The 144,179-nt window shown below is 46.2% G+C and overlaps 1 protein-coding gene across 2 annotated transcripts; it reads left to right on the top strand.

The window, feature by feature from the left end:
* The first annotated feature begins 56,499 nt into the window (after nt 1-56,499).
* Tgfbr2 (transforming growth factor beta receptor 2) lies at nt 56,500-143,950 on the top strand. Of its 2 annotated transcripts, XM_021172343.3 has the most exons (8): nt 56,500-56,995; nt 73,725-73,799; nt 100,530-100,698; nt 102,140-102,330; nt 122,076-122,875; nt 126,634-126,775; nt 138,524-138,651; nt 141,125-143,950. In XM_021172343.3, the coding sequence occupies exons 1-8, from the start codon at nt 56,902-56,904 to the stop codon at nt 141,302-141,304; spliced, it is 1,779 nt and encodes a 592-aa protein (XP_021028002.1). In that variant the 5' UTR covers nt 56,500-56,901; the 3' UTR covers nt 141,305-143,950. The 2 variants fall into 2 exon arrangements, with proteins under 2 accessions (XP_021028002.1, XP_021028004.1); XM_021172345.3 differs by lacking the exon at nt 73,725-73,799 and having other exon boundaries at nt 56,501-56,995.
* The last annotated feature ends 229 nt before the right edge of the window (nt 143,951-144,179 follow it).

The following is a 144,179-nucleotide window of genomic DNA, read 5'->3' as shown; positions in this document are numbered from 1 at the left end:
GGCTTATAGTCTTTATTCGCTACTCTGAGAAGGCACCTTGCCTATTGGACAATGATCAATGAGCTCTTCATCCCTTTGTGCAATAGTGTCAGCGCTGAAACTTACAATCGAACTGGAAAGTGTGATGGTGGCCAAGTGGGATGCCCGATTCTCTGTAATGCAACATACTTCAAATAGAATCTATGTGGTGGCCCTGATAGCCTAAATCAGAGAGTGGTTCAACCTTCCTAATGCTGCAACCCTTTAATACAGTCCCTCTGGTTGCGGTGACCCCCAACCATAAAATTATTTTTGTTGCTAACTCATAACTGTAATTTTGCCTCTGTTCTGAATGTATCTGTGTTTTCAGATGGTCGTAGGTGACCCTTCTAAAATGGTCATTCAACTCCTTAAAGGGGTTGTGACCCACAGGTTAAGAACCACTGGTCTGAAGGACACATTTTACCACCTGCGCATGCAGTAGAGACTGGAGCTTTGGATTCTCTGTGTTTCTTAGAAACCATACGTGATGGTTGGCTCGTCTTAATTGTCAACTTGGTAGGACCTGGAACCAATAGGAAGGTTAAGTCTCTAGACATGCCTGTGGAGCTTCAGCTTGATTATGCTAATTGGCACAGGACTATCCATCTTTATGGCAGGCAGGACCATTTTCTAGGGAAGGCGGTCCTAGACTGTATAAATGGACACAGTGAGCTGAGCAGTGGCCGCGCGCGCGTGTTCATTGTGCTCTGCTTCCTGAGTGTGGATACGATCTGATTGGCTATTTCCAGTCCCCGCCCCCTTCACTTTCCCACAGTGACAGACTCTCGCCCTGAACTAAAACCAACCCTTTTTCCCTTGAGCTGCTTTTCTCAGATTGCTTCGCCACAGCAAGTGGAAAAGAAACTACCAGTGTCTGTGAGTTCAAAGCCAAGACTCCTCCAAAGCCCAGGCACGTGGAGGGGCCGGTGGGATTAGCACTGCCTCGTGCTTACACTGTTATTGTTGTTGTTGTTTGGGTTTTTCTTTTTTCTTCATGCTAGATTCAGAAGACAATGTTTTCTTAAAGCTAGAGCGGAAAGATCCACCCAATCGCAGGCCGTTTGGTGCCTGGTCTCATCGCCATGGCCGTGATCCTGTTATCCACCAAGTAGATATTGAAATAATCCAAGTTATTCACTCCACAAAACCAACAGCCCTGGAAAGTTGGCAGGCATGCTTGTTTAAACAAGGCTCCCAAGCTTTCTACTGGCAGGTGTTTCCAGAGTTCTTGGAGCACAATTCTTTGGATAGGATATTTGCCAATATACATAGCAACGGGGGTGTGTGTGGGGGGGGGAGTATTTTCCTTTAACACAGTGCAGACACCAAAATGCCTTAAATGCAAAGCTGGATATTTGGTGTACTTATTTATTTTGGCTCTGGGTCACAAAATCAACAATTATAACAATAATAAAACCCTCTGAATCTTAGGACCCAGAGCCCCGATGTGAGACGGTGTGGGACAGATTTGCTTATCTATCTGCACCCCAACATGGCTTCCCCAGGCTTCTCCACAGGGTGACTCCTATTTGGTTCTGCCAGCTTTGACAATTCCACGGTCTCCTGAATGTCCCATTCTCTGACTAATTCTGCTTGAAATTGGGGCTGGAGTTGGTAGGGAAGTTCATAGGATGGACACAGAGCAGGTAAGGCTCCATTCTTCCCTCTTGAGCCTCAGACATTGATTTCAGTTATTCGTTATTCCTAAATCCTGCTTTCCGAAATTGAAACCTGGGATGGCTTTCGAAGCACATGGCCAGCTTTATAATCTGCTCCTTGGCAGCCAGACCAATTCATATTTTCTGCCATCAGATCCGTTCCCCCAGCCTTCAATTAAACTTGACATCAGTTCTGGAACCCCACAAAAGAGGAGTAATCCTGTGTCTCCTCCTGAACTAAATGAAAATAAATAGAAGCTTAAGACCGAGAAAGCAGGGGTGTGAGAAGGGGAAACACTAAGCCACTAAGCACTGGTAGGGAAAGGCTTCGACTCTACAAGGCAGTGAAAATATTTCTCGCTTAGGCAGGGCTTGTGGTCCTTAATGCTGCCCAGTGAAAAGAAGGGTTTTCAGTTCTGCCTACAAAATCTTAGAATGTTAGTCAGTACTGAACAGCATTTAAAATCATCTCTTCTGAAAGGTGTGAGCTATTTCTCTATGTGTGTGTCTTGGTGTTTGTATCTCTGTCTGTGTCTTTGTCTGTCTGACTCTCTCTCCCTTACCCGCCCCTGTCTCTCTGTCTGTTTGTCTGTCTCTGTCTCTCTTGTCTCTGTCTGTTTCTGTCCCGCCCCCACCCCCTCTTTGGGAGTCGGATTCCTCCTTTCACCTTCCTATGGCTTAGGATTGTACATCGAGTGTTTTGTCTTGTTTATCTGAAGCTTGGGGACAAGTTCATCAGAGTTTAAGATGGGAGGGGGTGGGAGAACTATGCAGGCAAGCTCTAAATATTGGCAGCTGCCTGGAGAAGAGAGAAAGCCACACTCCTTGCAACACAGGGTAACAAGCAGCCACAAGACAAAAGAAGAAAGGGGTCTTCAGAAAGAGTGAAAAGAGCCTCAAGTGCCAGGAAACCATCCTTAGCCTTTGCCCAGAACTGAGAAGAGGGATAAAAAAAATCATGTTTTTTTTTTTTTCTTTCGAAAGATACCATGATAGTCAAAGTAGGATTGGTTTTTAGACAAATAAAAGAGGGAGGAAATGTGGTTAAGGTAGAATTTGATTGGAGAAATCTAAGTTCAAATAGCAGTATTGCCACCTCCACAGAAGGTATCCGAAAGCAGAGCCTTTCGGTTCAATCGGGGTCGGATTGTGTCGCCTTTTCCTGTAGCCCTGAAACCAACTGGTTAGAATCTCTGGGTTTTGTTTCCTTGATGGTGAAGTGGAGACCCTGTGTCATGTGCATCTATAACCACAGCAGCCAGGAGGCTGAGGCAGGAGCATGAAGGGGAGTTCAAGGCCTGGGCCACATGAACTTCTGACTTAAAAAAAAAAAAACAAAACAAGGCAAATAAAATATTGTTGGACTACATAGTGATATTGCTTGAAAGCAGAATAGCCATGTATTGTGTGAAAGGGGGATTTGGCTAAAATATTGAAATCACTAAACTTTATTTTTAAAAAGTATGTGTGTGTATATGAGTGTGTGTGTGTGTGTATGTATGTATATATGTATGTATGTATGTATAAAAGCATGTTTGCCATGATGCACTCTGGGGGTCAGAGGACAACTGTGAAGTCAATTCTCCCTGCCACCTTATGAGATCTGAGGATGGAACTCAGGCCTCCGGGCTTGCACACAGCACCTCTACCTGCTGAGCCATCCCGCCTGCCCACAAAATTGGCTCGTATTTTTGCTCCTTTGTTTTAATTTCTATGTGCTTCACTTCATGAATATTAAATTCCTGTTATGGAAAAGTGGGAGAACAGAACTAGGTGAGGAGTAGAGAGATTGAATCGTGAGGGGGCTCATCTGCCTGAAGTCAGCACTGTGAGTTTAATTAAATCCTCCCAGGCTCGCACAGGAGGCAGGGTGCTCTGAGCGAGCTTTCCAAACTCCACCCTGCCTTGCTGAGCATCCCCTCTGCACTCATGAAATCGAGTGGGGAAGAGATGAGAAATTGATTTCTGTGAGATAAATCCAGAGAAAGGAGACAGAGAAGAGTGGGGGGCAGAAATGAATTTTTGTTTGTTTTCACAAACAGAGAGATGCTGTGAATTCCAGGCAGTATATTGCTTTCTGCCAGATCACCTTTGGAAGAAGCAATACCCCGAGCCAGCATTTCTCTCAGAAATATCATGGGTGGGAGAGGATTTCTTCTGGGTGGGCTTCAGCAAATATGATGAATCAATATTGTTTCTATTGTTAAGTCCCCAGTGACTGAATCAGAGAAGATGGATGAAGCAATAACTGCTTATGAGTCGTCTCCCCCCCACCCCCCCACCCCCGCTTCACCTTCCTCCGCAGACAGCCTGGTAAATTTTGCCTGTGTCTGAAGTTAACATTACCACCAAAAGATCAGAATAATGATAGTGGGAAAGATTTTCCTCGAGATCTGTTTGATAACAATGTTTTAATCCACCATTAACATTACTTTCATGGGATCTATGTATAATAAAAGCAATGACCAGCAGGACTTGGGGTTCTGCCTGTCTGTACTCTCGAACAGTGGAGTCACAGATGCAAACAGCACTGCCCAGCCTTCATATGGACGTGGAGACCGGAATTCAGGTTCCCAGGCTTGAGCAGCAGGTGTTTTGCCCACTGGGTCATCTCTCCAGCCCCTACAGCGTTTCTTAAGAGGAGGAAAATGTTTGAAACTGAAGCATCATTTGCGTTGTTGTCAAGTTCCAAGAAGGTACCATTTCAGAGCTGGCATCCCCCAGTCAAGGGCTGAGACATCTGAACTCAGTACACTTTTACTTTAAAAGGTTTCCTTACACAATTGTTGTGTAAGCATTTGGAGAAGGGAAGGAGAGAGAGGGGCAGGGAGAGATTTGTTTTTCTGGTTGGTGTAGGCACATGTGTTTCCTTATCGCTACTGTCCAAAGGGAGGCTTTGCCATAGACTCCTTTTACCGACTGTTTCCAATAGAGATTTCAACACCTCTCCAGCAAACAATGGCCACAGGAACCTGGGATGACTAGCCAGAGAGGATGTTTGCTCTCAGCACCTCCGTGGCAGAGGCACTTCCCGGAATAAACTAACAAATAAATCTTCGCGTGAAGACACAAGTCCTGTGAACGGATGGCATCTGGAACAGGGCGGTTCACACATGCGTACGGAGTAGGAGTTGGGAGGAGAGGAGCTCAGAGAGAGGAGGATTGGGAGAGCCAGTGCTGTAGACTGCAGAGTTAAATGTCAAGAAAAAGAAGAAGAAAGGAAAGGAAAAAAGAGAAAAGTTTCGTTTTATGGCAACCTCTGTGATGGAAGCACCCTCGAGATACCCAGCCATGAGCTCTGGTTGCTGCATTAGCTTCAGGAGGCAGCTGATTCTCACAGGCTAGTGAGAACCCTGGATAGAAACTTCCCATGGCTTCCTTAATGTTTGCTCTCTCTCTTCGTCTCTGTCTCTCTCTATCTGTCTCTGCCTGTCTCTGTCTGTCTCTGTCTCTCTCTGTCTGTCTCTGTCTGTCTCTGTCTCTCTGTCTCTGTCTCTGTCTCTCTCTCTGTCTCTGTCTCTCTCTCTCTCTCTCTCTCTCTCTCTCTCTCTCCCCCCTAACAGTGCTGTTTGAGATACCTAAAATGACGCCCATGCCATCGAAGCCTCTGCAAGCCCAGAGCCTGATGATTCCTTTATGACACTCAGGCGTGGCAGCCCTGGTGTTTATCTAGAGGCAAAAGATGATAAGGGTGCAGCAAATTATTAACTGTCATGATTTCCATCTATGATAAATGCACGTGCGCACACAGACACGCTCACACGCATATACAAGCTCATACATGCACATATCTGCTGTTTCCCTCAAGTCAAGTAGCAGACACTGACCCTTGACATTCTGTTCCAAAGCTCCAAGATATGCAGTCGAGTAAGGCTGGAGAAACGAAGCCAAACCAAGGACAGAGACTTTACCTTCCCCCTTTCCTAGCAAAGGACAGATTTTCCTACTAGCCTAAGAACACTGGAACAAAACATAGAAGGCTTTGAAGAACAGTGAACAGTGTAACCTACTGTACATCTTCTCAGACAATCACCAGAGTTAGAAAACTGTGTTTAACTGGTAGCTTGGCTTTTGTAAATGACACCAAATGATACACAAGACAGGCTCTCTCCTTGACCTGAAACACAACAAGTAGCCTGGCGAGATTAGCTGCCTAATGAGTCCCAGAGATTGTCTGCCTCTGCCTAACCAGCAGTGGCATTATAAATGTGGCCCTAAGTGTGACCTTTTGTATGTAGGTTTTGGGGATCAAACCAAAGCCCCCCATGCTTGTCCACAAGCACTCAGTCCACTGAGCTATATCCAAGCCTCTACCACAGGCTTTCCTCATTTGTAATAATGGATGGAAATTTCCCCTTACAAATTATAGTAGGCAGTAGACAAAAATCGATCATGCTCCTCATATCAGAAGAGAGAAGTGTGTACAGGATCTATGTGCACGGTGAACCCTGGCCATAGCCATTGCTACTTAATAATCCTTCTGCTCTAAACTAAAGTTGAAAGTCTTGAAGGTCATTAACACATCATCGAATGCAACTCAGCCCACTCCTTCATGTGCTTGCTTTCTCCTAGAGATGATGACACCTCTGCTGGTCCCACATCTCCCAGGATGCACTTCTCAAAATCCTTCATCGGCTCCCCCGTCTCCTGATATCTCCGAAATAGCTTTAACTTTTATTTCAAATTTGATTTCTCTCATTTTATTGATAGAAAGGCACTTTCAGGCAAGTATATATTAAATGTCGAATAGGTGGGGAATACCCTCACACCTGACAGATACCTTACTCTTCCTTCATCTTCCTGTCTCCCATCAGCCCCTTGGCTCCCCAGACAGCTTCGCTTCTACTTTCGCATCGTATTGACATCTAGGACTTTCTGTATCCATGTGAGATCCAGGAACCACATAGGAGAATAAACATGACTGCCTGGCCCAGCCTGGCTGAATTTGCTTCCTATGACAGTCTCTAGTTGCATCTGTTCTATTCCACAACGACATCACCTTGTTCTTCATGGTGGGAACAGTTCCATTGTGCACACACACCACCTCGGTGGACACCTGGGTTGGGTCTATGCTTGGATATTGAGAACTTACTTGTTTTCTTTCTCGAGCCCCCGAAATTTTATCCAATTCGTGTTTTGAGCCTAGCATGTGACTCTCAAAACAACATCACCGACCCTTGCCTTTCCTGTGCTCTCCATTTATCCGGGTAAACTTGGCGTCCTGTGGCATCTTATGCACAGCATGCCAAGGATAAAAGCTCGCTCCCTACTTGTTCCTCCCCCTTCACACAGCTCCATCTCAGCAAGAAGTTCACCTTTCTGCGATGGTTCAGCTCAAAACCCAAACCATCCTCCTGGACTCCTCTAATTCCCTAACCTTCCCCAGGCTAAGGCTGGGAATCTTCCTTAGTTAACTCCTCACCTTAGTCATAGAGGCAGAGACTCTCCCTTGAACCCAGAGGTCTCCTGTATGGCTAGTCTAGCTAGGTAGCTTGCTCTGAGGATGCTCTGACGCCATTTTCTTTACCTAGAATTATAGACAGGAGTCCACACCCACCTCACATGTCCTGGGGAGCCACGCCCTAGTCCCTCATGCTCTCACATATGCAGCATGTGCTTTAACTGCTGAGGTATCTCCTTACCCCATACCATCCTTCCTTATGAACAGCAAGTTTGTGGTGTATCTACATCCTGAACTTGACCCCATGGGAAAGCACATTTCTCCATACCCATAGAATAACCTTAACTGAGAAAGTTTACCATGACACTATCTTCTTGGGTCCACAGTGCTAACACTATCCAATACGAATCTATGTTGGAGCATGGCTGGGTTTGAAGAGAACATCCTAAAAGCTGCCGAGAACGTGGCTTGGGTCAGGAATTGTGGTTTGTAGATATCAGCTGCTATCTGGGAATACCGACTGTCCAGACACTAAGACCATGGGAACAAGGGGATACCACATGGTACCCAGGCAGAAGAGGCAGCCCCCGGGCCCACAACACCTTAACCAATTTTCTCTGTGAAGAAGAGGGTGGTTGAAAAGGCAGCCAAAGCAATGCATATTTTGTACATCTATTTATCACAATGGATATCGGGAAATATCAGTTTAGACTCTATCTGTATCTCTACCTCTAGCTAAATTCACCCCATCATAAGAATTGTTTCCTACTCAACTGGTCCTCATGTGCCTCATGTGCCTCAGGCAGTGTCACCAGAACAGAAGGCTCGAAGTAAGCACTTTGCTGTTCTGGCCTGAGAACCTGAGTTCCATCCCTAGCATCCATGTGAAAATCTGGGTGTGGCCACGCTGTGTGAACCTGGGACCAGCATTGTGGAAGGCAGAGGCCTGAGGATTCATGCTGGCCACCAGGCTGGCAGGGAGAACAAGCTTCACTGAGGCAGAGAATGATTGAGCAGGTCACCCAGTACACATGCACGTGCACACACACACATGTGTACACACAAACACTCATGCACGCACACACGCACACACTCACGAAGGGAGAAGAGCTTTATAATGTTTAATGCAGGAGTTCATAATACTTTAAGGCACTTGGAAAGCACGGAACTGCTTCAGTGTCACAGTTGCTGGTGCTGGGCAGGGTTGCGGCTGGGGCTGGGGATGGTAATGGCTCAGAGGCACAGGCATTTACTATTTCAGAGGACTGAGCTCAGTTCTTAGCACCTCTGTCAGGCAGCTCACTACAGCTTGTGACTTCTGCTCCAATGAATCCGACACCCTCCAAAGGCACGTGGTAGACCCTCACATGTGCGTATAAATAATTTTTCAGAATAGACCAGGTGTGGTGGCACTTACCTATATAGTCCTTCTGCATGTAAAGGTGCTGACTGCTTTGATAGTGTAATCTGGTTTTGGAAGACAATTCTCCAAGAATCTCATCCATAAATCACAAGGAGAGTATGCCAGGTAGCTGGATGAAGGCAATTCAGATCCTGAAGTGAGAGTCGGCAGACCATATTACACCATAAATGACTTTAGTTTCAGAAAAGCAGCCAGCATCCCAAAGAGGTTAGGCCAATAAGCCCTGTTCGTATCTCACACTTCTCAAGAGCTCTCTACGTCAGGACTCTGAGCGGTTTCCTCGTCCCCTCTGTTGCCCGACACAGCATCCATTTCTGCTAGATGGAGACTGGGCAGAACATAAGCCCTCCTTCAGACTGGGCTTCCTCTCACAGGCTCAGGGATTCTGCATTCACGTTACTCCAAAGGAAGCTGTCTCAGATCATCCAGTCTCAGAATAAAATGGCCATGCCTTGCCAATAGCCTCATGGTTTGTCACTTTATGGCAAATAAAGCTGTCACACTTCAGGGAAGGGGGTGACTACAGAAAAAAAAAGATATCTGTAAACCCCAAGTTCCAAGGAAACACTAGTGTGTCTCTTGCGTGCAGGGATGCCTGTGTGGAAAGGTGGAGAAGGGCAGTTACAAGCTCTACCTGCAGTCCTCAGGGGCGATGCTTGTAAAGTGCTTGCCATATAAGCATGGGGACCTTGAATTTGGTCCCTAAGTAGTAGTTTGTGCTTATAACCTCAGGGCTGGGGAAGTGGAGACAGGTGGATTCCTGAAAGGCCAGCCTGGCCAGGTGAGCAAGCAAGCCCCAGACCAGCAGAGAGACTTGGCCTCAGAAAGACAAGCTGAACGGTGCCTGAGAAGTACCATTTAAGGTTGCCCTCTGGCCTGTCTTCTCTGTCTCTGTCTCTGTCTCTGTCTCTGTCTCTGTCTCTGTCTCTGTCTCTGTCTCTCTCTCTCTCTCTCTCTCTCTCTCTCTCACACACACACACACACACACACACATGTACACCGCCAGCAGCTCCTTTTATGCCATTGTTTTTACCAAAATTGTACTTCAGCTGTGTGAATGCGTCTATCCACTTTGCCCCTGGGTTTTTTTGTTGTGAGATGTTTAAGACAACAGAGGGTGTCCTCTCTCTGAGGACTCAGAGAAAGTTTTGTCTCCTAGCCAGGTGGAACTGCTCCTCAGTTGAGTGATTATGCAGTTTTAGCATTGAAAGTGGTGTGAGTCACCTACTCACCTAACTCCTCCTCCTGCTGTGGGGAAACAGAGATCCTGTCCAGGCACACCTCTAACAAATATGGATGATGTCATTGCCGGGCTCCTGTGTTCTCTCCACCTCCGCTTCCCCTGAGCTTTCCTGACTCACCTCTCCTCATCAGCCACTTCACCCACCTCTTGCTAAGTTGCTTTAAGCGCTTTCTGGAATGAGACTGAGGAGAGGATGAAAGATTTCAGTTAACAAGTAGCAGGCAATTTGTTAAATCCAACTTACCAATGCCATACCTTAAGAGCAAAGACTATCTGGGGATGAAAAGATGGCTCAGTGGTTGAGAGCACTGACTGCTCTCTCAGAGGTCCTGAGTTCAATTCCCAGCAATCACATGGTGGCTCACAACCATCTGTAATGGGATCCGATGCCCTTATCTGAAGACAGCTACAATGTACTCATATACGTAAAATAAATAAATAAATCTTTAAAAAAAAATAATATCTGTTTTTAGGGTGCCCCGAGGGGATCAGACTCCATGTGTAATAAAGTTATAAACAATTAGTTGAATGATATGTCGATTCCTTTGGTTTGTTTTCAAGTTGGGTTTTTTTGGGGGGTGTGGCGTTTGTTTGTTTGTTTGTTTGTTTGTTTTGTTGTTGTTGTTGTTTTTAAGCCATGCCTCACTGTGTTCCCCAGACTGGTCTGGCCTTACACTCCAGATCTCCAGATCTCCATGCCTCAGCAAGCGTGCGTACCCCGGGCTAAGACTGTGTAGTCATGTGCCCCTACACCTGCCACCTAGAATCACAAGTTCTGAGAGCAAAGTTAATGCTTGACAGCCATCAGCTATAGACTGAGCCAATATCATTCTGTGACCTTGTATGTCAGAGGACGATGGAAAAATGAACGTCCAAAGGCTTGCATATGCCCAAAGAATCTTGGGGGTGGGGAGGGCGGTGGGTTCAGAAAATGCCCCACAGCAGTTACTCCCTTCTTTTTGTCCTTCATCTTGCTTACTTATGAATGCTCAGGCAAGAAATACACACACACACACACACATGTTGTATTTTATATATGGGCTTCAAATATATTATATATATATATGTATGGGCTTCAAAACTCCAGGGCTGGATGTCAGTCTGTCTGGTACTCTTAGGCATTGACACAGAACAAATTCTCCTTGCTCAGTTGGCATTCCTGTGACGCTATGAGGCAAGGGGATTCCTAACAAATGTGGTCATGGTTCCGTTCACCTGGGGAAGGTAACGGTCAAACCGAGACGCTTCAGAGGTTTGGAGTCACCGTGCTGTGCAGAGCTGGAGAAAGGAAGGGAATTGGTGTTGGCTACTTCCCCGCACTGTACACGGTCTCTGAGTCAGCTGTAATGAGCTCACACTTCTCATGACCTAGGAGGGAGGGAGCAAGTCTTAAAGCAGCCCCCACCCTATTCCTGAAACAGTCCTGGCAGCATGCGAACAACACTAGCCACTGCCTTTAATAACAGGAAAAATGGAGCCGCGAGGAACCTGTGGAGCTGTTAAAGACCCTGACTCAGAAGAACTAGCTGGGGGCTCAGTGGATAACAGCTTCCGTTGCTAAGAGGGATAATCTGACTTGGATACCCCAAACCCACAGGGTGGAAGGGGACAGCCAGCTCCTGAAAGTTGTCCTCTGACCTCTAGACATGTGCTGTGGCATATATACACCCCCCATACATACACACACTCACACACAAATAAAAAATGTGATAAAAACTATTTAAACCTAGGCAATTATTTCCACAGTGATGGGTAATATGGAGTGTGGCCATTGAGAACTATCTGACCTAATGTTGTGTTGGGTGAAACCCTGGCCCTAATGATTACTAAGAGGCAACAGGGGATCCTCTGCATAGTGTTTCTCTCCCTCAGTCTCTCTTTCTGTAGAGTTACTGTGCTAAAGAATTGCTTGAAGGGTTGAAGGAGTTACCTTTAGAAAATTCTTGGACCTATGTAGTTTTACTTTCCAGGTTGTGCCCTGACTCACAGACTTACCTACATTGCTAGTTACAGTACTTGACAAGAAGAATGGCCTGAGAGAAGTCATTATTAATATCCACCGTTGCCTTGGAGACTGCAGGATGCTATGATGTGGGGGAGATGAGGAAGAGCTGCCTTGCTCACACACGTGATTCCTTGTCCATTTAGGGTGGCAGTGAATGTTAATCCTCAGCAGGATCAATGCAGATCAAACTGGACCTGCTGGCCAAAGGGCCACATGCAGCCCTATGTCTGTCATGGAAGAACGGACTCCAGCATGTATTCAGCCTTGTGTTCAGTGGAACCCTGGGTGGCTTGTAAATCTAGGATACTCAGAATCTGCTCCCCGCCCCCCAAGAGAAACGATTTATCATCCCCTCGTTATGGTAATACTTAAAAAACATGACAGTATCTAGCAAATGGCTTTTGATCTTTGCCTTTACAGTCAGTCTTGGTCACCAATGTCTTTTTTCATGGCAATTTTCGTTTGGAGCCCTTTCGGGGGCAGTCTATCTGTGATGGGCAGCTTCTGCGTTCAACCTGATTGAATTAAGAGAGATGATGTGGCAGGTATTGCATGAAATATTAAAAAATCTGCCAAGTCCCCATGCTCTATCCAGCTACCCTTTGCCCTCCAATTCTGCTGCCTCCTCGGCTAGCCCCATACAGTGACCGATTGCAGTCTTCCCAGCTCTGGTTCACTGCCTCGGTGCTGCCTGTACCCTCTCATCCATAAACCCTGTGGTCAGCAGTCCCACATTCCAGTAACCCAGTAAAACAAAACTCTAGAAGCTTATAATTAACTAGTCAGATTTATATATCAATAAATTCTCAATTCACAAGATGCCCACACAATAATTTCAGGGCCAGTTGATAATGGTACAAGTTGCCCACCTAGATCAAACAAGTTATCCTGATTATTCTATCCCTATATGATATTCATAACTACCTAAAGCTATTTAAAACCACACAGGATCAAGATCTTCTTCCTGTCTGTCTGCCATTTTGCTCCTTCCCCTCTCTCCCGAGTTGAGCTCTCTATCTGCAACTCTTAGCTCCACCTCCCTTTTCCTTGTCCAATCACAGGCCTCCAGTTGCACTAATATTTTAATGTAATTGGAAAGGGGAAATTCTGTCACAGCAGGCATATTACTAGGTGTTTGTGAGGCCATACTCTTGCATGGACCTGCCTGCTGCCATGGCTTCCCCAGCCACAGTGGACCGCATTTTCTAAAGACTACACCAAAGTAAACCCCGCCTCCTTTAAATAGAGTCCTCCTGGGCTTTTGATAACAACTACACGCAAAGAACTAACACACAAAACCTGCTAATTTGCACGTGAGCCGTGCTGAAATCCCCCATTTCTCTCGTTACTTAAAAGTTTATGTGTGTGTGATTTCAGCCATATGGAGTTCTGTTGGGGGAGATCATGCCTAGTTTGAACATGTGGAAATTATTTTAACTTAAATGTATTAAAAACTAACAGATGATTTCATTTCTTCTACGTGCAAGATCCTGCCTTTGGGTGCCAGAGTACATGAATTAAACAGGTTTTAAAATCACTAATGTTGAGCACAGAAAGGGAAGCAGAAGTGAGATTTAATTAAATGCAGTATTAATGGTTGTCACATATGAAAATTAAGAATGTACCAGAATAGCAAAACTCAAGAAAGGCTCATGGATTCCGTGACCTGTTTTTCCATTCCCTTAAGTCACATGATTAAACTGTTGAAGTTTCAAAACCAAAGTCCTGTGGTATGTTAGAAGACAAGTATTAACCTAACTTGTGCTCAGAGTTTGGAGAAAAGAAAATCCTCCTGGTGCTTCAGTAATTTCATATACTTAATTAAATATTTGGGAACTTGATATGCAAATAAAGCAGACTGAGTTAACATGTCAAAAGATGAGGCTGCAGAAATGATTCATGGGGTAAAGAGCTTGCTGTGCAAGCTTAAGGACCTGAATCCAAATCCGCAGCACCTGCCTAAAGACCAGGAGCAACAGTGTCTGTCTGTGAGCCCAGTTCTGGGAACAGAAACAAATAGACCCTGGAGGAGGGTTAGCCAGCCGCTGTAGCTGAAGGCTCAGTGAAAGAACTGTCTGAAATATAAGAGAGAACAATTAAGGAAAGCACACACACACACACACACACACACACACACACACACAGAGCCATGCATACCCATATATACACACAAAATAGCAATACTAAAACATTGACCTGTAAGTAAAAGTGAGGCCATCCCAGCCCAGCCTTGTTAGCTCTGGCCGGGATGGGAAGGAAATGACCTCATCAGAGAACCTGAGCTGCATTGTGCTCCATCCTTGCCATTCTCTGGGGGACACAGATGTTCATGCCTCACCGAGTCTTGGGCGTTCTTACCCAGGGCAGATCTGAAGCAGTTCTGGATTGTTTTCAGTGCTTGGCCGGCTCCTGTCCCAGCCTGGTTACCTTCCCATCAAGTATTTCCCTTTGTGCCAGTGCCAGGTTTAAGATGATGCAGAGTTCCACACCTCTGCCATCCACCGTGACAGCCCCCAGCCACAGGCATCTGCAGAGCCTGTGGAATTTGGCTCATGCAGCCGAGGAAGTGAATTCTACATTTTGTTTGGTTTAGTTAGATTAAAATGAAACGCAAGTTGGGTGTGGTAGCTCAGCACTTTGTGAATCTGAGGCGGGGTGATCACCAGAAGTTGGAGGCAAGCCTGGGATACAGCGTGAGACTCTGACCCAGAAACAAACCAACAAAAAATTAAGTTGTCACAGGAGGCAAGGATTTATCATATAGGACATCATAGGCTCCAACTGAGCTGGTTTCAGACTCTCTGTACTATTTAATTATTCGGTTATCGTTCATTGTTTTGGTGAAACAGGATCCAGCTGTGTAGTCTAAGTTTATCTTCAACTCCCAAAGTAGCTGAAGCTGACTTCCAACTTGGGATGCTCCTGCCTCAGCTCCAAAGTGCTAAGCTAGGCTCACAGGGGAGCAATTACCATGATGTCCTTGAGATTACAGAGAGCAAAAGAAAATGTAGAGTTTGTTTCTACAAATGACACTGACTCCTTTTTATAAAATTATCTCTTGTGTGTATGTGTGTGTTTGTGTGTATGTGTACACATGTTCAGATATCCAGGGAGTAGAAGGGGGCCTCAGATTCCCTGGAGCTGGAGTTACAGGTGGTTGTGAGCTACCTATGTAAGTACTGAAAGGCAAGCACAGGTCCTCTGCGAAAGCAGTATATCCCTCACTGTGAAATTGACTCCTTCCTCTTTTTTAAAGTTTTAATGTTTATGTTGTATATGTATCTAGCGGTTTTACTTTCATGCATATCTGTGTAACACTGGTGTACGTGGTGCCCATGGATGTCAGAAGAGGGTGTTCAATCCCCAGGAAATGGACTTTAAGCCACCATTTTGCATGCTGGGAATTGAACCTGGGTCCTCTGAAAAAGTAGTCAATGCGCTTCACTCCTGAGCCATTTTTCTAGCTCTAGTAGTGACTTTCCCGTGAAGGGCTGACTGTATAAGTGTTAGATTTGACCCATGCCAATGTACCTTAGACTACACTCTCTTCATACTGCGTTTACCGACTGTGTCTGTGTCTTGTTTCTGAAGGCCTCTCCGTTCTCTCATGCTCCATTGATAACTCAGTGAAAGAGCCAGGGACACATTAAATGCAGAGACTCTACTTTGGCTTTTTTTGGTTACTGTCTTAGTTAGGGTTTTACTTCTATGAATAGATACCATGACCAAGGCAACTCTGATAAAGGACAACATTTAATTGGGGCTGGCTTACAGTTTCAGAGGTTGATTCCATTATCATCAAGGCATGGTGCAGGAGGAGCTGAGAGTTCTACATCTTCATCTGAAGGCTGCTAGCAGAATATTGACTTCCAGGAAGCTAGGATGAGGGTCTTAAAGCCCACTCCCTAGGCTGAGCATATACAAACCATCACAGTTACATTGAACCATTCCACATCTGAAGCATGGGGCAGTAGATTCGTGGACAGCCTCTGTACGTTCCTTCTACCATTACTTCAAACCTAGTTTTACCAGACAAAAGCTCATCGTCTAGTAAGAACGAACTAATACATCAGTCCGGTTAAAGCTGAGAAGCACGTTTAGGAACTGAGAAGTCCTCAGAATGCAGAAGTTTGTAAGGACACATCCGTGCTGCAAGGTTTAAATGGGGTGTGGGTTAATACAATGACTAGATTTATGTGCGTGTACAATGTTCAGAGGCCCACAATTTTTGAGATGCCCAACCTGTTTATAAAAGTAGATAAAACTGACTTTACAATAGAGAGAATTTCTAGAAAAAAATTATAAGATGGTGAGTAGATCTATAACCTTGATCCCTTCGTTGAGTGTTCATCTTGTCTATGTGGCGAGGCACTTGTTAAAGTCCTGTCAGTGCCACGCATGGCTGATGTAACCAGATTCCTCCAATCAGCTCCGTTATTGTCTTTTCACCAAGCTTGCTGACAATGAGGCCAGGAAGTTGTTTTCTTGCTCTGAGCTTCGGTTCCCCATTTCAAATAGCGAGACAGAACACCTGAGAGACCTATCAACCGTGACTTAGGCATGCTCCCCCTGCTGACCTTCACCCGGCCTTTGTAAGCAGGAAGGAAATGTGATTTTTAAGAGTTTTTTAAAGATTACAACGTGCTTCATATGATATTAATTCTTACTTAAAATGTAATTCTACATTTTAGAGAGATCACCCTAGGGAATGATGCCACCGGTTGCTGCCTGTAGCCCACCCTCTTCTGCACGCTTGTTAACCGTATCACTGTTTACTGCAGAATTGATCCTACATAAGGGTGTCTTGAGTCAGGATAGAGAGAGAGAGAAAACAGGAAGGAGACACAGGAAGGGAAAGGAACTTCTCACTCCAACACGCGGTTGGTTGAGGCCTCTCCCCAGCTGAAAATTAAGAATTCCATGGAGCCTGAGAGGTCGGTCCTGGGTTGAAAGCATTTGCTACTCTAACAAAGGATTCCAGGTTGGTTTTTCAGCATCCATATTGGGCAGCTCACAACTGCCTGTAATTCCACTTTTAGGGAACCTGAAAGTTTCTTTTGACCTCCAGGGAAACACACACACACACACACACACACACACACACACACACACACATACACACACGAAGCTAGATAGCCATAAAGTGTAAAGAGTGCATATGTGTGTGTGCTCAAGCGTACATGTCGGAGCCTGGGTGTCAGGGAAGAACTCTCAGAAGGTGGCTCTCTTCTTCCTCTGTGTAGGGCTGGGGAATTGAATTCAGGTTGTCAGGCTTGCTGTCAATTGTCCTTACCCCAGCCCCTCCCAAGGCATCTCAGTAGCCCCAATTTTTTTAAATGAAATTCATAGGAAAAATGAGAGCCTAAGGGAATATTCAAGTGGACACATGTGAAGGTCATTTCTAGTACTCCAGGGACAATGGTGGCAATTACGATGAAGTGGTTGAGGATATGGATTATTAATAACCTGCTTATTGAGAAAACTACAGGGCCCGAGTTCAAGCCCCAGCAGATGTATGAAATCCAGGTGTGGAGTCAAGCCTGTAATCACACGGCTGGCGGTGCAATCAGGCCAATCAAGGAAATGCCTCCTGAAACAGCAAGTCCCAGGCCCAGTGGGAGGCCCTGTTTCTAAAAGGTAGAGAGAGTGACTTAAGAAGACACCTGAGGGAGGTCACCTGCTTCTGGGCAGGTGAGAAAGTGAGAGGTGAAGGGAAGCTGTTTCAGTTCATTTTCTCTTCTTGAAGTTTCTTAAGAAAATGATTAACATAGACATAAGCCCAGCATTAGAAGAGAGACATGATAGACAGATGACTGATGAAAGATTAGATAGATACACAGATAGATAGATAGATAGATAGATAGATAGATAGATAGATAGATGATAAATAGAAAGATGGTAGATGATAGATAAATAGATAGATGATAAATAGATAGATGACAGATAGATAGATAGATAGATAGATAGATAGATAGATAGATAGATTGAAGAAAGGGTTAGTCCACACTCCCAAGGCATCAGTGTGGACTTCTCAACAGAGAAAGCTATGAAGGGAAGACCCAACACATTTGCTATAACAAAGAAATGTAATTCGGTAAAAGTTGATACTTTCACAGCGAATCACATGCTTACAAACTCTTTGAAGTGACCCAAGAAAAGAAAGAAGTGAGAAGACCTAATACACTGCATTTTAGAGCAGGCAATCATGTTAGGCCTGAGGCTACAATTCCCACAGGGACAGTCCAGGTTTCTCAGAAAAAAGCAAAGCAAAGCAAAACAAAACAAAACAAAACAAAACACCACACAGACAAAGGGCAGCCAATCAGCAACTGCTCCAACATCTGGCCAGGGCCTCACAATGGATACCAAAAAGTCCCTGTAAAGTAACCCTCTCTCCCTCGAGGTATGAACCAATCAGAAGTATACAATATCCTATACCATAAGCTCAACCAATACTGATGAAGGTGACCTAACCACAACTGGAGAACCCTAATTGGCCTTTAAAAAGGCCTGTGAGCTCCAAGGTCACCATTTCGTTTGGATGGTTGACTTCCCTCAAGCTAGCTGTTTCTGCAGAATAAAGTCTCTTTGTCTTTACATACTATTGAGTCTGAGATCTTCTTCCAGTGATTCTCAGAACCCTTACAGAAGCACAATTCTTTCCCAGGTAGCAACAGAAGACATGAAAGAGAGAGTTACCTAAGAAGGAGAAGAGACCAATGCTTCAAAGACCCAAAACACAGTAAGTCACACGGCAGCATCTCCAGCTGCCAGCAGGATGTATCCAGTCAGTGACACCCGAAGGAGACCCCTGCTCTGCTGTCCTATGTGTAAAAGTGTTTTTTTTCCCGTATACATGTCTGTATGCCACATATATGCGGCCAGAAGAGAGTGACAGATTCCCTGCAGTGGGAATTAGAGACAGTTGTGAGCTGCTGTTTGGGCTCTGGGAATATAACCCAGAACCTCTGCAAGAGCAGTCAGAGCTCTCTCCAGGCCTTTATCCTTTCTAAGGAAGCTGGAAAAAAGACCTTACAGAAGAGCAAGCTCCCGAGGAAAAGCCACTGGGCTTTCCACACAGACTGGGGGCCTGGGAGGGACGTTTCAAAACAGGGGCCAAGAGGAATGGAAGAGCTGGGGGGGGGGTGGGGAGGAGTGCTGGGCAATACTCACTTGTGGGGATGACCTGGCCATTGCACACTGGACCCTACAGAAGCCAAGGTTAAAGTGTTAAAATTTCCAGCGGGGAGTAAGGGTTCCTGAGGCCCCACTCCCTGCTGAGAAGCTGCTGGCTGGGGGTGAGGGCAGGGAGTCACTATGCTTTGAGGCGTGGCCACTGGTGGGTTGCTCATGTTCAAGTGGATGCCCCCCCATCCATTCACACATGGACGACACTAACTGGACTCAGTGGATTAATTAATTAATAATTGTAACTAGAGATCATAAAGTTGGGAGGCGTGGCAGAAGGGAATGCAGGGGAGACTTGGAGATAAGAGTATGGGGTTGAATATGATTCAGGTGACTTGTATGCATTTAGAAAATTTTCAAAGAATAAACAAAAAATGTAATTTTTTTTAAAAAAATGCTGAAGGGGTGATATCTAGTGAGCGGCAGGCACGAAATGAACCTAGAACTGTCTCCTCACGGCATGTTCTGGGCCCTTCTTCCCAGCTGCTGCCTGCCAGAAGAGCCACTCTGAGGAGAGCTCACGGAGGAAGGCTTTGGAATGTGCTCTCTGAAGCAGTTGCCAACACCTCCCTGCATTTGTGTCTTTGTCCAGGGACAGGAACAGCAGAATGGCCCCTAATGCAGCAGAACAATGACCCATTTATTCCGATATCCTGTCTCCTGCACAGGCTTTTGAGAAAGGGCTAAACACCACAAGAGCTCTCTATTGTGTGCCACATGCCGGACTCTAGAGTTGGGGGACCTTGGGGAGTGTGGGAAGGGTGGCTTTCTTCCTGAAACATATAGGATGTGTAAACAATAGCCAGGCACTTGTCCCCTCCATTTGGACTTTTGGAGAGATTTGTGAGCAGTGGAAAGTAGGCTAGTGGATAGAGACAGCACACAGGCACGAACACACACACACATACACACACTCCCATGCACATAGGCACTCAGGCATGCACACATGCACTAGCACCATTATCTTTTATTTTTTAACTTGTGTGCATGTGCGCATGCACGTGCACTCACATGTATATGTGACACATGTGTGGAGATGTGCCGATACCACAGCACATGTGTGGAGCTCAAAGAACAATTTCTGAAGCTACTCTTCTCCACCCATCTCTCAGAGCCAGGGTTTTTCTTCCTGGGGCCACTGTGCTGTGCACTCCTGGGGTAGACAGCCCAGGTGGCTCTCCTGCCCTGCCTCCTACCTACCACAGGATTAGAGAAGCTCACTGCTTCTCATCTCAGGCCTGCAGGAGAAGGGTTTGCTTCCACCTCATCTGAGCTTAATCATTCAACCCCAAGTAATTCTCACATACTCAGTCTCCACCCCTACATGGTGAGCTCAATGCACAAGGATAACACACAGGAACAATAGGCGCTGTCTAATTTTAGCTGAAGGATAAGGGCATTTTTTTTCCTGGTGACTTGATATCAATTTATCATCCATCTCTGGGGTGGGGGTGGGGGAGAGAAGATAAAAACAAACAAACAAGAAAACACTACAAAGCAAAGTACCCAGCAAATAGGGGGAGACTTACCTATCTATGTTCTTGAAGATTCAACAGGGCTGAGTGTGAAATTGGAGCATTGTGTTTATAGAGAGCAGGAACATTGCAAATGGAGAGCTAAAATTATTTTGGTCTATCTTAAGCCTTCCAATACTCATTCCTCGCCCACTTCTGTGTGTGATCTAACATCCTGTCAACTGTCAGTGTAACTGAGCAGACCGCTGCTTTCTAGTGGCCCTCGAGCTGCGAATGTCATCAGATAGCATGAGACCACAGCACAGGTTCTCTGTTTTAACCCTCCTACCTACATTACCGCTTCCCCACTGTCCTTCCAATCTGCTAAGTGCCTGGATTCATGACGTTCTTTCATTCTGTAGCCACAAAAAGTTCAAGTCCCGTTGAGGTGAGAGATATGGTTTCGTTTTTACATTTTTATGTATTTTGTGTACATTTGTGTGGGCAGGGAGGGCAGGGGTATGTATGCAGCATGTGTCAGGGCCAGAATGTGGAAGTCCAAGAACAATGTGTGGGACACAGGGTTATGCTTTGACCAGTAGGTCCTGGGGATTGAACTCAGGTCACCAGGCTTGACAGCAAGCACTTTTATCCACTGAACCATCCTGCTGACCCACAGTTATGTTTTGTGCTATCAGCAACTGACTAAAAAATTTCGAGTAGTGTTACTTGACAGTATCATCTGATAAATGTTGCAAGCTGCTCATGTAGCACAGAGTAGACAGAAAGAGAACATAGCCGTGAAATCTGTAGATTTTGTTTTGAGATATACAATAGAGGAGATGAAGAATTAAAATTTACACCTCAATTATTTACCTACATTATACTGACATTGAACAAATACTTCATGCCCCACAGGCTACACAGTCTATTATAGTCTCCCAACTCAGCCCCTGGAACACCAAAACAGCCAGAGACAATAGGAGGTGACTGTGTGCCTGTGTTCTAATAAAACTTTATTTAGAGGGGCTCAGATGTGGGAGACATGTAAAATGAATGTTAATGTTTTAGTGTCTGATAGTCACCCATTTGTTTACAGACTTAGATTTTATACTTATTGTTCTTCTCTTTTATTTGTATTTTACTTTTACATTAGCTCTTTACCATCTGCTACAACGTAGCTGCCATTCAAACACAGTATCAAGGGATTAGAATGACCAGGAGGGTGCCTGAGCAGCTGCAGGTCAGGTAAAGCCCCCTTTCTACTTGCATCTCTGTGCCTCACCTTTCCAGATGCATCCTTCCTTGCCCAGAAATGTCTCAGCCCCTTCACAGCACATGGGCGTCCTTCCCTTCTACCCTCGTTGGGTTTCTATTGCTGTGGTAAGACAGCATGAGCAATAGCAGCTTGGGGTAGGACAGCGTTTACTTCATGCTCTAACTCTAAGATCACACTTCGTCACTGAGGGAATGCAGAGGCCATGGAGGAGTGCTGCTTACTGTCTTGCTCCCCCTGGCTTGCTCAGCCTGTTTTTGTATAGCACCCAGGACCACCTTCCAGAGGCGGCACCACCCACAGTGGGCTGGGCCCTCCCACACCAATCCCTAATTAAGAAAATGCCACACAGACTTGCCCACAGGCACATCCTATGGAGGCATTTTGTTTTTCAACTGAGAACCTCTTCCCGGATGCTCTAGTCTGTGCCAAGCTGACATAAAGCAAGCCAGGAGCCTTCTTTACCTGCCCCTACACTTAAAGTTTCTTTTTGTTCCTCTTGAGCCTCTTTCCAGTTTCCTGGACCCTATACATAGGTACCCTCACCTCAAGACACACAACAAATAATGTAGGAAATACCAGTTAGACATATAGATGTCTAGAACTCTTCAAAGGCAGCTCCAGCAACGGGATCTTAAACACCACTTAATCTTCAGTAAGCCGAGCTTATCTGTTGAAACCCTCTACCTGCTCCGCTAATCTCCCCAACCTAATTTCTAGACTGCTTGTCCAAAATGTTATTCATTAAAAGATCTCTTGGGGAGGCCCGGAGACCAGAAAAACATCCAAGAGAAGGAGTGGTAGGGGCCTAAGGGGAGGGATGGTTTTTATTTGTTTGCAGCTCAGGCTGGCTTTGAACTCTCAACCCTCCTGCCTCAGCAGCCTGTGTGCTGGAATTACAGCTGTGCACCATGAGGTCTGGCCTAAAAAGCAAACTAAAAACTTGTTCCATGTATAAAGTGGTCTGCTCTTGTCTCATCCCCCTCCCTCAAGCAGGCAAGGATTTATCCCCTGAGGTTTCAGATTCTATACTAACAGGCTGCCTCAGGTGTAACTTACCATACATGAGTCTTCTTCCTTCTTGGAAAGCATGAGGGTGTCGGACCTGTTTTACTCAAACAATAAAGTAGATTGCATTCTTGATGGTCTTTAAACACACATTAAAATAAAATAAATTGATTTCTTTTGGGAACTGATTTTTTTTTTCATGGTTTTATGGGGTGCCACTTAAAAAAAAATTCACTCACACAACTACATGCCAAGAAAGCAGTGCCCTAAAGCCATGAGAGAGGCGTGTGTGGCAGACTCTTGGCTCAGGACCACGATCCTAGCCCACACTTTGTATTTTAACAAGCAGATATACCACCCACTGCTTAATAATTATACTCTAATTTTCTGATGCTATGCAACTCATAGCAAAAAACTCTGAGACTCCAAGCACCTTGTCCTTTATGAAAAAAAAAAAAAAGATTAATTGCAAACTATTTTTTTAAGTTATTTAAACAAATGCTATGCAGTGTGCATTTTTTTTCCTTCTGAGCCTGTGGGGGAGGGAAGAGAGAGCACAGGTGAAACTAGGCTGTCCGGGAACTTAGGACTAAAATCTTTCCGGAAAAATACCTAGTAACGTCATTTTGGACAAAAAGTATAACTGGCTTGAACTCGGCCTTTACTCTCAGTTAATGCATCTTATTTCCTGTAGAGGATGAAAATATATAAGGGAATAAAAACAGAAGATAGAAGATAGCTAAGACACAGATAGATAATACATGGCAGAGATGCTAAAGATATTAGATAGACAATTGATAAAAAGATAGATAGATGGATAGATAGATAGATAGATAGATGGATGGATGGATGGATGGATAGATAGATAGATAGATAGATAGATAGATAGATAGATAGGTAGGTAGGTAGGTAGGTAGATAGATAGATAGATAGATAGATAGATAGATAGATAGATAAATAGATAGATAGATAGATGCATAATTGAGATGCATGACAGACAAGTAGAGATGACAGATAGCTACTAACTACAGTTGGGACCCCAGGGTCTGGGCTCAGAGCCCTGATTTGTGTGTACTCTGCCGTGCCATACAAAAGAAAACCATTGGTAGAATGGAAGAATTGGTCAGGACAGACAGATTCAATTCCCTACACTCTTCTACCCATAATCCCCTCCTTGGGTGATGAGTTTTATCCTTCTGTCATTTCCTCCATGGACTTCTTCAAGGCCATAGGCAGTAGGTCTCACTCTGTGAGGTCAGTTGTGTCATAGTGACATTTCTAAACTCACTGACATTTAAAAACACAGGTCTAGTCCTTCCTCGTGTTATGTGGAAGCTTCACCACAGACAGGCTGGGGGTCCATTCCACATGGGGAAATGCTAATAAGAGAGGAACTGGAGTAAGTGTGCCATGCTCTGAGAAACTCACACTCCATTGGCCATAAGGTCAAGTTCAAAGTCAAGAGCAGCACCTGGGAAATGCTTGCCTTTCTCCTAGGAGGGACAGAAAGAGCTTAGGGATGTGTGGGTAAGCATTTTTCCATAGGAAGATGGGGTAAATGATTAACAACAACAACAGATAGAATGCCGGCTCCTTGCCAGCAGGTCCAGGTGAGAAGAGAGAGGTCTTGGTCCTGCCGGGGTCTCTCTGGGACTGAGCGGGATGGCGAGTGTGATGGCCCAAAAGAAACACACGCAGGTCGAGAGTCTGTCAAAGCAGGAACTCAACTTTACAACATCAGCCTCTCGCTTATATAAGTTTGGAACATAGGGAGGGGGATTTTTGGTGGGATAAGATGATGTAGGAGGCGTGGAAGGGTGACAGAGGGTATGGAGTGACTAACAGAACCAATGGCAAAGCTCTACATCAGCAACGGCAGGGCCGAGGCAGGGCCAAACAGGTCTTGCTGAGTCACCCCGATACGGAAATGACTGATAGAGATCTCAAAACTCAGGCACGGGTTTGTCCTCAAGGCCCAAACCAGGGCCAAAATGGGGCCCCACACTAGAGCATCGGCAACCAAGTTATGTCAGAACAAAGGCCGATTATCTAGAATTTCATGAACAGCAAACTACTTCTAAGCCTCATGGTAAGGCCTTAATCATGCAGAGGGATTGCCTTCCTCATGTGGCACAAAGGTGGCAGGTTGAGCTGGGACACTGTCATAAAAAACATAGCTTACCCTTAATTTTCTCCATCATCCACTCAGGCAACATCTACCACAGATGTGGGAGTTACAGGCTCCGTCTCAAACCCATGCATATTTGCTAGACAGAAATGAAGGTGAAGGACCAGAGAGGGAAGAAACACAGCAGCTGCCTCCTCCTTTCAGGGATGATAAAGGAGTTCCCCCTCCTCCTCCACCTCTGAGATACCACTCCCATCTCAGTGCTCAAGATGGGCTCACTGAGTCTGGACTGCAAAGAAACTAGGGTTAAGCTCTTTTTTTTATACTTGAATTATTGTTTGTTTGTTTGTTTTTATAATGAGCTAGAAAAAAGGTGCAAAGCTGTAAGATCATATCAAAAGTCCCACTTAGTATTTAGGTGATGTCCTTCAAGGCCAGCACCTTAGCTAACTGCTGGCATTAGTGAGAAGTTTTTCTCAATCGCAATTAGCTAGACTGAACCATTAGGATTTCACAAGTCCAAACATTTTTTTTTTAATGTGTGTGAGTGTTTCTCCTGAATGAATGTGTGTGCATCATGTGTGTGCTTAAGGCCTTCAGAGCCACAAGTAGATATCTGGTGCCTTGGAACTGGAGTGAATGACAGTTATGGGCCTTTAGGTAGGTGCAGGCAACCACAGTCAGGTCTTCCCCAAGGGCAGCAAGTTCTCTTCACCACTAACTCGACTCTGATTTCAGCAGGTCTCTCATAGATTTACTCCCAGATGTTTATATCTGCATGCCTAGAGCTTCTGCTATTTGATCCCACGGGGAGTCATAGAATTTGAGCTGAAATTGTTCCTCCACTACAGAAGAATTCCAGAATGTGTGTGTGTGTGTGTGTGTGTGTGTGTGTCCATATATGTGTGTTATATACACTGAAGCTCTGAACAAAATCAAGGATGCTGCTAGGAAGGAAGGAGGGGAAATGGATTTGGGGTAGGAAAAGAACAGTATCTGCCACAAAGAACTGTTGCTTTAATTTAGAGGGAATTTCCCATGATCCTTGAGGCAAGAGTTGATTCAAGCAACCCCCATCCTTTCTTCTACCACACATACTCCTCTCGTTCTTCAGAAATCTCTCAAATAAATACTATATGGCTATGGCGTGGTTTATCTCATGTTGCAAGGTTGTAATGGCCCCATTGAGATATGGGCTTTATGGTCTCAAGCAATAACAAATCTATGTGTGAGTTCAATGCCACTGAAAGCACCCAAGAGACCTATGAAAGAACAAAGAGGTTTTGTTGTTATTGTTCTAGTGAGAATAACTCCTTGCCACAGAACCAAAAGGCAGCAATGTATGGGAGAAATGGAAATCCCAGAGGGTCTCAAAGCATATGGTATTTGGACAAGGCAATGGGGATTAGAATAGCCTCTTAAGAGCAAGCCAGTTGCCATTTGCAGACCAGTTCCACAGTTCCCTGAACAAAATCCAGCAGTGTGCATAAGGTGGGACCCTGGAACATCCCATCTCATCCATCTCATTGATTAACATGAAATTCTCAGAACCTATAATGAGAAGGAGCAAATGAAGGGACATTTAGAGAGTATTAATAAAGCAACGTGTGTGTGTGTGTGTGTGTGTGTGTGTGTGTGTGTGTGTGTGTGTGTAGAAAGTACAAATGCATCTTAAGAATAGCATCACTTATCAAGTGCATTTGTTCTATCCAAACAAGGGCAAGCATGATAGGGTTGATTGATTGGCGAGTAATAAGGGCAATCTCATTATACTGTAATAAGTTATAGAAGATTGGTTCTCCCTACAATTATTAGCTAATGATGAGTCTAAGGCAAGCAGAGATATTATAATCAGCTGTTCAGACCCCGAGATAATGACACCAGCCTGAGCAGCAGCCGATAATATTACCTGCACACATTTGCTGAATATCGTTATCCTGCTGCATCGTGGAACTGCAGAAGGATCACTGTCTTCCCAGGGATGTAATGGCTGGGAGTCTTGGCTGAACTGGACTGAAAATGACAGTGAGCCCTTCATCCTCTTCCTATTGAGAGTGAGGTAGAGTCAAGTTCTCTTTGGCTTGAAACTATGCTGACCACAGTAGAGAAAAGTATGTTCTGGAACTCCCAAGGCCAGACCTTTGGATACTTTGCTGGTCCCACCCAGGTCTCTTAGGAAAACAGAGTTTCTGTGTGTGAAGCTTGAAGCATAGAGGCTGTGGGCTGGCTTGTTCAATAGTCAATAGATGCTTCACATTTTAGTTTAGTCTTTCCTGAGTCTAGATGCCCAGCCAGATACCAGACATGTGAATAACGCTATCTTGGTCCCATCAGCCCAGACCAGTCATTGGCTAATTACCACTGAAGGACCCTCTTCAGTGCTGTGTGGCAGAACTCATCCACATGCAGCCTGTCCTATTCTGACCCACACAGTTGTGCAGAGAAGAACTCACACTGCTCAAAGCCACTCAATCCAGTCCCATTCACAAATCAGTATTGAACCCTGAATGGCTTGGTCTTAGAGCAAACCCCAGGTAGACATGGCTCTATTCAGGGGAACAAACATGTTTGTAGCATTTTCTATGAGCTCCGCACCATCTGAACCAGTAGGTGTGCTTCTTAGAATACTCACCAAGCCAGCTCCTGTTGCAGTCATGTCTCTGAGGAGCACACAGCAGAACTGTGTGGCTTGATGTTCACCCAGGTAAGAGGCAACAGGGCTGGGCTCCAGAGCCAATCCTGACTCCACAGCCTGTGCTTCTAACATTCTCACCACAATCACAACAGCTGTTTATATCATCAAATTTCATAGTCTGGTGTGGTAGAACACGTCCATAACCCCAGCACTTGGGCGGTGGGTGCAGAAGGGTCAGAGTTCAAGGCTAGGCTTGGCTACATAGTGAGTCTGAAGTTAGCCTGAGTTAGATGAGATCCTGTCTCAAAAGTGGGTTCCGTAGTCAGATGACAGTTATGGCTGATATCTGCTCTGTCCCTTTCTTCATCAGGGACAAAGTTCATGAGGTTCTTGGGGAACCAGATGTCCTGCAGGTGACTGAGGAAGAGACTCAGATCCCACTATATAATAGTTTCTTTATAAAGATCCCTAGGAGCAGGGGGAAAGGCAAACTCTTTCCTGAGCTCCGGATCAGAATCGGCTACAGTAGCTCTGAACCGCAGCTTTGCTCTGCGTGTTAAGAGCCTCAGTCTGAGCACAAACACTCTACCATGCTCCTGGGCATCTCAGCTTGTGCTTTCTACTTTCCTTTACACAAACCCTTTCATGTTCCAAATTTTGCATTTTAGTTTGACTTTGTTCTAATTATTCCAGTACAATTTGTCTGTTACCTTGTGAAGTCCTGTAACTTTTTCTAAATACACATTAAAGGCAAGCAAGGTATATAATAATCTATTAATAAAATGGTGTTTGGGCTTGCTGCCAAGCCTGACGACCTTAGTCTGACCCTTAGAACCCACATGGTAGAAGGAGAGAATGACTTCCCTATGTGTGACTTCCATCCAACATGCATTGGTGTGCTTTTGCAAGTGTGTTCTGATGCATACAAACATACACACACACACACACACACACACACTAAATAAACAGACAGATAACAGATCTTTAAAAGTAAATGAAAATGAAACAATGCCTGGTCTTCGAACTTACTTCAGTGCTAGAACTCTTGCTAAAGATCCACAAAACAAAGCTCCGTATTCTGTGTGCAGCACTGAAATAAATAAAATAAAACACACCTACTGAGAAGAGTCTCAAAGGGTGGTGTGAGCCAGCAAATAATTCTAGCAGTCAGGAGGAAGAGACAGAGGAGTATAAGGCCAAAGCCACCTGAGTTATAGAAAGAGATCCAAAAATATAAAACATAAATAATAATATTAAGGGCCAAGAATGTGACTCAGTGGTTGAGCACCTCTAAATTATGTGTTCGGTTCTGGGTTTGATCCCATAGTACAGGAGATTAAAAGACAGTTTTGAGTATTTGCACAAGCTACATAGCTTATCTTTAGGTATTATTATGTTGAGTCTCTGAATGTGTATATAAATTGTGAATACATATGTATGTATTCAGATTGTGTGTATGTGTATGTATATTGTATCAAAATTATACCCACTTAGAAAACAAATCACATTTCAGAATTGTAGAGTACTTTAAAACATTCATAGCTGAGTGGTGGTGTACACACCCAAATCCCAGCACTGGGGACGTAGGGACAGTAGGGGACCAGAAGTCAAGTCATCCTAGGCTACTTAGTCCTATGCCAGCTGAGGCTACATATCACCCTGCCTCAAAAACTAAAAGAAGAATAGGAAAATATTCTATTAAGAAAAGGTGGCCACAAAACAGGTCTCAACAGGTCCAAGAAGATTGGAATAATCCCATGCATCCTATCAGATCACCACGGACTAAGATTGGCCTTCAATAGCAACAAAAACAACAGAAAACACACATGCACATGGAAGCTGAACAACCCCCTACTCAATGATAACTTGGTCAAGGAAGAAATAAAGAAACTAAAGACTTTTTAGAATTTAATGTAAATGAAGGCACAACATACCCAAACTTATTGAACACAATGAAAGCAGTGCTAAAAGGAAAACTCAACTCTGAATGCCTCCAAAAAGGAACTGGAAAGAGCATACACTAGCAGCTTAACAGCAAACCTGAAAGCTCTAGAACAAAAAGAAGCAAATACACCCAAGAGGAGTAGACGGCAGGAAATAATCAAACTCAGAGATGAAACCAACCAAGTAGAAACAAAAAAGAACTATACAAAGAATCAACAAAACAGGAGCTGATTCTTTGAGAAAATCAACAAAATAGATGGACCCTTAGCCAGACTAACAAGAGAATACAGAGACAGTATCCAAATTATTAAAATCAGAAGTGAAAAGGGAGATATAACAACAGAAACTGAAGAAGTTCAAAAAACATCAGATCCCACTACAAAAGCTTATATTCAACAAAACTGGAAAATCTGGATGAAATGGACAATTTTCTAGACAGATACCAAATACCTAAGTTAAATCAGGGTCAGATAAACCATCTAAACAGTCCCATAACCCCTAAAGAAATAGAAGCAGTCATTAAAAGTCTCCCAACCCATTCTAAGAAGAGATGAAGTATCCACATTTTGGTCTTCCTTCTTGAGTTTCATGTGTTTTGTAAATTGTATCTGGGGTAGTCTAAGTTTCTGGGCTAATATCTGCTTATCAGTGAGTACATACCATGTGTGCTCTTTTGTGATTGGGTTACCTCACCCAGGATGATGCCCTCCAGGTCCATCCATTTGCCTAAGAGTTTCATAAATTCATTGTTTTTAATTGCTGAATAGTACTCCATTGTGTAAATGTGCCACATTTTCTGTATCCATTCCTCTATTGAGGGACATCTGGTTTTTTTCCAGCTTCTGGCTATTATAAATAAGGCTGCTATGAACATAGTGGAGCATGTGTCCTTATTACCAGTTGGAACATCTATTGGGTATATGCCCAGGAGAGGACAAAAGCTCACTTCTGTCACAGAGGAAAACTCCTTCCCACACAGACTCCGGAGGGCTTCCTGCAGAGCATACCCCTGAGTGCTGCGCTCTATGGCTTGGCCAACATAACCCGTTCTGCCCTAAAAGTATATCAGGGTCAATAGCTAGGGATAAGAGCAAAGTGCAGGATAGGAGGACCAGGAGCCAGGAGATGTTCAGTGGTTACAGGAACATTACCTCATACCTGATGGCTAGAGTCTGAGTTTTGGTCTCCATGTGGTGGAAAATGGCTGTCAAGTTGTCCTCTTACCTCCACACACATGCACCAGGGTAGGTGGTTTCTTTGGTTTGTTTTGTTTTTTGTTTTTTTTTGTTGTTGTTGTTTGTTTGTTTGTTTTGGTTTGATTTTGGTTTTTCGAGACAGGGTTTCTCTGTGTAGCCCTGGCTGTCCTGGAACTCACTCTGTAGACCAGGCTGGCCTCGAACTCAGAAATCTGCCTGCCTCTGCCTCCCGAGTGCTGGGATTAAAGGCTTGCGCCACCACGCCCGGCTGCACCAGGGTAGATGTGCCGCCCGGTACTCACCATAAATAAAACTAATTCAATAAAAATTAAGTAATTTACTTTCATTATGTTAAATAATATATGTGCGCCTACACGTGGGTATGTGTATGTGAGTGCGGCACCTCCAGAGGAGGCCCTGGAAGCCCTGGAGTCATAGTTACAGGAAATCACGAGCTTCTATGTGGGGGCTGGGAACCGAACTCATCTCCTCTAGACGTTCCGTAAGTGCCCGCCACTGCTGAGCAATCTCTCCAGCCCCTAAAAAAAGCGACTATTTTTGAAGCTACAAGGATGAGTATTTCTTGGTTCTCCCAAGCTATGCTTTTCTCTGCCCCTTAAGCCCTAGTGCTTCACGGTCATGTCCGAAAGTTTCATTCCATCTCTGAAGCTGCATTCCGGTTTCTCTTGGCTGGTGTCCATGTGTGGAAGTAAAAGTCCAGATAGGCATTGAAAGTGTGATGTATAAATTACCTCATGGCCCCTGCCAGGAAGCTTTCCGTCTTTCCGTCAACGAGGAAATAGTTTGTAATTGTTCTGACTACCTGGTGCGGGCTCCCATCCAATGAGGAGTTAAATAAAAGCACGCACACAAAGAAGGAAGGCCAGGGCTTTGCAAACAGTTGGAATTCAGGTTTTCCTTGGCTAGCCTGTGACACTGTATGGCCAACTGTCTTCCCAGTCTGAGGACTTTCAGCAGGGTCCTGTGACTTCAGAGCATCTGGGGACATTGTTCTGTAGTAATAATCTCTCTCTCAGGTAATGAGATTGTTTCTAGAAATTAAACCAGGAAGTTCTTACAAAAATTATAGCTCCTTTTCATTTATCACAGTAATAAGAAAAAAAAAAAACCCTGCAGATTAATTAAACACGTGTGCATTTGTTTCTGGGCGGTATTGATTTCAGCTCAGAATTCAAACCTATCTTCTCCCAGGAAAAAGCCTGCTCCTGAGCTGGTTTGAAACCCTCTTCTGAAAGGGTTTAATTCATGATGTTATGTAGTCCCGCTCACCCCCAGTTTTAATTGTTCTTAACAAACAAAGCAAATGTGTCCTGTCACGCTTGGCAGACTAGAACTAGAGAACTCTCAGCCGTGGACTCCCAGCGTGTTTTTGTAATTTCTCCTGAGACTTCATTATTCGTGACAAAGTCCCCTCTCTGTTACAATGTGATCATGGACCCATAGCATAAGACCCTGGGTTTCCTTCATAGGGGGAATTCCCTAGTTCCTATCACGGTAATCAAAGGAATGTTGTATTAAAATTTTTATTACATGTATTTATGTGTATGAGCATACGTGTGCTCATGGCATGCATGAAGAAGTCAGAGAGCAGCTTGCTAGAGTTGTTCTCTTTCCACCCTGAGGGTCCAGCATACAAGTCAGGTGGCCGGGCTTGACAGCAGCAAGCTCCTTTACACTGGACCACCTCACCGGCCCAAGAGGAACAGTTTGAATGACCAAACAAAAATAAGACTTTCCTCTGGCTCTCAAGCTTCTCGATGTTACCTCTGGGTCCCCAATGTCTTCATCTTCTTAATGGAATTACTTTTCATTTCTTACTAATATTTAAAATCTTTTTGCAGAGCCCCCAGCAGATGTGATTTTGAGTGTCTCAGAAGAATACGAAGGCAATCAATAAAGGAAGAACTAGAGTGGGCTCAGAGGTAGTTGCCATCCAGGTCAAAACAAAATATTACCAACTAACCAAGCTAATTAAACTGGAAGTCTCAGCACCAAAAGTCGCCCCCCAAAATGCCAATGCCTGAGGTTCTCTATACCTTGATTCCTGCCAATGCCCGTGGCTCTCTGCGCCTTGATTCCTCTGTGAACATAAAAATGAATCTGCCTATTACCTTGCCCGTATTCTGCATTATTTTTTGTCACCCCACTTCTGTCCAGTTTGGGGATTTCCATTTGTTTCATTTCCACTTCTAATTCCTGTTTATGTCTTAACAGAAATATATATATATCAAGCTAATCCTAAGTGGGTCGCAAAGTCATGCCGGGGAGTGGAGACAGTTGATAAAGATAATCCCCTTTTCTCCCAGCCTGCTGCAGGAAAGCTGAGTGGATTAAGCAGATTTGAGCCAAACCAACAATGGTTATGGAAAGGCCAAGCCTGTCCTCAGGGAAAAAAACACTTCTGGATCCTCTGCCTGAGGCAGGGTGTCTGTCTGTCTGTCTGTCTGTCTGTCTCTCTCTCTCTCTCCCTCCCTCCCTCCCTCTCTTTCAGCAATGATCAAATCTCTTAGGACACCTTACAATGAGCCAGGCCTGATGCTCCACACCTGTAAACCCAGAACTCAGGGATGGAGGCCTAAGGATCAGGAGTCCACTGGCCTGGAACTCACTACGGTTACCAAGGGTTACTCTGGCTGGCTGGTGACCTGCACAGATTCTCCCTTCCCCTCAACAGTGGTGGCACAGCACAGGTGACATCATGTCCAGTTTTTAAGTTTAGGTTCTGAGGGCAGGACTGAGACCTACCAAGTGGTCTCCCCAGTCCTGAACTGTCTTAAATTTTTTTTCCAATGACCAGATCTGTAGTGGCGTTGATCTTCACACCATGTCAGCTCACCCGTGATTGCGTTCACACATATGTGTGCGGGAGCCGCCCACATTCAAACCACAGCAATAGATACATAGCTAATTAGAGTCATTTTCTACTTAAGTTTATTTTGTATTCTTCGAGAAAGTTCCCAGGCAGACCACCTGACCCAAAACATCTGAACTCAGATCCATAAAGTGGTTTTGAGAAGTCTGGGGCTCATGAGAATTCTGAAAATCCCTGTCTCCAAATCCTGCTGAACTGTGTTCTCCTAGGTTCAAAATAAACAATGTTGATAACACATGATTTTGAGGACAGAATGCAATACTCAAATGACTTCAGTCAGGAACCCCATAATTGTTTTGTTTTGTTTTATTTTATTTTATTTTATGTGTATGGGGGGTTTGCCTGCGTATGTATGTATCCGTATGTATGCAGGGCCTACAGAAGCCAGAGGGGGGCACTGGATCCCCTAGGACTGGAGTTACAGATGGTTGGGTTTTGAATCAATATATAGGTGCTGGGAACTGAACCCAGATCCTTTACAAGAGCAACCAGTGTTCTTAATTGTAGGCTCCCTCAGCCTGCCGAGACATCCCATAATGTTCTCATGTCTGTTTATATTTCTTTCCACATTCTCCCATTTGTAGAGCTGTGGGCTGAACTATGAACTTGTCATGTGTTAGGCCAGGGCTCTGTCATTGGGCTGTAGCCAGCCCAGGCATTAGTACGTTTTCAACAACCCTACATCTGACTAAGTGTTGCGCCCACTAAGTGTTTATAACAGAATTCCCTGCATTGTGACGTTTTCCTGGTGTCCCCCACTCCTGGACATCTAGAGTAGTTCCTACCTGGCCCCTTAGCACTTACACCTATGTCTTGATTGAGTGTTTAGATGACAGTCTTTCCTAGTGGACATAAGTTCCTGTAACACAGGGAATGTACCATAAGTGATTAATTTCTGCAATGTTTGGATACTCCATAAGTTTCATTCAATGAATGATTAGAAAGTTGAATATTAGGATGCTGTTCTCAGCAAACAACACTTCTTAAACACAAAAGGCATGCCATACTGTTACATTGAATAAACAATGCTTATACCATTGATAGCACTTTAGATCCAAATCTCACCTGTGTGACTATCAGGAAACAGGAACAAAGTCTTTGGAAATCGTAAAATAAGCAGCCAATGGCACAGAAGTGTCTCCTGTCACCGGCACCCTCACCACACTGCACACTTCTCTACCTCTCATCTACCTGTGTAATTGCTCTGGTGGTCTAGTTTCATTCTGTCACAGTTGTAAAGGTACCCTAGAAAAAAATCAGTGTGTGTGTGTGGGGGGGGAGGATTTAGCTAAGGATCTCAGGTGACAGTCCTTCATTGCAGAGAAGTCACAGTGGCAGGAGCTGGAAGCAGTACATTCATGTCATCTGCATAGTAAAGGTGAAAGAAATGCATGCACTTAGCAGCCTGCTGGATGGCTCTGCTCAGCTGGCCTTCCTTGCTCTCACACAGGGCAGTGTTCAACCCTGAAACGGTGCCACCTAGGTTCAGAGGGAGGCTTCCCATCTCCCTGAATTATCTAGACACTCCCAACAGACCTTCCCACCAGCCATCCCGATCCAGGCAACGCCTCCTTGAGACTGTTTTCCCAGGTGATACAAAGCTGCAGCAAGCTAACATCATGGCTGCCTTGTCACCAAGCTACATCCCCAGCCCTAATAACCTGTTGGCCACTCACACAACAAAATGACCCCATTTATCTCAAAGAAACATGTCACAACAACTGCATGCATGTAAATATAAATATGCAAAATACAGTGTGTGAGTGGGCGTCTCAAACCAAGGATCAGTTTCTTAACACTCAAGTAAGAGCTCTCTGGGCTCCCGGGTCTCTGCGTTTAGTGCAATTGAGGGGTAATTGCTTTTCATTCAAAGTGCTCATAGACTGAATGGCTCATTGCTTAAGCTAATACATCTTTGTTTTCTTTTTTCCTCTCCAGTTCTCTCTCTCTCTCCAATTCTCTCTCTCCAGTTCTCTCTCTCTCTCTCTCTCTCTCTCTCTCTCTCTCTCTGTGTGTGTGTGTGTGTGTGTGTGTGTGTGTAGGCTATAGAATAACCTTGACTTCTGTTCTCCAGCAACATTCATTACCTTTTTATTTTGAAACAGTCTCTCACTGGGACCAGGGGCCTTCTGGATAATCCAGGCTGGTCACCCAGCTAGCCTCAGGAATCCGGGCTCTGCCTCCCAGCACTTACATGACACACATGCACGTCCACGTCCAGCTGGTTAATTTTGTATTTTTGAGTAGGTTCTGAGGATCAAGCTTAACGCATTCAGTTTACAGCCTGAGCGATCTCTTAACCTGGTCTCTTTTAACTCTCAGAGTGAGAATGTGTAGAGCAAAGTTCACTGTGAAAATGGAAACACCTTTCCGTTGGGATTTCAAGAGAGGGTTTCCAAGTTCAAACAGGCTTTAGCTGAAGTCCTCTTAACCCTTGTATGGAATGGCTAACCCAGCTCCTTAAAAGGGTGTTCTGTTCCGGTCTCCTGTCCCCCAGGAGGCACCCACTTGGGTTGATGGTATTATTAGAGGCCTGTATGCTCAGAGAGAAAGGAGTTCAGCAGCAGGAGCAGACATCAATCTCTGGGATCTGAAAAGCCAACAAGAACTTTAGTAAACAATTATTTTTTCCAGAGAAAGAAATTAAGTACTTGGAGTTTGGATTGTGCGTGGAAGTCCCCAAAGCATTCAGTCACAATGTCAAAAGGGAACAATAGCTATGAGGGGTTCCTTGATGGCCACACAGCAGATACCCTTCAGAAACACACACAGGCAAGCACTGGCTTCTCCTGCCTCTTCAGCCTGTGCGCTCAGCCCACGGACCACACACTTCTGCCGGAGGTCAGCCACTGCCACGGGCAGAGGAAGGGAGACTCTGTCTTGGTAACTCTTACTTCTCATCCTGGCTCTGCTATCAGCAATGGTAACGCTGAAATTATTCAGGTTCTCTGACTCATCAACAAAAATTAAGATTATGTAACACTTCCTTGAGGCAGGCAGGGACCATGCTCTGCTTATTGATCATTATACAACAAACCATTCCAGAATTGGGCAGAGCCTGCCTGTGTTACAGTGTTTGTGTGTGTGTGTGTGTGTGTGTGTGTGTGTGTGTGTGTGTGTGTGTGTGTTTTGAGTTCAGGCAGCATACATAGCTGCTATAGCTTGCCTGAATTCTGCTGTGTCAGAAACTCAGCTGAGAACTCTCAAACCCTGAGTGGCAGAAAGCCAAAATCACCCAGACCCCTGTTCCTTTGTGTCTGGCACCTGAGCCTAAATGGCACTGCTGACTCCGTGTGACTTAACAGCTTCACCATGGGGTCTCATTCAGGTCTCATAAAAGTGGTGGCCTGCAGGTGAACGGACTTCTCCCATAGCAACAGGAATGCTCTGCCCTGCTCTGCCCTGCCCTGCCCTGCCCTCAGCACCCCTCCCACTGCTGGAGTATTATCTCAACACAGCCAACTGAGGAGAAGCCCAACCTTGCTCCAGCCCACCCAAAATGATGTATTCTACTGTGCCTAGGAAGCCCTGAAAATGTGTTTCTATCACAGAGTACACTAGACCATCTTCTTACCAGAGGACAAAACTGGTTTTGGGATGGTGAAGGCTACCCCACAGGATCGGGCAGAAGCTCATGGTAGCTGGCCCCATGTCTCTGGTAGCCTTCTCACTTTGCACATACTGTCCCCCTAAGTCCCTTTCCACTGGGAGTTCTTTCTCTATTAGTCATGTGGTCATACTCCTTGGTGACCCCACCTGGGAAAATCCCTGAAAGTGTCATGAGCCACAGGTGGTGCCTTCTTAGCTCTGCACTTTGAGCCATGAACTCTGGGACAATTCTGGGGGCTCACAAGAAGTCCAAGTGAAGTTGCATTGTTGTTTGTCATCTGAAGGCTCCTAAGAAATCCTACAGAAGTCACTGGGTGCTCCCTGGGAAAGGTGCGTGAGAAAAGCTCTAATAGGTGACCTACGTACAATGGCCTGGATTGCTAGCCTAAGACAGAGTAAAGGATAGTGAGGGACCAGGTGCACTTCTGATACAGACACTAATGAGAATCGGCTAAGTCTGTGATGACTCACTGGTTAGAGTGTTTACTGCTCTTGCAGAGGACCTGGATTCAGTTCCCAGCACCCCCATGGCCATGGCCATTTGAACTTCCATTCCCTGGGATCCAGTGCTTCTTCTGAGTTCTGCAGACTCCTGCACAAACATGGTGCACTGCATTCATACATACACAGAAAATAAATTTTTTTTAAAAAATTAAAAACACAAAACAAAACAAACCAAAAAATCGAAGACTTACTATAAAGAAAACATACTGAAGTGTTATTTGAATACTTTAAGTGAACTAGTACTATTTAAAAATCAGTCTTGTTTTAACACTTGTAACATGGCTATTAGAGATGGCAAATAAGACGCTGGTGACCTCTTGAGCTCACCCTTCCATAATACTTTGCTCACTTGTGACCAACTGCCTGATCATAAGCAATATAAGGAAGGAAGCGTGTGTTTGGACTCATAGTCTAAGATGATGCAGTCCATAACAGCCAGGAAGGATTGGCAGCTAGCTGCTGGAGGCAGCTGCCGAGATTACAGACATTGCACCTGCAGTCAGGAAACAGAGAAGACAGGAAATGGACGGGGCTGTAAGACCCTCAGGTCGGACCTTCTGCACACTTCCTACAGTAGGGCTCTAATTCTTAAAGAATCCATGGGCTGGAGAGGCGGTGCCATGCTGAGGAAAGTTGGCCACTCTTGCAGAGGATCTGAGTTTGATTCCAGCCTCCCACACTGGTAAGCTCACAGCCATCAGTGACCATAGCTCTCCGGGATCTGACCCATCTTCCACCCTGTCTCCATCAGCTTCTGCACGTGTATGACACGGATACGAACATACACATAAAACCACTCAAAAACTCACACACAGTCTTCCATAATAGATTCCTCATCTGGACATCCCGAATCTAGAGCACGGCACCTATAGAGGACACTTCCCATTCAATGACCTCTTTATTCTTCCTCTGTCCTAGGCCCAGGTATGATAGCTAGGACTCAGAATCACAGGAGCCCATGACATCAGAGAGCAGCCAGACTGACCCTGGCAGGTGACATTTGAAAGTTAGTTTCATGAGAGGAAATGTTTCAACCTTCAAATATCCTTAATAAAGGCAAACAACTCAAACCCTTGAAGATCCCAGATCTATGACAAGGGAAGCATCCCTTGTTTGGTGACAAGAGACAACAAAACAGGGAATGAGGTCAGAGGAGAGTGAGTGAGAAGTCAGGGAGGGGCCATTTCTTCAACACCTGTCCCAACCTCCACCAAGGAGCAAGCCAGTCTGACATCCATTGCTCTCTCTTGCTCAGCGGCCCTTTGGTGGTACTGTATTAATCAGGATTTTTTTTATCCCTATAACAAACAATAGCCATCACTATAAACAGAAATATGTTTATGCTTTTGGAAGTTCATGGTCAGAGAAGCTCCACAGCTAGCTTTTGGTCATGTGTTTGTCACAGCGATACATTAACCCTTTATACCACATGACCTTTGGATGACCTTCAAGATGTAAATGATAACTGACATCCTGAAGATTACGCAAGGAGACAAACGTCCTTCATGAGCAGACCTCTATACCAATCGGTCTTGTTTTCTCTCATTCTCCCTTCAACCTCTTGTTCTACCATTGTTCTTGAGTAGTGGTTTGTTTTTGGTTTTTGAGAAAGGCTCTCTCTGTCTCTGTCTCTGTCTCTGTCTCTGTCTCTCTCTCTCTCTCTCCCTCTTCTTTCTCTGTCTCTCCATCTCCATAGTCGTAGCTGCCCTGGAATTTGCTGTGTAGACCATTCTGGCCTTGAACTCATAGAGATCCTCCTGCTTCTGACTGTCCAATGCTGAGATTAAAAGGGTGTGTGCCACCACTCGCTGACAAACCTACCATTGTTTTTGAATATGCATGCAGACATCCACCTTTCTGGCCATGCCAAGGTAAAGTGGAGCAATCACAGATCAAAGCACGTTGGTTGCAATAAAGTCATTTACCTGCTGCATGAGCAAGCCCAAGCCCAAGCCTAGGGTAAAGCTTTGATTACAGAGGCTGCTTAGCTACAGGAAGAGTCCAGCCAAGGTTTTATGAGGGCTGGAGAGGCTGTGGGCATCACTTCATGGCGCAGAACCTCTAGACCAATCTCATGGGTGTTGACACACTTCCAACATCACAGGGTACAGGCTTTCACTGTTGTCGGTCAAGACGCTGACTTTGAACACCACATGCCTTGTGAATTCAAGTTTTTCGGTCAGAATATAGCAGTTACATCTCTACTTCTTCTTCAGAGCATACCTCACATTCTCCACACCAGCGCCCCATCTCTAGAATGAATGTCAGGTTTCCTTGATTCTTGAGATCTCTCCAGAAGTTTGCCAGACATCTTCCCTGGATTCAAGAGCTCACCCTTCCAGCCAGGTGTGGTGGCTTGTGCTTTTATTCTCAGCACATGAAAGGCAGAGGTACATTAGTGCTTATTCTAACTGAATCTCAAGAGTTGTATGGGTCAAGTTCCCAAGATAGATTGGAGGGTCAGGGAGCTAGAATCCCAGCCATCTCATATGTCTCAATCTGGGAGATTTATCTATGTCCCATAAGGCTCTGATTGATAGTTGAGAGAACACAACAGTGCTATATCTGTTTAGTGTAGGCTAGTGTTAAATTTGTGTAGAAGAGCAGTGTGTGCGTTCATGAGGAATGGACTTTAACGTGATGTTAGAGTAGACTAGCCACTCTATGTGATAGAAAACCCAGCCAGGTTAACATCATTAGAATGTGTTGATTCACACAGCCAGGATGATCATAAGCTGAGCAGTCTTTAGGTCTGATCCAAAAACCCCTGGCATCCTCAAGTCTCATTTTGCTATAGATTTCTGAGTTTCTCTCATTTGTGGTTTGTCCTCATCCCCAGGCTGGCTTCCCTCATGAAGCTAGGCAGGACCTCTGCGGGGGTGGGGGTGGGGAAGTCCATAACTCCTTCTGTACTTCAAGGTAGAAGAGATTACTTTTATACCAAATATCAATGAACACCCAAAGTTCCCCTGTGATTCTCAGTGTCTGTCAAGTCAGCACCTCTAAATCAGAAGAAAGGTGGGCTATCCTAACTAATGTGAGCCTCATAGCCCATATCCAGAGAGGGAAGGTTAAACAAATGCTTGAGGGCCACCAGAATGCCACTGCCAAGAAGAGCGAGCAGTCTGTTTGAGTTGTATTGCATACTCACCCTGGTTGTCATATGAAACCTTGGCAACAGTGTACACTGGAAGGGAGGAATTCACAGGTTGGGTTGAATGAATTTACCCACAAGATAATTATAGTCTGGGACTGGAACCCAGTAAGTGACCAATAAAAGTAATATTGTGTGATAAATCAGTATCGAGAAAAACAGAAATGTGGGGCTTGGAAGGACCTGGGCTTGCATCCAAGTTCTGCTACGCACCAGTTGTGGAGCCTTAGACACGATTCCTTGGCAGTGGATGCATATAAAAAGCACTTCATAATCATGGGCAATTCAGCTACACATAAAACAAAACCAGACTGGAAACAGTCCAAATATGAGATAGTCATTTACCTCATGTTAGAGAAATCAGAGCGGATACGTAAAGGTTCTTGACATTGTTGAGAACCAAGACGACTCTTCTGATGCTGGTGTCCTTTTCTACCATTTCATGTCCTAGCTCTTCATGTTTGCTTGCTGGTTAGAGCATCATTACCTCTACATGCAGACACGCTCAGAACCCTGAAGAGGAAGCCCTACTTGTGTTATGAAGAGCAGTGAGACTGTCATAAACTACTTTTGTCTTGTCTGCCTACCCACCCCACAGCCTCGGCAAATTTCCTGTTTGGCTAGAACAGTACCACATGCCCACGTCTTGAACTTTAGACGGCAAGCTAGTAAAATGGCAAGGCGGGCACAGAGGAATGAATGTTCCTTCTTTTGATTTTGCAGGAAGAACGCTTTCTTTCCTGAGGATTAATGTGCGATTGTACAAGGGAGGCCTGCAAACAGGATCCAAAAAGAGATCTGGGACAGATGGTTTATAAGGTGTGCATGGCCGTTTTGTGACATCATCCTGTAAAGACCCAGATACGAGAACCACCCACTTTATAGCACTTTACAGCAAGGTGAGATTATCTTCTTTCTGTGTGGCTTTTCCTGGTTGCTTTCCTGGTGTCGTTTTAGAACAAATGTCTCCTGTATCCTCTAAGATGATGTTTATATGACCACCAAAAGCAACCATGAATCCTTCTATCGGCAGCCACTCACCCATACAGCCACATCCAAATCCCAGATCTATCGTGCAAGCATCTGAAGAAGAGACAGGAGGTCCACACCATCACCCTGTACTAGCTGGTTTTGTGTGTCAACTTGACACAAGCTGGAGTTATCACAGAGAAAGGAGCCTTCCTTGAGGAAATGCCTCTATGAGATCCAGCTGTAAAGCACTTTCTCAATTAGTGATCAAGGGTGGGGTGGGGGGCCTGTTGTGGGTGGTGCCATCCCTGAGCTGGTAGTTCTGGGTTCCATAAGAAAGAAAGCTGAGCAAGTCAGTAAGTAACATCTCTCAATTGCTTCTGCATCACCTCCTGCTTCCGGACCTGAGTGAGTTCCAGTCCCGACCTCCTTTGGTGATGAACAGCAATGTGGGAGTGTAAGCTGAATAAATCCTTTCCTCCCCAATTTGCCTTTTGGTCATGATGTTTGTGCTGGAATAGAAACCCTGACTAAGACACACCCCCCGACACAGGCTTCCCAAAGGGAAACTCTTATAAAAAGATGCCGCCAACCGTGTGTGTGTGTGTGTGTGTGTGTGTGTGTGTGTGTGTGTGTGTGGTGTATGTAAGAGAGGTAAGGGGTATGGCTCATGAGCCCATTCATGTGCAGAGGCCATCGGGCATCCTAATCACTATTCTCCACATAGTTCCCTTCAGACGGGATCTCTAACTGGGTGTAGGCACTGACCTGTCTGAGAGTTCTAGAGATCTTCTTGCCTCCATGTCCCACCCATTCATTTGCTGGCATTTCAGGGACTCCTGCACCCACACCAATGCTCTTACACAGTGCTCAGGTCTAAGTGCAGGTGCTTATGCATGCCATGAGCATGTTCTTACCCACCAAGCCATATCCTTAGCATCAAGGGAAATACCTTAAAGGGCGTGGCAGTTACCATGAGAGAAGTGAATGCATTTCACTGGGGGCAGGCGGCAGAGATGAAGAAAGAGTGGCACAGTACAGGCATCCATGAAACAAGTCACATAGAACATTACCCAGTAAGTGCAAATAGCATAGTGTTGTAATGTCTCTCAGGACATTGTTTGATGTGTGGAGGCAGTGTGATAAGGAGAGATGTCAAAGGTGACTTTCCCAAGCAACTTCCTCTGGACTCTCAGAGGCTGGTAGGATCTGATAGCCCGTTAGGTACAGAACGATTAACTGGGAGAGGTTGGGTGGCTTTTATTAATAACGTGGAGATAAGTATTTACAGTAGCAATTCTAAGCACTAAGCAATGGGTTCATTGTCAACTTCAGAAAGAGGCAGCCTTTGAAATGCCCGAAGACCCAAGTGGCACATGCCTGTCACTGAGCCTGCAGGTTAATCATTGCTATCCCCTTGAGACTTGCACAAGTCCTTATGCAAGAACAGGAATCCCGCTGTGCATTCTTCACCCCTGACACACCAACGCCCAAGTGTTTCATTTCCAAATAGTCCTTGCAGTTGCTCTCAGCATATAGAGAACTATTTGGCACCAAGCAAAGCCAAGGCCAGCTTGCCATGAAGCGTATGATTGGGTATGGTGAGTGTGAGATGCTAAAAATGAAGGACTCGAGGTCTCCCTAAATTGTGCTGCCAGGCAACATGTACAGGGCAAAGTCTCAGATGGAATTTGGCCACATGTGTCAGTTTTTATTGATAATCCAGCACTGAAACAGCCTCTGTTATAAACAAAATTGAAGACCCACTCTTGCCCATTGCGCACGCCCTGACTCACTCTTACCCATTACGCATGCGCTGACCCACTCTTGCCCATCACACATGCACGGACCCACTCTTGCCATTGTACCTTATGACAGGAGCTATGCATAGCCTGACACTGTTTTAGCCTTTTGCTAAACAGTGCTCATTTCTTTTTTTTATTGATATGTCCCGATGTGTAGCACTGTTTATTTGAAGTACACATTAAATATGGTGCTTTAAATGGTTATTATCATCATTTATGTCAAGATACCATAGACAAGTCACCCCAGAGACAAATCTCTGGGTGTGTCTGTGAGGACTGTCTTGACTAGGTTTACAGAGATGTGGGTGGCACTATTCTCTGGTCGGAGGCCCTGGACTGTGTACAGATGTTGAACAGAGCACCGGCGTTCATCACTGTCTACCTCTGGAAGGTGGATGCCATGTGACCAGCCTCTTCAGGCTCCTGCTGCCATGCCTTTCCTGAGGTGATGAACCATCCTCAGATGGTTAGACAAAAAAAAAAAAAAAAAACACTTGCTTCCTTAAGTTCATCACCAGGTCATTTGTCATAGCAAATTAAACAGTAATTAATAAGTTACTACTCTTATTTACCTGATATCAACTGAAGTCATCTGTCTTGATAAAGACTTTTAAGTCCACACATTTGTATAATTGACTTTGTATTTTGCAAAATCAAAAGTTGCAATGGTTTGCTGTGATTCAATTGATAACTGATGACTGATTAAATATTTGACTTCTGAGGTTTGTAATGTAGTTCAGTTGATAAATGCTCCTAATGTTCAAAGGAGAATGAAATCCACTCTTCCTATGGGTTGGAAAAATAAAGCTTTTGCCTTGGAATTGTTTTTAGAGGTTAAGAATAAGAGATGGATGTTTTTACAGCATGAAACTTATCCTCTACAAACGGATGAAATCAGCTTGTACCGTCCTTACTCTGCATACACAGCTTCAGTTTCAGTATTTCAGTAACAAGTTCCTGGTGCTAGGTAAACTCCAGGCCAATATTACCACCATCATTTGATAGCCAGGTTAGGTGGCTTCATTCCCAAAATCCACCGCCTTTAGAGTTAAGAGTTTCCACTCTTACTGTTAAAATGTTTTACAGATCGAACCAACCTAGATGGGGACTTACTAAGTTCAGACACAAGAAGCTAAAGACCTAATAGATACAGTCCCTGCCACAGATGGGCTGAGATGGCTCAGTCAGTAAATGTGCCCTAAAAACACAGGGCCTGAGTTCAAGCCCCAGTTCATACCCAAAGCCAGATGTGGTGGTGCCTTTCTGTAGTCTCAGCACCGAGGAGACGAAGACAGACATATCCCTGGGGCTCTCTGAACAGACATCGTCATTCTACTTGATGAGTTCCAGACCAGTATGAGACTATAAAATAACCAGAGAACAAGCCAAAGTTAAAAGTAAGAAAGGAAGGAATAAGGGAAGGAGGGAAGGCAGGCAGGCAGGACAAAAGGCAAGAAGGAAGGAAGGAGAAAAGGAAGGAGAAAAGGAAGGAGGGAGGGAAGAAGGAAGAAGAAAGGATGGAAGGAAAGAAGGAGAAAAGAAAGGGAGAAAAAAAAGAAGAAAGGAAGGGCGATGTCTCCAGAGAAGCACTGAAGTTGTCCTCTGGCCTGGATACATACGTACACACATGTGCACATGTACTCCCACACTCACCTGCACACAGACAGACACATAAAGGCTGTCACAGATGAGTGAGGAAGACCACACTGTGGCTGGGGTGGTGTAGTAGATGGCAGAGTTATTTGGAGCCTGAGCCACAGTGCTGGCGCTGCCTTTATCCAGTTTCCTATGAGTCAGTTCCCTTGCTGATGCAGTGGCTTGTGTGTTTGAACATGTAGTTGCCAGATGATGGCACAATTTGGGGTTGGTGGGAGGATGTTGGGAAAGGTACCGCCTACTGAAGGCAATGTCACCAGGGTCACACGCTCCACTTCCAGGTGGCCGTAACTGCTTGGTGTTTGCAGTTAAGGACGTGATCACTTGGCTTCCCACCTGCTACCATGCCTCCTCCATCTTGATAGACTCTGCCTCCCAACCACCCAGGAACTAAAAGCCCCAACAAGCGCTTCCTCCATACTTGCATTGGCCATGTGCCATATCAGAAACAGAACAGTAACTATGACAGTATTTGGTCGTAGATCACTGGTAACAGTACTTATCATCGTCCGCAGGACCCTTTGGAGGCTGTCTTCTGCAATATGTCCCCTCTGTCACCCCACATCTCAGAGGCCAGATTCTCCCAGACTGAGTGTCTTACCTCCTGTCCACTTCAGTTGAGAAGTCTGTTGTCTTTCCTGGTTCATATAGTAGGACTTTGGCCTATACGTGGTCCTCACTTCTTTTCTTACTTTATTTTATTTTGTTTTGCTTTGAGTTTCTCTGTGTAGCCCTGGCTGTCCTGAAACTCATTTTGTAGACCATGCTGGCTCACAGAGATCTGTCTGTTTCTGTCTCCAGAGCGCTGGGGTTAAAGGTATATGCCACCACTTGTTTGTTTAACAGGATCTTATATCCTCAGATGCATATTTCAGACTTCCTCTTTGCTTGTTTAATTTTTATTTGTGTGTGTGTGTGTGTGTGTGTGTGTGTGTGTGTGTATGGTACCCAGAGAGGCCTGAAGAGGGTGTCAGACTTCTGAAGCTTGCGTTGAAGATGGCTGTGAGCGGAATGATATGGGTGCTGGAAACTGGTTTCTGATTCTCTGTAGGAGCAGCCCGTGCTCTTAAAGCTGCACCATCTCTCCAGCCTCCCACCTCTCAGACTTCCTGATGATGGGTCTGGTCATCTACCTGCTCATTTCCAATTGATCAAAATCCCTGTCAGGTACTTTTATTCATTAAAAATCCCCAGCAAAACAAACAAACAAACAAACAGAGAGACATTGAGACCATTCTTAGGTGTTAGGATTTTCATAGAAGGGCTGGAGAGATGGCTCAGCTGTTACCGGTGCCTCGTGCTCTTCTAGGGAACCCGACTTCAGTCCTCAGCACACTTATCACCTGTAAGTTGAGCCCCATGAGATCTGGTGCTTTCTTCTGACCTCCGTGGACACCTGCACTCACACAGAATAGCCGTCTACACACATCACACTTAAATAAAAATAAATCTTAAAAAAATGTTCCTTCTGGTAGGTCACAGCGCGTACATGTTTGTACATTTACACGGTAACAATGTAAGAATGAGCAGAGAGTGTTCTCTCAGTTTTATTTGGGTTTCTTTACTTCAGGTAGAACTAACGGCTCATATATTAGTCATGCCTCTCATAATCTGTGACCTGAACTGTGACTATCTTGCTGTTCCCCTTCCTTCTGGTAATTTCCAGGGCTACAAAGTTCAACGTGGCATCTTTCCTCATGCCCCACAAGTCTTAATTTGCTCTCTGTTGCTGACAAAACAACAAACAAAGTCAACTTGGGGATATAAGTTTCATTTGGCTTAATGTCCCAATTATAGTCCATCATTGGAGGAAGTCAGCGTAGGAACTGAAGTTAGGGTAGAGACAAGAGCCACGGAGAAACACTGCTTTGGCTTGCTCAGCTTACCTTCTTATGAAAGCTAGTACTACATGCCCAGGGCTGGCACTGCACATGGCAGCATACCAAACATTAGTCAAGAAAATTCCCGGCAGACATGGCCACATATCAATCAGATGGGAGCGATTCCTCAGACAGAGTTCCTTCTTCCAAAAGTGACTCTAGTTTGGGTCAAACTGACAAACACTAAGGGGAAGAGTGCAGGGGAAATGAGTTGGCTGCTCAGAGTGCTCGCCCAGTTCTCAGCTTGGACTGTGTCTGAATCAGGTGGTCTCAGGATATTTAGAATTCATACCTGGTGATTGGTTTCTGGTCAAGAAGATCTCTTACAGACAGGTGAAAAGCCAGCCCACCTAGAGTAATGGATGGTCAACATGACTGTATCAAGAAGCACTCAGCTATGAACGAAAAATAAATATATTCTCCTTTTAAATCATCTGTCCTTCAGGTAGTCTGTCACAGCAATGAGAATGCAGTCAACAAACCCAGAGTCAAGAAGAGAGAAAACAGAAAACTAGGCTTCCTCCCATCTCTCCTTGTGAGAGCCACTATCTCAGGAAATTAAGAAAGGGTGAGCTAATGTCCTTTTAAGAAGGAGTTGACAAACTCCTGTGATAGCCACAGTGAGATAAGTGTTAGCTTCCACACAGTGTTGTTAAATGTGACCTTTTGGGGTTTCATTGTTAAAGGGAGGATGGAATATCTCTAATTGTCCTACCCTCCTCTGAGTATGTTTCACGGTTAGTACAGAAGGGCTAGGAGCAAATGATACCTTTTGTTTTGTTTTGTTTTGTTTTGTTTTGTTTTGTTTTGTTTTGTTTTGTTTTGAGATGGTGTCATTGTGTATCATAGGCTAGCTTCAAACTCATATCCTTCTGCCACTGGGATTACAGGCTTAGGCCATGCCACCTGGCCAAACTGGAGGGAAGTCATGGCAGAGGTGAAGCCATTGGTCACTTGGCATCCACAGTCAGGAAGCAGAGAGAGATGAAGGCTGATGCTAGCTAGCCCAGCTTCTCCTTTTCTTCAGTCTAGGCCTCCAGCTCACTTACATTTAAGGCCCCTTCACTGAAATGCTCTGGCAACATCCTCCCAGATACACCCAGAGGCCATCCCAACTCCCACCGAGGTGATATTGAAGATTAGCCATCCAACAAGAGCAGCCACATTATCGGTCAAGGAGACAAGTTTGAAAGACAACTTCAAGCAACAGAGACACCATGGGAACCCACAGTGGAGGGTGATGCCATTGAATGATGGGTGGGGTCTTCCCTGTTGCTAAGATAAAATATCATGACCAAGGGCTGCAAAGGAATAAGAGTCTGCCATGGCGGGGAACCATGGCTGCAACCTGAGAGCATGGTTGCAGGAGCAGGAAGCTGAGAGCTTTCATCTTAACCCATGCACAGGAAGAATAGAGAGGAAGCTGGAAGTAGCTTGAGGCTTTTAGCCTCAAAACCTGTCCTCAGTGATGCGCTTCCTAAACGTCTTTAAACCGCCAACTGTGGACCTAGTGTTCAATTGCCAGAGACCGTGGAGGGCATTCTCAACCAAACCACCATAACCAGTGACACACAGGAAGTAGCAAGAGGAGAGGACAGCTTTGATCACTCTGGTGGTGTTTTAAAATCATATAGCTACTAGTCCTGGATCAACAAGGGAATCTGAGAATGCAATGACCACATCTACTGAGTAACACCCAAGTTATGGCAGGAAAGCTGTTTGAACTTCACCAGTGGCACCAGGGCAACAAAGGAAAGATGCCTGAGCACTTGAAACCCAGATGGCGTGTGACAGGAGCCTGGTATCCTCTGGAAGAGGAGGGTATGGCACCTGGAGTATCACCTGGAGGGGCATCCATGGTATTGAGAAAAGATGAATGAGGTCTTAGGACACACCTTAGTGTGCAGTGCGGGGTGCCATGGGGTGTCAAGCTCTAGTCTCTTTCCTTGAGATAGAGTTAATCTTTCTGGGTAGACGAGACTCTAGAGGGGGCTTCTTTCGCAAGGCTGTCTAAAGGCAGATAAGTGGAATCCAGGAAAGCCTTGCCTGCATTTGTGTTTTTGGGGATCTTCAACTCAGCAAGGGGTAAACCAAAGCCATGTACTTTGGGGTGCCCTTCCCTGAACTTTCTGAGTAGATTTTGAGAGCACAGAATCCAGAGCCAGGGAGGCTCGTTTTGGGCCTGAACTCTATCCCACTGGCTCTGCCAAGTGTTTAATCTCACTAATCCTCAAATTCTTCATCTGTAACAGGAAGATTAGTCTAGCACTTGCTTGCAAATGTTAGCCATGATTTTCTTTCAGGTTAGAGCTAGGTTCATCTTTAGTTTTTCTGTAAGGCTTATCTGCAGTTTCCATTTTCCTACAATTAACATACACTGTGTTTGTAGAGTGTTATGCTTTTCCAAAAAGAATATGCTAATACTTTATGTAAACATGCATAACTGTAGCCTATTAATAGCTGAGAAGAAGGGCAAACAAGACAATGGATTGGGACAATAGATACAGCCATTTTCCCCTCCAGTAAAAACAGAATGCATACACTGGGGGACACAAAGTAGAAATCTAAGGGGGACAAGAATGTTTTGTGATTTCTCAAAAGTAAATGAAGACCTTAAGGCACTCCTTGTTAGGATGGGGCAAAAATAGGAAATACATGAAATACAGGCAAGGTGGCTCAGTGGGGTTGGGGGAGCTTGCTGCCAAGGCTGGAGACCTGAGTTCAATCCCTTGGCAGAAAGGGTTGGAGAGAGACCTGACTCTACTAGGCTTTCTCTCTCACACACACATGGACACACATGCGCATGCTCACACAACACACATACACACTTGAGCACATGTACACACTGTCATACACACACACACACTAAATTAAATAATTAATTAAAATAAACATAAAGCCACAAACTACTTTAAAAAAAAAAAAAACCACCCAACCCTGATGTCCACTTTTATTCTTTCTCTCCTTTCTCCTTGGGGAGAGCATGCATGTCTCATGGTTCATGTTGTAGATGTCAAAGGACAACTTGCAGAGTCAGTTGTCTCCCACCACCATGGTGGGCACCAGGGATTGAACTCAGGTCTTCAGGCTTAGCTCCAGGCCCCTCTACTCTCTGAGCCATCTTGCCAGCCCCATAATTTACACATAATTTAGATTATTTATTATTTTGGGCACAAAAATTACAATAACCAAAATTTAAAATGGTATGAAACAGTGTCCCCTTTCTCCCTTTTTGGTATTTTGAGATAGAGTCTCATTCTGTAACCTAGGCTGGCCTGGATCAGGCTGGCCTCAAATGTGCTACCATCCTAGCATCTTAGTGTCTCCAGTTATGGGAGTACTGACAAGAGCCACCACACCCAGCTCACATAAAATCTGTTGAGGCCATCAGACTTGCCTTTTGTAAGCATCCCAGAGAAAGGGCAGACTCCTTGCAAGTCTTAAGTCTTTTCAATATTGAACGTTGTTTCAGAGAATCTGATTGCCATGCACATGGGGTTAAGATGCTGTGATCTCGCTGTGAATTTTAGATATTTTTTGCATTTCCCGATGCCGAGTACAGCCCCCTTCCTTTCCAGTGCTGACTGGGTTAGATCAGCAGTGTGAAAGGCCAACACAGATGCTGTCAGTTCAGCAGTGTGATATGAGACTCCAAGTACAAAGCATGTCTTTAGCATAGTTGTAGTCTTTGTGTGTGTGTGTGTGTGTGTGTGTGTGTGTGTGCCTGTGTGTAGGGCAGAGAAGAGCCTTTGCTGTTTGTCCTCAGGTGGCATCTGGAGTGTCATTTTGTTGCAGTTATTGTTTTATTTTGAAATTTGAGGAATGTTTTGTCATATTTTTGGATTTAAAGGTCTCAGAAAACATTCTCGGTCTGACTTTGCTTTGCTTTGCTTTGCTTTTTTTCTTCCTTCCTTCCTTCCTTCCTTCCTTCCTTCCTTCCTTCCTTCCTTCCTTCCTTCCTTCCTTCTCCTCTCTCTCTCTCTCTCTCCTCTCCCCCACCTCTTTCTTTCTTAACTACTACTACACAACTGCAAACAACCACTTGAATGAGCTTCCTCTCTTGATAATTTGCAGAAACCTGCCCGTTCCTGGATTCCTATCATGAAGAATCTTAACTAGGTTGGTATGACAGTCAGCAAAGAGGCTCTTCACCAACCTGACACATAGGCACGTCAAGACTATTCACAAGCACACAGAGATGGTTCACTGCTGGTCTAAGGCTTTGGAAGATTCCTGGGTTCCACTTGCTAGGCCACTGTGGGCAGGGGTGGCCCACTGTCCTCTTGGAAAGAAGTGTTAAATTCCCTTATGCCTCCAGCAGTGATGCTTTCCTTGGACATGGTAGAGGCTTACAAGTGGGGCCACATCTTCAAGGAGTGGGGATGTCAGCCTGCTATTGCTAGGAGAAGGGCTGGGTGGCTGGGGTTGTATATGATGGTCTCACTTGTTCTGCTGGTGTGTGTGTGTGTGTGTGTGTGTGTGTGTGTGTGTGTGTGTGTTAGACAAGTTCTCCAGTGGCTGGTCTGAGATATACCAAGTGGGCTAGCTTGGACAGTGAGCAAGCCACACGGTCTGTTTGCCTCCTTCTTCTCCTAGAGCTGGAATTCTGAGCTGGTGCCTCCAGGCCTGGCTTCATTCCTGTAGCTTCTGGGCTCAGATCAGGCTTGTTTCCCTGCTTGCAAGGCAAATACTTCATCCTAGATGGTCTTTGCTATTTTGTGGGTTCTTTTTTTTCTATCATTTATCCATGCCCCCAATTTTACCCGCTATCAGTAGGATAGAAGAGAGGGGAATTTATGAATCTAATTTCTTTCTTTCTTCTTTGCTTGTAACTGGTTTTTGCTACTTTGTGAATTATTTTTCCCACACTTCTCTTCCCCACTTCACCCCTGTAACTAGATAGGAGAGAAAGAAGGATAAAGGAGAGAGAGAGAGGGAGAGAGAAGGGAGGAGGGAGGGGAAGAGGGAGGGAGAGGGGAGAGAGAGAGAGAGAGAGAGAGAGAGAGAGAGAGAGAGAGAGAGAGAGAGAGAGAGAGAGATCTGAATCTAATTTCTTCCTTCTTGTTTCTTCTTTGAGCACAACTACTCACAGACCTCAACCAACCCTCCTGAATGACCACCAACCACACCTCTTTGGGCTCTAGCATTTATATATCCTATGAAAAGTTCCCAGAATTCCAAACATCATTCAATTGCAGAAACTATAGGCAGCTACCAAAACCACACGCCTCTGCTAGAGCACAAGACAAATCATAGTCTGCTGCTGTGGGCAATCCCAACTCCCCACACCTGGGATTAAAACAAAAAACATATTCTTATAATATTTCTGTGCTTATTTCAATAAACCAAATCTCCAGAATTCTCACTACACTTTATCAACTGTGCTGTCGCTCCAGGCTCCTTGGGATGGTTGGGACCTTTACTTGTTTTAGCACACACAGAGAAGACAGCACATCTGTCACAGATAGAGAACTTGGACAAGCTTAGGGGAAATTAAGAAGACAGAAGACAGCAGGTTCATTTCTCCTTTCTCAGGAAAGGGAAGCAGCATTGGCAGAAAGCTCATCTATTCATATCTCTGTCGGGTTACATAATGCTCTCCTCAGAATTATGAAATCACTAGGTCCCTGAGGTCACTCGTCCTCTGAGTCCTTGTTACCTCATGTGCTCACTTAGCCAACACATGCCCGACTGCAGACCTGAGACCTGTTTAGTACGTGGATTCGGTAATAAGGAAAGAGAGGTGTGTAGCGCCTGCCCTCAAGATCTTTGAAGTTGAAGGAGACATGAGATTGGGAGTCAGTGAGAAACATTATGGAACCCAGATATCATAAATGTCGTAAAAGGTCTCAGACATGGTAGATGAACACCTGTAACCTCAGCAGTTGGGAGACTTAGGCAGGAGCATCCAGAGTTCAAAGCCAGCCTCGGCTACCTGGCAAGTTTGAGATCAGCAATGTACATGAGACTCCATCTGAAACAAACAAACAGACAGAATGAAAAACAGGCATAACATGAAATAAGCACCTAGGAACAATCATATGGAGCCATGCTTACATGTGTGCATGCAGCACACACACACACACACACACACACACACACACACACACACACGCATGCACGCATGCACGCATGTACACACACAGCTGGTACAGATGTGTCTGAAACCCCAGAGCTGAGAAGGCAGAGACAGGAAGATCTTTGGGGTTTCCTGGTCACCCAGTCTAGGTAATCTTGCATCCCCAGGATCAGTGGGAGACTCAAAATCTACTCTACACAGATCTACTCAGACAGGTGAGTCAATCAGGACAGAGGAGGTCACAGGGGGAAGTCAGGGCTCTACAGGGGCGGGCCCTGGGAATGCAGAACAGGCTCTGAGCAGAGCAGGGCTGTGTGGGGATGGGGACTCTGGAGCAGGTGCAAGGGTTTGCTTTCACTTTGCCTAGCTCCTTGAGCTCTGTGATGCTATTCAATGATAGTGACAGAGCTCGCACTTTAAAAATGCCTTCAGCTCAGATCTCAGGCACTAAGTGGAAGCACCCAGAGTGACCCTGCCTGAGGATGAGTGACCTGCAAGACAAATGCTCAAGGGATGGCAGTAGCCTGAGAGAAGACCACCCCAGAAGGAAGGTAGGGAATCCGACTTTGAACTCAGCCTGTCTCCCTCACTAACATGGTATAACTGCACGACTGCATGTGTGCTGACCAGCACCCACCCTCCTACTGTCTATCCATGCATTCTCTCACCAGATGCGTGAGACAAGAACTCTTTGGATAAAAGATGACCTTTTCCTAGAAGGTGCATCCAGAAGCAGTGTTTGGTGCTGAATCAAAAACTCAGAAATCCAATTTTAACAAATTTACCCTTAGCCTGCCAAAGTCACCTGTCTTCTGCCTTTGCTCTGGGTGAACCTAGCAGATGGCCCTATCTTGGGCATAATTCAGTGTATGAACAGATAGTGTTGCTTAAATCTTCTGTCTTGGTTGTTTGTTATTGACACAGCTAGAATTATCTGAGAAGAGGCAACCACAATTAAGAAAACGCCTCCATCAGATTGGCCTGTAGGCCAGTTGGTGATTGTTGTGGGAGGGCCCAACTCATTGTGGGTGGTAGTACCTCTGGGCAGATGATCCTGGGTTATGTAAGAGAGCAGGTTGAGTAAGCCAGTGGGAGTAAGCCAGTAAGTAGCACCTTTCCATGGCCTCTGCTTCAGTTCCTACCTCCAGGTTCTTGCCCTGCTTGAGTTCATGCCTTGACTTCCCTAGAAGATAGAGCACACACTATAAAATGAAATAAACTCTTTCCTTACCAAGTGGCTTTTGGTTATGATTTTTCGCTCAACAACCCTAACCTGAACCATGAAATACTGAGAGTCTTTGAGGGCTGCTTGGTCACACACTTCATTATCCAATCAGATATCTGACAGAGAATGGAGATTATATTAATAAATTGCAAAACGGTCTGGGGAGATGGCTCAGTCCATAAAGTGATTGCCGCATGAGTTGAGAGCCACCTCCAGCCCCCACATAGAAACCTGGGTCCTGGGGCAGGAGAGAACTCAGTGTGTAAAGTGCTTGTTGCACAACCATCAGGACCTGAGTTCAGGTCCCACCACCCACATAAAAAGCCTGCCACTGCCTTGTGTGTGCCTAGAACCCCAGTGTTCTGTAGTGGAGACAGAAGGATCACTAGAGCTTGGTGACCATCAGCCTAATTTTAGGCTCAGCAAGAAGAGACCTCGTCTCAAATAAATAAGGCAGAGAGTGACAGAGAGGACTCTGGGTATCCTCTGGCTTCCATATACATGCATATGTGTATGAGGTCACACTCAGATGTGCACATACATATACACACACCCACACATACACATAGAGCTGGCACAGATGCCTCTGAACCCCCAGTACTGGTGAAGCAGAGACAGGAGGATGTCTGAGTTGGTTGACTAGCTGGTCTAGCTCATCTTCCATCTCCAGGATCAGTGGGAAGCTCATTTGAGGCAGGGAACTAGAGAGGCCACTCCGAGATGCAGAACAGAGACCCAGAGTCAGTTCCCAGCACTCACATTGTCACCTCCTGGATGCGTGGCTTGTGCCGCCTTGGGTGACCCTGGTTCCAGAAGGTTCTATGTCCTTTTATAGCTTCTGCAACAGGCATGCACATGATGCATATACAGACATGAAAGCAAGGTGCTCACACATACAGTAAAAGGAATCCTTAAAAACAAATCAGGCAGCCAGGCAGTGGTGGCGCAGGCCTTTAATCCCAGCACTTGGAAGGCAGAGGCAGGCAGGCAGATTTCTGAGTTCCAGGACAGCCAGGTCTATACAGAGAAACCCTGTCTCAAAAACCAAAAAAAAAAAAAAAAAAAAAAATCAGGCCCTGCTGCACACAGACAGGCGGGCACGTGCATACACACACACCCACACCCACACCCACCCACCCACACCAACACATACGCGCGGGCACACACACACACACACACACACACTGTAGAGATTATCTCTGGAAAACATGGTCACCCCAGAAAGAATGGAAATTTTGATGGGTCTTCCTACTGATAGCCTTTCTACCTTCAGCCAAGTATTTTCTCTCCTTACTCGAATTATCTTATCGAAGAGCAATCATTGAAAAGCAGACTCCACCACCAAAGACACTTTTTTTGTTGTTGTTTTTTTGTTTTTTGGGTTTTTTGGTTTGTTTGTTTTCCCAGACAGTATAGCTTTGGCTGCCCTGGAACTCACTCTGTATAACAGGCTGGCTCTGAACTCACAGAGGCCCGCCCACGTGTGCCATCACCGTCTGGCCCCAAACATACTTTTATTTCTTTAGTTTCTTAGAGGCAACACCCTGAAAATATCAGCTCTACCTTGATCACAGGGCTTCACCCAGCAAACCACGCCCAGGAAACGGTCCTTCCAATGGGAGGCTCTACCCAGGTGCTCATTAGACATGCAGACACTCTGGGTTCAGACCTACTGAACCAGAACCTGCAGGTTAGCTAAATTCACAACCCAATGTGATTAATACGCACATTAAACTCTGAGACAAACTCCTGGATTTTTGTTCTACAGTAAAAAAACAGTCCTTTACAACGTGATCACACATGCATGTACATAAAACTGAAACTAAGTTCTAGTGAAGAAGTGCTTACCGTTATTTTATTAGGGGAAGCAACGTGTTCGGGACTCTGAAGCTACATTTCAGAGCTCTCTCCTGGGTCTCAATGGAATTATGAAGCCCCTGGGAGCAATGCCTAGAAGGTGTGGGGGTGCCTGGAGGTGTATCAAGGAAAGTAGTTTACACCACTTTCGAGCTTGTTTTGCGAAAAGTGCGCTTAGTCACTTCTGAGTTTGAACTTGGAGCCCAGACTTGGCGGGGTGGGGGTTGCGTGGGAGCGCTGGGAGTGGGCAGCTCAAAGTTTGTAGAGTCCAGGCAAGGTCCAATCCAGCGGCCTTGATTGGCGGCCGGAGGAAGGCGAGGGCTGGAAGCTGGAGGAGAGGGCCGGAGCTGGAAGGCTCTCGGGCGGCGAGAGGTCCTGCCCAGCTGTTGGCGAGGAGTTTCCTGTTTCCCTCTCGGCGCCCGGGTAAAGTTGATGAGTGAGTCACTCGCGCGCACCGACCGACGACACCCCCCGCGCGCGCACACGCTCGCCTGGGGGACGGAGCCCCAGCCTCCTGCTCAGCTCTCCTCGGCCGCCGGGGGCCTCCTCCGGGCCTCCGAGCTCCCGGGATCGCCGGCCACATCTGGCCCGCATCCTGAGAGGGCGAGGAGTAAAGGCGCAGCCCGGGGTCCCCGAGGCTCGGTTCGCGGCGCACCAGGGGCCGGTCTATGACGAGCGACGGGGGCTGCCATGGGTCGGGGGCTGCTCCGGGGCCTGTGGCCGCTGCATATCGTCCTGTGGACGCGCATCGCCAGCACGATCCCGCCGCACGTTCCCAAGTCGGGTGAGTGAGTGTCCAGGGCGCGACCCTGGGGGTTCACTAGGGCTCCCCGCTCCTCCTCCAGCCCCCAGGGCAGCGATTGACAGTCGGCCGCGGACCCGGTGCGAGAGCGGAAACGGGAAGTTTGTAGCGGCCCGAGTCGGTTCAGGCCCGCGGGGATCCGGGCAAGATCTCTCGCAAAAGAGCAGGACAGTCCACTTGCGGGGGACTTGGGGACGCTCCTGACCCCCTTTGTGCGCGCACGAAAGGCCAGGTCGGCCGCGAGGGGCCTGGAGCTCCGGAAAGGGAAGTTTAAGAAGTTGGAACTTGGAGGAGCATCGGCAGGGGACTGGACGCCCAGCTGCTGCACACCTGGGCCGCTTACTGCCCTAGACACCGCGACTGAGCCAGACTCTCAGCCCTCAGCTTTGCCACCTCGGGAGGGATTCTGGGCCGTGACTCACTGGATACAAGTTAGAGAAGAGAACTGATCTCTATCCTCGCTGATTCCTGGCCTGCCGGGATGAGGACCCAGTGAGGGTGGTCAGGTTGATGGCTGAGAAAAATCTAGTGCATGCCTACTAAGTGATGGACTATAGGGATGCTGCCTGGAATTAAAGATCTCAGCAGCTACTATTCAATGGAAACACCTATCCCAGGTTGTCCTCCAGGTCCCATCGTAGGGGTTAGTTAAGGGAGAAAAGAAGGCTCTAGGGCTCCTTCCTAAGGGTTTGCTTGGAAAGTTTAAAATCTGTCATTTTAACTCTAAAGTTGGAGTTAGGGCCACGATCTGGGCAAATCACATGACTCTGGGCTTCAGTTTTCCCTACTGTACAACGCAGTGGTTCAGTTTGTGAAAGTTTACACTCTTTTCATCACTGGCTTTCCATGACCTTCCCTAGTAACTAAGAGGATGGCCAGGGTCGATTTGGGGTGAAATGCAGAGATTGCGGTGGCCCTGTGTGAGTGTGTGTGTGTGTGTGTGTGTGTGTTGGGGAGCGCGGAAGTAGGGTGCAAGAGAGCTCTTTGCAGACATCGGTAGTTGAGGTGATTTAAGAGTTTTGGATCACGTTGCAAGCAGCAGTGGACCATTTCCGAAGGGAAGAGCCACACAAAGGGAAACAGCAAAAATCCTAACAGGTTTTAGTCCTGTTGCTTCATAAAGTCCGAGTTCGAGTCGTTGGTTTCCATTGAAGGTCAACTGTCTCACATGTTAACCCAGCCCCTTAAAGCTGGCTTGGGAGATTTAGCTCAGTGGCTAAGAGTGTTTGCTGTGCAAGCTTGAGGACGTGAGTTCAAATCCCCAGGGCCCATATGCAAAGTTGGGTGTGGTTCTTTGCCAGCCCAGCACTAGTGAGAGAAGACTGGAGACCCTTTGGAAATTGCTCGATGCCAGGTTAGCTCTAGGTTCGGAGAGAGACTCAATGAGAGTGATAGAGACTCGTGGAGAGTGACAGAGAACCCCTGGTCTCCTCCTCTGCCCCTCCCTGTGCTCACAGACCCTACCCCAAGCACTATAGACACACACAAGAAAAAAAAAAAATTAAAAGAAAAAAAAACTGCTGGTTTTTTTTTTGTTTTGTTTTGTTTTTTTTGTTTTTGTTTTTGTTTTTTGAGACAGGGTTTTTCTGTATAGTCCTGGCTGTCCTGGAACTCACTTTGTAGACCAGGCTGGCCTCGAACTCAGAAATCCGCCTGCCTCTGCCTCCCGAGTGCTGGGATTAAAGGCGTGTGCCACCACGCCCGGCTAACTGCTGGGTTTTGCTGAAGACCATCAGAAAGAATCGTCTTCCTTTTGTGTACATAAAACGTTTGCTTTAGCTCGGGAAGAACCAAAGTCCAGAGGCCCCAGTTTGAGTTTTGTTTACAAGATTAAGATTTGTGATTTTCGAATTCCAGGCTTTGTAGCTTGTGAGTCATATTTATACACAGTTTTAAACAATTAGCTGACTGGCTTGGTGGATCTTTTTAATTTGGGCTTTAAATAGTTTTATAAGACGGAGAGGGCTTTTTTTTTTTTTTTTTTTTTAACATTTTATGGAATTGCCATTCCAGAATGTTTGGACAGTTCGTTTTGAGTTGTACCCATGTGGTCAAAGTTTTTAAAGATGGTTTTAAGTTGGAAGACAGCTCCTAGGGAAAGGACTCGTGGAAGGACACTTGGAATTCCACTGGCCTTCTCAGTTTCCACAGAAGGGAAAGGTGTCGAGATTTGTCCTGACATAGTGGTAAATTGTGAGACAGCTTCTCAAGATACCTTAATGCGATAGACAAAGGGAAGGAACAAGATTCTTTACAAAGTCCTTACCAGCCTGACAGATGAGCAAGCGATTTCAGCAGAAGAGAAATTTACACTAAAAAAAAAAAAATTATTTTAAACTTTTGTCCTCATGTTTCTCTGAGGGTTCTGTGCATGAGCCCCGAAATAGGGTGGGCGTACACTTGGGTGCTCATGAGCCCTGCAATACGGTGGGCGTACACTTGGGTGCTCACGAGTGTGGAGGTCAGAGATGACATCGGTTGCTCATGGGTGTGGAGGGAGAAGGTTGGCATCGGGTGTCTTCTTCAGTTGCCCCACTTCATTTACCAAGGCAGGCTTCTTAGATGGTGCCGGGATTCTAGCTGAACCCAGGGTGCACTGTGTGGGTTTGTCCTGCTAGCTAGCTTGCCGTGTAGATCCCTCAGTGTCTGCCTCTTGGGTGCTGGCACTAGAGGAGACCAATACATCCTCCTGGCTACTTATGTGGGTGCTGGGGATCTGATTCCAGGTCCCTACACTTGCATGGCAAGTGAGCTGAGCCATCTCCTCAGCTGACAAGAAATATATTTAGACAATTTCTAATTTAAAGATCGATTGATTGATTGTGCGCGTGTGTGTGTGTGTGTGTGTGTGTGTGTGTGTGTGTGTGTGTGTGTGTGCCGCATGATCCTGTATGGAAGAAATCAAGGGAAAACTATGGTACTATGGTAGTTGGTCCTCTTCCTCTGCTATTGGACACCCAAAGACTCGGCTCTTGGAGCTTACCTGCTGAGTCCTCCTGCAGGCCTCGCAAATTAAAACACTTGTTTTTGATGTAGCATGTTCATGCTTCTAAGTGCTCAAAGATAAGGAGTGAGTCCGAGGGGAAAATGTACTCTGGATGCATCAGACTTCAAAAAAATATGATTTTGACTTTTTAGATGCCTACGGAAGAGTCCTCACAGAGGACTAGACCTTGGCCCTAGTGTCACAGGGACCACGGAGCCCTATAGGTTCTTTAAGGATGTCCTTACACCTATCCAGGTCCTGGACCAAAAATCTTTAGTCCTTTAATCCTTTGGACCTACTCTCCCCTCCCCCCTATAAGGTGCATTTTCAGCCCCAGGACACTGCCTTTAATGACATCTTGTTTTTAACAAGTGGATTATGCAGAAAATGCTAATCAGGGCTACAATTTGTGGCCTCTGTTTTGATTTAGCACCCCACATTGAGGACTCCTTATTAAATGAACACCTTCCCCAGGTCCTCAGTGGCCTCCCAACCTCCTGTTTCATTCTATTTCTGCCCTAAACCGGACTTTACAGTTTTCCTTACATTGATGAATAAAATCTATTTAAAAATTTAGGTTTTATTTATTTCATTGTGTGGCAGCTGTGGATGTATGTAGGAGACTGTAGCGTGTGCAGGGACCTGAGGAGGCTGGAAAGCGTTGGATCCTCTGGAGCTGGGGTCACAGATGGTTGTAAGCAACCCAGTGTAGATGTTGGGAACTGAATTCAGGTCCTCTGCCCCTGGGAACAATTCTATTTTCCCAATCAATAACAGAAACTTCTGAATGCTATCTCCCAAACTGCCTTATTATTCTTCCTTCTCAAGGGTATTTACCGAATGGGGAATGTATAGACCGAGAGGACGCTACCCCAGATGAGTGCAACAGACTTGTTGTTACTCACTTTGTTTCTTTGAGCTCCCGAATCATGTCACAGACAAAGCACAGGACACACTGGGGATTCGAACACTGTTAGGTCCTGTTGGGTTGCTCTAGTCTCCCTACCCCCCATACCCTAACATCATGCTTTGCTGAGTGCACAAGAGGGGGTGCACATTAAATGTTTCCTTCTCAGTGCCTCTGCATGAGTTACTCCTTACTGAGTTCTTACGTTACCATCTCTGCCTGGTTGTAGACCAGCCCTAGACGATCCACAGTTCTCCTTCACTCTTCTTATGCAAACTGGACCAAAGCGTGTCCAGCCCATCTTTCTGTTGGATGGGCCGGGGTAGAGGGAGAGCCACACACTGAAGATCAGGGAGTCTTGGGTTACAGTCCCGCCTCTCCCTCACTGGCTGGGCAGCCTAGAATTCCTTGTCTCTCACTGGATAATGTGTGGGAAGACAGAATAAAGTAATGCTTTCAGGTGCTTAGCCCCAGGTTCACACCCCACAGGAGGCTCTGGATGTTTCTCTCAGTCACACCTGACAAAGCTCCTCACCTCCACCATTCTTTCTGACTTTGTGTCTTACCAAGGCTGAGAGCAGCAGTTCTCAAGCTGTGAGTGGAGAACCCGCCTGGCCAGAGACTCGGATCTCATATCCTGCATATCAGATATTTACTGATTCATATCAGTGGCAAATTTACAATTAAGAAGTAGCAATGGAATACTTTTATGGTGTGTATGTGTGTGTTGGGGGGGGGGGCTCACCATAGCAAGAGGAACTGTATTAAAGGGTCACAGCATTAGGATGTTGTCAACCACTAGGGTCTCCGGGGCCTCAGTTCAGGAAGCTGGTCCTCTCTAGAACCTCTCTCTGGAACACCTATCTGACTAATTTTTCTCATCTTTGAAGACCTTCCTTGGGCCTCATAAGGAAACCTGCTTTGACCATGCCAGGTGAGCCAAGTGCCCCCTCCTCTGTCCTCTCTTAGCTCCGAACACAGCAAGCAGTGATTTTTGTGTGATTCCCGAGCCCATTGAGCCTTGTTAGCTGCTCAAGGGCAAGCAGATCTGTCACTCAGAGGCTGGTCTCCAGGGCTGCCCCAAGACGACAGTTCATTCTCCTTCAGGAAGGACTGAGTTGTACCAGCTCCATTCATCCTGCTGGGGCTAGTGTGAGTGTGACTGCTGCACAGGCTTACATACCCAGGAGGTCCCCGCTATGTTGGGTATTTGGTCCTGAGTGGTCAGAGCATCTGAATTAATTTGGCTATCGGTTTGCTCTTGCAGCACCTGCCGTTGGACTCAGGCCTTGGTATATCTCCACCTCTCTCTTACTTTTGTAACAGGATCTCACTCAACTGCCCCATTGGCCTTAAGTCCCCTGGGGGCAAAGCTGCCCTCAGCCTGCACTGCTTTTGCCTCAGTCTTTAATAGCCAGGCCTCGGGGTCTGTACCCCAGGGTCCTGCTTTGGCTATTTCTATGCTATGACATTGATGCCTATATTCTAACCAAAGATAGAAAAAGATGTTTTGACTTTAGCGAGGTTTTCACCTACAAAATTACCCTGCAAATGCTAGCGCTCTCTCTCTCTCTCTCTCTCTCTCTCTCTCTCTCTCTCTCTCTCTCTCTCTCTCTCTCTCTCTCTCGTCTTCCTCCTTTCCCCCTCCCCTTCCTTCATTTTCTCAAACGTTGTAGAAAGGAGACAATAATCACAAAATACAATGCTGAATTTATACACAGGTTTTGTCATGTTTTGCTGTTTGTTTGTTTGTTTGTTTGTTTACTTTTGAACAACATAGAATCAACAAGGTTTTATTCTGTGACCTAGAATATAGATGAGGCTGGCCTCACACTTGTAGTAATCCTCCTGCCTTAGCCTCTCAAGTTCTGCTCCTCCGGCATGAGCCACCACACCCATCTTGAATCAAATGTTTATGGTTCCTACCCACCTAGGCTTTATGTTTTGGTTTCTGAGCAGTGCATCTAAGGGAAGTATGTGCATCCGAAGTTGGCTGTCTATCACAGAGCATCCTGGGGATTATTTAGGTCAGATGCAAACCACCAAGGCATTTCAAAATAGGCTATGCGAAACTGTACTTCCTGACCCTGGCTCGGCATATTCAGCCAAGTGCTATATAAAAGTTTAACCCTGACCCTCTGCAAGGTTTTGCATTCTGCTCCGGTGGCTCTTTGGATGGCTGAAGCTGTAGTTTTCAGAACCAGCCCAGAGATGAGCAGTAACAGCCTGGTGTTCACAGCTTATCCTTCCTCCCACAGCAGCCTGTCACCTCCGACAGGACAAGAGAGTGATTGATCACCATGTTTCTGGGTGGGGTTTGCTGAGGGGTTTAGGAAGCTGCAGGAGTGCCTGGGCTTATCTTGAGTGCAGTTAGGAAGAAGGGTGGCATTACTTATTTAATCATAGAAAGAGACCTAGAAGATAATTCTTACAATTCTCTATCTCATAAATAGGTGGAGGCTGTGTGAGTGTGTGTGAGTGTGTGTGTGTGTGAGTGTGTGAGTGAGTGTGTGTGAGTGTGTGAGTGTGTGTGTGTGAGTGTGTGTGAGTGTGTGAGTATGTGAGTGTGTGAGTGTGTGTGTGAGTGTGTGTGTGTAAGTGGGTCTTCATAGAGAAGCTGAAGGGTTAAAGAGATCACATATTTGAGAATGGAGGAAGCTTCACCCTTCAGATGTCCGCAGTGGGTCACCCCTGGTTGGTTCATGTGCTTTTTATGGTCTGCTATGGATTTATTGCATTTTGTATTTCTCCTTACGCATATTCATTGTACATATTACTCTCTGCTAGAAGGATGTTTTTCATGGAAATGTGCATTGTGACTCTTGATGGTCTTCGTGCCACAGAAAATCAAGACAGGAACAGGGAGTGTCTTGCCCATGGGTGATCTACAGTTCCCAGCCTGACAGTGATATCATGGTCATGAGAACCAGGGTAGCCTAGGCATTGGTATTGCTAGCAATTCAGCTGCATCACATTCAATACAATACAATAAATATGTGTTTATTGTAAAATTGCACAATGTATTGTACAGTGCAATGAAGTCTATTGTAAAATTCAAATTCCAAGCATACAGGACCATCACATAGGTCTGGGGCTCAGACAACTGCTGGTGGTTCAAAGCAGAATAGATTTGACCTGACTTTATGAAGATGAAAAATTTTACCTTTGAGGTCCAGTTAATTTGAAAGCCTGTACCTGGGGAGGACTCTGCTTTACATTGAAGCCTGGTGGATCAGGACTCATTCTGGACCAGGTCCTTCTCTTTCCCCTTTTCCTCCTGTGTCAGTAGCTCTTGAAGCCCAGGCTGTCCTCAAACTCACTATGTAGCTAAGGTTAACCTTGAACTCCTGATCCTCCTGCCTCTACCTCCCCAGCACTGAGATTGCAGTTATGTGACACTACACCTGGTTTATATGGTTTGGGGATAGAACCCAGGGCTCTGTGTACTCTGAACAAGCACTCTACCAACTGAGTGAGACTCTAGATGCCCACTGTAGAACAACTACCCCCTTGGCTGCAGTTGACCCAGTCTCTGGCTTCCTGCCTAAGTTTTGAAGGGGGACCTGGCATCTGAGGGCTGAGGCTGTAAACCGTCAAAAGGAATTAGCTGTAGGGCAAGAGCCTGTGATCCATGGTGAGATAGTATTCGGGGGAAAGTCAGGCATCTAGGCCCTCCCTCTCTTTATCTGATGAAATATTTTCTTCCAAATACTTTCAGCATTGCGACTAAAATATGAGCTTGGTATATGAGCATGTCCTGGGCTTTCAAGGGCATCCTACTCAGGCATGCCTGTGGGGTGGGGACACGCTTCAGATTTCTAATCCTTGTTCTGCTCCCTACATGACCATATTTTGGGTACCTGGATTGTCAAAACTTTCTGCCCTAAACCCACATCTTCTATCGGCAAGGATGCTTGGGCCATCTTGCAAAGGCCTTCCTAGCCTCTAGTTGGACACCTTATACTCTAGTGGTTCTCAAGCTGTTTGTTGTGACCCCTTCGGGATCGAGATTCAGATATCCTGCATATCCGATATTAAAGGGTTTTAGCATTAGGAAGGCTGAGGACCACTGCTTTAGAGGGTATACAGAATGAGAGAGGAGGAAGGGAGAGGAGGGGAGGGAAGAAGGAGGGGTGAAAAGAGGAAAGAGAACTCTTTAGAAGATGTAATTCTCCATTTCAGTGTCTTGCTTTTAAATTTTTATTTTTATTTATGTGTACATATATACATCTGCATCATAGTATTTCTATGTGGAATGCAGTTGCCTGTGGGAGCCAGGAGAGGGTGTCAGATGCCCTGAAGCTGGCTGTGGGTGCTGAGATCCATGGGCATAGCCTGTGCTCTAACTTCTGAACCCTGTCTTCATTTCCTCATGATGGAACAGGCCACAGAGAGGAAGACAAGGATGTCAACCAGGGCTCCCATTTCCCGGGGAAGTTTCTTGAGCATGGAAGGACTTCTGCAGTTCAACTAGGACTTCTGAATACTGAGGGTTTTGTATTTGTCAACCAAGGCACAAGGGTTCATTTAGCCCAGCATCGCATTGGTTTGGTTTGCAACTTGTACCTGTTTTGGCCCATGGCATTCTCTTCCTGGGCCTTCCAGTGTTTGGGTGGGCTAGGCATGAGCCACATTCCTCTGCAGAATTGGGCAAAGGTTGCATCTGCTGACTGCATCATGTTTTCCCTGGAACAGAGAGCATGCCCATTAATGAAAGCCAGGACCCTGGCCATCTTCTAGGGTGAGGAAAACCCCGGTTGGTACAGTGGCAGTTTTGTTGAGGGAACGAGAGCTCAGTCCGCTGGGCTTGCTCGGTGGCAGCAGCTTCCAGAGTTTCCAAAGCCTTGGTTTCATTTCCTCTGCATAGCGAGATGATTAGCACAGGGTGATGCATTTCTCTGGTGCCATGAATATTTCATTTGAGCAATCCATGGCTTCTCAAGTGTTCTTTTAAAATGGGAATTTTAGGACAATTTAGGGAAGTTAAACCCTTTCCTCAGCTCTAAGGCACAGGACTAGTAAAAGTATGCTTTTTGGAGAACTGCAGGTTTGGCTGAACACACAGTTGTTTGCCGGAAAATAAGGGCTGGGGCATCTTTCCAACCTATGCCACAGTGGTTCTTCATCTGGTAAAGCTCTACGCTGTTTGAAAAGATGGATTTACTTTGAGGTGGATCACTCACTGATGCCTGGGGATGACCACTTACATCCCCCAAGCTTTGTAAGCCTCTTCCACACAGAGAGATGCTGGCTGTTGTTTCTGGGCACCTGGTAGTAGAGGGATCTGGGATCTTTTTGGACACAGTTAACCATGGCAGGAGCTCTTGATGAGCGAGATCATCCCATGGCCTGGGCATGTTGAGCCCCCACTGTGTGTTAGGGAGTACTCAAGACACCTCTCTCAAAGTGGGTTTTCTCATCCCAGTGTCTTACTTAGGTCTCTGTGGCTGTGGTAAACACCGTGCCCATAGGAGCTGCTGAAGGAAAACATCTGTATGTCACAGCTCATGACTGAGGGAAGTCGGGGCAGGAACTCAAGGCTTTTAGGAGCCTGGAATCAGGAGCTGATGCAGAAGCCATGGAGCAGTGCTGCTTACTGGCTTGCTCCTCATGGCTTGCTAAGCCTCATTTCTGATAGCTCCCAGAATCACCAGCCCAGGGTTGACACTGCTTACAGTGAGCTGAACCCTGCCACATCAAGGAAGTGCACCATAGGCTTGCCACAGGGCACTCTGGTGAGGGCATTTTCTCAACCGAGGCCACTTTTTCCAAAGGACTCTAGTTTGTGTCCAGTTGACATAAGAACTAGGCAGCACATGTGTTAAGTCTTTTAAAGGATTTGGTTTGGGGATCTAAACCTACAGTTCTTAGGTGTGCTGAGTCTAGATTGTCTTAGTCAATATAAGGGGAGACTCTAGGAGTTAAGAGAAATAATGGTATATTCGATATGTTTCTGCTGCAACAGCATTTCAAGTATGTTTTCCTGTTTAATTTCCCTAGTGAACTAAAATCAGACCTGATCCATGTACGTTGTACATCATGCCTGATGAACAATGACCTCAAGGTGAAAATGTAGTGTCCTGCAAATCATGAATTCTCGGCTGAATGGTGGAGGAGTTACACCCAGGGACATTGGGTAGCTTTAGTGAGACAGGTGCCATATTGGGAAGACCTGGGGAGGTTCAAGTCTGTAGCCCGTAGTCGAGGATACATAAGGTGGATCGTGGTGTGGAAGATTTGCGATGAAGCATTTGGAAGTTAACTTCCAAGACCTCCCTAGTAGAAGCACAGCTCCTGGTCTTGCACTGTGGCTAATGAGTATCATCAATGCAAACAGTATTTAAGAAGCCCTGCAAGGCCCTTTGCTTTCCTGCTGAACGTTTTCCTAAGCCTGGGGGCAAACCAGAATGCTTATATGGCACCACCTAGAATGAATTATGAAGACAGTTTAAAAAATGGGGTTGAAGACATGGCTCCAAGATTGCTCTTCCAGAGCCCCCGCACTCAGTTCCCAGGACATATTTCCAAGAGCTGACAATCAACTGTAACTGCAGCTCTAGGGAAATCTCACACCCTTCCTTGGCTTCCACAGCTACTGCATCCCCAGGTACATCCCCAAGCAGACACACATACATACACATAAATAAAAGTGAAAATAAACTTGGAAAAAAATAAACGATAAGTTTTGATTTAGGTCTTAGAGGAAATATGGAAGAATCTTTTTTTCTTACAACAAAAGGTATTACAAGATCATTGGAAAGGATGATTTAAAAGCATGCAAAAAAAAAAAGAAAAATATTCAGAGAAGTTTGTCAAGCTACAAGTAGACACAACAGTTTGTTTTTCTATAAGGGTTTTTATTTGTGGCATTTATAATTTTTATAGTGCCGTGCTAATAATTCTAAGTAAGCATTTGCTCTCATAGCCAAGTTCTGTTCTTAATCATGCATTAGTTTCTCAACAGAGTGCCTCTAAAATGTCTAAACATCACCTTCCTCGAGACCTAAAGCTGTGCCTAATGGTAGGGTGCACGCTCTGGCTTAGGAGATATAGTTACGAATGCCTTCTCCTCCTCCCCCCTAGCTGTAAACAGAGACTGAAGTCTGCACTATGGCTTCACTAGAGTCACTCAGCAGAAACTTTCCCTCACTCCACCCTCAGGCTCAGCTAAAAACCATTCATCAGTTGCCTCCCTGTGCCAATGAGGAAGGACCTTGATCTTAAATGAAAGGTACCTCAGAACTGACCCTTATTTTAAGATCAGAGGCACAGACAGCAGTGGGGACTGAGGCACCAGGAACACACAGGAAGGCATTTGGGGACCAGCTTGAATGTTGGCTCAGTGGGGCTTGTTTTTATTTGTGATGAGACTTGGACTAGAAGAGATTTTTTTGCTTTGTTGCTCTCTCTCTCTCTCTCTCTCTCTCTCTCTCTCTCTCTCTCTCTCTCTCTCTGTGTGTGTGTGTGTGTGTGTGTGTGTGTGTGTGTGTGTGTGTGTGTGTGTATGCATGGATGCAGGTGCCCAGGGATCAGGTTCCTATGGAGCTGTGTTTACAGGCAATTGTGATCCACCCAACCATGGTGCTGGGGATCAAACTCAGGTCCTCTGCAAGAATGGTCCACGCTCTTAGTTACTAAGCCGTCTCTCTTTTCTATATGGTTTCTGGGAATACAAACTCAGGTTCTCTTGTTGTGTTCCTTCCCCACTGAGCTACCTCCCTGGCCCTCTGAAACATGTAATTCTTTATGCTAATAGAGAAAATTACCAAAGTTGACTCAGAAACCATTTATTAAATCTCAAACTAATCTGAATAGAAAACAACCCAAATCCTCATAGGTCGGACCACCGTTTCCCTGGAGTTTTTAACTCACTATTACTAAAGAAAAATTAAGAATGTATCACCATGGTCACTCTGAGAATTCCCTGCTGCAGGCGTGTGAGTGATAGACTGTGGTCATAGTAAGTTTGCCTCAGCCAGAAGTCATGCCTGGCTCAGGGCAGCCGCACTTGGTTTGGTGGTGAGGCCATTTTTCTTCGGTCACTGACAGTGTTTGGTTCTGATCCTCCCTTGAATGGGTGACATGTTCAGAAAGGGTTTTCCCAAGGTAGAGAAATCGAGAAGGACTTCAGTCTATCTCAAAGATGACTCGACGCAAGGACTGTCTGTGTGCCTCGGGGGAGGAAAGCAAGCCTGTGGGTATAATTAGTGTCCTGCTGCCTCCCAGAGATTGCACCACCACTTTCCTTAAAATACTCTTAGAGGGGACAGACATTGCCAGGGCCTGGCAGCTTCTAGACTTCTCTTAAGGCAGGGGAGGAGCTGCTGAGACCTGTAATTGTATTTTTGTTTAGTTTACAGACTCTTGTTAGACATAGGATAGAAATATTTTGGGGTGTGAATGTGTGTGTGTGTGTGTGTGTGTGTGTGTGTGTAAATCTGTATGTAGGTGCACATGTACTTGTGTGCAAAGGTAGGGACATCTTGGTTTCCATTCTGCAGACACCATTTACCTCGTGTGTTTGAGGCAGGGTCTCTCACTATCCTGGTTGGCCAGGTGCCCACCAGTCTCTACCATCTGTGCATCATGAATGAATACCACCTAATGGCTTCTGGGGGTAGAGAGGATCCATTTTCTTCAAGAGTGTGGCTCTTGGTAGTTCAACTACAGTCCAGTGGATGCCCTAAGTGATTTGGTAAAGGAAAGAAACAAAGAATGAACAACAAAAAAAAACCAAGAGAAGAATGCACCCACAATGCACCCCGCATGTTCAGCGTTTTACATGGTGCTGAGACACAATTCAGGTCCTCACGATTTCTAGACAAGCCCCTAGCCACACAGCCATCTCTCATCTTCAAGGGTAGGGATGGCTCTCAGTGTTTCTCTTGTGACACATATATCCTATTCACATTTACTCTCTGGAACCACTATGCTTGGAGGAAATGGTCATTTGATATCATCTGCTTCACAAAATATGTAAAAGGAAAAATCAAAGCACAGCATTTGACTGACAGTCTGGAACCTCTCAGGTTCTGTGGTTCTGAACTGAACGCAGCAACCCTCTCAACCCGTGCTGGGCACTCTTATTTTTATCATGACCGTTGTTAGGAAGACTTCTGTGGTCGTTGTCCACATGGCTGTTCTCAATACCATCTGCTTCCCTCTGGTGAGCAAGGGACCATGTAGACTTTAATCCACACTGGTCCCTTCGTACCTTGGCATCTCTTAAATCACCCTCCACACTCAGGGCCGAGTGTGTGCACACCTAACAAGTTCACAAATTAATTGTAGTTGTTTGGGGAGTTAGTTCTCAAATTTTCAATATTGCTGCCTTTTAAATGATTCATTTATTTACATAATTTACACAGTAAATATAATTTTTTTCTTCTTTAAACATCCATTTGTTTATTTTGCTTACATGTGGAAGAGGAGAACATAGGATGGAGAACGTGTGGAGGCAGGAGTGTAATTCATTCCAGAGAGTTCTCTGTTTCCATTGTGTGGGCCCCTGAGACCAAACTCAGGGCCTTATGCTTGGATGACAAGCACTTCAGCCACTGAGGCCCCTCCTTGGCCTATCCCCCATCTTTTCCCAATTTTCTTATTTTGTTTTGAGGAGCTTAATTTGCCAAAGCTCAGGAAGAACTTCCTAAATGTTGCCCAGCTCTCTGGACATTGACTTTAACCTTCCCCGAGTGGACCAGACCACTGCTCGCTGGCCTCTGTACTTTACCCAATCCTAAGGCAGCTTTAAACCCTGCCTATTTCCATGCTCCAGCATCCTCAGTTCCTGTCTGTGATAAACACGTTAAGTAATGTTGTCACCATAAATAGTTCTCAGGACTAAGTTTCTGACCTTTCCAATAATTTTTTTCTCATTTTTTAAAAAAAAAAACCTTTGTCATCAGAACTGTATATGACAAAAGAAAGAAGAATGAAAAAATGCCCACTGCTTGTTTCATGCTGCTTCCTGTTGTATCAAATCTCAACCGCTTCATCAGGCTGACCTGCAGTCCTTGGGGTATTTAGTGAGACACTATTTACAGCAGAGCCCTGTTGGGTGAACTGTAGAGCTGCTTGGTGTTGGCTTTACTCTCTAGTTAAGCAACCACAGCACCAACTTTCTCTCGAAGACTCTCCAGGCTTCTCCATGGTCACCCTTGACTTTAATCAGTCTCTACATATTTCTGTCGGTTGAATTTCCCTTGGCTCGGTCTTCTGTGGGTTTTCGCCCTGAGACCTTGAGGACCACATAGCTTTCCTTCCCCATTGAGGTCAGAGTCCTCTGTGTGCCTCATCCACACACTAGACAATGCCTCGCAGATCCATTTCATGAGAACATGCCTAGGTCAGACGGAGTCTCCTCTCTTTTTCTGCTATTGCATACTTCATGCCCTGACTCCTAATTAGTTAATCAATTAATTATTAATGATTTATTTTTGGTGTGTGTTTATGGTATCTGTGAGGATATACATTTGTGTGTATAATCATGGGATGTGCGGAAGTGGGGACTGGGTGTGTCTATGGTACACATAAGGGTTACCATAGACACACCCACCCACCCGCCATTGGTCACCTTTTAAAACTGCTGAAAACATTTCTCTCCCAAGATTTTAATGATGATGTTAGTGAGGGTGCTTGTGGTCATTACATAACCAGTTGCACCATTCAGGGTGTTGCTAGGCATTGTCACAAACTTAAGAGTATCGATCGCCTCTCACCCACTTATTAATGGAAGGACTAGGATGTCTCCAGGGCACAGAAGAACTCCCAGTTTCTTCCTAAGGAGGATTGATTTTGTTATTTGACAGTTCTGTGATGCACATCATGTATTCAGACTGCTTCCTCTTCACAGTCTCTCTTATCTCCCCACCAGAACCCCCATCCTTCCCCTACCCAGGCAGTACATGACTTTTAGGTTTGTGACCCATTTTGATAAGCAGGGCCACACATGTGACAGTTGAGTTGGCTGCATGCACTTCCAGCTTCTTAACAGTGCAATGGTATCTTCTTAAATCACAGCTACAACTTTAACTCCCGTCAACTAAGTCCACTGGTTTGGTCTCTGCTTATGTGCAATAACAACTTCCTACTTCCACCTCTTTTTTCCCTCTTGGCATACATATGCATGTATTGCATGTATGTGTATATAGTTATAGTTCCTCTGTGTGTGTGTGTGTAAGCATGTTGAGACCAGAAGTTAATGTTAAGTGTCTCTTTCTATTGTTCTGTATATTATTGTTGTTGTTGTTGACAGAACCTCTCTTTGAACCTGGAGCTCATCAACTCCATTAGACTTCCTGGTCAGCAAGTCCAGGATCCTCCTGTCTCTACCCACACAGCAATAGGACTGTATGTAAACACTGTTATGTCCAGCTTTTGTCTCTGGCTGTCGTGCATCCAAACTCATGTCCTCTTGGGTACATGGCAGACACTTTACAGAGCCATCTCTCATCCCCTGAGGCTCCTTGTATGTAAAGAGCAACTGCCTAGGTATCTGATGTCTATGTGAGTCATGTTTTGTCAATCAAAACAGCACAGGACTTCTCTACTTATTTAGATATTCATCGTTTACAAGTTCTGGGAAGGGAGATGAGAAATGATGTACAACCTCTGATACAAGGCTAGTGGTTCATCAGTGCTGTAGCAGGGTTTATCAGCAGGTGGGCCTGGGAAGCTTGGCCGAGTGTCATTGAGGGTGTCACTTCTAGTAAATCTTTCACTGTGGTTTCGCCAGGGTGTCCACTACTTGGCACTATGCTCGCTGAATGGTAGGGTCCTAAAGTTAGAAGCAAATGGACAGGTCAGAAGGCACAGTGCACTGGCCGCAAGCAGAGCTTGGACCACATTCCCTGAGGGCTGTGCGTACTCTGTTGGAATAGCCAGGGACGAGGCAGGGCCACGATGTTAGTGAGCTCCGCATCTCTGTTGATTACTCTTCTCACTTGTGAGATGAAATGCCCGAGGAAAGCAACTTAAGGAAGGCAGGCTTAGTTTGGCTCACAGTTTGGGCTCCTGTCAATGCTGGTGGTGAAGACATGGGCCCCGCCCCCTGCTCCCCCTACCTCCCAGTAGTCAGAAAGCAGAGAGAAATACAAGCTGATGTTTGCTTGACTTTGCCTTTTCCTTCAGTTTGAGGCCTCAGCTCATGAGATATCGCCTTTTACAGTCAAGATGGGTCTTCTCTCTCCAGTGACATCTCTCTGGGATGTCACAAACACACCCCGAGTTGCGTTTTCCTGACAATTCTAAATCCAACCCAGCTGACCGTCAAGTCGAATCACTTCAGTGCTGTGTCCTTCTCTGTTCCATATAATCTCGGAACACATTTAATGCCTTTCACTGTTAGAACAGATACGAAATGAATATTAAAACGAAATGAATATTTAAAATGAACATTAAAACGAAATGATGAATTTTAAAAACAAAAGTCATCGTGTGGACTGGGAATGGAGCTCAGTAGTGGAATGCCGGCCTAGCATCTGGGGGGCCTGGGCTTCAATTCCCAACACCACACGAAGTTCCAGATGATTATCCCACTTCTCCAGGCAGATGGGAAAGTAGTGCCAGGAAAATGGGGCAGAGAACCAACTTGAATTACTTTATTCTCAGTGAAATAGGCAAAGACCGGCAGCCAGACTTGGAGGCTATGGTCAGACAAGTTTGAAGACAACCTATTGATTATACCCATCTCTAGTAGTCTGTATCTTTTACAAGAATGCAAGACTTTGTTAATTGGAAAATGTGTTCACTTGCATGCTATTTTAAATCTTGAAACAGCCCTCTGAGAGGGTATAATTCTCCATCCCATTTTACAGATGTGGAAATGGAAGCCCAGAAAGATGCATCCATCCACCTAAGCTGTAATAGGACCATCCATCCACTGAAACATTGTAATGTATTCTCGATTTGTCTTTTCGTATTTCTTTTGTTTGTAGTTATGATGTTCTTTCACCGCATCCCAATTTATACGTAAGTCTAAGATAAAAATCTAAGGTCATAGGGCTGGAGAGATGGCTCGGTAGCTAAGAGTGCAGGCTGCTTTTACAGAGCATCTGAGTTCAGTTCCTCGCACACACATAGGGCAGATCGTAACCACCAGTAACTCCTGCTCCAGAGGACCCAACCCCCTCTTCTGGCCTCCGTGGGCACTGTACTGGTGTGTGCACAATCCCATTCTCAGACCCACACTTGTGCACATGTGTACCCAGGTCTATTGTATTTTCACACACTTGTAGCTAAATGGTGGATGTGGTGGGACTGTTTTGCTTTGAAAGTTAGAATGCCAGGGACTGTCTTCTTTCAGGTCACACTTTTCTCAGGGTTTTGCCCCTCCATTCTCATCTTAGTGGGGCTCAGACTGTGCAGAGTCATGCTCCTTTCTTTGGCTTGTGGGACAGCCTCTCTACCAGGCCTAGTGTGGTCTGCTCTGTGAGGTTGTACTGCGGTTGGCGGGGGACACACATTGCCACTTACAAAAGGCTGTGTGTGCCACACTGGGTGGTGTTGGGACAATCTTAGAACCCCAGCACTTGGCACATGGAGGAAAAGAGGGTTGAGAATTCAAGTTCAAATTCCTGGCCAGTCTGAGTTACAGGAACCCCGCCTCAAAATACCAAAATAAGTAAATAAATGAAAATAGGTAACAGTCTGCTAGTTGCTTTTTTTTCTGTGATTCCCCAACTTTCTCAGAGCTTCAGGGGCCCAGCATACAAGGGAACATAAATATCTCCAGCTCTTCACCTTGTAGACCCAGAAGGCAATTATTAACTCGGTCTGCTCTTGTAGCTGCTTAAACTTGAATCTCTGAATAAAGATGTGAAGAAGATAAAAAAGGTAGCTAAGAGGTATAACATGAATGAGAGAGATACCTAGTGTATCATCACATTGCTTAGAGAGGAAACAAGATGGCAGTGGAGAGGTAGAATGGCCTGTGTTCAGCTGTGCTATTTCCAAAGGGCATGGGATGCCCTTTGGAAAATGACCCAAGGGACTGCTCAGTGGTTAAGAGTGCTTGCTGCTTTTGGGGACATGAGTTCAGTTCCCAGCACTCATGTCCGGTGCCTCACAAACAGCAGTAACTCTAGCTCTAGAGGGTCTTATGGCCTCTTCTGGCCTCCCTGAGTGCTTGCACACATGTTATAATTAAATACATAAATAAAATTAATAAAAGAAATCTCTTAACAAAAAAGAGTAACCTTGTCTAGCAGATAGTGAGTGGCTTGTCAGTTTATCGAGCTAATTGGCACCACTGATTTTCTATGGATTGCTTTGCAGAAGTATTATTATTTAAAAAAAAAAGGAGAAGTTGAGTCATGATATTTTATTTAGTTTTGGTCAAAAACATGAATTAAACAAGCTCTGGTGACAGTGGTTCCATTCTCTCGGTTTCTACCAGTTGTCAGCAGGTTGAGCTTCCTGTGGCTTGAGTGAGCTGGAGGGGCCTCAGGATCTTCCTTCCTGCTGGAGATTTTCCATTAAGGTCGAGCTTCGTCAAGCAATGACTAGATTAATGGGCTGGGCTTATGTTAGAATTGGCAAAGTTTTTCTCAAACTCTTAGGGATTTCATTGTTACTTCCTTCTTAAAAAAATGATTGCATAGTTTTTAAATCTTCTGGGATAATCCTTTTTATATAATCCTTAAAAATTATCATTTTTACATAACAATTTTTGTATTAAGGAAGAAGCCACTGTACAAACAGCAACAACAAATTTGAACATTTCAGAAAGGAGCCCTTCAATGGTTAAGGGATTCAAAGTCAATACAAATGCTAAGGGAGAAAGTTAAATCACAGGGAGGTGGTAACTTAAAATGTATTATGTTTATGTTATGATGGTGTAGCCTTGTGCTTCTTCAGAACAACAATTTTTGACCTGAGGAACCATTTTCTGTTGGATCATAGGAAGGTAGCAGTAGCCTCCATGACCATCATGATGGGAGCATAGCATCAGGCAGGTAGGCATGATTCTGGAGCAGTAACTGAGAGCCTATGTCTTCAGACAGCAACCATCAGGCAGAGAGATAGATAGATAGATAGATAGATAGATAGATAGATAGATAGATAGATAGACAGATAGATAGACAGACAGACAGATAGAATCTGACTGACAATGGTGTAGAGATAATCTCTTGTGCACTTTGTAAAAGCACTCACCTGTTAATAAAAAGCTGATTGGCCAATGAGCTTAGGTAGGAAATTAGAAGTTGGGACATCCAGCAGAAAGAAAGGGGGCAGGGAATGATAAGGTAGAGACAGACACAGGTAGAGACCAGAACACTGATAGAGACAGCAGAAAAAAGAAAATCTGAGGACCAGGTAACCAGCCATGTGGCAGAACTTAGTACAGAATAATGGGATAGTTAACTCATAAGCTGGTTGGGGAAGAGACAAAGCTTATGGCCTAACTATTTGAAAATATTTTGGAGTCTTAGAATTGTTATTCTGGGAGCAGGGGCTGGGAGACAAAACATGGGCATACAGAAACCACACAACAGCAGAATGGTGTGAGCTTTTGAAACTTTAGAGCCTACCCCCAACACAATGTCTCCAACAAGGCCACACCTCTTCATCCTTCCCAAACAATTCTACCAACTGGGTACCAAGCATTCAGTGCCTATGAGGACCATTCTCATTATAGCTATCACACAGGGTCCCAAGTAGCACAGGCAGGCCTTGAACTCTTCATGTAGGCAAGAATGACCTTGAACAACTGTTTCTCCTGCCTCTGTCTCCTATGTACTGGGATTGCTGGCATTATAATCTTGTCCCCATGACTGGTTTCCTGGACCCAGGGGATCAAACTCAAAGCTTTGTACATGGTAGGCAAGTACTCTATCAGTTGAACCATATCTCCTGACCTCAAGACACATTTTAGTTTTTAAAATTGTTTTATTTATTTATTTATTTATTTATTTATTTATTTATGTGTGTAGCCAATGCATACATGCATGTGGAAGTCAAAGGACAAACAGAAAACTTTTGGAAATCAGTTTTGTTCTTTTGGTGGTTTGAATATGCTTGGCCCAGGGAGTTGGCACTATTAGGGGGTGTGGCCTTATTGGAGGAAGTGTGTCACTGGGTAGAGTAGGATTTGAGAACCTCCTCCTAGTTGCCTAGAAGTCAGTCTTCTCTTAGTTGCCTTTGGAACATGCTGTAGAACTCTCAGCTCCTCAACTGACTGGCCTTTCTGGTTGCTTCCATGCTTCCTGCCATGATGATAATGGACTGAACCCCAGAACTTGAAAACCAGCCCCCATTAAATGTTGTCCTTTATAAGAGTTGCCTTGGTCATGGTATCTCTTTATAGCAATGGATACCTAACTAAGACAGTTCTCTTCTTCTACCATGTGGATGCAGCCTGGTGCTTAATCAAGCTGTCAGGCTTGATGACAACCGTCTTGGCCCCCTGAACCATCTTGCTGGCCTAAGAGACATTTTAGACGTTCATCTTTCTCGTGGATGGGTAGGGGCTCACAGGACTGAACATCTATTGAGAAGCTAGAGACAGTTGGTGACTGCTGAGGGGGATAAAGTTGGCTTTCTTCCAGGGTGGGACCCTGGTAGGTTGCCCAGGCTACCATGCACAGTCCAACATTTCCGTGCTTCCAGACAAGACCAACTAGACATCTATATCAAGGCATCTATACATCCATGAACCCATCCATCCATTTCTATTGTCTGTCTGTCTATCTGTCTGTCTACCTACCTACCTATCTGAAAGAAGACATAAGGTGGAAAGGAGACAGGGACAGGGAAGGACCTAAGAAGAGCTGGAGATGGGGAATGTGGAGTGGATTTGATTGAAACAAGACACATTCATGGAAACAAACAAACAGCGAAAACACTGAAAAGAGAAAGTCCCACTTTGCCAGGAAATCCTTGAGGCCAATTTTTCAAATGAATTTCCTTGAGTCCTTCTGTCACCATGAGGCCTAGCTGAGAAGTTTCACCCCCTTCAAAAGACCGTAACAAGCAACCAACAGAACTTATTCTGAAGAGCTTGCCCAGAGTTGTCTTTGAAGAGAGAACACGGTGAAAATGAAGGGCCCTGGAGTCATGTCTTTCTACGACCTGCCTCTTCCCCACAAGCAGGATCAGAAGCTGAGTCACCTAGGAAGACGCTCTGGGTTGGGCCTGACCACGCCTGCATATAACTCAGGAGCTGCTGCTCCAGTGCAGTGTGCTGTGCTCCAGACACTCAGGGAAGTGGGGCGCTTACAGGCAGCCTCTCACCGTCTGGCTAGGATGGACTTGTCTGTCAAGTTCACCACTCCGCATAGACTGAGTCTCTCCCTCCCACCTGTGTTTTTTTTATCTAATTTTTAAGGATTCGTTTATTTTACTTTATGTGTATGAGTGTTGTGTCTGTGTGCCTGTATGTGTACCATGGGCCTGCTTGGTGTTAAGGTTCAGAAGAAGGTGTTGGATCAGGTGGAACTGGGGTTATAGATGGTTATGGGAGCTAGGACTAGAACTTGGGTCCTCTGCAAGAGCAGCTTTTAAGGTTTAACTGCTGAGCAATGTGTCTAGACTGTCGATCTGCCTGTCTGCCTGTCTCTTTCACACTGTATGTGTGTGCCACATATACATTTGAATATACACATGTGAGGGTGGGTGTGCCCGTACATGTATGTTCATTCTACTGCAGGCTGGAGAACAACATCCTCTGTCAACCTTAGAAATGCCTTCTAGCTTTACTTTTTAAGACGGGGTCTTCCCTTGGCCTGGAGCTCACCACGTAAGGTAGGCTGGCTAAGGCATAAGCCCAGGGACCCTCTGTTTACTGTCTTCAGGCCTGGGATTTCAAGCCACACCACCATAACCAGCATCTTGAATTGAGGGTTTTGAATTCAAGCCTCTGTGCGTGCAGAACAAGAGTGAACCCAACTGAGCATTCCCAGCACCCCAACCCAGGCATTATGTCCTTTGCTGAACTGTACATAATTTCTAGTCCTGGCTGTACATCCAACTCCTCTGAGAAGTTTTAGAGTAATCCCACTGCCTGAGTCAACCCCGTGGGCGTTCTGCTCACTGGCTTGAGCAGGGCTCTGCCTTCATCACAGTCTTTTTAAAAATCCCCCAGATGCTTCTGATGTGGAAGCCAAGATAAAAAACACTGATTCAGCCAAACCCCAGTGAGGGCACAGATGAGCATGTGCCCAGGAATGGCGAGGTATTTAGGCAGGGCTCAGCACCTCCCATTCATTGGCATGCTAACAAAAATGAGCAAGGTTTCAGAGCAGAGCCCTGTAAGAAGTGAAATTCTTTGGCTTTGGTGACTTAGCCACAGAATGGTGGTTTCCTTGGGGATGGGGTGTAGCTCACTTGTCTGATGTGTGAAACCTTGGGTTCTGTCCCCAGGAAGGCATAAAATGGGAGGGATAGCACAGGCTTGCTTGTAATCCCAGGAGAGTGAAGATGTCGGGATCAGAGTGTGATCTTTAGCTACACAGTGAACTGGAAGCCAGGGGTTCCTGTTCTTGAGGCCTACCTGGGAGATTTGGGGGAGGTGAAAATATGGGGGAGAGTCTCTCACTGAACCTGGAGCCTGATGGTTCCATTAGGCATGGCTGGCTGGCCAGCTAACCCCTGAGAGCATCTGTCTTTGCTTCCCCAGGGCTGGGATGGCAGTCTACTGCTGCTCTTGCCTAAGTGCTGAGGGTCATTGTGCAAGCCTGATAAGAGCTTGACTAACTGAAGTCTCTCTCCAGCCTATGGGGTCCTTCCTTAGCACTGATTGTTGCAGAGGGACAGATTAAATTCATTGTTCCTCTCCCTTCCTATGGTCTGAAATAGTCCACAGCTTCTGCCTGCTCATCTAAGGCTCCTAGTAACATGGTTGAAAAGTATATTTTAACTATTCCGCTTTGTTGGAGGAATGTCTAGCCAGGGTGCTTTATATCATGTAGGACTTTAGTCAGCATCTTTGAAGGGCTAGAAAAATTGTACTTTTAGACTGGGGTGACGGCTTTGGGACTCAGTGGGTAAGAGTGCTTGCTTGTAAGCATGAAGACCTGAGTCCACGTTTCTAGTCTGGGTGGTGGTGGCTACATGCCCTTTAACCCCGGTGCTCTGAAAAGAAGGGGATGAAGAATCACTGGGGCTTGCTAGGAGGCAACACAAACACACACATGTGCACACACACACATAAGCACTCACACACAGGCACGTGCCCATACACAGGTGCTTACACATGCATACATGTGCATAAACACATGAACAAACACATATGCTTAACAACATGCATGTGTACATACATGTGCTTACACACACACATACACATACAGGCACATGTACATATACATGTGCTTACACACAAACAGTATTGTTGGGTTGCAGAGGTTGCCAAGGGGGTTATGTCCTTGTAGAAGCATAAGGCCCAGAGTCTGGATTCCCTAGAACCCACATAAAAGCCAGCAGTGTAGCCCGTGCTCTGCCTGCAGTTTCAGTACTTCTTTGATGAGATGGAGAATCCCCCGCAGCTCTCTGGTTTTCCTCAAGGAAGAAGGCAAGGGCTGACGTCCAACATTATCTCCTGATCTCCCCATGCATGTTCTTCTGCATGCACATGGACGGACACATGCACATACACACACACACACACATACACACACACACACACACACATTAGTGAGGATTATGTGATTATAAGCAGCGCAGACTCATCCTGGACGAAAAAGCAGAAGGTTGGGACGGTGGTGGGGTGAGAGCCCAGGGAACAGGAGAGATTAGAGCAGCATGGTGACCCATTCTTATGAAAAAAACCATAGTGAAACCCACAGTTTTGTATACTAACTTTAAAAATCTCTCCTGGAGACTCAGGAAAGGAGGGGAAAGGAAGCCTCAGACAGGTTGGGAAGTTTCAGGCTGAGGAATGCTTGCTTTTAACCAGGCTTGGCTTTTATCAACGTGTTCTGCAGAGAACTGGCTTCCCCAGGCAGGGCCTTGGGCTTTCCCCACTGAGAGCTGGTCACCTCCTCTGTACTGTCCTGGGAGCTAGGCAGCATTTGGCAAGCTGTGGCTGAAATCCTCCAAAAAAGCCTTGCATATATATATATCTCCAATGTTTTCTCTGAAATATTAATTTCCTTGCTCTAGGCTGTTGTGGGCTTTGCCTGGAAACTTAATCTCAGCCCCTGGGCTCTGCATTATGTGTCTGTCATTGAAATGGGGCTTAACAAGAATCACTTGATACCTTGGCAAGCCTTCCCTGTTTTAAACCTTCTTTTATCTTGGGGCCAGGGATTTGCGTTTGCAGAGGCTAGGCCCCATGCTGACTCCAGCCCTGGCAGGTTGCAACTTGTTGCAGATCTAGTTCGGCCCATTTCTCTCACTACCAGGACCTCCTGGTGCTGCCACTCAGGGCTTAGGTTTAACAGGAGAGCTAATCCCTGTCATTAGTTGTTAGTTGTTTTCTGCTTTTGCTTCACCAAGGACACCAAAGCCAGAGCTCGCAAACGACCTAATAAAAGCCACTACCTCCCCAACCCCAGCCCCCCAACACCCAGGGCCAAACTTTCAGAATAAATGACACCCAAGGCTGAAGCAGCAATCTTCTCTCTTCCCCAGAATTCCACTCCATTCCCAGCCTGCCATCTTATCTGTGGTCTCTCTTCTTGAGGAGCTTGCTTACTATCAGTTTTCTGTTTGTTGTGTTTGTGTGTGTGTGCGCATGTGTGTGCGTGCGTGTGTGTGCGTGCGTGCATGTGTGTGTGTGTGCGTGTGTGTATGCGTGCGTGCATGTGTGTGTGCATGCGTGTGTGTGTGTGTGCGTGCGTGCGTGTGTGTGTGTGTGCGTGCATGTGCGTGCGTGTGTGTGCGTGCGTGCGTGCGTGCGTGTGTGTGTGTGTGTGTGTGCGTGTGTGTGTGTGTGTGTGTGTTTGGGGGGGAGGGGTGAAGAGGTGTTGTTAGTTTGTCTTGTTGTTTTGTTTGTTTCTGTTAGCCCAGGCTGGCCAGAACATTCTGTGGTCCTTCTTCCAGGTGTGAGGCTTACAGCGCTGGGCCATTTCTACCCCCCAGAAAGTCTTCATTTTCCAATCTCCCCGAAACTTGAGGCTTCTAGGTCCTTTGAGATTTCTTTGATTGATAGAATGATGGTATACGTGGTTGTTACGTGTGCCCATGCAGATGCACATGTGTGTAGGTGTGTATGCCTGTGTAAGAGCAGGTGGAGGCCAGAATTCAAACTCAGGAGTCAATGGCTCCCTTGTTGAAACCCTGTCTTTCACTGGCCTGGAGGTCTCACACTGGGCTAGGCTGGCCATCAAGGGAATCTGCCTGTATCTCCTTCCTAACAGAGATCACCATCAAACATGAAGCCGATCCTCCTCCTCCTCCTCCTCCTTATTCTTTTTCTTCCTTAGACAATGGGGGTTGAATCTTTATGCTTGCATGCTTGCAAAGCAAGCATTTGACCCAGTGAGCTGTCTTATCCTGATTGAAAAAAAAATCTCTCTATTGTTGTTCACATGTGACTTTTGAATGGCTAGTGTGACATAGAAAGTATGTGATTTTTATTTACTTTTTTTCACTTTGGCAGTATTGATAATTGAACCCAGGGCCTTAGGCAAGTGCTACCACGGGGCTACTGCCCAGCCTGATTTTACTTATCTTAATCTTAGTTATGAAAAGTGTAGTTTGATGCTGGCTGCCTTACAGCTTGGGATCCTGCCCTTGACCTCAAGATTTCAGGAAGGTGCCTCTTGCCAGAGGCCTTTGTGAGGACGCTGGAGTCTGGCTCCAGCTTCACCTTCAGGGTCAGCTCCTGAAGGAAGAAAAAAATGCACCATGACTTCTAACCTAATGTCCTTTCCACTGCTAATTCTGGCTACTTAAACCTGGAGTTATTTATCTTTTACAAATTACTTACACTCATATCTGGATTTATCATCCCCCCCTTACTGTCCTATCCCCCCCCCCCCCCCCACCGTGAACATCTCCTGGTTCCTTGGTCAGCAACTGTAGATAGGTTTTCAGGGTTTTTTTGTTTGTTTGTTTTGTTAAAGATCAGATGAATTTGGCAGAAGAGAAGGATTTTTTCCTGGAACCTGAAGATGGGCTATGGGAGGAACTTTCAAAAGTCTTGGAGGAATTATCAACAAGTGTGTACTGAGAGCCAGCCAGGGCGGCACAGCCAATGTTGGAGATGCCCAGAGTGCAGCCAGAAACTAAACGGAGTCTGTTTAAGTTAAAAAACAGACTCAAGTCATAAATCAGAGGCAAATTTAATGGAAAGGACCAGAGGCTGGCCAGAGGTGTCTGTTATTTATGGGGTGTATCAGGAATAGCCTGGAGCAATGCCTCATCCCGTAAACCGCTTAGGCTTGGGGACCTGGGTTCTGCTTTCCAGCACGCACATGCAAAAAACTGGGCAAGGGCAGTAAGAGCCTGAAACCCCACCTCTGAGGAGGCAGACACGGCAACTTTCTTGGAGCTTTCTGGCCAGAGAATCTAGCCATATCAGTGAGCTGCAGGGCTGGAGAGACCCCTTCTCAAAAGCGAAACTGGAGGGCAAGAGAGGAAGGCTGCAGAGATTGACCTCCCCACACCCTGTATGTTCATACATGTGCATGTGTGTACAAAACATGGCACACGCACAAGAATGTGAAGTTAAAAAAGTGAAGAACGGCTCATTTGTCACAGTTATTTTTTCGAGCAGAGATTGGAGTCAAGGCAAGAAGAGGGAGGGTCTCGGGAGTGGGAACATTTCAGTGGAAGGAAAAACAGGGTTAGTGCCCAAAGTGGTGGCTGGCTGGACGGCCGGCCGGTGGCTGGCCACCTCCTGCCCTCAGCCCAGTCCTCTAGGGATTTCTTTAGCCATTTCTGTGTGCATCTCTCAATGCTTATTTCTTATGATGGACTCTGCAAGAATTGGGATCAAGGTGGCCTAGCTGGTCTGGACAAGACGATTAGGTGAAGGTTGGAAGGACGATTCCTATCCAAATATGCTTTCCATTTCCAACCCCGAATCCTTCCTTCTCTCCAGCATGAGGTAGGTTTAGTGAGCGAGTTATTTGAATGGGGATCCAAGTGAAGAGGTCAAAGTTAAGCAGATGGTAGAGCTTCCAGAAAGGGATTTCTTGAGAGGTCTGAAATAGAGTGGGGGTGATCGCTCAGTTGATGAAGCCTTTGCCATGTGCAAGCAGGAGGTTCTGAGTGTAATCCCCAGAACACATGTTAAAAACAAACAAACAAACAAATAAACAAACAAACAAAGAGCTCGTGGCGGAATTTATCATTGAGGAAGCAAAGACAGGCAAATCTCTGGGGCACAGTGTCCAGTCGACCTAGGCCAATAGCTTTAGGCCCGTGAGAGACTCTGTCTCAAGTAAACAGGGGGATGCTGCCTGAGGAGCAAGCACCAGGATTATGCTCTGTCCTTCATACCCATGGGTGCGTATGTGAACACACATTTACAAACACACATGTACCTGCACAAACGTGACCTTAAACACACACACACACACACACATGCTCGCACATGCTTGCACATCAAAAAGGGAGAACAATTTGTTGGAAAAATATACCTGTAGACTTTGTATATTTCATTTTCCTTATTAAAATTACTACTGTAATTGGCTCTTCTACACTGTGCCAACAGCTAGAATACTGGCATGCCGCTATGGCTTTCAACCACTGGTTTGACTATGGCCTTCTGAAATTGACAGAATTCAGCTCGGAGCTGAGCTTGAATACGCGGCATACAGGGATAAGATTCACATTCAGTTTTGACATTTAATTCCACTGGTATCTGTTGGTCGGGCTGGGAATGTGGCTCAGTGGGTAGAGTGCACACTTAGCACACATAAAGCTCTGAGAGTCTATAAACTTCATTGCTATATGATGGGATTGGTCCCGTGGAAAAAGACCAAAGCTAGCCAGCTGGCCTCGTTGCCTCTTCATTGTTCAACACACAAGCACACAGCAAGGGTCCCTTCCAAGGGTGAGCAATACGATACCATTTAAGTAGGATAAAGTGCTCTCTGGACACTGAGCCTGCGCAATGCCTTCACCTTGAACTTTTCAGCCTTCACAATTGTAAGGAATACATGCTTTTTTCATTTTTTCATTTTTATTTGTTTACATTTTTTAGAAGTTATTTGTATGTGTACCTATGCGCGTGCAGGTGGGCTTGCTTCTGTGTGGAGGTCAGAAGCCGACTCGGGGTGCCTTTCTTTCTTGCTTTCCGCTTACTATTTTCTTCAGTGGGGGTCTCTCACTGAACTCAGAGTTTGCCTCTTGGCTAGGCTGACTTGCCAGTGAGTTCCAAGACTGCTGGTATATAGCTCCTCCCTCCTCCAGCAAGTTACAGGCTAGGCCCCTGCACCTGGCTCCTTTGTATGTTCTGGAGATCTGGACTCAGGTTCTCAAGTTGGTACAGAGCAGCAGGCCCTAGACCCCCTGAGCCATCTCCCTAGTCCCAGTGTGGATTCTTAATAAACGCCACGGCCCAGGTGCTTTGCTACCACAGCACAAAGGAGCTAAATCCCCAGCCTCAGTGGGATCATTGTGAGTTAGGGGGAAGCTGACTTTTCATGACATTGGGGTCAGGACCATGAGTAAAGCCCAGGAAAGGCTGCCATCCATTCCACCCTTTCTCCTCTGAGCGCTCTGTAAGAAAACAAGCGAAACATCTGATTCGAGGTCAGATTCTCAGATTTCATTTCCCATTTCCTGCCGTTGGCTGTCTTTTCTTGAAGCCTGAACAATGCCAGAAACTCGGTTCTTTCTCCTTACCCTTCCACTGCTTGGAAACCACGCAGGGGAAGGTTCCAGGGCCTGGTGTTATCTCAGAAACCCAAGTGGATCTCAGCTCACAGTCTGTTTTCTGTGGCCAGCCTGTCAAACAGAGTTTGGCTGCTAGGAATGACCATTGTTTGAATACGGGGCCAAGTGCCATGCACAGGGCCGATTCTGCTTTCATTTCCTGAGAACGGACTGCATCTCTGGCCTCTGAGATCAGCTCGAATGCGTGGTATACAAGGATGGGATTCACATTCAGTTTTGCCTTTTTAATTCCATTGATATCTGTTGGACGGGCTGGGGATGTAACCTAGTAGGTAGAGTGCACACTTAGCACACATAAAGCTCTGAGAGTCAGCTCAAGAACTACAGGAAACCGAAGGTAGAGGTACACACACCAGTGACCCAGCGTTCCGGAGGTAGAGGCAGAAAGATTAGAAGTTCAAGGTCATCCTTGATACACAAAGCATTCAAGACCAGCCTGGACTGCATGAGACCCCACCTGAAACAAAACAAACCAAACTAAACAAGCAGACAAACAAACAAACAAATGGGCGAGCTAAGAAGGCTCAGAGAGTAAAGGTGCTCACTGCCTAGCCTTTTCTGGAGTCTACATGGTGGAAGAAGAAGAAAACTAATTTTTCCAAGTTGCATTAGCTCTGTGGCACGCACATCCAACCATGTACACACACAACTAATAATTTCTTTTTTAAATCCAGAATCTGGAATTTAATACGAAAACTATATTGAACCCTTATTAGATGGGAGAGCCAGGACTGGAATAATGATATTTTTTCCCAGGAGTGGACAGTTCCATCTGTGTTGTTGTCTGAGCCAACTTGAGCAAGACACGAAACCACACCTCTCCTCTGGAAACCAAAAAGGTGTCCTGTGGGTGTTGTGTGGCACTCATTAAACAGAATCAACTCACTGCTTGTAAGCTAGACATTCATACGCAGTTGTGCCTGGGCTTTATCATTGCGTACCACTCCAGCAGAGGCCAGAGATGTCAAGTAAACACGAACACTTCTAAGGCTGAGGCTTTGAAATCCTTACAGTAAATGCTGTGCTTTGAACTAGAGCTTCCTCTTCTGCCCTGAAAGAAATCAGAGGAAATGCCTACAGCCTCTGTACGGAAAGTGGTCCTTTGTCACGTGGCAGAATTTCCCTTCCTCTGAACTCGTGACACCCAGATGGCATTGCGAGCTTAGTCTTGAGAGCCTGCTCAGCGGCAGTGTTTAGGGTTTGTATGTGAGCCTTGGGTGGGGACATGGAAGTTGAAAAGAGAGGGAGTCTCAGGAAACAAGCAAAACAAACAGGACAATGGACCTCTACTCACTTTCGAGAGATGGTCTCCAGTCCCTTTTCTTGTCTGTGTGTGTGTATGAGTATGTGTGTGTGTGTGTGTGTGTGTGTTCTGGTGTGTGGAGAGCAGAGAGCAGCTTTGGGAGTCAGTTCTTTCTTTTTGCCACCTGAGTCTCAGCAACTGAACTCTAGTTGTCAGGCCTGGTAGAAGATGTTTTTATCTGTGGAGCCACATGGCCTCCGTCACCTTGTTTTGTGAGCCTAAGGCTTACTGACTCAGGAGGCTGGGTGGCCAGCAAGCCTTGGGCATCTGCCCGTCTCCACGTCCCCACATAGGGATACAAGCATGCACTACCACACTTGTCTTCAGAACTTGGGTACTCATGCCTGCATGGCTCACCAATTTGTCTCCCCTTTCCCTATAGGCTAAATCATAAATATCTCCTTCTTTTTAGCTGGGACTGAAACACGTAGATTTCCTAGCTCATGGGAGTTGGACTGAGAATGTTTTGCAAAAGCAAATACACCTTAAAGATTATCATAACCAGCTGATCTGTTTGGTCCATGAAAAGACGCAGAGAGTTGAATAGCTAACTGCTCAGCCACCCGAGGCTGGGTTTGGAGCCTTTTCTACTTGTACTTCCAGCCGTATTTCCCTCTTGCCAAACTCTTCTCCAGAACAAATTGGAAGGCAGGATTTCTCAGTTAGCCTTCCTGTAAAATGTTTTCTATATATCTGGATGCGCAGAACACCTCTTACCTGGATACCTGAGGATACCCTCCCCAAGTTCTTTTCTACTCCCCTTGGCTATGAATCTAAGTGTGTCAGTTCTGTCTCTGAGGAAGCAAGCTGTACACAAGGCATCTTCACTTAGGTATTTCAGAATCTCACAGTTCTAAGGTGCCTTATTGCCCTGTCACCATAGCAACGTTCTAATTAGCATGTTGATGGACAGGTTGGTTCTCACCTGGTAAATGCGCAAGAAGTCAACAGAAGGGCCTCACAGTTGATCATTTTCTCTTAAGTGGTTATGAACAATCAAACACACACACACACACACACACACACACACACACACACACACACACACACACACACACAAAGACCTAGGGATTGGAGTCAGGGCCTCATGTGTTTAAGGCAGGTGCTCTATCACTGAGCTACAACCCAGTCCATGAACAGTTCAAAACAGTTGCTTTGGTTCTAGAAGGGTGGTTTAAAGATCCTTGAACACACCACTTACTATTGAACACAGAGGGTGCCACTTAAAGAAGGGGCTGGTTCCTCTAGAAGGTTCCCTCTTAGAACCTGCCATATGTTTCCAAACTCTTGCCATTTAGCAGTGCCTAGAGAGTCTAAATCCCATGGGATTAGTTTCTTAAATTGTATTCTATCTAAAACCTCTGCTCATCTGCTCACCTCAGAACTCTAACTAGACTTAGAGACTCCTCCCCTTGAAGTTCAGAGACCGCTCCCTGCTCTCGAAGCTCAGACACCCTAACCCTCTAACGTCTACAAGAGCAAGCTTCTCTGGGCTGTTGCTGGGTCTCATCGGTCTTCCTGTGGTGGCTGGCATCCTAAAGGAGATTCCTCTGAAATCCAGCTCAGCACAGCTCCCTGTTGAGCCTGGGAAGAATCTATACTTTACAACAATTATAATAATAGCCAATTCTATATTATCTGTTGAATGCTGTGTAGTACCTTGAACGCACCACGTAGCATGTGTCTGTCTGTTCAAACTTTCAGAAACATTTGTCAGGGTCCTTAAACTGCTGCCTTCCATTTGTACACTGGGACAGATTTACCATGCTCTTCATCATCTTGAAAACTATTTATAAACAGATACTTAGCATTATTTTTTAATGATGTAGATACATTTGTTTATCTGGGCATTCGTGTTTGGACTATGTAATATGCGCATGCCTGTGTCATGGAAGTCAGAGAAGGTCAGAAGAGGGTCAGATCCTCTGGGACTGTTAGAAATGGTTGTGATGGGCTGGTGAGATGGCTCAGCGGGTAAGAGCACCCGACTGCTCTTCCGAAGGTCCAGAGTTCAAATCCCAGCAACCACATGGTGGCTCACAACCATCTCGTAATGAGCTCTGACTCCCTCCTCTGGAGTGTCTGAAGACGGCTACAGTGTACTCACATATAATAAATAAATAAATAAATAATAAATCTTTAAAAAAAAGAAATGGTTGTGTATCACCTTGTAGGTTCTGGGACTCGAACCTGGGACCACTGCAAGAACAACAAATGCTCTTAATCCCTGAGTCATTTCTGTAGTCCCCTCTTCCCATTCTTCCCTATCATTTTCTCATGGTACACTGCTCCACTGTTGTATGGAATATTACCTATCGAATGAGAGGGCAGAGTCATGCTTCTTTCTGCCTTAGAACATTTTCACATGTTCTTCTCAGGTTCTCCATCTTAGCCCCAAGGTACTTGTCATTGCTCAGGAAATATACTGACTGGATGCTGTCCAAGGCGGAACCTGGAATTGCCCTTGGTCTAGTTAATTTCGTTGACTAGGCACAGACTAGAGGCATCTGACCGGTCTGTGGGCATGCTTCTTGGAGATTGTCTTGATACTAATTGATGCTGGAGAGCTTAGCCCTCTGTGGATGGAGTTATCCCTAGGCAGGTAGTCCCGGGCTGGGTAGCAAAGCCAGATAAGCATGAGCCTGCTGGTGACATCATGCAACATCTTCCATGGTTTCTCATGTGAGTGAGTGCATGCTAGAAAACAAACAAACAAAGGAACCTCAAACAGGCCTGCCCTCATGTCCCTGCCTGGAGTTCTACCCCTGACTTCCCTCAGTGATGGTCTGTGAGCTGGAAACATAAGATGAAACAAACCCTTTCCTCCCTAAGTTGCTTTTGGTCAGTGTTTTATCACAGCTCCCTGAAGGAACCTTGAGCAGCCCTCAAGTCTTTGACCTCAGAGTGCCTGGGCTTCAATCACTGTGACACTATGCAATAAATGCCCTCTAAAGTGAGTGAAGAGATAACAAATGTCCAATCTCTTTTCTAGGAAAGCCACTGTCAGGCTTGGGATGTAGCCTAGTAGAGAAGAGTGCAGTGGGCAAGCACCAGGGCATGAGTTCGAATCCCTAGCAGCTAAGTAACAAGCTAGACTCCCAAGAGTCTTTTAAAAATTTTTTCTTGTGTGTATGCATGTGTGTGTGTGTTTTAAGTGTTTAGTATTTCCTCCTCATTATGGTATTCTGATTTGTAAACATGTAACACCAAAAGGATAGGCAAGTGTCAGTAGAGAGACAAAAGAGAGAGGGAGAGGAAAGGGGAGATGAGGGGGAGGGGGGAGGGGGAGGGAGGAGGAGAGGGGAGGGGGATGGGGAGGGAGCGGGAAGAGGGGGAGGGAGAGGGGGAGGGGAGGGGGAGGGAGAGGGACAGGGAAGAGGGAGGGGGAGAGGGAAGAGGGAGGGGGAGATAGATTCTCCTTAAGTGCCTAGAGAATCTAAATCTCTTCATTTCCCAGTGACAAAGAATCTGCGCTGGGGAGGTTTTGGAGTTCCTTGGCTTGCTAAGGAGGAAGGAGGGAGATGAAACTCATTTAGTTATTTTATGTTTGGGACTAAAAAAAAAAAAAAAAGATTGCCTTTCCATTCACCTAGTTTGTTTTATCTATAAACGTCTTTTTAAAAACATCCTTGCCAAATATATATTTTTAAACTCTTCAGGGACAGCCAAGTTTCCCCTGAAGTAGCTATTGGATTAATCTTGAAGAAATACAGATAATTATTACTTAATCCCTTAATTTACTTGCTGGGTGAATATAAATTTGTGCCTATGCTCTTTTTTTCTTGAAAGAGCTGTAGTGAGCACTAAGACTCATGAGCTATTAATGGAAGTTGATGAAACCTTCGCAGCCAAACTCTATCCGGAGAACTAGCTCCATAAGCCTGGTGTACATTCACAGGCAGCTGCTCCCCTGCCCCTGCCCCTGCCCCTGCCCCTGCCCCTGCCCCTGCCCCTGCCCCTGCCCCTGCCCCTGCCCCTGCCCCTGCCCCTGCCCCTGCCCCTGCCCCTGCCCCTGCCCCTGCCCCTGCCCCTGCCCCTGCCCCTGCCCCTGCCCCTGCCCCTGCCCCTGCCCCTGCCCCTGCCCCTGCCCCTGCCCCTGCCCCTGCCCCTGCCCCTGCCCCTGCCCCTGCCCCTGCCCCTGCCCCTGCCCCTGCCCCTGCCCAACAGCATGGATTGTAGAGAATTCTTCATGGAGCCACAGGAAGGCAGTCTACAAGTGGCTTATTTATCAATCTTTAACTTGGACATTTTAACCAGACATTGAGTTTATACAAATCTTTTGACAGAATAGTGAACTGTGCTATTCAGATGGACACAATGTGGGTGGGGCTGTGATGGACACAATGTGGGAGGGGCTGTGGTCTTGGCTATTCTGCTTCTCTTAGGAGCTTTTCCTGTTTCCTTCCAGTCTTCTTGCCTTTTGTAACTGACTTGTCCCAGAGCCAATCCTATGAATAGTGGACGACCCTAAAGCACCAGGATGGCCTCCAGGAGAGGGACAAGGCCTGCTGGGGATTGTCACCCAAGGACCCAGCTAGATAAGATGCCTTTGCCTTTGGGTGAAGTTGCTGGATCCGCCCACTGCCCAAACTTGCCATAACCCAAACTTGCCATAAGTATGAGGACACCCAGCGCATGCGCACAGTCCAAGGAATAGAAGCTTCCTGCAGCAGAGAGGTGGGAGGTGGGGTGGGCCCGGGGAGCGATCCTGCGCATGTGTCCACTCTGAACCCCATCTGCGTTTGGCTGCTTTTCCTGGGTGCAGTAGCTCAGTAGCTCGGGCAGTCCAGCTTTGGACCGCTCTGCGCTACTGTTCGTGTGGGCCTTGTACTTGCTGCTGTGACAGGGCAGTACAGCTGTCAGAGGAGCTACATAGATAAGGTAGACTCTCCAGAGCGAATACAGACTTACACCTGACCGGAGAGTGTTTGTGCCCCACATCTTAGCTGGCTCACTGCAGGATCTGACCTGCTCCTCTTTTCTTTCTTCATCTCTCCCTCTTTCATCTTATTTATTTTCTCTGTCTCTGTCTCTGTCCCTTCAGCTCCCCCTCTTCCATTTCCTTCCCTCTGTACCCATCTTTCTCTCTCTTTCCTTTTGTTGTTGTTGTTTTGTTTGTTTGTTTGTTTTGGTTTTTTCGAGACAGGGTTTCTCTGTGTAGTCCTGACTGTCCTGGATCTCACTCTGTAGACCAGGCTGGCCTCGAACTCAGAAATCCGCCTGCCTCTGCCTCCCAAATGCTGGGATTAAAGGCATGTGCCGAGCTTCTCTTTCCTTTCAAAAACATTTTTGAACTAGGGTCTTCAAATGTAGCTCAGGCTGTCTTCAATCCTCCTGCCTCAGCCTCTCAGATTTTGGGATTGCAAGTGAGGTTCATACCATGCCAGACTTGAATGATCTTCGTCAGAGCAAGCCAGGGAAGCCAGAGCCCACTGTTGTCTGTGTTTGTCTCTGTCATCCTGAAGTTCAGGGGCTCTGTCATTAAGTCCTCACTCTCCGATGACAAGAACAGAAACCACCACCATATTTTTTTTTCTTTTCTCAGCAAGAGGGAAGAGGAAGAAGAGCCCCCGTGGGCCAGGCATTTCTAGTGACCCTGATTCTTTCACTGATTGTTGAAGTTGTTGTAGTTACCGAGCAGGAAACACAAGGCATTGCAAGTAGAGTTCAGAGCATGAACTTGGTCATCTTTGACAGGTTTTAATAAAGTGCTAATGAAGTGCCTTGACTATGACTGCGTGCTTGTGTGGATATGTTGGGAGTGGAGAATGACCCCAGATCACATTCTGGGAGAATGTCACCCCTCTTTTTCTAGACAGTGTCTCTCACAGACCTGGAGATCACCAAGTAGGCTGTGCCAACTGCCAGCAAGTCACAGGCATCCTCCTGTCTTTCCCTCCTAGCACTGGGATTACAAGAGTGTGCCACTTCTGGCTTTTGACGTGGGCTTTGGGATTGAACTCGGGTCCTCATGCCTTGCAAGGCAAACACTTTGTTGACCAAACACTACTATCTCCACAGCCCATTTAATAAAGTACAGTGACCACTGTCACCTTCCTCAGCCTCTGTGATTTCACAGTAAGCTGAGTAAGCGCTGTCTAGCACCGATGCCCAGGGACCATAAGACATTGCCTCCTGGAGACATTAGCTTCACTCTCCCATGGCAAAATACTTTAATGACTCAAGGAAGTGGAGTCACAACATTTTTTTTTAAAACCCTGAAACTCAGTTAGGAAGCATTTTTGCATCTGTTGGACGGCTTGCAGTAATTGTCTTCCATATTGTGTAGGAGTGGGAACTTTTGATTCCCACAGACTTGCTTCTTTGTTCTGGGGGGGTGGCCATGTGACAGGCCAGTGGGCTGGTCCCACCTGGTCTCCTGAGCCGTGGGTGTTAGCTGCCGGCATGGCAAACCACATCGCTGTCTGCCAGATGGTGGCTTGGGTGTCTGACTCTGAAATGCCAGCTGCAATTAAAACCCGTTCCGAGATCGAGTCTTTCAGCGTGGGCCCAGATGGCGAGCTGGCCTCTGGGCCTGCGATCACTTAAGAGGCCAAGTCTAAGAGAAAGCAGATGGAAAGAGCTGTAGGAGGAGACATGCTGTGTGAAAAGCAAGGAAAGCAGCCTTCCATTTTGCCAGCTCTAAAACCCACAGAGAAAAGGGGAAATGGTGGGTCTCCCTGCTGCGTGCAGTGACCCTCTACCTCAGATAAGAATAATATCAGACTTGCTAGGTGGATGGATGGGTTGAGTGTACAGAGCTGGGTGTAAAGTGTGTGTGTGTGTGTGTGTGTGTGTGTGTGTGTGTGTGTGTGTGTAAACCAGAGGGCAATATCAGGTGTCATTCCTCAGGTGACAAACATTCATCTTTAATATATATATATTATTTAGAACAGGGTCCCTCACTAGTTGGAGCTTGCCAAATAAGTCAGCTATGCTGACTGGCCAGCAGACTCCAAGAATATGCCTGTGTCCACCTTCCAATTGCACTGCTATGCCCAGCTCCCTCCCTCCTCCCTTCCCTCCCTCCTTTCTTCCTTTCTTCCTTCCTTCCTTCCTTCCTTCCTTCCTTCCTTCCTTTCTTTCTTTCTTTCTTTCTTTCTTTCTTTCTTTCTTTCTTTCTTTCTTTCTTTCTTTCTTGTCATGGGGACTGAGGATTAAAATCCATTCTGAGCTATAGTCTCTAAGTCTCTCTATCCCACATTCAGCTTTTTAATGAAACCTTAGTCCTGGCACTGCTATGAAGATATTCTGCATATACAATTGGCAGCTGTAGTTCATTGCTTTTAACCAAAGGAGGTTACCATTGATCATGTGACTCTGTGGTACACTACAAGAGCGAGCACTGGAGTTTCCTGGGGAAGAACTCTGACCAGAAACTTCATCATGAGTTCCTGTCTGGTTTCCATACTTCTAGTCTGCCCTATGAATGTCTGACACACCGACCCCCACAGCTCTGTGAGCTTGTGCACGAGCTACACCTGCAGATTCAATATTTCCCCTGAGGGACTCGAGTGTGTATTCACACTTGACAAGCTCAGCTTCAAGGCATAGTGAGTTCTGTTCAGTACTTGCTGCGGGTTATTCTTCGGGTTATTCTGCGGGTTATTCTTCACGATGCTTTGCCTTTGACTGCAACAATAGCAATGACAGACACTCTTAAATATACAGCACCCAGCCAGGCGTCACAGGCATCCGTGAGTCAATGAGCTCTCAGGTTCTCCACAAACCTGGACTGTACTAAAGGGGTGCATGAACTCAGAGGTATATGAGTAGGGCTGGTGAATTGCTCATTAGATATAAGTCCTCTTTGCACAGGCCTGAAGAGCCTAGTTGGATCCCTGAGACCCAAGTAAAGTTATCCCGTGTCCATGCTAGGGCATGCTGTGCCCCCACCTCACATACACGAGAATAATCAATAATAAGGGGAACACAGTTCAATGTTACATGAAGGCACTGCTGGCAGAACGTTAAGCATTCTTGATGAGTTTTCCCCTAACCTTCCAGCCACCAGTAAACACTGTTTCAAAGACATGGGCCAAGAAGTCCTAATCCCAATTTAAAAATCTGACCCCTTCTTACCCCCACGATCCTTAAACAACAGTGCTTGTCTAGGAATTAATACCTCCCTTCACAGTGAGAACTCAGAGCCTTCGGCAGTGAGTTTGGGGCAATGGGAGAGAACGATGCAGTAACCTTTGTGCTGGGGTGAAGGTTTTGCTATTACTCAAGGGCTTGTGGAAGAGAAGTGAAATGTGTTATGTCTCATGAGTCTGTCACATGCTCTGACAGCTGTCCCTTTCATAGGACAGCATGAGACTTTCTAGGTGAGAGAGCCTCTTATTACTGGAACTTCTTTTCAGAGAACACTTCGAATAATTAATTTGCCTGCTACTGGTATAAAATTCCCAAAGGATGGACAACCGCTAATGAAGGATCTGTAGCAATTAAAATGTGCTGCCTTAATAGCAGACTGTTTAAGCAAACACACGGAGTGTAACTCAGCTATCAAATTGAAAAGCATTTTGAATTTTGGTTTGAGGTTGTTGAAGAGTAAGTTAGGTTGTCTTGGTGGTGTTGGAGTTGTTTTGTGTCTTTACATAAGGTCTGGTGAAGTGGAAACTTCTGGTTTAAGCCTACAGTCTGGGGACTGAAGTCAGGATCTCCTGCTTGCAAGGCAAGTGATGTACTGACTGGCTCACCCCTCCAGCTAGGAGAGATTTCTTGTTATATCTTTGTCCCTAGCTGTTGATCTAGATGCATATCCTTGCGGTGCCACCCCTTTGGCCTCTGAAGCATCACAGATAAAACATAAGAATCGCTGCTCTGTGCTCTAAGGGCTTGGCTGGCACGGATTCTCCCTAGGGATTGGAACAGGCATATGCAACATGACTGCCTCCCTCCACCTGTCCTCATGACCTCACGAGGTCTTTGGGAATTCTTGAGGACACGGAGGGAGGCTTGGGATTTCACCTGTTGCTTTGAGGCTGCTGGGGCATTTGTGACCCTCTTGAAAGCATGAACTGAACAAAAGCTGGTGTTTCTCGGCTCCCAGTTCCAGAGTGAATTCGTAAAGCTTTTAACAGAATGACGTGAGGCCAACACAGATGACCAATATTGCTATAGTCTAAAAGTGGCTGTTTTGGCAGTTTCACAAAAGGCCAGTGGGTGGCTGTCACATACAGGGAAGAGAATATTGGTCTAAAGGGAAGGTGGAAGGTTTATAGGCTTCCGGGAGCTGATGGGATTGTTAGTGGGCAGTGATCCCTGTCAGCTAACCTCTGTCAGGGGTTACCAGGTCAGGGTGAATTGTATCGATCATGCCTTGTGTAAGGTTTTCACAGAGGAATCCAAGGAGTTAGAAAAGGAAGAGGAGGAAAGAAAATATCCCAACTGAAGCTTAACTGTGGTGCCTTCTGCTTTGCTGTAATGGTGGGAAAATGAAATAAACAAAAAGGCAAAGCATGCCCCCCCGCTGGCGCTGAGAAGTCTACATTCCCCTGATCTACTGCCCTTCCAAATGCCCACGCTTCCAAATGTGAAGTATGGGGTGCTGTTCCCCTTTCTCTCAAGGGTCAATGAAGAGACTTTCTCAGACCTCCTAGGAGGGCAGCGGGCACAGTGATCTGACCAGAGCCATGCTGCTCTGGTCAGCACAGGTTGTGGCAGGGAGCATCAAGAGCTTTGTGAGTTGCTCTCTTGGTTTCCCTCCCCCTCCCCTCCTCCCTCCCCTCCTCCCCCTCCCCTTCCCATTGCCCTTCCCCCCTTCCTTCCTTCTTTCTTCCTTTCCTTCCTTTTCTCTCTCTATTTTGCTGGCCCCATCTGTTTCTTTCCTGTTAGGCCTGTTTTCCCAGCACCAGCCCTAGGCACTTACCCCTGTCAACACCTCTGTTTGGTGGCTGCTGTAGCTGCTGCTGTCATCAGTCTCCTCTGCTTTTGTGGCTACCCTGTCATTGTGCCTCTGTTCTCTCACATCTAAGCTTTTGCTAGACAAGAACTGGCCACCCCAGGAAAGGAGCCACACAGGAGCAGATGCCATCTTTTCAGGCTTTCCTCACAGGGGAGCTCTTCCCAGTGTCATTGGGAAGCTTTCCATCAGCACTGCACCAGTTTGAGATTGAAACAGGCCCTCAGGTAGCCTGTGCTGGCCTTGATCTCCCTGTGTAACCAAGTGACCATTGGGAACTTGTGATCCTCCTGCCTCTACCTACAGGGTGCTGGGATGCTAAGCATGCCCCACTTTGTTGCATGTATGTGGTGCTGAGGGGAACCAGAACTTGAGCATGCTAACAGCAGAGTCACACACTCAGCCCCTTGATTTGCATTTGTCCTGGACTTCCTCTCACCCCACCCCCATTAATTGTAGCTTAGAAATCTTAATCAACATTGCACATCAGAATCATCTGTGTAGCCTCCAAAAGTCCAGAGGCCTTGGAGCTGGAAAGATTGCCCAGGAGTTAAGAGTGCATGGTTTTCTTGCAGAGACTGGAGTTCAGTTCCCAGAACTCTTACCTAGAACTCACAAGTATTTGTAACTCAGCCTCCACAAGGGCTCCAGCTCCCTCTTCTGACTTCCAAAGGTACCCACACCAGCATGAACATAGAGGCTTCTATCGCCATGACTATGACAACTTAAAGAAGAGAGTGTTCAATCAGGCTTTAGATGGTTTTAGAGGGACAGAGTCCATCATGGTGGAACAAAGACATGGTGGTAGTGTCACCTGAGAGCTCACATCTAGATCCACAAGTGGGAGGCTAAAAGCACAGTGAGAATGGTGGTAGTTTTTTTAAACCTCAAATCTCACCACATCTAGTTCCTCCAAGACCAAACTTACCCTCCTTGTCCTTCCCAAAGAGTTTTACCAACTAGGGACCAAGTATTCAAGTATATGAGCCTATGGGGGTGGGGGTGCAGGCATTCTAGAAACCCAAGGCCCATGCCACCTTCAGAACCATTCAGTCAGGACATCTGAAATCCACCCAGGCTCTGCTGTTTCTCTGGCTGCTTAAGAGTTGCACTGCCTGGTCCACAGTGGGAATAGTTGGTAACCACTGATCTAGGCTAAGATGTTAACATGTTAGAAGGCTAAATGGCTAAATTACATCTCCCAAAGACTTGATTGTCTGTTGAGAAGACCATCAGAGCCTCCCAGCCAGCAAATAATGTTTAGTCCAAACACACCCAATACCAAGAGGGGAAAAATCTGACTTTAATAAATACAGTCTCCTATTTCTTTGTTTTATTATCTTGTAGGAAAATCTAAGGGATCGAATGAATTGTTTCACAAATGGATCCAAACATAACCATTGCAAAAAAAAGTATATCCATTGTTTTGTTGCTACCAAATTTAAACAAGGTCCGGAGCCCATTGAAGCCTATATTTTTAGCTAAGCAGAGAACACTCTGCAAGACATTGAGGATTTCAAAATAGTTTCTTACCTAAAAATATCCTTCCTGAAATGAGTTAGAGCCTAGAGAGGGATGAATGGGCTTGCTTTTTTCCTTCTTCTTCTATGTTTACTGTCACCACAAGAAAGCAGATCTTAAATATATAAGCTTGTATTTTTAGAGACCCAGGAAGCAGGTGTTGTGCCCAGGCAACAAAGAAGGTCACAGGGTGAAATGCTGAAGACAGAAATCTAAAATTCACAGCAGGGAGAGTAACTGTCGGAGGCAGGCACTGGAGTTGGTACCCTCCGGGCAGGAGTAAGCTAACACCAGGGGAGTGAGTACAAGGGGCCCTTTCAGACCTCCTGAAGGGGACCTCTTGCAGAAGTCCCTCCCTTTAGCCTCAGGGCCAGCACCTGTCCTTCAGCCCCATGCAGCCCAAGTGTCCAATCTTTAGTGTGGTAAAGAATATAAGTTAACTCCTCTCTGTTTGCCGGAGTGCATGGCAGTGTTGTCTTACTCGTCAACTTCAAGATGTTGCTAACAAACTCAATTCCTCTCTGCTTAACGACTATATACCATGTGACCAGCCACCTTCCACTGCTTCTGCCTCCCCTTGGTAGACTATACCCTCAAAGGATGAGCCAAAAGCCTTCCTTTAATTGCTACTTTCCTGGGTATTTGGTCTCATCAGTGAGAAAAGGAACAAACACAGATTGTATATGGTGGGTTCTCTTTGACACACTGGAGATAGTGTCTGAACAAGGTAGACTGAGGCTCTTGGAAATGTAATTGTTGGCGGGCAGGTTATTTGGAAGTGCGTGACCCACATAGCCTGACCAACAATCAAACAGAACCATTGGGTGGTTATTAGCTGCCCACTTTGGGATGAAGAGTGTCATTTAATTAGAGACCAAAGGTGGCAGAAACAAACACTGAGGATTGAGCTAATGTGTTGAGGCTGTCCTATCTTCCAATGTGAGGAATGAGGGTGAGGGAGCTGGGGTGACTCTGGTGTGGGGGGATGTGCTCTGAGAAGTGTCAGGTCACTAGCAGGTCCCTGAGGTGTAATCAGATTTCCAAGGAGAGCCAGTAGAGCAGGGGTGGAAGGCAGTGGGGAAATACAAGACAGTGTGGGCAGAGTCTGGGGAGCGAATCTGGGAGGAGACATAAGCCTGGCCGTTCCTAGCCCTCACCTGAGAGAACTGTCAGGGCCTTTGCACAGGGGATGGTTCCACCACTGTCCTCGGCCCCTTCTTCACTCTTCTAGGTGGAAAATTGACTCCACTTCAAGGACTTGCAGACAGCCTCCAGCTTCTCTGACCATACCCCTGCCCCCTCTGCTTTCTCATCCCTCATTCCTCACATTGGAGTGTACAGCCATCACCCTGGGACCACATCAGCTCAACCACTAGCATCTGTTTCTGCCATTGCCACCTCTGTATTTCACTGTGGTGGTAACCTCCCTGCCCACTTGGGCAATGACTTTTCTAGTGTCTCCATCTTATGTGCGCACCTCTAATAGATTCCTGTGAGCTGGTCTGATCTGTTTACTTATTTATTTTAGACAGGGTCTCATGTACCCTGGACTGGCTTTAAAGTCCATATACAGCAGAGGATAACCTTGAACTCTTGACTCTCCATCCTCTACCTGCAAAGGGCTTGGCTCACAGGTTTGCACCGCCATGCCCAACTTATACAGTGTTGAGGATGGAACTCCCAGTTTCATGATTTAAGATACAGAGTTCCATATCCAGCTCCAGTGAACCAGAATTTCTTTAAGAGAACATGGGGCATCCAGGACAGTGGGCCAAGCTGTTTGTTTATTGATTGATACGGTTTTTGTGGAAAACATGCTTTATGTCCACCATGGACAGAGTGAAGAAGCCACGAGACATCTGTGTCACCACTGCCACACAATGGGCATTACTCTGTGCGTGCATCCAGGAATTCTACTCTAGAGAGATTATTATTATTATTATTACCTTTCTCCGCCTGCCTTCTTTCCTTCATCTCTTTACTATGGAAGGTGCACACGCATGCCATGTCATTTGTGCAGAAGACATATTTTGGGAGTTGCTTCTCTCTTTCTAGCACGGGATCCCATGGAGTAACCTCTGGTCTTTCTTTCTCTCTCCTCAGTTAACAGTGATGTCATGGCCAGCGACAATGGCGGTGCAGTCAAGCTTCCACAGCTGTGTAAGTTTTGCGATGTGAGATTGTCCACTTGCGACAACCAGAAGTCCTGCATGAGCAACTGCAGCATCACGGCCATCTGTGAGAAGCCGCATGAAGTCTGCGTGGCCGTGTGGTAAGGGGGCCTCTGGAGAAAGGGGGTCTTGCTTTTCGGATTACCTTAGAAGATGCTGTGACAAACACCTGTCCAAGGCAGCTTCAGGAAGAAGGCTTGTTCTGGGTTCCAGTTCTAGGGGGATACAGTCCAATATGCATGGAAAAGACGTGGCTTACAGTCCCGTGTATCACATATAGTGAGCAGAGACTGGATCAGCTGGACATCAACCATTCATACATCTGAGCCTACTGGGCACATCCAGCCATTACGTTTTGTTTCCTGTCTTTCTAAGTCATGTGTGCTCGTGGCAAGAGGCACTCACTGTATGTCCCCCTCCCAACCCCAAATACAGATAACAATATTCCTGTCCTCCCTCCATCAACTATTAAGTCTGATTGCCAGAATGCTTCTTCTTGTGGTTTGAATATGAAGCCCCATAAGCTCATGTGTTTGAACACCTGGCCCCAGGTGGTTCGTTTCACCTCTCAGCATCCACATGGTGGCTGATAACTTCCTGTTGGTCCATTTCTAAGGGGTTTGATGCCCTCTTCTGGCCTCCTCTGGCTTTCATCATTCATATAGTGCACATACAGGCACTCAAAGGTTAAAATAAATTAGCATTTAAATAAATATGATGTATATGTAGAACCAATCTCCTGGGCATTTCTTAAAATATATGTTGTACTGTTTATCCTTTGAGCTCTAGGCCAACTTAGTCTCCAGACAAATGGATGGCAAAGAGATAACCCATTTCCTGAAGCATAAACCACTCCTATTTTTTCTGTTCTGGAAAGGAAGTACACCCCTTCATCCTCTCTGCCACGTTAATTGTTTGTTTCCCCTCCTGTCCTTCTCTTGAATCCAGGAACTTGCATTTCTTTATTTAGGATCTTTCTTCCCATTTTGTTTTTGGAACCAGCTGTTGGCATGAAATGTGTCCCCGCCCCCAACCCCCACACAAAGAGTGACTTGTGACCAGCAAACAGGAAAAACAGATCATGGGCTTTAGAAATGGCTTGGGAGTCGGTAAAGTGCTTGCTATACAGGCATCAGGACCTCAGTTTTATCCCTAGAAACACCCAGTACTCTGGAGCAGAGACGAAAGGATGCCTGGGGCGTGCTGGCCAGCCAGCCTAGCTAAATTGGCAAGTTCCAGGCCAGTGAGAGACCCTATCTCAATAACCAAGGGGGGCATCTCCTGCAGAATAGCACTGGATGTTGACCTCTGGCCTCCACATGCATGTGGGCACAGGTACACATCTCTGCACACATACATGTATACCAAAGATAAAAAGAAAGAGATCTACCACCATGTCCCTAGGAGTTTGGGACAGCTCAAGTGAAAACTACTTCCTAGGGAATGCACTGACTTGACTGCTCTATCCAGAGACTGGTCATTCATTCATTGTCCCCTCTTTCTGTCCCTCTCTCTTGTCTTCAACAAACCTCTGTGCCCCAGGAGGAAGAACGACAAGAACATTACTCTGGAGACGGTTTGCCACGACCCCAAGCTCACCTACCACGGCTTCACTCTGGAAGATGCCGCTTCTCCCAAGTGCCTCATGAAGGAAAAGAAAAGGGCGGGCGAGACTTTCTTCATGTGCGCCTGTAACATGGAGGAGTGCAACGATCACATCATCTTCTCGGAAGGTGAGCAGTTATCCCGGGTAACAGTCCTCCAGGGGAGCACGGAGAGGACAGAGGAATTCAGGAAGCAGTGGGCTCCAGGCTTGCCCTTCTCAGATCTGATTCCCATCTTGGTACCTGGCCCTGACAAGCAGTTTCTGTCCTCCAGAGCAAAGGTTCTTTCCCCAGGCTCATTCTCAGGGCATCTGCAGCAGCTGGGGATTGTTAGCAGGGGAGATTATTAGTATTATTTAAAATCTATTTTCTCTCTCTGTGTGTGTGCATAGATTTGTGGGTGTGCGCACAGTATATATGCATGTTTGTGCTCATGGGTATGATGTCCAGAAGCCAACTTTGGAAGCCGCTCCTTAGCAGCCATCCACCTTGCTTTTTGAAGCAGGATCTTTTACTGTGGCATGATTAGTCTGGGCTGGCTGGCCTAAGATACCATTCTATACAGAATTATGGGTAAATAATGAATGCACACATGTTACTGGGATACTTTTAGGTAATTAATTACGCTGTATGTTTATTTATTTTCCTTGAGGCATTCACTGTGCTACTTGTTAGCCTGTGGTTCACTAAGCACAGCCCAGGTTGGCCTCAAATTTGGAATCTATATTGAGTGCTGGGATTGCAGGCCTGATTATTCTTTGACGTTCCTTTCCTTCATCTATTATTTCCTTGAAATAGAACAGCCTTTGAAAAGTGCAGTTGCTGGAGCCAATGGACCAACAGCTCCATGGTCTGGAGACCCACCTCTCTCTGACTCCCAGTAGCTTCCCTCGTGCCCTTTGGCAAAGAGTTCCTACTGGGACTCATATTCTTGCTGTTTTACATCTGTTCTTTGTTTTTGTTTTTGTTTTCCTGCCTGTGTTTTGTGACTTCCAATTAAAACCAATAGCCATGACCTTGATACAAATCCTTTAAAGTATGGATGTTGGGTGCCCTCAGTATTTGAAGGCATGATGTTACTATTACAGATGCCCCAACCTCTAGATGTATGTATGTATGTATGTATGTATGTATGTATGTGTGTATGGACAATCTATGGGCAGTCAGACAGACAGACAAACAGAGATTGGCAGGTCTTTTTTTTTTTTAACCTATCTACCTGCTACATACCAGTCCCTTCAGAAGAAGGGACAGATTATAGAGAGACCTTGTCATCTAGTCAGAAAGCCATCCAGGTATCCCCAACCTGCAGCCTGCAGGCTACATGTGCACCAGGATAGCTATGAATAGAGACCAAAACAATATCATAAACATCCTTAAAACTCCGTAGGAAGTGTTTTGTGATTTGTTTATATTTCACTTTGGGCGTGACTGATTGCATGGTTCTCCAGCATGAACTTTGTAGATCACACTGTCAAAAGGCTGGGCATGTCTGGAAATGTTAAAAAAAAAAAAGGCCTTTGCTTTCTCTGGCATCTCCTACCAGCCTCCCGTGGCAGTAGGCTTTGTGCGATGTCTGGTGGCTTCAGTGCATCCTGCATTGGCCAAGGAGAAGGAAGAGGAGAAAGCAGCAGAAACAGAGGGAACACTAGCCAGAAACTGCCTGCTCTTCAGAGCTGTCCCCAACACAGCTCCCTAGAACTGTCCCCAACACATCTCCCTTGCCTTCTCTGAAGACCACTTTAACTGGAGGACCTGAGAACCTACCCAATACTCATCTAAATTCAGAATGCAAATTAGTAGAGGGGGTGTCATGATGGCCAGCTGACAGCCATCCATCAGGAAGACTTGATAGGTGCTAGAACAGAAGTGTAGTCTAGCTGGGCGTGGTAGTGCACGCCTTTAATCCTAGCACATGGGAGGCAGAGGCAGGTGAATTTCTGAGTTCGAGGCCAGCCTGGTCTACAGAGTGAGTTCTAGGACAGCCAGGGCTACACAGAGAAACCCTGTCTCAAACAACCAAAAAAAAAAAAAAAAAACGGGTAGTCTAAGATGTAGCAGGGCAAGTGTTATCAGGAGTGGCACGCCAATTTTGCAAGACATTTATGTTTCGTTTTTGGTGTTTTATATGTGTACATGTGGTGTCTGTGTGTGTGTATGCACATCTGCATACAAGTGTGCACGTTCATGTGGACCTTGATACTGGTTCTCTTTTCCTATCACTTTTTACCTTATATGTTGAGCCAGACTCCCCCTGAACTCAGAACTCACCATTGGGCTCGGCTAGTTAGCCATCTTTGCCCTGGGGATTCCTGTCTCTGCTTCTGGAGAGCAGGGATTATGAGAGGGTTGCCACACTAGCTGGCTTTATGTGGGTTCTGGGGATCCAAACCCTGTTCCCTGTCCTTTGAATGCTGCAAGCACTTTACCTGGTAAGATGTCTCTCCATACCCCTTGCAAGTCACCTGCTGATCTCTGCCTGCACTGCTAGGACTCAAAGGCACTCACTGGCCTGCTTGTTTCTTGGTTGGGTTCATTAGTTCCTTTCTTGCCCCATCCCTCTCTTCATTCTTCCCTTCCTTCCTATGTAGATAAAGTCTTATGCATCCCAGGCTGGTTTTGAGTTCATTATCTAACTGAGGATGATCTTGAACTCCTGACCCCCTTGCTGCACCACCCAAGTCTCAGGATTATTTCCGCTGGGCACCAAGCCTACTCAGCTTTTACAAGTGTATTAACGATCTGAACTCTGGTCTTTATGCTGTGTGGCAAACACTTTTATCTACTAAGCCGCCTTCCCAGCCACACATTGTTTTTGAGACAGGGTCTCTTGATGATTCAGAACTCAGCAAGGAGGTTACACTGGACATTGAGTTCCAGGGATCCTTCAGGCTCCACTTCCCGGATGTTAGAGTAAGTGGCTTCAGGTCTGTTCTGGCATCTGGGTTCCAACAGCTGAGTTCCAGCCAGGCCCTTTGAACACAGCATCCAGTAGCCTGGGTACCACACCACAGGCACACTGGAAAGGCTTGCTCTGTTTTAATCTGTGCCTCTTCCAGTGCCTCTTTTCTCCCCACATACCTTCCCCAGTCAAAGGGAGCATGCTGAGTCTAGGATCTCTAATCAAAGCTAACCACAGCCCTTACATTGCTGGATAATATTACAAATTAGGCACGTTTGTTCCTGTTTTGACTCAGGATCACAGCAGGAAGCTGCTAAATAAGAGTGGGAGGGCTTTCAGTGCCTTTCAGATCAGTGACTAGAGTAATCACGCTCTGAGCTGGCCCCTTCCGCTTAGCTTCTTAATTTCCACAGAAAGCCTGCTCAGGGCTGCATGGCTACACCATGCTTCTAGCCTAGTGCTCTTGCCTACATCTCTCCTTTATTATCAGGACTCCAGAGTCCTCAGCAGCTGTCATAGAGGCCATCTTTGTACAAACACAGCTGTCCTACTTAGGTTTCTCTTGCTGTGACAAAGACCACAACCAAAAGCAACTTGAGGAGAAAAGGGGTTTATTCGGCTTACGTCATTAATTCATCCCTGAGGGAAGTCAGGGCAGGGACTCGAGGCTGGATCCTCAAGGCAGGAACTGAAGCAGAAGCCATGAGGAGATGCTTCTGGTTGTCTTGTTCTCCCAGTGTGCTCAGCCTGCTTTTTATACCCTGGACCACCAGGGGAGGCATTGACCATGGTGGGCTGGGCCATCCATATCAATAATTAACCAAGACACGCCCACAGGCCAATCTAATGGAGGCAGTTCCTCGGTTGAGGTCCTTTCTTCTCAAGTGCCTTTAGCTTGTGTTAAGTTGACAAAAACCGGACAGCAAACAAACAGAAAATTCAAACTCATCAACACAACATCTCTTGCTCCAAAAGGAATAAGAGAGTGTTTATTCTGAGAGAAGGAGGAGTGGGTGTGGTCTGGAAGCACAGATTCAGGTTGACCTAGAAAAATATATAGTTCTAGAACAGAAGGCAGCTAAATATTGAGATATTTAGTAAGTGCATCGTGGGGGTGGGGTGGGCAACAGGCAGACTGGCTATGTGGCAGAGCGGAGAAATCTCTCCCAATGGTTTTAGGTTTCCACCTGATGCTGTCATAGTTTCTGAGATGCTGGAAGAGAGAGGTCTGTGAGTCACTTCACTCATTCCAAAGGTTCTATCTACCTGCTCCTCAAAGGATGTCAGGTCAGATCGTGAGGTTAGTGACAGAAAGAGACTAGGGGAACAAAGATATCCTAAGATCATCTTCAATCTATACCTGTCGTTGGCAAGCTCAGAGTCACTAGTCAGTGGCTCTTCTGATCTGCAACAGGGGCGTAACTTTTCTAGAGAACCCCAGCGAACACTCCTGCTTTACTTGTGCCTCCCTGGTAAGGAATATGCTTCTGAGTGGGGCAGCCCAACCGGGGATCACATCTGAATGGGGCACACGAGCCCATTCAGTGCCTCCAACATCTGCTTCATCACAGGGACTCAGGGACACTGAACTATCAGAGCCCTGGTAGTGTGTGGGTGTAGATGTGTCACTGAAACCATGACTCAGTAGTTACAAGCGGGCTTGATGCTCTTCCATAGGACCTGTTGGGACTATTCCATAGGTCTCTTCTTTTGGACACAGGATCTCCTCATGTAGCCCTGGCTAATTTGGAACTCACTATATAAACCAAGCTGGTTTGACAATCACAGAGATCCACTTGCCTCTGCTTACAGAGTGCTGGAGTTAAGAACGCCTATCGACCACCATGCCTGGAAAAATAACCCTATATCTCTTATTTCTCTTAACAAATCAGCCATTTGAGACTAGCCATATTGGCAAGCACTGGGCTAAACAGAGAGACGGTGCTTCACGCATACGGTGGATACGTGATAGAGGATGGCTTCCTGACATCCACCTTTGGACTTCCAATGCTCACTCATATGTGTGTGTGCTCACACAAGCACTCACTCACACATACCCCTCTCCACACAATGCAAACATCCACCTTGGGCCTTCATATGCACAGGTGCTCACATACACATCCCATCATGTGCACAATGCACACACACAGATAGAGGCAGGAAGAATGGGTGGTAAGCTTATGGGATGCTGAGAGGATGAACAAGCCTCTGGGCTTGGAGAACGTAGCAGAGCAAGCGCAGACTTGGCCCATATAACGTTTCCCTTGTTGCTCCGAGGTCATCCTCATTTATCCATCCTGGTTTGTACAGGTTGTGGTCGTGTTCGCCCCTGCCCTGATGCTTCCCATCTGAACTGTGTTCAGGTGAAAAGTGGTGTATCACAGGTCTCCCTCACTGTGGCTTGGTATTGTGGGAGAGAGGGCTGTAGAAGATGCTGTGCTAGATTCACTCGTGGGCTGTCGCTTGCTTTGACACTGAGTATGGCATTGTCATGCATAGAGCTCATCGCTGAGAACATTGCCCTGGATTTAGAAAAGGAAATTGTAAAAACGAGAATGTTTTAGACCATAGTTGGGGGGACATAACTCATTTGGGAGAGTGTTCTTCTACAACATATGAGGCCCCGAGTTTGAGCCCCAACACTAAAGAATGCTGTCCCTCACTCTTGATTGGTATTAGGACCTCCAAAACCCGTGATATCACATAGGCAGGACCCACAGACCTATTACCAAGGCAACAGCCACCATATTCCCAGAATCCTCTTGGCTCACCTCCCACCTTTACCTGTAATTAAGTCATTACCCATATATAAAGAAAGCTCCCCCCATCTCTCTCTCTTCCCCCCTTCTCTTTCTGCTGGCCCCTCCCCCAATAAACATCACATGGAGTGTTGGGCCTGGTGTGGTCCTTCTGAAACCCCGTTCCTGTCAAGAGCATAACACTCACCTGTAATTGTAACACTCAGAAGGTGGAGGCAGGAAGATGAGAATCTGAGTTCAAGGCTAGCCTGAACTACTCGAGACTTTATCTCAAAAGAAATATGATTTAAGTAGGTATATGTTGGGTGGCTTATAGTGGCCCTTCTTGGCTACATATGGTTGTATCCAGCCGTTGGCTGAAGGGTGGATGTTTCTGCTGGCGGAAGTAAGAAGTTCCATGGGCTCTCTGCCTAGGGAGAGTTGTTCCTTTTTTTTTTTTTTTTTTATATTAAAGGCAGGTTTATTTGAAAGCTGCTCTCAGGTAGGCAAGTGACCCCCAAGGACCGAGGCAAGAGAAGTCGCCTTGTGAGAAGGGCGTGGATGGATAGGGAGAGGCTGTTCCTCTTTTTAAATAATAATTTATGTTCTGAAATTATAACATAATTACATCATTTTCCCTTCCCTTTTCTCCCTCTAGATTCTCCTATGCTCTCTCTCACTCTCAAATTTCAGATTCTTTTTCAATTTAATTGTTACTCGAGTGCACACACACACACACACACAGAGGGGCATATGCACACACAAAATAAATATTTTTTTAAAGAAAAAAAACCAGGACTTTCCAAACCACTTCTGAGTCCAAGTGCAACCTTTCCCATTCTGTGGGGAAGCAGCAGCTCTTTGTGTCATGTAGCTGTGTGCTCTGCTGGCTTGCACACCCACCGCTGCACGCAGACTTTAGCGGTGAGCATGGGGACATCGTGTAGGTTCACCTGAGGTGCCGAGGTGATGGGAGGAAAGCAGGGTCTCCTAACCACGCTGCTTCCTTCCCTCCTCTCTGACTGTTGTAGAATTTCTTCTTTTTAAACTAAGCCAGCCTCACTCTGGCAGGAAGACAAATGATTTTTTTTTCTTTTTCTCCCCCCTCACCCGCCCACCCCCGAACAGTATCAGACATGTGGTTTCCTGTCTATGTTTAACTTTGCTAGCAGAACATCTCAGCCAGCTGGTTCCCCCTGGGCCCACTACAGCTTTAATGGTGGGGCTTCACGCTGTCCAGTGAGCCCATTCTGTGTGCACCAGATGCCTTGCACACGTGGCTGACTTCAGGGCGTTCCGAGTGAGAGCAGTTCAGAAGTGTTGTCCCCTGCGCCCTGATCTCACCTTGAGGTTGCCCAGCCCCAGCCCCAGCACCAGGCAACCAGCTTCTTAGAAGAAATTGGGGGTTTTGCTGTTGTTATTGCTGTTGTTGTCGTCTTTGTTTTGGTTTGGTTCTTGGTTTTGAGACAGATCTCATACAGCCCAGGCTGGTTTTGATTATTTTACATAGTTGAGGATGGCCTTGAACATTTTACCCTCCTGCCCTCTCCTTCTGCCTCTCCTTCTTGAGTGCCTAGATGGCAGTCCTGCGCCACCAGGCCCAGTTTCTGGCCTGCTCGGGGATACAGCCCACAGCCTCATGGATGCTAAGGCTCGCGCTCTGCCAAATAAACTATAGTCCCAATCGCAGCCTCATCCCAGCTCTGGTCTCCTCCCAGTCCCAGGCCTTGACCTTTCTGCTTTCTCTGCCTCTGCTCTTAGGTACAAAGAGCAAGGTGGGCTGTGGCAAGCCTGGGCGTGGCCTCTGGCTACACTTGGCCTTCAGATTGGGCACTTGGTCCTCAGAACAGCTGCATTCCAGCTGTGCATCTTAGTTTTGAGAGGAAACGAGGCAGATTTACTTTCTGGACTAATGCAGAATTTAAAAGGAAGGAAGGAAGGAAGGAAGGAAGGAAGGGAGGGAGGGAGGGAGGGAGGGAGGGAGGGAGGGAGGGAGGGAGGGAGGGAGGGAGGGATGTGAAAATGTGGTTGAGAAAAACTATTAGAGTATGTACAAAACTGTAGATTGAAATCAGCGAGTGCAGTTGCCTCCCCGAAGACTACTCCATCATTTGACTGCTGACCCAGAGCTGAGAGAGCCTCTGGCTGTGTATAAACCTTGGCTAGAGAGCATATCCCAAATCCTTTAGCACAACCCTAACTGGACAAAGAAATACACAAACTGCACCACAACTCAGGCAGGCCCAGCAGAGGGTGTGTATGAGGTAACTCAAGGTAAAACAGCTCCTTTCTGTAAACTTTTCCCCCCAAGGTGGGTGTTCTGAAGCTAGCTGTGGTGGTAGCGGGGGTGGTGAGCATGCACTTGTAGAACCCCATTCTCCATGAGTCATTGCAGGGCACACAGGGCGATCAGAGTGTGCACAGCCTGCCCTGAGTTCATCCACTGGATAGGAGTGGTCACTGCAGCAACTGGACCCCAGGGCTTGCAACAGCAGTGGCTGTAAGTTTATGCTCCACACAACTCATCCATATGTATCCCACAAACTCCACACCTGTGGGTGATGGCAAAATGGTTGCTGTGGAACTGTGCGTGCAAATAAATAAATAAATAAATAAATAAAAGCACTCCAAGAAGCTGGCCAACTCTGTGAACTGGTTTCTGTTCCTACCCGGGCTGAATTCCAGCTGTGTGCAATCTGAACTTCTCTACATATAGCCTGGCCTGGCTTTGGAAGTCTTCTCTGACAGGAAGCTGCTCCGGCCTACTGTTATATAAACCCTTTTTGCTTATTCATTATGTTTATTAAAAATAACGATAACCTAGCTGGGGAAGATGGCTCAGTCAGTAAAGTTGGTAGGGACTGAGAACCCACATTGTGTGTGTTGTTATTTGTGGTGTTATTGCATGCAATCCTGGGGAGGGGGAGGCAGGACAGGAAGATCTCCTGGGCTCATTCACTCAGCTCTGCTCACTTCCTGAGCTCCAGGCCAGCAAGAGACTCTGATTAAAAAGCAAGGTGGGCAACTCTTGCGGAACACCTTAGGTGGGCCCTTGTCTCATGGCTGTGCACCAGCTCACACACATATACACACTTTAATAAAACAGTTTGCATTTGTCCTTCTCATGTAAGGAAAGCTATGTATGGGCCTGGAACAGCTCAATGGTTGCTTTAGAGCACTTGCTGTTCTTGCAGAGGACCCAGGGTCAGTTCTTAGCACCCATGTCAGGTGACACACACCTGCCTGTAGCTCCAGCCCCAGACAAGCCTAACATAGTATCATTTCATACACAATGGATCTGAAACTCAGACATTTCTTCTGTTTTCCCAGTCAGGTCCACATAACTGCCTGGGTTGCAGTGTTCAACACCAAGGTGCTTTGTAAATTCTGTGTTAGCTGTGCAGGTTCTGGCTTAGATGGTCTCGGACCTGGTATCAGGAACATTTATCTTTCTTTCTTTCTTTCTTTCTTTCTTTCTTTCTTTCTTTCTTTCTTTCCTTCCTTCCTTCCTTCCTTCCTTCCTTCCTTCCTTCCTTCCTTCCTTCCTTCCTTCCTTCCTTCCTTCTTTCTTTCTTTCTTTCTTTCTTTCTTTCTTTCTTTCTTTCTTTCTTTCTTTCTTTCTTTCTTTCTTTCTTTCTTTCTTTGAGACAGGGTTTCTCTGTATAGCCCTGGCTGTCCTAGAACTCACTCTGTAGACCAGGCTGGCCTTGAACTCAGAAATCTACCTGCCTCTGCCTCCCAAGTGCTGGGATTAAAGGGGTGTGCCACAAACTTTTTTTCTAAGCCTCCAGGATATGCCAACATGTAGCCAACACCAGGAACCGCTGGACCCAGAATAGTTGTTCTGCTAGAGTCTGTGTCTTTCTTTGTATTCCCTGTATATTCCAGAGCAACCTTAGTGGGTAGAGGCCATTCACACAGAGAGAGCCAAAATTCAGTTCATGGTTAAGGAGAAAACAAGCAAGCGTCGTTATCTACGCTGGCCAATCTTGCTAGGAACAGGATTATGTTTTCGACTAATTAGAAGTTAGTTCAGTGAGGCCCCAGTTGGCATCTATGGCTTTAGAAGAAACCTTGAGAATGTGAATAGGGACAGGGACGTGATGACAAGGACTGAGAGGGTGCCCAGGCAACAGGGTCACAGTTTAGGGTGTGAAGTATCAGGCAATACCTGGCACTGCTGAAGGCACTGATGATATTTATAGTGCACAGTCTTTTCCAACGCTGGCCCAGCTCCCTGGAGACTTCAGTGCGTCTGTGCCTTTAGGATTCCTGAGCACAGGGAGGAGACAGGCAACCAGGAAAATGATGGAGGAACCAGGCCAAGGCAGCTGGGTCACAGCACATCCTGGGTCAGCGAGCAGAAAGAGAAGGTCCCCAGTGCTCAGGACCCCAGCCCATGGTAGCATGCTGCCCATGTTCAGGGTGGCTCTTCCAGCCGCTGTAAATCCAATCTGGAAACACACACACACACACACGCACACACGCACGCACGCACGCACGCACGCACGCACACACTCATGCACACGCACACTCACGCACACACGCACACTCACGCACGCGCACACACACGCACACACACACATACACACGCACACTCATGCACATTCACGCACCCGTACGCTCACACGCACACACGCACGCACATGCGCACACACACACATGGACGCGCACGCTCACACACGCGCGCACGCACACGCATACACACTCCCACACCCAAAGCCTTATCCTGTCGGCAGTTATAGAGTCTGTAGATTGACAGTGTTAACAATAAAAAGGAGTTATGTTGAGTCAGGATAATACAGGTTTCTGGGCATAAGCCCTGAGCTAGTACATGAAGAAATAACCACACTCTATCACTGTTGGCATTAGCTTTGTGATTAAAGTCTTTTCTTTGGACTCCTAACCTGGGCATGTGTGCTATGGGTGGTGGGAAATATCTAACCGTACTTGTTGTTAGGTTACCTGTTTGCTGTAGGTCAGTGATCAGCTGCCCTCCCGTTGGTTCAGCTTTTACCTGACTGCTCTAGCCCTCAAACTGCTCTTGCTCAGCTTTTAACCTTCCAGTGGCACACTCTTTGAGGGTCTCTGGCTGAAAGGCTAACAGTTCACTTCTAAGCTGTGCTGTGGAGAATCAGCCCCCTCTCTCAGTTTCCTAACTGCTAACTCCAATACCAAAGTTTGTGTGTGTGTGTGTGTGTGTGTGTGTGTGTGTGTGTGTGTACATATGGAGACCAGAGGACAGCATCAGATTCCTCACACATTGTCAAGCGTTTCTTTTTGAAGTGTGGTCTCCCACTGGCCTGCTACTTGCCAGGTAGGCTAGGTTGGCTGGTCAGGTTGGCTGGTCGGAGGCCCAGGGTGCACTTCTTGCTGTCTCCCTACTGCTGGGATTTGCAAGCATAGGCCACCATTCCCTGCTTTTTAATGTGGGTTCTGAGGGTTGAACTCAGGTGTTCCTACTTCCAAGGCAAACACTTCACCATCTGAGGTATCTCCCAGCCCCCATAAAGAGTGACTCTGAAGTGTCCCAGTATTTGGACTTTGTGCCAACAATGGCTAAAATGCCAGGCCTCTCTACTGTAGCTCTCTGCTTGAGGTTTTGTCCCCACCTCCCAGGAGTAAGGCAGAGGAGGCTTTTGCACTCCACTCAGTTTGATTTAAGGAGAGTCCAGAAACTCGTGCAAAGGAGACTGTCAGGTAGGGAGGGGAGTGGAGAGATGGTTCAGCTTGGCATACTTGCAGTAGGAATTAAAGTGCACAGAGGGAAGGCCTCTCCCCTCATTACAGGGAAGGAAATATTCTCAAAATCTACCCAGAATGCTTAGCAGCACTGTCGCCACGGTGCCCGTTAAAGTTGGTCCTGTAACTCCTGCCAGTTTATTCTCCTGTTGCTTAATTAAAATCACGTCTAATTGTTTGCTTGAATTTGCTTGCTTTTCATTTGAGAGGATGAATGGGGAATCCTATCTCGTTCCACACTGCTCTGCTGCCTAATTGACTGGATTCTTCTTGGGGGTTGTTTTCTTGTTGGTCAGTCTGAGTACAATTGTGCCAGCACTCTGCCAGTGATGCCACAAAGAGACTTGGTTTTAGGAATAAAGCAAGGATGAAACCAACGTCTTTGGCAGAACACCAAGAAAGCTACGCTAGCTTTGGGAAAGGTACTTCTGAAACGTCTGTGAAGGAGCCATCTAGGGAACGTTCAAATGCACATCTGGACGTAGTGATGATTGAGAACAGAGGCAAGGAGTCTTCTTTCCCCACAAGCATGCAGCTGATGTGTGCTCACACTGCCCGTCTGGACCTCACTTTGAATGGGAGGTGCCAAGAGATTCAGCACCATGACAACAAGATGCTTAAAGATTCCGGTGATGGCAGCAAGCTATGTGAGTTCTAGAATTGTCAAATATATATACAACAACATAGCAGTGTGTGTACTCTCTCTCCCCCTCTTTCCCCATTCTGTCTGTCTGTCTGTCTATCTACCTACCTATCCACCTATCATCTAGCTACCTACCTGCCTGCCTACTTAGCTTCCTACCTACTTACACACACACACACACACACACACACACACACATTCACACACAGAAGAGATGAAAACAAGCAACTCCCCAGGCTTCTTGCATGCTCTGTCATGCCCATATCTGATACTAGTGTCTAAAAAGAAATTAAAACTGAGACTCTCCAATGGCTTAAAGTAAAATGACTTAGTAAAACCAAATAATGAGACCAACGGTGGTGGCGCACGCCTTTAATCCCAGCACTCGGGAGGCAGAGGCAGGTGGATTTCTGAGTTCAAGGCCAGCCTGGTCTACAAAGTAAGTTCCAGGACAGCCAGGGCTATCCAGAGAAACCCTGTCTCAAAAAACCAGCAAAACAAAACAACAACAACAAAAAACCACTCTTAAGTGGAGGCCTGTAGGTGCCATTCGTTGGGTAGGCTGCTTGTTTGGCATGCCCTGAGGCCTTGGTTCATCCTCTAGCACTGCATATGAGTAACATGCCCGGAATGCTACCACTCTGAAGGGGAGGCTGTCAAGGTCATCCCTGGCTATATGTTGAGTTTGAAGCTAACCTGAGCTACATGAGACACAGTCTCAAACACAGAAGAGAAAAATAAAAACTAAAACTAAAATTCTAAGTGGATTGTTATTTATGTCTTGATAACAGCCCGATGAACAGAGATGAACTTGAGACATGGACTCTTGTGTTAATATTTAAAGTGGTTGAGCCCTCCAATGAAGGCATTTGGAGGGAGAATTCATTAGTGTAACTGTACACTAGGAAGGGACCTAGGTGGTGGTTCTCTGCTTGCCTTGGTGATCTGGTGTGCAGAGTAATGAACATGACAGGGCATCAAGAGAGCTCCTTGAAGAGACCTCACTGACCCTTGAATTGTGATTATATTCACATATCACCATGATCATCTGAAGCCACAGGATAAGTATGCAACTGTCCAGGAAAGAAGTGGGACTAGACTGAGATACAACAAGAGAAGGAAGAACATCCTATCCTGAGTCCCTGCCTCAAGTACCTCATCACCCCCCATAGGTGATTTATTTATTTATTTACTCAGCACCTATGGGGGTGGGTGATGAAGGGATCTTTATCAAGGAAGCATGTCCTGAGCAGCCTAAACACAATACCGACCTCCATAATGTAGGTAAAACAGAACCTGACTCAGGAGTGATGGAAATAAAGCAACACAATGCTCGCACATCAGGCATAGCTTAGCGCCCTGCCTGACAGAGTTCACTGTGTGCTACTTGTCTTTCCTAAGAGGAGACTCACAGAGGGCTTCCCACTATAGCACAGAGCTCCTTCCCAGGCTAAGCAAAGCCATGAACAGAAGCCCCAGTTGCTTTGGTGAAAAGCCATACACCAATCCAAGCAGATCTACCTGTGGCATGTGCTCCCCGAATCCCAGGGAGACGGGTCCATCTTAACTCTGCTGTAGGAAACTATCAGAGAGGCCAGCACTTGGGTACTTTCTCCTCTTCCAAGGGCACTTTGTTTCTTGTGCGTGTGTGCTGTGAACTAATTGAAGACAGATGAATCCTGTAGACGTGCTCAGAGGGACTTGTAAACGCGTCTGAAATATTATAGCGCTCAAATGCAATGATCTCATGTTTTTATAGATGAATATGTATTTCTGTAACAATGCCTGGGCAGGATCTAGCAGCAGATCTGAAAAGAAAGGACAGACAGGATATCCGAGTGAGGAGTAAATCACGCATTCGTCAAGGTATCTCTCTCAAATAGACATGCTATGAACATGTCTATGATTCCAACGGGTGACGTAATCGTAGGGACAGCAAATACTAAGAAATGATTCAGAATATGTCAGTGCTGGAGTGATGGCTAAGCAGTTAAGAGCACTCAGTGCTCAGGGTTAGAGGATTTGGTTTGTTTCCTAACACCCACAAAGCAGCTCACCACCACCTATAACTCCAATTCCAAAGCATCCAACGCTGTTTTCTCACACACACCCACAAGGGCACTGCATACACACACACACATACACACACACACACACACACACACACACACACGCACTGCACATATATTCATGCAGGTACATACTTATACACATAAAAATAATAAAGAATTACTAAAAAAAAATAAACGATACATTCCCGTTAAAGGTCAGAGAAGCTGAGGCCTTTCACTCATTGAGTTCTGGAACCACTGCATTCTGCTCACGAAGCCCAGGCTAAGAACATTTGCTATTGTAAATAGAGCCTGCCTTCCTTCCTTCCTTCCTTCCTTCCTTCCTTCCTTCCTTCCTTCCTTCCTTCCTTCCTTCCTTCCTTCCTCTCTCTCTCTCTCTCTCTCCCTCTTTTCTTTTCTTTTCTTTTTTTTTCAAGAACCTTTCAGAAATTCTACCCAGAGCTGTCTCTAATTTTATGTTATATAAAAAGCAACTTTCATGGGAGATTCTAATCATTTCAGAAGTATGCCTTGAGTCCCCATATGTGTGAGGCCCTGGAGCAGTCTCCGGATTGCTCTTTCATGTCAGACCCTCTTCTCCTAGCAAGAGAATATGCCTACTCAGGGGCAGTGTCCTACCATGGCTCATAAGTGAGAATGAGAAATAGTCTCTGTACCTCTGCTGTGGACCTTTATATGTCCCACCCAAGAACTGACAGTGTGGCTCCATTGTTAACAGCACTGGTTGCTCTTGCAGAGAACCAGGTCAGGGCCAGCACTCACATGAGGGTTCACAACTCTCTGTAATGCCAGTTCCAGGGATCCAACACTCTCTTCTGGCTCCCATGGCTACCAGGCATGTGTATGCTGCGTGTGTGTTCATGCGGGCCAACCCTCATACACATAAGAAAGAAAAATGATTGGTAGTTATCACTGAGTAGATGGCCACCAAAATGCTTGGGCTCGCCTCCAGTGAAGACAAGGGCTATACAAACTGAGACATTACTTAAAGCCATCTTCACTGGGTCTTACCAATGTGTCACCCGGGTGACATTTAGAGACACCATGGCATAAGGCTAAGAACCCTGTTCTAATAGAGTTTGTTGCAAGTATTGGCTTGCTTATTGTCTGAGTCAGTCTTGGGAAATTAAACAGCTTCAATGCTAGTACTCCTCTCTGGGTCATGGTCTTGTAATAATAGCAGTTTCTATCCTGTAGACTTTTCCCAGCAAGTAAATATGAAAATTGTAAGAGTCCTGAGAACTCAGCCAGCACAGGAGTCTCTCTTATTTAGGGATAAGCAGGAAGAAACACTTAATGTGAGTTTCTGAGCCAAGCTGACCCCAGTGCCTGCCCATATCTACAATTCTCTTTGTCTAGTGGAAGCCCAGAGGTCAACTCTGAGGCGTGCCTGGGAGGCTCTTATTTAGATATAGCCACATCCCAAAACTTCCTTCCGGCCTGAGTTGTTATTGTGACTCCCTTCACCTCCTCTTTGAAGTTTCTACATTGACAAATGGTATTCAGTCACTACACACACACACACACACACACACACACACACACACACTCACGGAGAGAGAGGGGAGGGAGAATTTTATGTGTAGGTTTAAAAAAAAGGTTACGGGAAACTGGAGAGGAAAGTGAAGCTTTGGTTTCTAACCTTAGACTAGGGGACTTCTAGAACCTTCTGCTGTCAACACCACATGTTAATTTCAATGTAGGTGCTTGCCTCAGACTAGAAGGAAGAGGTAGGTGTGAGCAAGAAAAGGACCTTTTCTCTGAGTAGCTGGGAGTTAGAAACTTTTCAGTAACAAATGAATGCTTCATGCAGATGATTTAAATGAACTGGAGGCACAGCTAAGAAGTCATACAGGTAACAGTTTAGAAAGTCCGAATCGTATTTTCTTATATGTGGAAAGAAATATTCACGTTGGACCAAAGTGAAGTCTCTCCAAATTCTTCTAGTGTATAACGGGGTATTAAAAATAACATTTATAGGATAGGGGGCTGCTGATTTTGCTCTATGAAGTATTACCAGATAGTAAATGCTTTTGGCTTTATGAGGCAGAACTGATCTTTATAGTAGGGAGGTCCCTATTAAGAGAATCCACAGAGGGCTTCTCTCTCCCTCCCCCCACCCCTCTGTTCAACAACAACTAAAAGTTGTGGTGGGCGGGTGGGGGAGAAGAGGCCATTTTGATTGTAAGACCATACAAAAACTGGCTAAATCGGCCTGCTTTAGAACATAAGGCTCTATCCATCTGACAGCACAAACATAGAAAATCATGACAGTGGTCCAGCCTATGCCAATTGCTAGCATATCTCAGTGGTACTAGATGGCCTGGCCATTGCCCCTAGGAGCTCTTGTTGTCCTGAAAGGAGCATACAGTCACTTAGCCAAACCAGTTTATGACAAGGTGCTTTGTGTAGATCTGACTGAGGAGAGCTAGGACAAGCGAGCCTTCCCATGCAAACATGTTCATAGGTAGTAGGGATATGAGCTATGATGTCTGTGGCTCCTGAATAGTGTTACATCTCTCTTTAATTTTTGTGTGTTTAATTGTCATGGCCGCCACTCCCTCTGCCACTCATACCCTGGCTTAGCTGGTCCCGTCATGCTCTAACCTCCTAAGATAAAGAGAGTCCACTTCCTATTATCCAAGGTGAAGGTGTGTTTTAGGGCTCAGTAGTCACGATCATACTGTTGTTGCAGCTGACCTGAGGTCAGGTCCCAACACCCATATGGGGTTGCTCAGAACTACTCTATAATTCCAGCTCCAAGTTATCTGACACCCTCTTTGGTCTCTGAGGGGTCACCTACACACACACACACACACACGCACACGCACACGCACACGCACACGCACACGCACACGCACGCATGCAAGCACGCGCGTGCACTTGCACCTAATTGAAAATAAAAATAAAATAAATCTTAAAAATAAAACTTTGTGTTTTGAAGGCCCCACCACCAAACTACCTATCTTTTGCACTTTGTTAAATATTTATTTTGTATGTATGAGTGTTTTGCTTACATGCAAATATGTGCACTGCATTTGTGTTTGCTTGGTGCCTGTGAAGGTCAGAAGAGGGTGCCAGATTCCCTGAACTTAGAGTTAGGGACAATTGTATGTGGGTACTGGGAACCAAACCCAGGTCCTTTGCAAGAACAGCAAATGCTCTTAATCGCCAGCCCTCTCTTTCCTGTTTTTAAAGTGTGTTCATGTATCTCTTCAGAAGACTCTGCGTTCCCCATGTGGTTCCTGAAATTCTGAGGTTCAGATTCCTTTAGTTTTAAGTGGCATCAGACAGAACTCCTGCCTTGGAGTTTGGTTAGTGGGTTCAACAAACATTTTGCCCAAAAGACAGTGAGTCATAACACCCCATGTCTCTGTGCCCCCCTTCCCTTCATTTCATACAGTGTCACTTTAAGTGGCTGGATCAAATGCCAGTTAGGGACCACATTTCCTCTAAGATACCTCAGCCATCTTCCCAGCTGACTGGCTTGAATTCTCATCACTCACTCCTGACCCAGGAACTGAAGTGGCTAAGTACTGTCTCAGCTCCTGTACCCTCCATGTTTCTATAAGCATCCTCACTCATACATTGTAGCATATACCTGACTTCCTTCTGGAATGACACATCGCTCAGCATTTATGGGCATGCCCCAACTGCCCCACTCGGTAGCTTAAAGACAGCACAGGACAGCAGCATGCCTAATGCCTAGAGCAGACAATCAGGAATGCCACAAATAGAGTGTCAGAGACTCAGGCATGCTCGCTAATGCGTACCTCATGGGCAGATGAACAACACACAACTAGAATTCTGGCATTCGTGTGGATGTCGTTAATGACCCCTCTGCACATTATAGATTAAGAACCATGTCCTTTTCCCCAAGAGAACAAATGATAACAAATGATCAATGGTAACAAATGATCAAGGCTCTGATCGGTGATAAAAGCTGTGTATAAGACATTAGGTCCCTGGTGTGTTGTGTCCGTTGTCGGCAACCATAGGCAATGCAGAGAGAGAGATGTTGAGTGGACATAAGGTGACTGCTGCCCCTGCTTCTCAGACCCAGAACTGGTGTTTCAAGGTAGTCTGTGTGGGAGTCAAAATCAGAGTGAACTGGAAGTTGGGATCAATAGGAACAACAGGATTGTGGCAGTCTCTAGAGCAGTGGCTCTCACCCTTCCTCACGCTGTGACCCTTTAACACAGTTCCTCATGCTGTGGTGGCCCCCCAACCATAACAGTATTTTCATTGCTACCCCATGACTGTGGTTTTGCAACTGTTATGAATAATAATGTAAATATCAGTGTTTCCTAATGGTCTTAGGCAAGGAAGCCTTTGACCCTCAAAGTTCATGACCCGCAGGTGGAGAACCAGTGATCGACAGTTTTACCAGGTACTATTATGGACTGGTTACTTTTGTATTTCTGTGACCAAATGGTTTGCCCAGAATCAGATTAAGGAAGGAAGAGATTATTCCGGCTTGCAGTGTTTGGAGGCACCATCTGTCACAGTAGTGAAGGCTGGCTGGCAGAACCTGATCTTATTGTATCCACAGGAAGTGGGGAGGTCACTGAAAATCAGGTTCTATACCTTAAGACCTGCCCTAGAAGACCCACTGTTTCTAGGGAGTAAGGTACCACTTGGTGAAAGTTTTATAACCTTCCAAAACAAAATCAGCAGCTGGGAGCTGAGTTTTCAAACACATGAGCCTATAGAGATAAGGATGGGGGGGGAGGGGAGCAGGCAGCATTGAACCACATCTCTATAGAAGCAACCATTCACAAGCAACAGTTATGTATGTCTTTCTACCTCTATCCCCAGTGCCTCACTCAGCCTTAGGCATTGTCTAGTATGTTGTGTCACTCAGCCCTGATTGTACTGACACGCAAACACGGAAAGGCATAGAAGCCACAAAAGACATCGTACTAAGTTTCCCCAGCTATTCATAGAGAGTGGCATTTGAGCTGAAATTTAAAGAATAGGAGGTATTTGAGTGGAATGATCTCAGACAGGGACTGTCTTTGCTCATTCCCACATTCTCACCTGCTCCTGTTCCTGCTCTGCTCCACATCCAGGTCACCCAGAAATAACAGCTCTGTGCCTGGGTGGTACGGAGCGGCATGGAAAAGAAGGGGTCTTGGAAGCCTTGCTACTTTATGTCAACTGTGAGTGTGTGTGTGTGTACATGTACGCACATATATATGTGTGTATGTCTGCAGGTACACAAGTGTGCAAGTGTGTGCATGCAGATACTAGTGGGTTTCTTAGGAATGGTATGTACCCTTTCAGGAGCAAGGTCTCTCACTTGACCTGAGACTCACTGATTTAGTTAGACGGACTGACAAGTGAGCCTTAGAAACCCGCCTGCCTCCATTTCTCCCAAGCTGGGATCACAAGTGTGTGCACATTTACATTTGGAGGTTTAGCACAGGTCCACAGAGCAGGTGCTTTACCAGCTGAGCCCTCTACCCATCTCTGTCCTTCCTGGATGTGAATCTTCATGAGGAAGAGACTTGGAGCTAGCATCTAACAATGCCTTATGCGTTAGGTTTTGGTTTATATGGTATCCTCGATCATCTCTGACTCAGCTTCACCCTGGGAAGGGCATGGACGGTGTGGCAGGGTGTAGAATCATCAACTAGAATCCCTATCTAGTATCCATGGACCCAGTTTAGATGCTACCGTGCATAAAGAATTGATTATGGACTTGCTTCCCAGTAGGGGTGATGCATACCTCCAGAGCCTAATGCCTTCTCTCCTTTGCCTTCTCTCCACATCAGAATACACCACCAGCAGTCCCGACCTGTTGTTGGTCATTATCCAAGTGACGGGCGTCAGCCTCCTGCCTCCGCTGGGGATTGCCATAGCTGTCATCATCATCTTCTACTGCTACCGTGTCCACCGGCAGCAGAAGTTGAGCCCGTCCTGGGAGAGCAGCAAGCCCCGGAAGCTCATGGATTTCAGTGACAACTGCGCCATCATCCTGGAGGACGACCGCTCCGACATCAGCTCCACGTGCGCCAACAACATCAACCACAACACGGAGCTGCTACCCATCGAGCTGGACACGCTGGTGGGGAAGGGCCGCTTCGCCGAGGTCTACAAGGCCAAGCTGAAGCAGAACACCTCAGAGCAGTTTGAGACCGTGGCTGTCAAGATCTTCCCCTACGAGGAGTACTCCTCATGGAAAACGGAGAAGGACATCTTCTCCGATATCAACCTGAAGCATGAGAACATCCTGCAGTTCTTGACGGCCGAGGAGCGGAAGACAGAGCTGGGCAAGCAGTACTGGCTGATCACGGCATTCCATGCAAAGGGCAACCTGCAGGAGTACCTCACGAGGCATGTCATCAGCTGGGAGGACCTGAGGAAACTGGGCAGCTCCCTGGCCCGGGGCATCGCTCATCTCCACAGTGACCACACTCCTTGTGGGAGGCCCAAGATGCCCATTGTTCACAGGGACCTCAAGAGCTCTAACATCCTAGTGAAGAACGACTTGACCTGTTGCCTGTGTGACTTTGGGCTGTCCTTGCGCCTGGACCCTACTCTGTCTGTGGATGACCTGGCCAACAGCGGGCAGGTAAGTGGAGGCTGGTGCTCTGTCCTCAGACTTCATGCCTGGTTTCATTTCTGCCCCATCTTTTATTTTCTTTTTACAATTTTTCATTTAGAGAGGTGTCTGTGTGTGTGTGTGTGTGTGTGTGTGTGTGTGTGTGTTATAAGTGTGTGTGGATGCACTTTCCCAAGCATGCATGTGTAGAGGCCAGAGGTTGACATCAGCTGTCTTTCTTCATTGTTTTCAACCTTATTTTTTGAGACAGAGTCTCTTACTGAACCCAGATCACACTGATTTGTTAGATTGCTGGGCCAGTCAACTCTAGAGTCCTGGTCCCCCAACCCCACTGCAGCCCAGAAGCACTGGGATTATGGAGGCATGCCAGTGCGCCTGGCTTTTACATGGGTTTGAGAGCTCTGAACTCAGGTTCTCAGGCTTCTGCAGCAAGCTGGCTCCCTGCCTGCCCCTCATGTAACATACTCACTAGTTAGTATACTATATATAAATCACACAAAGCAATGGGTTTCATAATGACATTTCCGTCTATGCGTATAAGGAACTTTAAACAATGCCTTGGATAAATATCTTCCTATTATTCCTTCCTCCCCCCTCCCAAATCACTAGTAAGCCCCTCCCTGCCCCTTTACTTTCATTTCCTTCCTTCCTTTAAATTCCACACGGGATAGAAAACAATACTCCTTCTGAGCCTGGCTTGTTTCACTTAACAGGGTGATTCAGGCTCATTCATTTTTCCCGTAGATACCATCTTCCCATTCTTCTTTACAGGTGAACAAAACTCTACTGTAAATGTAAGTCACACTTTACTTACACTTTCTTTATCCAGCCAATTTCGGGGGGACCCAGGCTGACCATGTAACGGCTATTTTCACCTCCCCTTTGGCCCACACCCCAGGTCTCTTATCTCAGGGAGCTCTCTCTATGTTATGAGATTTATCTAAGGAATCTAGCAGATTAAGATGTCAATCCAAGACGTAGCCAACACTGTCTTGACTAGGTACCTTTCATTAATAGATGGCATTTTGCTTCTTCAAATTCCTTCCAGCCTGAGTCAGCTGACTGCAGGTCCTCACTCCCCTTCCATTTGCAAATGGTTTTCTTTCTTTCGGGAACTATTAACATCTTAGCTCCTTTCTTTCCTCTCATATAGCTTAACTAGCTACTATCTGCTGTCTACTCTTAGTAGTTATATTGGTTTCTAGATTCTAGAAGGAGACCTTAAAGTCCACATCCACACCCAATACACCCAGCATAATGCCTCAGTACAGTGGAAGTTACCAATGAGTATTGGTTGAAGAAGAGACTAACTAGCTCCATTTCTCTTTCTCTTTCTCTCTCTCTCTCTCTCTCTCTCTCTCTCTCTCTCTCTCTCTCTCTCTCTCTCTCTCTCTCTTTGTGTGTGAATGTGTGTATGTGTGTCTACCTACATGTGTAATTGTGTGAAGGCCAGAGGGACATTCTTCAGTGACCACTCACCTTCTGCAGTGAGACAAGGCTGCTAACTGAAACGGGAGCTCACCAATTTGGCTAGACAGGATGGACAGCCAACCCCAGGGATCTTCCTGTGTCTGTCCCTTCCACCCGGTAGTGGGATTACAAGGGTGTGGCAGCACAACTACCTTTGTAGATTCTGGGGACTGTAGTGCTGTCCCCTTGCTCCTGTAGCAAGCTCTTTGCTGACAAAGCCATCATCCCAGCCCAGTGGCTCTATTTTTGAAGAGTTGTCCCAGATCCAAATGGAAACCCTTTGACTAAGGCGCATTAGGAAGATGACCAGAAAGAAGGACGATTTTCTCCCCAGGTGACAGCTAATGCCTGTCGTAGTGGGTCCATTGTGAGATTGGCACAAGTGTTATGTAACGTGTCCTGACCTGGCCTTGAACTTAGCGAGGCGCTCCATCCAGTCACCTACTGATGGAAGAAAAAGCCCGCAAGGTCGTCTTTGTTCTAAGATGCTGGTGAAGGCCCCAAAGCACGGCTGTTTCCTCTAGCTGGCTAATGGGGCACACTCTACAACCCTCTTTGAACTGAACCAGACGTGAGGGTTCTGCCTTGCCAGCGCTCTGTCTACCACAGCAGCAAATGCTGTGGCGAGGTCATCTCACTGAGACACAAACAGATTAATATGTCAGGGCAATGACTCTAAGAGCGCTCTGTTAAAAAGAAAAATGTCTTCAAAGGCATGCCAGTAAGAACCATTCTTCGGAACAGTGGCATCAAATGACTTGACCTCTGCATGACAGGACAGTGATTGGCACTGGATGAACTCGTATATTTTGCAGTATCAGATGTTTTCCTTTGAAAATCTCCCTTGGAAATAGTTTTCCCTTTTCCTTGTGGGCCCCTGTTTGTTTAATGTCAATCATAAAATTGATCACAGGCCTAAATAACCAGAATAGAACTACACATCACATTCATGGAAATTATTGTATGACTTGGTCTTTTCATATGACTTTAATTTAGCAGAGATTTATGAAATTATGTCATATGGGCCATGAGGTAAATTAAAATTAAATGGTCCTTAAGTGACCCCAACTGGGTGGCAATTATTTTCATCATGAGTCTTAGAGTTTCAAGAGTGAAAAAAACATCTGATTTGCAAAAGCAAAAAATAAATATGTAAGAGTGTAGAGAGATGGCTTAGCGGCTTAGCACACTTGCTGCCCTTGCAGAGATGTCAAGTTTAAGGGTCTTGATCAGGTTCCTTTTCTCTGACAGATAAAGAATTCAAAGGGAGAAAAAAATCGTGAGGGTGGAAGGTGGCGGTAGAGAAATCTCACATACACAGACAAGAACAGGCAGAATCTGCCACTGAAGTCACGGGTTGACTGGTGGTGAGGAGACACACCACCCAGCAGACAGACAGATAGACAAAAAGATGCTCTACAGAGCTGAGAGGGACTTGAAAAGCAACAATCCAGTGTCTTCTTAACGGTTGGGGGCTTTCTCTGCTCTGAAGGGCTTTCTTCCCCTAATTTAAGGAAGAAATTGAAGAAAGATAGGACAGCTCATTGGCACAACTCTTCCGTACTGTGTCCTGATCCAGCCTTGAACTTGATGGGCCACTCCATCTGGAGACCTACTGGTAAGAGCAAAAGCCTAAAGGTCTTTGTCTTAAGATGCCGGGCTTTGTATCAGGCCAAGAGGGTGCAAAAGAAGCCAGCCATCTTGGAAGTTCACCACCTTAACTACATACCCACGACCTCTCTCTGTCTGCCTTTTAGGGAACCTGTCTGATTCTTAGTCTCTCCAGAGGATCTGAGCTCAGTGCCCAGCACCCACAGGGCAGCTCAAAACCCTGTAACTCCAGTGCCAGGGGATCTGATGCCCTCTTCTGGCCTCTACAGGCATAATACCCACCACATAAAATAAAATTAAATAAATCTTAAAAAAAAAATCTAAGGTATCACAGATGTAGCCCTTCCGGTTGTCTATAACAATATTGAATTATAGGTTGCATATAATAATATATAGGCAGATGAGTGGCTCTGGGCTGGGGTACTAGTTTGAGCGTGCCTAGTTCAGAGTCTTTGAAGAGCTTTCAGGGAGAGAAAATAATAGTATGTGTTGTGTCTACCTGTGTAATTCGCATCATTTCAAACAGCACTATGTTGTTTTGTTTTAAGTGCATCTGCACAGGGCTGGGATGTAGCTTGGTCAGCAGCGTGCTTGTCTAGTGTGCATGAGGACCTCAATTTGATTCCTGGCATCCATCCATTCAGAATCAAATGATGGACTTCCTTCTGTGTTTCTTTTGGTCTTAGGTGGGGACGGCAAGATACATGGCCCCGGAAGTTCTAGAATCCAGGATGAATCTGGAAAACGTGGAGTCGTTCAAGCAGACGGATGTCTACTCCATGGCTCTGGTACTCTGGGAAATGACGTCCCGCTGCAATGCTGTGGGAGGTGCGTACTTGGTCAGGGCACTGTCAGTGGTGGGATGATGCCATTCTGTGGCCCTCGCTTCCAGATGATGCAATGCTGTCTGTCTCAAGCATGGTTCCAGGGCTCAGCACAGACCCCTGCACTCCACACAGCGAGACAGTTGAGATAGTGTGGCACATAGCCGTTCTAGGATTATTAGGGATTATTCTGAAGAGCCAAGGTTTCTAAGTGAAAAGCCCTACATCTCCTTTCACACCGCTATATAGAATTACTTTTCTTCCCACTGATATTTTAGTATCTTTTGAGAGGCACTCACTAGAAGCAGAGACGAGAATTACTTCTATTGACCTGAAGGGCAATAGTCAGCCGAGCATCTTCCCTTTGTTTCTTCTCGTTTGGATTTAAAGAACTGGGGGAGAGGGAAGCCTAAATATTTATTCTTGTAGAGATGAATTCTTTTTCACAAAACTAAGCAGGATGGGTTGATATGTCTGTCTGGGTTTTAAAACTCCTCCGGGGAACTGGAACTTAAGGAAGAGGATGGCGGGGAAGCCTCTAAGGTTTCACTCCTGCCTTTCCTCTGTGAACCCCGGGAGGGCGCTGTCCCCCCCCCACGCCCCCACCCTCAGCTCTCTCCTCTTCACTTTCCTTAATCATTCTCCCCAAGCAGAATGCCATGGCTCTCCCAGGTCCCCTTTCTCTCTTCTCTGCATTCTGCACACCAAGTCCTTTCCACTGTTTGAGACCACCTTAGGGTTCCCATCACTGTGCTGGGATACTGATCAAAAAGCAACTTGAGGAGAAAAGGTTAATTTAGTCTTCCACTTTCAGGTGAGGAATAACTTATTGTCTGGGAAAGCCAGGGCAGGCTCTCAGGCACTCAAACAAGGAGGAAGGACCCTGAGGAGGAAGCTGATGAGACTATGGTGGAGGAATACTTTTTACTGGCTTGCTCATCATTGTTTGCTTACTGATAGCACCCCGCCCAGGAATGGCACTGCCCCAAGTGAGCTGGGCCCTCCCACATCAATCAATCAAAAGGTTGCTCCACCAGTCAGCGTGCCAAGGGAATTTTCTCAATTGAGGCTCCCTTTTCCAAAATGACTCCAACTTGTTGTGTCAAGTTGACATAAAACCTTTTAGCCAGCACCTCGGCTGCTGTTGCCTTGAGTTTGAGAGTATAGAAAAGAGCAACCATCCCTTGGGTATTCTACTCCACTTTGTCTTGGGGGTATTGTTCCCAGATGGTCCGGAGGTCAGATTGATAATTCGCTACATTGTATCCACTACCCATTCTCCACCTGGGCTTCCCTCAGGGTCTCACTCGAACAGAGAGCACACCCAAGCCTGATCCACCGGAAGTAATGCTTGACTTCATTCTTTCTGACTTCTGTTTTATACTATTGGACTTAGAAGGTAGTAAGAAGATCATAGAAAGCTAAGGAGATGGCTTCATCAATCAAGTCTTACCACACAAGCATGAAGGCACAAGTTGAGCTCCTCAGCACCCATGTACCATTTGGGGTTTGTAGAGCGGTGTCTATAATCCTAGTGCAGTTGGTTCCAGGTTAGGTGAGAGACCCTGTCACAGTATGGCAAGTGGAGAACAACAGAAGAGTGTTGACCCAGTGCCAAACACACACACACGTGTACCCCCTCATAAGCATGCACACACATATACATACACACAAAATTAAATTTAAAACAAGGTTAATACAGAGAGTGTAATTCCAGCCCTTAGGGTGCTAACAAGAGGGGATTGAGTCAAGTTCCAGGTCAGGCGAGGTAAGTTACATAGTAACTTACGGTCCAAGAGGTAAGTTACATAGTAACTTACGGTCCAACCCGGGCTAAAGAGGAAGTTTCTGTCCTAAACACACAAACCCATCTGACTCGCATGCTGCTTCTGTGCTCTTCCTTTGCTTTAGCCACAGTAGTCTTCCTGACCCTAATCTTTGAGAAGTTGGAGCAGGCACCTCAGAGCCTGGATTCCACGTTGGGCTTTGTTGCTATGTTCTCATCATTAGATTGAGGCAAAGTGTCTGGAATAACAACAGTACAGACACTGTGGTAACTTCTGAGCACATGGCACCAAGGGCAGGCTTGCTGATGGCAGCTAGGGAGTCTGGCTGTCAGGTTCTGCTCTGTAGAGGTGCTATTTCCCAGTTTGTAGGGAGTAAATACAGAGGAATATACTCTGACTTGGTCATAATCGCACCTGTTAATTTGAGAATCTACTGTGAGAATTCTCACTGGAAACAATTATGACTGTGATGTTTGCCACCTGCAAATGTTTCTGTTTTTCTTACTCCTTGTTAATTAGCAGGTTTTTCATTCAAAAGGAATCTCTATCCTTCCTCTCGCTACTCCTTGTATTTACCCATTATTTGTGCATTTGTATCAACCGGAGTCAATGGGTAGTTCTTTCATTTGATGGATGCCCCAAAATGTCCAATACTTTTTTTTTCCTGCTTAAATAGCGACCTCTTTCATTACTAACCCAAACTTCCCAATGTACTGTCCAGGGCCATTCCAATTGGGCCCATTGCTGGTTCTGAGTCTTTATCTCTTGCAGAATCTGACTGGCTACCCAAACTCCAAGGAGAATCTCAGTCTCCTCTTCCTCACCCCCTCTCGAGTCACTGTCATCTATCTCTCTGGCTTCTGTGGAGATGGATATGCTGTTCCTGACAACACTGGTTTCTATGACTGGCTTTGAGAGTCGAGCTTCTGTAGCCAGCCCCTGAGGTTGTCTGCTCTTCAGTCCTATTGATAGTCAGCCTAGGCTCTAGTGAATTCCACTTTCATCATAGGCACAGACAAGATCGCCTTCCTGTTGACAGTTGCTGAGTGAGGGAGAATTGAGGCACGTGAGGAAGAGCTAAGCTCACCAACTTTTATGGGCTCTAAAAAAAAAAGCCGCAGGATAAACAAGTTTCCTGGTGGAAGGAAGCAGGTTCCGCTTTGTTCAACCCATCTCAGAAAAACCCTTTACAACCTTCGTGGTAAAAACAGGCAGGAACTGGATGGAACCCATCCTGGCTCTGCTTTGTCTGATCAGAACTTCCCACTCCTGATTCTCCTGTCTCCACTCCGGCTGTAGAAACTGAGGCTCATGGATACCACTCGGGATCTCTCTACAAACTCCTTTCAGGTCCTGTCTCTGGTCTCCATTTCAAGAAGTTTCACGGGACTAACACTTTGCTGTGAACTTTCTTGCACTCAGAGACTGTTCAGTTATAGTGACAATTGCAAAAGGGGACATCAGAAGGAGACAGAGAGCTAGAGGTTCAGGCCAACCTAAATCAGTAGATGCCAAGGGAGAACAGTGTGTGGCTCTCACGTCTGTTTTCAATGCTTCTCTCTCAGCCGACCTCGTCTCTGAGCAGAGCAGTCCCTGGGAGGGAGAAGCACACAGCACAGCTCTGGAGATGTTAGCCTGGGCATTACCAAGAAGGCAGTGCAAACAGATGATAAATAGTTCCTTCTGAAGCATCCTTTAGCATGAAATTTCACCACAGAGTTCCACAGAGCATCATGTTAAGCAAAGAGTGGTCTAAAGAGGAAGAAGGTTTGGTCCAGGTTACAGAATCACCGAAAACACTGCCAAAGCAGTTGCCTCATCCATCCATGCACTGAATGCACCAGAATGGCATTTAGAGCATGCTGTGGTCTTCCTCAGGGGTGAGACAACAGAGGAGCCAGGAGCCTGGTAGCCACTGGCTTGCCCCTTTCTAGAACAGAGTCAGCCTGACTGGTGGAGACATGGGAAGATGATGTGGGGGTCAGAGCCCGTCTGTGCATCCTGCACTAGAGGCATACACAGCTCTTCAGAAGTACTGGATGAGGCGAGACACCTTAGGGGCCTCACTTCTGAAAGTCTGCATCTGTGAATTTTCCTGTCTGCCTTGGTGAATATCTGAGTGTATGTGTGCATGTGGTATGTGTGTGTGTGTGTGTGCACTTATGTGTGCACATGTGGGTGTGCAGGCCAGAGGTCAACCTCTGATACTGTTCTCAGGAAATGTCTACCTTGTTTTTTGAGACAGGGTGTCTCAGTTCCCTAGGACTTGCCAACTAGGCCAGATTTGCTGGTTAGCAAGACGCAGATATGCCTCCTCCATCTCCTCTGGAATGACAGGCATGTGCTGTCATTAAAAAAAAAAAAAAAAACTATGTTTGTTTGTTTGTTTGTTTAAATTTGGTTTCTTCTGACTAAGCCCAGGTCCCTGTGTTTGTCAGGCAAGCATTTTGTTGACAGTTCTCTTCCCAGGCCCCAGGTCCCTGTTAAGAGACATCAAGGCTCTTAATTTCTGTGCATGGATGCTTTAAAATCTGACTTCTTAATTCTTATTTCTCTGAGGATATAGTCATTCATTCATTCATTCGTCCATTCATTTATTCACCCCCCTCAGATGATAGCCAAGGAATGGTTCTTGTGCCCAGGAACTGTTCTCCCTGCTGAGGAACAGGAGTTCACTTTTAATTGTGAGGCAAGGTCTTGCTCAAAAGCAAGCAGCAGCAGCAGCAGCAGCAGCCTCGCCATTGCCTGGGCTCAGCCTCCCAGGCACAGGGCAGTCCAGTCGGGAAGGTAGCACTGCACCTGGCACTGAGCAGCAGGCCCAGAAGCTCCGTCTCCCCAGGGACCGGATCCAGGAAGGGGCGGTGCTAAGACATGTCAGCAGCAAATCTGATGGATATAATCATTTTAGAAAGAGAAATCTATCAGATTTAAGGGATAAATAATGCTATCATGGTGGGTGCCTCAGACACTTGGAGCATCTCAAAGAGTACTTAAGATAACCGAGGAGAACAAGTTGAGTTGTTTGAAGAGGAGATGGAAGCCTGGTTGCTGTGTCTCTGTTTTCTGATGAAGAGAAGGCAAGAGACTTAACTGGGCAAGGGCAGACATGAGACTTGCTCTCTTTTACAAAGAGCCTCTGTTGCAGGCCAGGCAGTTGGCCTGGGGCATGGACAAGTGGTTGCACAGTGGTGTGCGGAAGGCGGATGAGAGAGGTGTCCAAGGCCCCCCTTTGGGGAACACAGACGGCACAACATGTATTCATCCCCAGCCAGATCTGGCCCATATGTGAACTGACCCCAGTCTCTGGCCACCTGCACCTCTGAATAGAAGCTGGTACAAGGTGGCCGGTGAGCCGGGGTTTGACACAGACAGCTCCTTCTCCTTGAAGAAGTCCCAAAGGAACAATGGGCCAAGCAGAAAGAAAAGCGGAAGGAGGTTTGGAAGACCAGGATGGAAACCACTTGTGTTGAATAGACTCCAAGGTAGCCCCATTTAGAAAGTAAATAGAAAATCAGAGGAGCACTGCCCTGGGGGCGGGGAGGGGGGACGACACTGTCCAACTACAGCCACAGCAGCCACAGCAGCTGTGGGCCAGATGCCGATGGTCAAAGCAATACCAAAGCTGTCTGGGGGGTCGGATCTGTGGTGATGCAGAGAGGGACAGGCTGTTTCCCTTCAGAGAGGCTGCCGGACTTCCTGAAAGCCAGGAAGAGCAGCAGCTGGTCCTCAGCCTGGGCTGCAGGGAGCAGGGAGGGATGAGAGAGTTTTGTGTAACACAGAGATCTCTTGGAGGAGGTGTGTTCTGAACAATGTGAGGAGCATGGGGCATTCTGTCCAAGAATTCTCAGGATGGCACAGGGGCTGGCTTTGACAGTGTGGAGACGTCTGCTTTAGTCCGAGCACCCTGGATCCCACAGAGGAACCTCGAGTTAACATCGTTCTGGCATGATGTCAACCCCACCACCTCCGGCGCTTGTGGTTAGAGGAATGACACGGTCCTGTCCTCTCCCCACTGCAGCCCCTCCTTCCCCAAATCCAGAACACAAGTGTTTGTTGTGCACTGGAGGGAGATCAGGACAGTCGGGGAGATTTCTTTTTAAAAAGTCATTTTTCCATAGCTTGTTTAGAAGTTGCCAAGTGTCTCCAGCCAGCAGATCCCTAAAGGAGCCAGCCTGTGGTGCAGAGGTCTGCAGGGAGGGAGACATTTGTCAGGTTCTCAGTGGGCAGGGGTCGGGGTAGCCCCTATGCACTTGCTCTGGGCAGGATGGGGGGTGGGCAGCTTCTGAAATTGAGATAAGGAAGGAACCAGGATGGGGTCCGAGTGACTTTACATTTTCTATGACGTTATTTGTTGGGGCAGCACACACATATGCCATGGGCTATTGTGATGGTCAGAGGACACGTTGTAATAGTTGGTTCTCTCCACCTACCACAGTGCCCTCGGGGATGCAATCTAGGTCTTCAGGTCTGTCCGCAGATGCCTTTGCCCACCAAGTCATCTTACCATCCCGCAAAGTGACTTTCATAGCAATGCCGTCTAGCTAGGCATGCCCAACTGGGGTTCACTGTTGCTGTAATTCATTTCTTCGACGTTTGCTGAAGCCTCTCCCTGTTAAACTGAAGGCTCGCCTGCTCTTTTATGAAAAGGTAGACTGAGAAGTGCTCACTTGTATTCAGTAAGATAATGATGGAAATCACTTCTAATCTCACCGAAGCCACCTTTATGGAAGGACCCAGGGGCGCAGCGGTGAGAAGAGATTTGATTTTTCTAGAAACCTTCACCCAGTAATTTCATGGGTTTAAACATGTGCACTTTCTAAATTATCTTAAGCGGCAATAGGAAAGATAAGTAGATAGGCAGAGTCCATATGAGTTCAGATGGGATTCCTTTACTGAGGTGGATTGAACGGTGCGCTCTTCCAAGCTGTGGGGAGAGACTGGCAGCCAAAGGGCCCAGGCCACCAATATTCATTCTGCTTAATCCCCAGGACGATTTTATGGTACAGACTATGAGTCCCATCAATACCCATCACCCTAGTACAGGACTCCCTGTCTGCTAACCTCCTCCCTCAGGGGTCTGACCTCTGACCTTGTTTCTCGGAGTCCATATTTTAACTAAGGAGTATGCCCTCCCATCCAGGGTCAAAGTGAACACCTGTTGAAACTTGAAGGAAATTTAGAACTGAGGAACAGTTAGAAAATCTCTCCATATTCATGTTCCCAGGTTCTCATGGGGGCTCAGAGAACAGCAAATAGGATTCCCTGAGGAGCCATGCAAGTAGCACCCGGTGCCTGTGCACTATAGTGTCCAGAACAGACACTAGGTGCATTGGCTAAGTGACAGGTGTACACAGAGCCAAGCGTAAGCCATCTGGGCACACCTTGTAGGAGAAGAAGGGAGAAAGGTCGGGACCAGGGTATTCAAAAGTGAGGGAAAAGACTGGGCAAAGAGGAATGGACAGAATCCATGGTAAGACAGAAATACCAAGAACACATTGTTATCTGCTGTGGACACATATAGTGGGCAAGGGTGGCATTTTTGGGGATTGAAGAAGAAGTCAGTTTCAAATGTGTGCACAGGGATGGGAGATGGCTCAGGAGGTGGAGGCACCAGCTGCCAGGCCTGTGCTATTGAGTTCAAGTCCCAGGACCCATGTGCTAGAAGGAAAGAATGAAGAACTCCCACAAGTGTCCTCTGACCTTCACAAGTGTACTGTGGTTTGCGATTAATTAATTCATTAGTTAACAAGTGCAGATGTGTGTGTACTTCAGGTCCTCTCCCCACTCCTGACCTAGGAGATTACTTGACTGACTGACTGACTGACTGACTGATTGACTGACTGACTGACTGACTGACTGAACTGATTTTGAGATGGGATCTCATTCTGTAGAGCAGACTGTCGGCCTGAAGGTCACTGACTAGCTCTGGTTGGCTTCAGATCCATACCACCCCCTTGCCTCAGCCTCCCTGTGCTGAGATGACTGCCATGCACCACTGTGCCCTCCTGAGAGGTCATTTCCAAGGGACAGCCACATGCCAGTTTAGGTCACATGATACTCTTTGTCCCCATCTCATTTTTCCATGTTAAATTTAAAAGGCAACGAAGCTCTCAGATCCTCCCCGTGTGGTCCAGAGAGCCAGTCTCTACCAGAGCCATGCTGATGAATGACCCTTGACCCTCACCTTCCCCATCTTAGCCAAGGAAAGGAAGCAGGCTTTGATTGTTTTAGAGCACAAAAGTCTCACAGTTCCCAAGGTCTCAGGCAAAACAAAGGGAAACTCAGTTAAGCTTCTCCTTGCTGTGAAGAAAAACATTATGTCTCCTCTCCTCTTCCACCCGAGCATCCACTACTTCAGTTCCCAGCTGAGTCTGTCAGCAGCCACCTTCTCTCTTGCTTTACAGAAGCCTCCTTTGGCCCACACTGAGTTGAAACATTAAAATAAGTGCTGTGATTGACAGCCGTGACCAAAACAACTTAAGAAAGGAAAGGTTAATTTAGGTTCATAGTTTTAGGGTACAGTCCATCATGGATACAGGAATGTGAGGTGGCTGATGGTCACGTTGTGTGTCCATAGTCGTGAAGCTGGGAGGGAATGTCCATATTCAACTGGATTTCTCCTTTGAGGCTTTTTGCTTAGTTTTTTATTGCAGCCCATTGAATGGTGTTACACACATCACAGATGACTTGGAGTGGAATTGGCTGACTGTAGTTAATAATGCAAACATACAAGTGTTGTCTTTCTTCTTCCGGCCTGTCAACTATGGGGTGGACAGTGGGCTTGAGTGTCCTACTGATATTTGCTTCTCTGTGGTACAGTGTTTTGCCCTGTCATTTCTAAGCATAGGTAAGAGAATTGTGGTTCCTGGAGCACTCTCAAAAATGCTCCCTGGGAAGGAGAAAGCCTCAACCCCCAGGGGTAGAGCAGCGGTAATCTTCAGGTGGTGCTGGGCAGAGGAAAGAGAAAGAAAGATCTTACTGGGCAGATGGCCTGTGTTGCCAGAAGGAGGAGCTGACATAAAGAGTGGGGGAGGCATTATTCATGAGGAGCATGTCTCATGGGAAGGAAGGAGGGAAGGAGGGAAGGAAGGAGGGAAGGAAGGAAGGAAGGAAGGAAGGAAGGAAGGAAGGAAGGAAGGAAGGAAGGAAGCAGGAACAGTCAGGAGAAGAAGCTGAGCCAAGATTTACAATCCATACAGAGCTCGGCCTCAGCCTTGTCCCGCAGAGGCTCTAAGAGAGGCTTGCAAAGGCCAGAAGAGGATTGGACTAGTTTGCCTTGTGACATGGCTGCCCCTGGCAGGTAGCTGTCATGTCCTGGCATCTCCAGGCTGGGGTAGTTCCATCAGCACAGTATAATTCTGCAGAGATGGAGGAAGGAGTGAGGGCTATGGACAACTCTTGAGCCGGTCTAGAGGTCTTAGCTGGGTAGAGGGTAAGAAACACAACTGCGAGAGCTGCCGAAGAGAAATGGGGAGTCTGTGGCCCCATACAGTATCGAATAAGTAACTGATCGAGCCCGCAAATCTCACCCTATCTTGTCCTGACTTGGGATGGGACAGGGAAACAGGCTCTTTGGTTGAATTGGGGCATGAGATAATTTGGAAGGGAATAGGGCGGTTTCTCGAGTCACTCCATTCATTCTGTAGGAAGCGCTGGAGAGGAGTGTGGTGTCTCATCTGGAGCCCCCGCTCACTCTCTGGGTTTCACCTTTTGCTTGAAACCATCATTTGGATTTACTGGATGCCCGCCATGTATGAAGCAAAGTTGAAAGCACCAGTCTGAGAAAGGATTGACAGAAAATCCCAGCCCAGGCTTGAGCCTCAGGATTAACTAACGTCTGATGGAGGACAGGGACTGGGAGAAAGAAGTGGTGAATGTGCCCAAAAGTCAGATTTCAGAATTTACCCTAAGACCAAGGTAGATAAATTATTTGGCTGCTCAAAGTAAAAAGGGGAGAAAAGGGATGTGTGTTTGCCTCAATGTCATAAATGCAATTATGTTGTAAAATAAGAGAAAAGTATTTTTTAAATCTATAAAAAATTAGCTACAAAAATACCGTGGGTATTCTTGATAACAAAAAAGGAGAATGTAAAATTAGGGGGAGAGATGGGGGCACTAGGGAGAAGCAGAGGGAGGTGGTGGATGGATATAATCAAAATACAAGTTAGAACGTATGAAAATATCAAAGTTTAAATGAGAATTTAAAAAAAAATCAGTCAGCAAGTAAAATGATAAAATAAGATTCCACAGAGCTTTTTGACTGGGGTGAGGTTGTAAAAGATAAATGTGCTTCTGAGAAAATGAAAGAGAAAAAGAAAAGAAAAGAGGCCATCCCTCTTTAAAATTCCAGGTTACCACGAAACCTTCTTCAGTTCTTAGCACAGAAGGCAATTTCTAAAACTTCTGCTCATTAAGAAAAATTATCTTAAAGCTAAAGGCCAACGATCCTGCATATTTTAGGGGGAAATGTAGGATGTAGCCCAGCCTTCCTCTTTAGCTCTGTTAATGTTTATTGCTGGGCTGTTTTCTCACAGTCACTCTGTCTCTGTCTGTTTGTCTCTGTCTCTGTCGCTGTCTCTGTCTGTCTGTCTGTCTGTCTGTCTGTCTCACACACACACACACGCTCTCCTTCGTGGTGTTGGGAATTGGACTTGAACCTAGGGCATAGTGCATGGTAGGTTAGCACTCTCCACTGAACCACACGTCCCCAGCCCCAGAACTCTCTCATTCTCTCCATCTGAAACTCTCTACCGATTATAAACACCAAACCCACATTTCTACCCCCACTTCGCCCCTAATAATCATCTCCTAACTCCCAGAGAAACACCCACTCTCTCTTCATCTCTGAGAGTCTGGCTCCAGAGCAATGTCACCCTCCTTTCTACTGCCACAATAAAATACTTGAGGCTGGGTCATTAAGGTAGAAGCTTTCTTTGGGCTCACAGTTGTGGAGACCAGGAAGTCCAGCAGTGTGGCCTGGTGCTCCTTGTACCACCACAGTGTGAGAAGCAGACTGGCTTGTCATGCTTGCCTTGTTAGAGACAGATCTTCCCTGTGTGTCCCAGGGAGACCCTGAACTCCTGGAGGGTGGTGAGTCCTTGCACTACCACGACAGCTTTAAAGTGGCTTTAGTAACAGACCCACTCTCCAAGACGTCTACGGATCCATGAGAAGATTTACTAAGGAAGAGCTTCCCTCACCTGACTATGAAGGTCACCCCCGCCCCCTCCCTCTCGCTGCCTCAGGAGAGTGGCTAATCTCCAGCGAAAGTTTTGGTGGGGACATTACATGGAACCACACAATATTCCACTTTGGTGTCTGGCTTACTTCTCTTAGTAATGTCTTCAGGAACCACCCAGGTGGGAGCATCTTTCAGAACTCCATTCCTTTGGAGGGCGAATGCTCCCATGACATTGAACATCATTTATTGAGTCTGTTTTATTACTGTGGGTCTGTAGAGGACAAGAAGCTTTGGAATACATACAGCTTTTTAAAAGTATTTTATTATAATTAATTAATTAATTTTATTATTTTGTATGCATGAGTGTTTTGTGTTTCGTTTGTATGTTTGTTTGTTGTATGAGTGTGTCTGTGTATGTGCCATGATATGTATGATAATCTGTTTCTTTCCTTAGAAAAAAGTATTCTCCCCGCCACCTGAGAGTGCCTGCGTTATAGGAAAGCTGGGTTCCTGTCTGCCTTATTCCCTAGGTGTCAGCTATTAGCATGATGTCTAGAAGGACTGAACAATCAATCACCAGTGGAAATAGTTCCCAGCATCCTTCCAGCACCACCCCTACCTTCTTATTTTAACCCACCACCATTGCAAGTGTTCTAGCAATGGCAGGTTCATTCTGCCCTTGGGTACCTCATACTACCCAGCCAGGCTCTCACCCAGCACACTTCCCACAGTCATGTAGGTACCCTACGCTCATCTGGTCTGTGTCTGCCTGTTCTCTTCATAGAAGTGAAAGATTACGAGCCCCCATTTGGTTCCAAGGTGCGGGAGCACCCCTGTGTGGAGAGCATGAAAGATAGCGTGCTGAGAGACCGAGGGCGGCCGGAAATCCCCAGCTTCTGGCTCAACCACCAGGTAAGGAGGGCTGGCTTTGAATGGTCAGAAGGTCCACTGGTGTCTGCTCGAGGGCGGCAGAGAATTCTGGGAGATGGAGCTTAACTTTGAGTGCTGAACCCTTAGTTCTCTGAAACTCTGTTGGGTTTGTGTTCGTAAGGCAAATTCCAGCATAAGGGAATGACCTTGTCAGTTGCATTCAGTAGGCTAACGCAGCATTCCCATAGATCATAGATCATAGATAAGCACTGTAGGGCACTGGTCACCTTCCCCAAGCTCTCTGGATGCAGAGTTGAGATCTGTTGCTAGCTGTGCCTTCCAGTCACCTCCCAAGTCTTCGCACAAGGAGCCTACACCTCATTCCCTCTGGGCTCTGACTTTGCTCCTCTGAGTTCCTTCAACCTCAGAAAGAAATATTTAGCAGTTGGAAGCAAACAGCGTTGCCAGGTAGCTGGTGCGCTCATGCATGCTGGCTGTGTATAGAAAAGAGAGGGACACTGTGTATGAGCTTAGGGAAGAGGAGGCTAGCTTACCACAAGACAGGAAATCAATACAGAGGAGCCTGCTGGTGAAGGAGGGGGCGGGACAGCCTGTTGAGTGACATCCTCACAGCTTGCTGTCAGAACCTGAAGTTAAGGATGCTCATAGCCGTGGTAGAGGAGAAGAGAAGAAAGGGTAGGTTGTGAGTGAGAGGCGGTTGGCCACAGGTGTGATGTACCCGAGAAAACCTCAGTAAAGAAAGAGATAGACCGGTGTTTTTCCAATTCTTTTCCATCCAGCATAGCCCTTTATGGATCTTTCAGATGAAATCCTTCTTCCTTGCAGACCATGGCTGGGAAAGTCTGCCTCAAGGCAAGGGGCGTTCAAAGGAGAGCCAGAAACAGCAAGCCAGGCACAGCCAGGAAGACAAATGGGGCAGGAAGTCTGCTCAGAGCAGCCCTGGCCCAGAGCCAGCCCTGTTCTTGGGGAGTAGGTGAACCAGGCTTCCAGGGATCAGAGTATTCACCGGAGGGAGTCTCAGGCAAATTGTCTTTGGTTCTAAAAATGCAAGGCTGTTTGTAGAAACTCAGGATTTAGAAGGCCCAGGAATGGTATGTTCCACTGAAACTCTGTCACCGTCTCTTGAAGTCGCCCCTGTAAAGTTCTCTTAATGAAGTCATTATTCATTATGATAAAATTCTGGAAAGAATTTGCATAATACATTTTTTCTCTTAATGAGATTTGTTGCCCTATTGATTTCAAGGTAATGCTTAATATTTAATTTAATTTACAGCCTGTAATTACTGTGTCAGAACAAAATAAATGTTTCTGGTTTAGCAACAATAGCACTCTACTCTTAACAGGACCATCAATCAATACCATCAGTTAGGTGAATTATGCAATTAATCCCACACCAAGAACTGGGGGCAGGGAGGGGAACTCCCCAGAAGTTGTGAAGGTTGCTGGTATCGCCAGGCAAACACCAACTCTCCAGCAAGAATGTTAGATGTATCTTTGCCAACTGTATGGAGATCATGAGAGGCAATGTTGACCTCCACATTGGAAAGAGCTAATCTTATTTCCACCTCTCGGACCATTTTCACTTACCTTCTGGTTTTCTCAAAGAACTCAAAACATTAAGGAAGACATTCTCGACACAAAATGAAATCCAGCTGAGATAGAGTGCTTTGCTGTTCTAGACAGCCTTCTGTGCGTGGGAGTGAGTTTAGCGAGTAGGGTTGTGTCGGGGAGGACCGCCTTTGAAATATCTTACAGTCAAGCATATTTGACATACAAAGACAGCCACGTCAGAGGGCCTAGCTTAATGTCAATGGAGATGACGGGGGTGTCTGAGTCACCCTAGGCAATTCTGGAAGCAACTTATAAGTCATTCTGTGAAAGACAGGCTTTACCAAATGAGCTCAGGTTAATGCCTGCCCCACTCTGGGCTTGAGTGTCCAGCTCCATTCAAACAGAAGGGCACCTATGGGCTAGCACGGTTACAGTTTGAAAGAAGAAAATCTCCAGAGGCCATGAAAGAGTTAAGGGAAAGAGGGAGCCCAGCTTAAAGTGAGGAACAGGAGTCCTTCAGACCCTGTAATGGATATATTGGTTACATTCTATACAATGTATGCCACCACGAGTAGACCCTAGGCACTGGAGAGATGGCACTATTGCAAATTAGGGTGAGGACCTGAGCTCGAATCCCCAGTACCCATGTAAAAAGCTGGGGGCCATGGTGTAATCCTGTAAGACAAGCACAGAAGGAAGAGGAGACAGAAGGATCCCAAATCACTAAGCTCCAGGCTCAATGAGAAAGCCTGTCTCAAAGAGTAAGGTGTCTTTGAGGAAGACAGCTGACAGTGACCTTTGACCCACACCTACCTACACATGAACACATAGAAAGAGTGAGCCTTATTCTGAACTGTGGACCTTGTTAATGATGTATTGATGCTAACTCCATGGAGACCACTCACTGACGGTGCCCTTGGGACCCCCCTCCTTTCCTCCGCAGGGCATCCAGATCGTGTGTGAGACTTTGACCGAGTGCTGGGACCATGACCCCGAGGCCCGTCTCACAGCCCAGTGTGTGGCGGAGCGCTTCAGTGAGCTGGAGCACCCGGAGAGACTCTCTGGGAGGAGCTGCTCCCAGGAGAAGATTCCAGAAGACGGCTCGCTGAACACTACCAAATAGCTTTTTCTGGGCAGGCTGGGCCAAGCCTCCAGAAGCCGTCCTCTAGCCAAAGACCAGAGGCAGCAGGATGCTCTCCTGAACTGATGCTTCTGGAAAACCAAGGACTTGCTCCCTTCTTCCCCAGGAGCTGCTCCATGTTTAGAAGCGGCAGCAGCAGCAGCAGCAGCAACCATAGCGGCGGTGGCAGTGGCGCCGGGGATGAGTGACAGAGAGCGTCCTATGCCTTGGAGACTGTCATGGCATAAGCTGTGCTAGCACCTCCTCAGGAAATGAGATTGATTTTTACAACAGCCAATAACGTTTGCACTTTATTAATGCCTGTGTGTAAATACGAATAGCTATGTTTTATATATATCTATATATCTATATGTCTATATCTCTCTATATATAGCCATACTCTGCAAGGAGACAAAGAAAATGATCAAATGTGTTCCGCGGGGAATTAGTTTTTATTGGAGAGCTCTAGGATGGAGCAGAAGGGACTCGGGATAGCGTTAGCACTTGACAATCAGTCACACAAGCAATGAGCCCCTGACAGCAGGGTTGGGGGCACAATTGTATGAGAAGGATCCATGCCTTGCAGCCTGCTTTGGCCACAAAACACTTTGTTTTGCAATAATGACCCTCTACAGTAGGGTGCTTTATGGACCAGGGAGCTGAGCTCCAGTCCAGCACTGTGTCCCAGGATCTCCCATGTGTCTTTGCTTCTCTTGGTTGTTATCTTTGACATTCAAGCCCCACGTCTGACTTGTGAACCTTCTGACTTAGCCTTGAAACTTGGCCCCATTTTTCTGCTTTTACAGGCTACCAAAATCAAAGAAGACCGTTCCCCACCCATGAAATTGGCCTACCATCTACTAATAAGATTGAGTTCTTTGATCCTTTCATGTGCATAAGTAACTGTTATTTGTTCCCTGCCATTATCCTTTGTTGATTTTTTTAAACAGGGCACACCCTACACTCAGCCCCTGAGCCTCACTCTGTTTAATTTTTGTCGCTCTGCTGCTGGGCCTTCCAGCTTGCCATGGCAACACCAGTGGGTTCCATTATCCCAGCCTCCCAAATAGCAGACAGGATTTGAATGGCGCACGCTGCCCATACTGTACAGCTGTGTCCGGGGACTCTTTGAACCCTCGTTTTCCTCGGTCAACACACTGTCGAAAAAGTTAGTTGAGCTTCTTTAGAACTATTTGGGAGGTTGCAGAGAAGCCTAGATTCCCCAATAAGCAGAGGAGGCAGTTCCTAGCTCCGCCCCCAGGGGGGGCATCCTTTCCCGCAAAAAGGGCATGGCTGCAGCTGCCTCACTGCTCACTCCTAAGCTTCCAGACTTCCCATTACCCACACCCACCCCAGTCTGGAAATGAAAGCTGCTTCCAGTCAGGATCCATTGTAAGAAAAGTGCATTCGTGAGCATGGAGAGATAGCAAGTAAAAATGGTTGCATCACAAGCAAGAGGACCTGAGTTCAACCCCCAGAACCCACGACAAAAGTCATGTTCAGTGGGTCACTCTTATCGTCTCAGCCCTGGGAAGACGAACATCCCTGGAAGCCCAGGGCTAGGAAGACTGTCTCCAGAGCAGAGTGAGCAGCATGCGGAACATCTGACATTGACTGACTTCTGATCTCCATCACAGGTGCACCCACGAACACCCCCCCCACACACACACACACACGTGCGTGCACACACTAGAAATGTGCATTCATTTCACCTTGTTCTGGGAACAGATTGGATTGCACAAAACGTATCTGATGTTATGATTTGAAATTGACATAAATTGGACATCAGGAGGCCTCCTGTGTGTGACCTCAATAGGTCAGGGCTCTTTGTATGCAATAATAAGTTTCATCTGCCTCTGCAAGGGGACCTCTCTGCTCTAAGAATCTTTCTTTATGGCTACTGGTCTCTGCATGGTCTAACCTTGGCAGAAATCACAAGTGCATATTTGAATAAGGGTCACACAGGACTCCTACGTAGAGACAGGGAATCTGTGTCCACTTGGATGAGAGCAGAGAAAAAGCTTTAAAAGGAAACTTGCTAATCCCCCAACAAATGTGGATGCTGCAACCCAAAGTCTTTTTTAAGAAATTGTGGTTTTGAAGCGACTTATTTTCAACCAAATAGGAGCATGATTGGAGAACCACCAAGGGGGCCTTTTGTTCTGTTTGGTCAACATGGTCAAGTTGGGGGTAGGACAAAAATCTATGTGTTCTTTCCCATGAAAGTGGGCTTCGAACACCATGGAAAACCCCAAGCCCACTCGCTCCTTTTGGATTGCCAGTGCTAACTCAGTAGCTGTTGTTCACCGCCCTCTAGCGGGGAATTTACAGAATGCTAGTCCACTAGTGGGATTTCTAGGGTTCAAAAGTGACTTCACTTCCGGGTCATCATCAGAAACTGGAATATGGTGTCATGTTACTGTGGCTTGTTTTGTTTATGTCATTTATTTTCTTTATTCAAGAAAAAGACCAAGGAATAGCATCACTGTCATTCCTCAAAGTGTTGCCTCTTGTTCACTACTCTACATAAAGGGAAAGTTTTACTCTTTTATTGAACACTTCGGCCATATTCATGTATTCAAATAGGAATGTGAATGAATGCACAATATTCTTTTTATATCAAAACCTAAAGCACTTATTTTCAATCTATGCAGTGTTTGTCTTTTATATAAATAAAAATGTCTAGTAGATCGAATAAATCCAAAGTCCGCAGACGACCTTGCCTCTTGTTGCTGTCCCCAGTAGCTAAACCCACTTCACACACCAGACTATTCTTCAGCATGGCTGAAAATGTCCTTTTGTGCTCTTCCACGTGGACTGTCCATGAGTAGTACTGTGAGCGCATTTCCCTGAGCAGATGTGCCATGTCTGATCACCT

Source organism: Mus caroli, unplaced genomic scaffold (genome assembly GCF_978045245.1).
Source record: "Mus caroli unplaced genomic scaffold, Mus_caroli_1 scaffold_11, whole genome shotgun sequence".
Lineage (NCBI taxonomy): Eukaryota > Metazoa > Chordata > Mammalia > Rodentia > Muridae > Mus > Mus caroli.
The sequence above is the reverse complement of the archived record's forward strand: the minus strand, read 5'-3'. Positions and strand labels throughout refer to the sequence as shown.

What these genes read in the sequence shown, in the direction of transcription:
- Tgfbr2 (XM_021172343.3), top strand. Translation starts at nt 56,902, where the DNA reads ATGGGTCGGGGGCTGCTCCGGGGCCTGTGGCCGCTGCATATCGTCCTG. An exon ending in GCCGCACGTTCCCAAGTCGG is followed by an intron (nt 56,996 to 73,724) that starts GTGAGTGAGTGT and finishes CCCATTTTACAG; the next exon opens with ATGTGGAAATGGAAGCCCAG. An exon ending in ACCTGGCCAACAGCGGGCAG is followed by an intron (nt 122,876 to 126,633) that starts GTAAGTGGAGGC and finishes TTTTGGTCTTAG; the next exon opens with GTGGGGACGGCAAGATACAT.